Raw genomic sequence first — 144,179 nt, 5'->3', positions numbered from 1 at the left:
GAGCCTGCCTCATGCTGTATAGACATATATTTTGAATGTGTACGCTATCCATACATGTTATCCGGGGATACGGTACCCTTTCTAACCTTTGTGCAATGACGTGCAATCCATACTTTGACTAACACCGTCTGAGCCTGCCTCATGCTGTATAGACATATATTTTGAATGTGTACGCTATCCATACATGTTATCCGGGGATACGGTACCCCTTCTAACCTTTGTGCAATGATGTGCAATCCATACTGGGCCTAACACCGTCTGAGCCTGCCTCATGCTGTATAGACATATATTTTGAATGTGTACGCTATCCATACATGTTATCCGGGGATACGGTACCCTTTCTAACCTTTGTGCTATGACGTTCAATCCATACTGGGCCTAACACCGTCTGAGCCTGCCTCATGCTGTATAGACATATATTTTGAATGTGTACGCTATCCATACATGTTATCCGGGGATACGGTACCCCTTCTAACCTTTGTGCAATGACGTGCAATCCATACTGGGCCTAACACCGTCTGAGCCTGCCTCATGCTGTATAGACATATGTTTTGAATGTGTACGCTATCCATACATGTTATCCGGGGATACGGTACCCTTTCTAACCTTTGTGCAATGACGTGCAATCCATACTGGGCCTAACACCGTCTGAGCCTGCCTCATGCTGTATAGACATATATTTTGAATGTGTACGCTATCCATACATGTTATCCAGGGATACGGTACCCTTTCTAACCTTTGTGCAATGACGTGCAATCCATACTGGGCCTAACACCGTCTGAGCCTGCCTCATGCTGTATAGACATATATTTTGAATGTGTACGCTATCCATACATGTTATCCGGGGATACGGTACCCCTTCTAACCTTTGTGCAATGACGTGCAATCCATACTGGGCCTAACACCGTCTGAGCCTGCCTCATGCTGTATAGACATATATTTTGAATGTGTACGCTATCCATACATGTTATCCAGGGATACGGTACCCTTTCTAACCTTTGTGCAATGACGTGCAATCCATACTGGGCCTAACACCGTCTGAGCCTGCCTCATGCTGTATAGACATATATTTTGAATGTGTACGCTATCCATACATGTTATCCGGGGATACGGTACCCCTTCTAACCTTTGTGCAATGACGTGCAATCCATACTGGGCCTAACACCGTCTGAGCCTGCCTCATGCTGTATAGACATATATTTTGAATGTGTACGCTATCCATACATGTTATCCAGGGATACGGTACCCTTTCTAACCTTTGTGCAATGACGTGCAATCCATACTGGGCCTAACACCGTCTGAGCCTGCCTCATGCTGTATAGACATATATTTTGAATGTGTACGCTATCCATACATGTTATCCGGGGATACGGTACCCTTTCTAACCTTTGTGCAATGACGTGCAATCCATACTGGGACTAACACCGTCTGAGCCTGCCTCATGCTGTATAGACATATATTTTGAATGTGTACGCTATCCATACATGTTATCCGGGGATACGGTACCCCTTCTAACCTTTGTGCATTGACGTGCAATCCATACTGGGCCTAACACCGTCTGAGCCTGCCTCATGCTGTATAGACATATATTTTGAATGTGTACGCTATCCATACATGTTATCCGGGGATACGGTACCCTTTCTAACCTTTGTGCTATGACGTGCAATCCATACTGGGCCTAACACCGTCTGAGCCTGCCTCATGCTGTATAGACATATATTTTGAATGTGTACGCTATCCATACATGTTATCCGGGGATACGGTACCCCTTCTAACCTTTGTTCAATGACGTGCAATCCATACTGGGCCTAACACCGTCTGAGCCTGCCTCATGCTGTATAGACATATATTTTGAATCCGTACGCTATCCATACATGTTATCCGGGGATACGGTACCCTTTCTAACCTTTGTGCAATGACGTGCAATCCATACTGGGCCTAACACCGTCTGAGCCTGCCTCATGCTGTATAGACGTATATTTTGAATGTGTACGCTATCCATACATGTTATCCAGGGATACGGTACCCTTTCTAACCTTTGTGCAATGACGTGCAATCCATACTGGGCCTAACACCGTCTGAGCCTGCCTCATGCTGTATAGACATATATTTTGAATGTGTACGCTATCCATACATGTTATCCGGGGATACGGTACCCCTTCTAACCTTTGTGCAATGACGTGCAATCCATACTGGGCCTAACACCGTCTGAGCCTGCCTCATGCTGTATAGACATATATTTTGAATGTGTACGCTATCCATACATGTTATCCAGGGATACGGTACCCTTTCTAACCTTTGTGCAATGACGTGCAATCCATACTGGGCCTAACACCGTCTGAGCCTGCCTCATGCTGTATAGACATATATTTTGAATGTGTACGCTATCCATACATGTTATCCGGGGATACGGTACCCTTTCTAACCTTTGTGCAATGACGTGCAATCCATACTGGGACTAACACCGTCTGAGCCTGCCTCATGCTGTATAGACATATATTTTGAATGTGTACGCTATCCATACATGTTATCCAGGGATACGGTACCCTTTCTAACCTTTGTGCAATCACGTGCAATCCATACTGGGCGTGAGAACGGCTGGCGAGCTGTTAAGCAAGCTACAGCACCTGTCCAGACAAGTACAGGGATTCCCTAGCGAGGAGACTTATTTGATTGTTTTCTATGTTGGGACAGCAATTTTTGGGGAGCACTATACTCTGGAGAATGATAGATGGGGCCCACCATACACTGGAACATTCCAAAGGTGGACATCAGACACTGGAGCAGTATTTACAGGGCCCATTATACACTAGAGCATTAGAAATGGGGCCCATCATGTTTGGAGCATTATTTGGGCCCATAAGACAGTGGAGCTTCATCCATGGGGACCAACATATACTGTAGCATTATGTGGAGCTCATCATATACTGTTTCAAACATTATATGGGACCAATGATTTTGTATGGAGAAATAGATGGGCCTCGTCATGAGATGTAAAAAGTGAGGTATTTTTCATTGTACTATACCGCTATTTCTCTGCCGTATCGGAGCATGATGAGTTGTGGTATGTGTTAAAGGGGCGCTCTTTCGCCCAGGGCACATGAAAACCTGCAGCCAGCCCTCCCCCCCCACAAATTTAGCCAAATAACCCCCATTTTTCAGTGCGTAACTTGTATTATGAAGTTAATTAAGGTTGACAAGCTTAAGTAAGAAGAATTGATGCTTTTGGCATTCAAATGGGCACTGTAGGTGTGTTTCCTGTCCTCCTCTCACTGCCGACTTTTATTCCCCATTGACTTACATTGGGTTTCGTGTTTCGGGACGACCCCGACTTTTCCCTATAATCGGACGATCTTGCTCGACCCGACTTTTGGAAAAGTCGGGTTTCACGAAACGAAACGCGACCCTAAAAAAGCAAAAGTCGCTCAACTCTAATAATTATCTGTCACCACTTGTGCAGGGCCCAACTAGAGGGACAGCCCTTCTTGAATTAATTTTAAGCAACAGGCCAGATAGAATAACAGAAGTGCGAGTCAATGGGCACCTAGGGAACAGTGACCACAATATAATACAATTCCACTTGTCTTTCAGTAAGGTGCCCTGGAAGGGGGTTACAAAAACTCTGAATTTCAGGAAAGCAAAGTTTGATCAGCTTAGAGAGGACCTTCGCCGAATTGATTGGGACAATGTCCTCAAAAATAGGAGCACAGAAAATAAATGTGAAATATTTAAATCAGTTTTACACACCCACTGCGAGCTAGCCTTACCATCTATAATAATAAATGCCCTAAGCAGCTTCCGGCTGTAACAACTTCCGTCCAGTTGTAACCGGTGACGTCACCACACACACACACGCACATGTTAACCCTCAACACACCACACCGCCTCAACACACTCCTCTCACCTTTCACCTCCACTCACGTCCACTCACTCTTTCACTCCACATACGTTCCTTTCTCTCACTCCGTTTCTCATACTCAGACCGTCATCGTCGCTGCCCCGACATCTTCCTCCGCCGACGCCATTTTGGATCCCGATGTCGTCCACGCCGGCGACATGTTCTTGCGGCGATGCCATTTTGGATCGGCGAAATCCCGCGATAGTCAAGATGGCGTCGCCGCAAGAACATGTCGCCGGCGAGGACGACGTCGGGATCCAAAATGGCGTCGGCGAAAACTCGCGATATTTCGCCGACGCCATTTTGGATCCCGACGTCGTCCACTCCGGCGACATGTTCTTCCGGCAACGCCATCTTGACTATCGCGGGATTTCACGATACTCAAGATGGCGTCGCCGCAAGAACATGTCAACGACATGACGACAACGTCTGGATCCAGGATGGCGCCGGCGGAAGAAGATGTCGGGGATCGTGGAGCAGCGGCGATGCCGGCGTGAGTATGAGAGACGGAGTGAGAGAAGGGGTCGTATGTGGAGTGAAAGAGTGAGTGGAGATGGTGAAAGGTGAGAGGAGTGTGTGTTGAGGAGTGTGTGTGTTGAGGGTTAACATGGCAAGAGGTGTGATGCTATCGCATCCTCCCGATGCGATAGCATCGGGCCATAATCTAGTACAGAAATAAAAGGGCTAGGAACAGGAGAACACCAATGTGGCTAAATAAGGATCTAAAAAGGTCAATAAATAACAAGAACAAGGCATTTAAGAAGCTAAAACAAGAAGGCAATGAAGAAGCACTAAAAAGTTATAGAGAAAAAAATAAAATGTGTAAAAAACAAATACCTTTAGCAAAAGTGGAAACTGAGAGACTCATTGCTAAGGAAAGTAAAACAAACCCCAAACTATTCTTTAATTATATAAACAGTAAAATGATTCAAATTGATGGTGTCGGCCCTTTAAAGAACAATGAGGGTGAAATCATAGAGAGCGATGTGGGAAAAGCAAATGTTTTAAATACTTTTTTCTCAGCAGTGTTCACCCAGGAAAAGGATTTGCCAGGGGAAATGCAGAGTGATAATGTAAACTCCCCATTAAGTATTACCTGCCTAATCCAGGAAGAAGTGCAGAACCGCCTTAGTAAGATTAAAATTGACAAATCACCAGGCCCTGATGGCATTCACCCTCGGGTATTAAGGGAGTTAAGTAATGTGATAGACAGGCCTCTATTCCTTATATTTACAGACTCTATAGAAACAGGGTCTGTTCCTTTTGATTGGCGGCAAGCAAATGTGGTACCAATATTCAAAAAGGTGTGTAAAAGGGAACCTGGAAACTATAGGCCGGTAAGCTTAACATCTGTTGTGGGTAAAATTTTTGAAGAGTTTCTAAGGGATACCATTATGGAATATCTCAATGTTAATAAATGTTTAACTCCATATCAACATGGATTTATGAAGGATCGCTCCTGTCAAACTAACCTGATCAGCTTCTATGAGGATGTAAGCTCTCAAATGGACCAAGGAGAATCATTGGATGTCATTTATCTCGACTTCTCTAAAGCATTTGACACTGTCCCACATAAAAGACTGGTAAGTAAGATGAGAACGCTTGGGCTAGGGGAAAATGTGTAGATGGGTAGGTAGCTGGCTTAGTGATAGAAAACAAAGAGTGGTTATTAATGGGGCATACTCAGATTGGGCCAGGGTTACTAGTGGGGTACCACAGGGGTCTGTATTGGGCCCCCTACTATTTAATATATTTATTAATGATCTAGTGGATGGCTTACACAGCAAAATATCAGTATTTGCAGATGATACAAAACTATGTAAGGTAGTTAACACAAAGGAGGACAGTTTGCAACTACAGACAGATTTGAGTAAATTGGAGAATTGGGCTGAAAAATGGCAAATGAGGTTTAACACAGATAAGTGTAAGGTTATGCACATGGGAAGGAGAAACAGATGCTACAATTACTTACTAAATGGGAAACTGCTGGGGAAATCAGACATGGAAAAAGACTTAGGCATCTTAGTCAATAAGAAGCTAAATTGGAGTGCCCAGTGTCAGGCAGCTGCCACCAAAGCCAATAGGGTCATGGGATGCATTAGAAGAGGTCTGGGGACACGATATGAAAACATAATTCTCCCTCTGTACAAATCACTCGTCAGACCACACTTGGAGTATTGTGTGCAATTTTGTACGCCGGTGCTCAAGAAAGACATTACTGAACTTGAAAGGGTTCAAAGGCGGGCTACTAAAATGATAAATGGAGTTGGTTCACTACAATACCCAGAAAGGTTATCAAAATTAGGTCTATTTACTATAGAAAAGAGAAGACTTAGGGGAGACCTAATATATATGTACAAGTATATCAGAGGGCAATACAGAGATCTCTCCAATGAACTGTTTGTACCAAGGACTGTGACAAGAACAAGGGGGCATTCTCTTCGTTTGGAGGAAAGACAATTTCTGCACCAGCATAGAAGAGGGTTCTTCACGGTAAGAGCAGTGAGGCTCTGGAATTCTCTTCCTGAGGAAGTGGTGATGGCCAACTCACTGAATGAATTTAAGAAAGGAATGGATGCTTTTCTTGTGAGTAACAGTATAGAAGGTTACGAATAACATAATATTATAGGTAGATGGTTGACCCAGCTTAGGGGAAGGAATTTTTTTCCCTATGGGGAAAATTGGCTTCTACTCTGTGGGTTTTTTGCCTTCCCCAGGATCAACAATGCAGAACAGCTGCACTAAAAATAGGCTGAACTAGATGGACATAAGGTCTTCCTTCATTCTTCAAAACTATGTTACTATGTTACTATCACCGCATTTTCCCATGCTCCAGAGTTCAGTGCGGGTCAGGCTGTGAGGGAGCCCACACTCAGTGACGGCAGCGATAGTCACTGAGGCTGCGCTGGCAACATCTCCTCATTCACCAGTGTTTTTTTCAGCCGGGGCGGTTGCACCTTAGCACCGTCCAGGTTGAAAATTGTATATCCCCCAGATATGGATTACTGCATGGGACACAACGACGGACAGGTATAGTATATTGTTCCTTTTTTATTTTATCTTTATTACAGGAGAACGAGGGCTTGACATGTATTAGGTGTCTTTGTAAGTATGGTTTAATTAAGAATAATAAAGGAGTCTGTGTATTTTTTTCAAATAAAGGATTTTTTAATGAGTGTCTGTTTTCTTTACAATTTGACTATGGGGTTAGTAATAGGGGTGTCTAATTAACGTCTCTCCATTACTAACCTCGGGGCTTGATGTCACCTGAAAGATGACATCACCTGAAAGGTGATATCAACCCCCCAACTATTACCCCATATGCCACCACTACAGGGCAGTGGGAATAGCACGGCTATGTGCCAGAATTGCCTTTTCTGGGGTGGCTGAGTGCTGATGTTTTTAGCCAGAGGGGGCAGTATTTTGTACACACACTATACTAATTGTATTTGTCACTGAAATCTATATATCTACCTATGCTATATGGATTTACTGTATGTAATCCATCTCTCCTATCCTGTCGACTCCTGCAGTGATTTTCCAGACGCCGACAAATGAATTACCATATTTTTCAGACTATAAGACGCACCGGATCATAAGACGCACCCCAAATTTTCAGAAGGAATATAGGGAAAAAAATGTGTCAAATGGGGATCCGTCTTACAGTCCGAATTCAGCTTACCAGGTAAGGGATCGGTACAGGTGCAGGAGTCATCACAGGGGTCGTTCGGTGGTCCAGGCTCGTGCGATGGCCTCCGGGAAATCCCATACCTGGTGTGGTGGCGGTGCTCTGTGCTGGGGCAGTGGTGGCGGATCTGTGCTGGGGCAGGGGTGCTGTGCTCTGGGGCAGGGTGGCTGTGCTCCGGGGCAGGGGGGCTGTGCTCCGGTACAGGGGCAGCGGCTCTCTGTGCGCCGTGGGGGCTGTGCTGGGGCAGGGAGGCTGTGCTGGGGCAGGGGCTGTTCTCCGGTACAGGGGCAGCGGCTCTCTGTGCTCCGGGGGGGCTGTGCTGGGGCAGGGGGGCTGTGTTTGGGCAGGGGCTGTGTTCCGGTGCAGTGGCAGCAGCTCTCTGTGCTCCATGGGGGGCTCCGCCAGCATTTTGTCAAAGCCCGGAGGCCTCCACACATCCATTGTAGCCATGTTGCAGTGGCCTCCGGGAACATGGCCTCCGGGAACATGGCCGTATGGTGGTGGGCTGTGCTCCGGTTCAGTGGCAGCGGCTCTCTGTGCTCCGGGGGCGGCGCATGCTCAGACTTAAATCTCGGCAGACAAGATCTCATCCCGAGATCTCGTTTCCCGAGATCTAAGGACGAGATCTAAATCTGAGCATGCGCCCCAATGGAGGCAAAAATTAAGAGACCACAACATCAAAACCCTGTCATGGGCAGCCCATTCTCCTGACCTGAACCCCATTGAAAACCTCTGGAATGTAATCAAGAGGATGATGGATAGTCACAAGCCATCAAAGAAGAACTGCTTACATTTATGCTCTAGAAGCAGTGTTAAAGACTGGTGGAGAGCAGCCAAGACGCATGAAAGCTGTGATTAACAATCATGGTTATTACACAAAATATTGATTTCTGAACTCTTCCTATTGTTGTTTCTAAATGATTATGAACTTGTTTTCTTTGCAATATTTGAGGTTTTTTAAATTTTGACCATTTCTCATTTTCAGAAAAAAAGCAACAAAATTTATTGCTTGGAAATTCGGAGCCATTCTCAGTTTATAGAATAAAAGAACAATTTACATTTTACCCAAAAATATACATATAAAGAGAAAAATCAGACAAACTGAACATTTGGAAGCGGTCTCTTAATTTCTGGAAGAGCTCCATGTATACACAGTATATGTTTTGAAGAACATTTCCTTTTAAAACGATGTGTCAATGACAGAGAACTGCTGTATGTAAAAGCTCATGTTAAAATCGCATTGCATGTGGATGTCATACGGATACTAGATGTGAGGAAATCGCATCCTCACATTGCAAACAGATTACATACGGATCACCATACGGAGAACACTCCTGCGATTCTCGGCTGAGAAAATGGGACCAATTTTTCATACGGGAAGTGTGACTCTGGACTAATACAGATACTGAGACTTATACTCAGTATACAGGACATGAGAAGTGGTACTGTGCAGTGTACAGTTGTGTCCAAAAGTATTGATACCCCTGCAATTTTGTCAGATAATACTCAGTGTCTTCCTGAAAATGATTGCAAACACAAATTCTTTGGTATTATTATCTTCATTTAATTAGTCTTAAATGAAAAAACACAAAAGAGAATGAAGCAAAAAGCAAAACATTGATCATTTTACACAAAACTCCAAAAATGGGCCAGACAAAAGTATTGGCACCCTCAGCCTAATACTTGGCTGCACAACCTTTAGCCAAAATAACTGCGACCAACTGCTTCTGGTAACCATCAATGAGTTTCTTACAATGCTCTGCTGGAATTTTAGACCATTCTTCTTTGGCAAACTGCTCCTGGTCCCTGATATTTGAAGGGTGCATTCTCCAAACTGCCATTTTTAGATCTCTCCACAGGTGTTCTATGGGATTCAGGTCTGGACTCATTGCTGGCCCCTTAGAAGTCTCCAGTGCTTTCTCTTAAACCATTTTCTAGTGCTTTTTGAAATGTGTTTTGGGTCACTGCCCTGCTGGAAGACCCATGACCTCTGAGGGAGACCCAGCTTTCTCACACTGGGCCCTACATTATGCTGCAAAATTTGTTGGTAGTCTTCAGACTTCATAATGCCATGCACACGGTCAAGCAGTCCAGTGCCAGAGGCAGCAAAGCAACAACAAAACATCAGGGAACCTCTGCCATGTTTGACTGTAGGGACTGTGTTCTTTTCTTTGAATGCCTCTTTTTTTCTCCTGTAAACTCTATGTTGATGCCTTTGCCCAAAAAGCTCTACTTTTGTCTCATCTGACCAGAGAACATTCTTCCAAAACGTTTTAGGCTTTTTCAGGTAAGTTTTGGCAAACTCCAGCCTGACTTTTTTATGTCTCGGGGTAAGAAGTGGGGTCTTCCTGGGTCTCCTACCATACAGTCCCTTTTCATTCAGACGCCGACGGATAGTACGGGTTGACACTGTTGTACCCGCGGACTGCAGGGCAGCTTGAACTTGTTTGGATGTTAGTCGAGGTTCTTTATCCAACATCCACACAATCTTGCGCTGAAATCTCTTGTCCATTTTTCTTTTCCGCCCACATCTAGGGAGGTTAGCCACAGTGCCATGGGCTTTAAACTTCTTGATGACACTGCGCACGGTAGACCATTCAGGTCTTTGGAGATGGACTTGTAGCCTTGAGATTGCTCATGCTTCCTCACAATTTGGTCTCTCAAGTCCTCAGACAGTTCTTTGGTCTTCTTTCTTTTCTCCATGCTCAATGTGGTACACACAAGGACACAGGACAGAGGTTGAGTCAACTTTAATCCATGTCAACAGGCTGCAAGTGTGATTTACTTATTGCCTGTTAGGTGCCACAGGTAAGTTACAGGTGCTGTTAATTACACAAATTAGAGAAGCATCACATGATTTTTCGAACAGTGCCAATACTTTTGTCCACCCTCTTTTTCATGTTTGGTGTGGAATTATATCCAATTTGGCTTTAGGACAATTCTTTTTTCATTTAAGACAAATTAAATGAAGATAATAATACCAAAGAATTTGTGATTGTAATCATTTTCAGGAAGAAACTGAGTATTATCTGACAGAATTGCAGGGGTGTCAATACTTTTGGCCACAACTGTATATACAGAATAATGCAGATACTAAGAATTACACCCAGGATACAGGTCAGGAGAATTTTTACTGTGCAGTGGATTTTTACAGAATAATAAGGATACTGAGAATTATACCCAGTATACAGGAGAGGAGAGGTGGTACTTTGCAGTGCACTATATACAGACTTAGGGCTCGCTCATATGAGCGCATATATCGGACGAGTGCAATACGACAAAACATCGCAGTGCACTCTGACCAATGTCATTCAATGAGGCAGCTCTCATCTGTAATTTTTTTCATCAGCTCTAATCGGACTGCGAAAAAAATTTCAGCATGCTGTGAGTGGATGCTAGAATTGGATCGCACTCGCCAATGAGAGTCAATGGGTGTGAGAAAGAAATCGTACGGCACAAGGATCACTCGTATGCTGTTCAATTTTTACGCACGCATCTCAAAAGGAAACACGTACGGTAATTTCATCAGCCAAGTACACAGCCAGAACTCTGAGAATAGATAGATATCCTGTAGATATATAATTTCCCAAACCCCCTACATAAAATAAACTTGCACCCTTAAGTGCCTTTCATGTGGCACTAAAGGATATTTAGCCTTGTTTAACCAAATAAATAATTTAAAAAACCGACGTGGGAAATCCCATCCACTATGCTGTAACATCTGGACGCTGCATAAGTACACAGCATCCAACCCGCATTGTTTACTGACCGTGTGCACCTACCTTTACTCCAGCTGGGGAAAAATGACTGATACAGATAGTCCTCGATACATTATAATACAGGTCCCATATAGTACAAATAGTAAAATGCACTCCCCATGGTTCTTGATACAGTATCATGCAGCCCCCTCAGCGTATACTACAGCCCCCCTAATAGAGTATAATGTGGTCCCCTCACAGAGCATAATGCAACCCCACTCAGAGTATAATGTGGTCCCCTCAGAATATAATGCAGCCCCCTCAGAATATAATGAAGCCCTCTCAGAGTATAATGCAGCTCTCTCAGAGTATAATGCAGCCCCTCACACACAGTATAATGCAGCCACTTCAGAGTATAATGCAGCTCCCTCAGAGTATAATGCAGCCCCTCACACACAGTATAATGCAGCCACTTCAGAGTATAATGCAGCTCCCTCAGAGTATAATGCAGCCCCTCACACACAGTATAATGCAGCCACTTCAGAGTATAATGCAGCTCCCTCAGAGTATAATGCATCCCCTCACACACAGTATAATGCAGCCACTTCAGAGTATAATGCAGCCCCCACACACACAGTCTAATGCAGCCCCCACACAGTATAGTGCAGTTCCCCCACACAGTATAGTGCAGCAGATACATACAATATTGCATATACACGCAGTCACACACATACACTATAATGCATGCATACACAGTCACACACTAAAATGCATGCATACACACTATTTTGCATGCATACACACACTATAATGCATGCATACACACAGATGCACACACTATAATGCATGCATACACAGATGCATATTCAGAATTGAGAGTCCTCAGTGGTTGATACCTTTTAATGGCTAACTGAAAAGATGGTAACACATTGCAAGCTTTCGAGACTACTCTCTGGTCTCTTCATCAGGCATTGACTAATACAAAATCTGAAGAGTCACATATTTATACACAACACAGCACAGAAAAAATGCAATAGATAAGACAAGTGACGCGAAGCAGAACTATCATTATGGGAGAGGGAAAAACATAAATATTGGACCAGTTCATAGATAAGGAGTCTGTCATGGTTAGGACATGTTTAATGTACTGTTCTCACAGGGTTAACTTTTGCCGGCCTCTCTTTGGATCTGGGAGGGGTATTTATACTCACTCCAAACTAGGATTCTCTGTCAGTTATACTGCTGTTCTGGTATGTCTGACCCCTGGTGTGCTTGTATATTGCATTGCTTGTTTGATTCCCGTGTATGACCCAGCTTGTTCCTTCACTCTGTACTCCGTCTCTCGTTTTGGTACCATTGTCTTTTTTGGTTCTGACCTCCTGGCTTGGCTATCATTACTCCGTTGCAGTTTACCCCTATTGTACCGTCTAATGCCCGTTCTGGTTTTCTGATCTATTGCTATGTCCTGACTATCCATTCTGTCTAATCCTTTGGTACTGTATTGCTATCTCATGCTTTGACCTCGGCTTGATCTGGTTTCTGTCTCTGTCTATGCCCCTTGGTAACATTGTCCTGTAGTTACCTTTCTAGGAGTTTCTCTGCAGCTCCTAGCTCTGTGGAGCTTAGGCCACGCCCCCAGCAGTCACGTGCTTCAGGTCCTGGAGCATGCATTGTGTCACCACTGCTGCCCGCTCCGCAGGTATCTTTGTGCACAGTCTTTGTACTCAGGACATGCGCACTGGCTCAGTGAGCAAGTGCAGTGCGGTGTTCCTGACATAGTCTGGATGTTTTATTGCCCTCTGATTGGGGTCTTCTAATGTGTTGTGATGCCCCCACAAGGTCTTAGGTGCAAATTCCTTAATTGATGTAAAAAGACATAAATCCATGCAACACATTCATTCCAGCTTTGAGAGTGCCAAAGGTCATCATGAGCCTCATCATGAGCCATCATGAAATGAATGTGTTGCATCATACATACTGCGCTCACAACACAACTTCTTGATTCTTGTAATGGCCACCATCGGGCTTAGAAACAGCCCTGTATTGTGACTCAGCAGAGTCAAGTGCTTGCACATGCACACATTAACAGTATGCTGAAGATTTAAAGGGCCAACGACCAAAAAAACAGGGCTGGCAGACTAAAACCTTGGTATTTCAGTGCTGCAGCCTACCAGGTATCTGCCCGTTTGGGCAGATGGCCAATCTGGGCCTGCTCAATGATGATGAGATGAGGACTTTCTTAGGCTAGGTTCACATCGCAAATCAATCAAAATTAGTCCTAAGACCAAATATACTGGCACTTCATAACCATAAGAACACTACAATTATCGGACTTATATACTTATATTTGCCGAACTGAAGAGACCCAGAATAATAAAAAAACGTATTTATTGAATATATTAAAAATATTTTAAAAAAAGCAAAATAACCCAATAGGAGGAATTAAACATCCACGATGCTATAAATAATGCCAAAGGTAATCATATAAATATTAATAACTCAGGTCAATAAATCAAAGTTGGCAACCATGGTACAAAAACCATATTAATAGTGTGCAAATTGCAAATGCATAATTGATGCCAACCAGGTAATGACTATATGACTAGTTAAATATAAATCTCAACCTAAATACCTATCTTATTAACTACTATCATCATGGATTAAAAATCCTAAGTAGGAAGAGAAGTACAAATAAACAATTACCTCATATAAATCGGCGTCTGTGACAGTGTATGGCGTGACCTCCCCAACCCCAATGCGCGTTTCGCAGTCGCTTCTTCCGGGGGCGTCCCCGGAAGAAGCAACTGCGAAACGCGCGTTGGGGTTGGGGAGGTCACGCCATGCACTGTCACAGACGCCGATTTATATGAGGTAATTGTTTATTTGTACTTCTCTTCCTACTTAGGATTTTTAATCCATGATGATAGTAGTTAATAAGATAGGTATTTAGGTTGAGATTTATATTTAACTAGTCATATAGTCATTACCTGGTTGGCATCAATTATGCATTTGCAATTTGCACACTATTAATATGGTTTTTGTACCATGGTTGCCAACTTTGATTTATTGACCTGAGTTATTAATATTTATATGATTACCTTTGGCATTATTTATAGCGTCGTGGATGTTTAATTCCTCCTATTGGGTTATTTTGCTTTTTTTAAAATATTTTTAATATATTCAATAAATACGTTTTTTTATTATTCTGGGTCTCTTCAGTTCGGCAAATATAAGTATATAAGTCCGATAATTGTAGGTTCACATCGCGTTAGTGCCATCGGATCCGTTAAACGGATGCGCTAACGCTGATGCTCAAAATCTTTTTTTTTTTGTATGATCGCGTTAACGCATGCGCTAACGCATAGTAGCATTGCGTTGGCATGCGTTAGTAATAGAGGTCTATGCACAGCGAACGCTAGACCTAACGTACCCAAAAATGCAGTAGACCGTGTTCGAGGGTGCATCACAAAGTAACGCACCATCGCTAACGCATGTGTTAGGATGCGTAACAATAATGGATGGCAATGGGCACATTAACAGATCCGTTAAACGGATGGCACTAACGCGATGTGAACCCATCCTTAGGGTCATATGATTATTTCCAGGACTCATTTTTCTGCTTTACACTGAAGATCAAACCTGTCTGCAATTTAATAAAGAGAGATAAAGATTTGTGCAAGCGATTTCCACAGAAGATCTGGGGTCAGTTCTCCAAGATATTTGGAACATCCTCACTGCTGAGCTATTGATTTGATTGAGATTTCTCTTTCGCTCCTTCAGATTTTGTTAATAGATAAAAATAAACTAGTAACACTTCTGGGTGCGTAAACTTCTTACTTTGCAGCATACGTACATTTTTTTTTCCATACCTGCTCAAAACTATTTCATAGTACTGTAAATGGCAAACGACCAAATCTATAAAACATGTATACTTGCTACATGGGACAAATTGGACTTTTGTCCCTATAAGTGTTTATTGTTCTATAAATCATTAATGAGTTTTTACTCTTTTAGACCCTTCACTTGACATAGCACAGAGGCCTAGTTTACGTAATTAGCATGATTGCTAATTAGGGGTGTAGTCCCTCACAATGCAGAGCAGAGATGTATGGCAAATGGTTATCACTTACAAAATGATGTCAGAGAAACTTTCCAGCATTTCCATATCAGGAAATGGTTGTCAAATATTCCGCCTCATCGTCGGCTTCTATTTACCATCCACATGTTTGCGATCATTCAGTAAATATTTTTTTTGCATCTATTATTTTTCATATCATAGACGTCCAAACAATCTGTAACATTGAAGTCTCCAAAATTAAATGCACTGTGGTGCATTCTCCATACGAGACCGGTTTCATACATTAGGGTTTTTTGTTATTTTTGGCACACGTGCTATCCATTAATTTTAAGAAAATTTTGCTAAGGAAATGTTGAAATTTTGCAGACCCATTACAAAGAATGTGCCTTTTCACATGTCCCTTAGGCTATGTGCACACATAGTTTGGAGAGCTGCGGATTTGTCCCCACGGATTTGTAAAAATCCTCAGGTAAATCTGCAAGTCAAAAGTCCTGCGGTTTACCTGCGGATTAGCCTGTGGTTTAGCCCTGCGGTTTCACACTTCATAATGGATAAGGTGTGAAACCGCAGTGGATTCCGCACAAAGAATTGACAAGATTGTAACCCGCAGCAAATCCGCGTGGAAAAATCCGCAGCATGTGCACAGCGTTTTTGGTTTGACCATTGCAAAGAATGGTACTGTACAACGCAGCAGAAACTGCTGCGGACCCGCAGGGCCAGAAACGCTGCGGATCCGCAGCGTGTGCAGATAGCCTTACTTTGCTGCCCAATCGTCTTAAAAAAAAATTAAATAAAAAAATTAGACAATATTAAAAAAACAGACATCCTATTTTGCTCTATTTTGTGGATCAAATGCAACAATGTAAGTCAATGGTTCCACGGGGAAAAAAAAAACAGCGCACAGATTTCACCGTATGCTGTCTGTTTTTTACTGTTTAAGTAGGAGAAGCTAAGAATTTTTTTTTCCTCATATATGAATGATGTATGAAACAAGGATTGTAAAAACAGAAATGGCCGGAGTGAGCCTCCCGGCCCCCTGTAGGAGGCGTGGGCGAAGGCCATCATGACGGGGGGGTTGGAAGGTTTAGTGGAGGGAAGGGTTAATGGGGAGGGGGAGCTAGGGGGTATTTAAGCCAGGGGCTGGGGGTTCCCCGCCCTCTGTTCCCGCGTTACCAGCTCCAGAACAGTCCCACAAGCTTACCGGGATGTCTGGAGTTTATCAGGCCCTGGACAGACTGTGGGCGGCAGCGGCGGGGCAGCCTCCAGGATGGTTGGAGGCTCAAGTGGCTGGCCTGCTTCATGGGGCACCAGCGCAGGCCGAGGTGAGAGAGCGGAGATCCAGGCGGGCGAGGCCTCCGGAACGGCTCTCACCCGACACCGCTCCCCGGGCCTCGCGTCGCCGCCGGAGCCCCTCCCGGGACCCTCCCAGGCCGTAATGCCCTGGACGGGGGGGTGAGCGTCGCGGCCTGGGAGGAATCCTCGGGTGCGGCGAGGCCTTGCGGCAGTGTCCGGACCTTCGCCCCGGGGCAGGAGGAGGGCGGAGTCAGCGCGCGCCCGGCTTCAGGCTGCACCAGCTCCTTCGGGGGGCCGCGGCGGTTATGGACGTGCCGCGCGGCCTCCCTCTTCAGCCTCAGGTTTTTCAGCCGCCGGCAGAGTGGCGGCCTGCCCGGTGGAAGTGTCGGGTTCATCTTAGTCCCCCAGCGGTGTGGGGGAACCAGCCGTGGCGGGGGGGGCACCGCTGCGCTGGTCCCGCAGCTGCGCCTGCTTCAGATGAGGTGACAACGCCTTACAGCCCTGAGGCTGCAGCGGGACCGGCGGGCAGCCTGGTGGGGTCGGTGCCGGCTGCAGGAAGATTCGGGCGAAGGAGGACGGTTTCGGGCTCCCAGCTGTCTTGGGGGGCCCTAGACGCTCAGGTGCAATGCGATGGCACACCGGCAGGAACCCTCGGTGGGAGGTGCCAGGAGGCTTCCGACTTGGGGTACCGCCGCCTGGTTCAGTCCAGGGGTTCAGACCTCCCACCCCGGCCCTCGTTGCAGGGGTGTTGGGGGTACAGCAACGCGGCAGCGAGTCCGCCACCGGGAGTCGCGAGGTCCACGAGGCGTCGGGGGATCCAGGCTTTTCGGCTGGAGGGCACACAGCCCCCTCGCAGCCCGGTGAGTATGTGTCTATGTCCCCTGTTTGTCACCCGCTTTTATCTTCATCAGTGGTGGTAGGGGGTCCCTCAGCCGAATCCAGTGGCGTCGGGTTTGGGGCTGGGTTGAGCAGTTCAGGGTCGGCCGGGGGCATGTGTGATATGCTGGCGGATGTGCGTAGTTTGCTGTCGCGCTTGGAGCGGGGTTTTGTTGGGTCGTCACCGGTAACAGCGTGGGTCGGGCCGCAAGGCGGAGGGTTGTCAGGTCAGTGCGTGGCAGTGCCGGGCCCTCGCGCTGGCGAGCCAGTGTTGGTGTCGGTGCAAACCGACAGAGAAAAGGAGTGTCGTGTGCATCTGGATGATCGGGCGCATGGCAAGGTGTACGTGTGCTTCGAAGGTTCGTTGGGGGCTCATTTAAAAAAGGAGGTGAAACAGCGGATTTGGAAGGATGAATATGTGGAAATATTTTTGTTATTGCCTCTTGAGAAGTTTAATTTGGATAAAAGTAAAAAAGAGGATAGCAAAAAGGAAGAGGAAGAAAAGCGCAGGTGGTGTCTGATTCCTCAGACATTTGTAAATTGGCAGCAAGCTTTCGCCATTTTGGCAAGTGTTATTGGGGAAAAGGCCCCTGACAATTGCTCTGCGCTGTTTTGTTATTTGGACGCCACTGGGGAGGCTTACAGAGTATATGGCGGTTAGGCGTGCCTGAGGTATGACGAGCAATTTCGGCAGAGGAAAGCTGTGCGTCCGGCTAGTCGCTGGGACCAAAAAGATATTGGTCTGTGGATGCGTGTGATTGCGCAAAATAAGTTTGGGAGTTCCTTTCATGGGGGGGCTGGAAGCACCAGCCAGAGTAGCGGCACCTCCGGCTCTACGGGTGGCGGGGGTCAAGGGCAGTCAGGAACGCACAAGGCGGGGGTGTGCTGGCAGTTTAATGACGGCCAGTGTAAGTTTGGGGCCAACAGTAAATTTAAACACCTCTGCTCAAATTGCAATGGCGCCTCACACGGGGCGTCAAAGTGTTTCAAAAAAGGGAAGTCCAGAGTTGGGGGCGGTAATTCGCAAGGGGGAGACTCCGGTGAATCTGGGAAGGATGGTTCCCTATCTAAATAGGTACCCGGATAGGGAAAGAGCGGGGCTGTTGTATTCAGGTTTTAAGGAGGGTTTTCGCATTCCGAGTCCTCCGTTTGAAATCCCGTTTGTTTTGAAAAATTTGCGCTCAGCCTTGGAGCATTCTTCAGTTGTTTCGGAGAAACTCAGGAAAGAAGTTTCGTTGGGTCGCATGGCGGACCCTTTCCTGTCCCCTCCTTTTCCAGATTTGGTGGTTTCCCCTTTGGGGGTGGTTCCGAAGAAGGAGCCGAATAAGTTTCGGCTTATTCAACATTTGTCTTACCCACGGGGGAGGTTGGTTAACCATGGTATTGATCCGGAGATTTGTTCGGTGGTATACTCTTCGTTTCACGAGGCGGCGCATTGGGTGCGAAATTGTGGTTGTGGTGCCCTTATGGCTAAGACCGATGTTGAATCTGATTTTTGTTTACTTCCGGTTCACCCTGAAAGCGTGAAACTGCTGGGCTGTTTTTGGGAAGGCAGGTTTTTTGTGGATAGGTGTATACCTATGGGTTGTTCGTTGTCCTGTGCGTATTTCGAGGCGTTTAGTTCCTTTCTTGAGTGGGTCGTGTGTGACGTTTCTGGTTTCGACTCGGTTATTCATTATTTAGACGACTTCTTGTGTGTTGGTCCGGCGGATTCTTCACGTTGTTTCAGGATTTTGAAAGCCATTGAGTGGGTGGCGGATCAGTTCGGGGTCTCGTTGGCGCCCGGAAAAACGGAGGGCCCCAGCACGTGTTTGCGTTTTTTGGGGATCATCATCGATACAGTTGAGTGGGAATTTAGGTTGCCTCAAAACAAGCTAGAAGATTTGAGGTCTGAAGTGGTCCGAGCGTGTCAGTTGCGGAAGATATCGTTGCGGGATCTTCAGTCGTTGTTGGGGAAACTTAACTTCGCTTGTCGGGTGATGCCGATGGGTCGAGTTTTTTCACGTAGGCTGGCTAGCGCTACTCCGGGGATTCGGGCTCCCCATCATTTTGTTAGGTTGTCGGCGGAGCTCAGGGCTGATTTGGCGGTCTGGGAGTCCTTTTTGGAGGAGTACAACGGTCGCTCGTTGGTAATGGCAGATGTGGTTGGTAACGATGCATTGGATTTGTTTACAGACGCAGCTGGCGGATTCGGTTTTGATGCCTATTTCAGAGGGCAATGGTGCGCAGCTCAATGGCCCGATGCGTGGGTTTCGGCCGGCTTATTGCCTAACATCATGTTGTTGGAGATTTTTCCGATTCTGGTGGCGGTACATTTGTGGGGGCAGGATTTTCGGAATCGGCGTGTTCGTTTTAATTGCGACAACATGGGTGTTGTGAGTGCGATTAATGGTCTTACTGAATCGTCCCCTTCAGTTGTTTGGGTTTTGCAGCAATTGGTGCTATTGTGTTTGTCTTTGAATGCACACGTGACCGCGACGCACGTGCCCGGCATGAAGAACGAGATAGCTGATTCTCTCTCTCGTTCGCAGTGGGATCGTTTTCGTTCCTTGGCTCCGGAAGCAGAGCTCGAGGGTCTAATTTGTCCGGAGGAGCTGTGGAGGGTGGCTTACGAGCCGCAGAGTCACTGATCGAATTGTCATTGGCACCGAAAACTTGGGAGGCCTACCGGGCTGTGTGGCGCATGTGGGAGGAGGTTCTTACGGCCGGCCCCACCGGCGGGGTTGGGCTCGAGCAAGAGGGAATGTTGTTGTCTTGGTTGGGGCGGGGTGCGAGCGAAGGTTGGTCCCGTGCGAAGGTGACGCGCTTGTTGGCAGGTTTGTCTTTTTTTTATTTTCGGTTGCGTGGGTGCAGGGATTTGACGAAAACATTTCTGGTACGACAGGCGGCAAAAGGTTTCCGCCGTTTTCGAGGGGGGGTGATTTAAGACGGCCTGTGTCATTTAATATGCTGGAGCAATTGGGGCTGGTTCTGGGATCGGTCTGTGCGGATCGATATGAGGTTGTGCTGTTTCGCCTTGCCTTCTCGTTTGCATTTTTTTATGGCTTTGCGGATTGGGGAGCTTGTGTCTCCCAATAAAGAGTCGATGGGTGGTTTGTTAGCCAGGGATGTGGTATTGACAGGGGGTTGAATTCTGGCTGCATCGGTCTAAAACGGACCAGTCTGGTAAAGGCCGTCGAGTTGTGTTGGGTGGCATGTCCGGTTCTGGAATGTGCCCTGTTCAGTGTTTGCGTAATTTTTGGGAGCTTCATCCCAGTTTGAGCAGATCCTTGTTGTGCCACGCAGACGGGGGTAGTTTGTCTCGGTATCAGTTTGGTGCGGTTTTTAAGAAATCCACTCGGCGTTTGGGGATAGATGATTCCCGATTTACCTCTCATTCATTTAGGATAGGAGCGGCAACTGAGGCGGCAGAGCGTGGTTTGGGTCCCTCTTTCATACAGCGCATTGGCGGGTGGAGGTCTAATCGGTATCTCAGTTATGTTCGGCCTTAAGTTGAGGGGGGGGGTTTTGGTTGGTGGTGTACATGGGGTCAAATAAATGTTCGAGGGGGTTGGCGTTAAATTTATGCTGTAAGTATGTTTTTCCTGTTAGTGTCGTTTTGTGTTTCAGGTGCGGAACCGCTGCTGGTCTGGATTTTTGGTCACTCCTTCGTTTATTGGGGAGCATTGCGAGCCAATGTCAGGAGCGAAGGCAGATAGTTGGGGATTCCCTGGACTGTGGCGGTGGTGCGGTGGCTCGGTTTTAGGGGCCTAGTGTGGCGTCGGGTGTTGCCAGAGATCCACGAGTGCGTCCGGTTGGACCGGTCACCAGATATTCTCGTTATTCATGCTGGGGGTAACGATCTGACTGTTCGGCCCTTTCAGGAGTTGATCAAGGACATTAAGCAAGATTGCTTACGGTTGTGGTTGATGTATCGGGGGATCCCGATTGTGTGGTCTGAGATTGTGCCACGCAGGCGTTGGCGGTCCATGAGATCGTTGAAGAAGGTGAATCGGGCCAGGATGAAGGTTAACAGAGCGGTGTCTGCTGTTATAGTTAGAAATGGGGGCGTTGCCGTGCGGCATTTCGATTTGGAAAAGGGCGAGGGAGATTTTTGATTGGCGGACAGGATCCATTTAAATGCAGTGGGTTCCGATATTTGGGCCCTCGCCCTTCAGGGGGGCGGGTTGTGGGGGTCTCAGGTCATTGAGGTGTTCAAGGCCCCCTTGTTGTGGCGGTTTTGGGGGAGGGGGGAGTCCTTGAAGTCGGTGGAAATTGGTTTTGGAGACTCGGTGTGTAGAGTCTCCTTCGTTAAAAGGTATGCTGGTCGTGATCTGGTGAAAGGTGGAAGAGGAGTTTTCCGTCGGAAGAGGGCAGATCTCCAAGTAGTTTGTGGACAATATCTATTGGTGTGCTGGTGCTCCCGAGCCTGTGGGGTAACGGCTGGGAGCAAATGGACGGGGTTTGTTCACAATATTTTGGATTACTTCACCATGATCTTATGGCTTCAAGGACTTCTCCTTCCAATGTTAAAGTTATTGTAATTATGTTATTTATGATACAGTGTTTACTGTTTGTTTTTGTTGATATAATAAAAGGCTGCTGTGGCCATAAAAATTCCAAAGAAAATACTGGTGTCTGTGTATTAGTTGGAGCCGGTGAGGTGGTGGTGGGGGTTTCATGGTCACGCAGGGGTATTGGGGGAAAGTCAAGACGGTTGATTTCCCCATGAGGTAAACACTTGACAATACCAACGTCATGACTCCAACCGATCTGGTCCAATTTTTTCACAGACCCATAGATTTGCATTGCCGATTTTGCTCCGACCCTCGGATGAAAATCATTCTTGTCTCCACGATTTTCAGCGGAACAAGAGATTGAAAATCTTGGATGTGTGAATGACCCCTTAGCGCTCGTACCTGTGATTGTTTTCACAGACAGAACTTAGATAGCGCTCGTACTTGAAAATCCGATGTCTAAATGAGTCCTTAGGCTGGTTTCACACTAGCGTTTGGAGGCGCAGCGCACGCTCGGCGTGAAGCTCCGCCCCCTGTCGCGCCTCCTCTAGTCAGCTCTGCCTATGGGCGCATGATGCTGCATGCGACCTGCGTACCCTATCTTTAGCATTGGGTACGCAGGCAGTGCGCAGGTATGCTTTTGGCGGCGCATGCGTCCTTTTGACAGTGCGCCGACATGCGCCAAACGCACCGTGTTGCATTTTGATCCGCCCGGCGCACCGTCAAAGGGACGCATGCGCCGCCAAAAGCATACCTGCGCACGACCTGTGTACCTAATGCTAAAGATAGGGTACGCAGGTCGCATGCAGCGTCATGCGCCCATAGGGCGAGCTGACCGGAGGAGGCGCCGCAGGGGGCAGAGCTTCACGCCAAGCATCCGCTGCACCTCCGAACGCTAGAGTGAAACTAGCCTTAGTCTGAACTAAAAGGGGACATGCACATTTTACATACATGAATTTTGACTGGTGTTCTGCATCGGAATTTACGTGAAAACCATCCTCATCCCGTCTCCCACTGGGCAAAATATGAGTGCAAATCCATGCAAAAAAAAAAAAGTGTGAACACATGCTAAGGCTAGGTATGACCAAAAACATTTGTGCAACTTGTGCTTGACTATTCTACAGCTATGATTTGGTGGTCTTCTTAGACCCGGATTTGACAGGTTGACATTAGTCATCACCATAGGGTCTCATTCTGTCGTCCGTGTTGCATCCATTTTTTTCACAGATAGAACAAGCACCCATTGTAATCTAAGGCACTGTTCACATGTCCATGTTTTTCACAGATGGAGACATGTCCTTTTTTCTCCCATGTCATGGATACAGAGTGCCAATAAAAGTCTTTGGGTCCGTGAAAAATACATACAGTACACGGATGGCAGCAGTGTACAATCTGTGTCCTGTCTGTATTGAACATTGCATAGGATAAAATAAGCTTTATAGTTGATTTATCCTTCCATGAAAAACACTGATGACATACTGATGGTAAAAATGAGACATGGATGAAACACTGATCCAAAACACTGATGATACACTGACTGTAAAAATGAAACATAGATGAAACACTGATCCAAAACACTGATGACACACTGACGGTAAAAATGAAACCTGGATGAAACACTGATCCAAAACACTGATGACATACTGACGGTAAAAAAGGACACACGGATGAAACACTGATCCAAAACACTGATGACACACTGACGGTAAAAAAGGACACACGGATGAAAAACTGATCCAAAACACTGATGACACACTGACAGTAAAAAAGGACACACGGATGAAACACTGATCCAAAACACTGATGACACACTGACGGTAAAAAAGGACACACGGATGAAACACTGATCCAAAACACTGATGACACACTGACTGTAAAAAGGACACACGGATGAAACACTGATCCAAAACACTGATGACACACTGACAGTAAAAAAGGACACACGGATGACACACTGATCCAAAACACTGATGACATACTGATGGTAAAAAAGGACACACGGATGAAACACTGATCCAAAACACTGATGACACACTGACAGTAAAAAAGGACACACGGATGAAACACTGATCCAAAACACTGATGACACACTGACAGTAAAAAAGGACACACTGATGAAACACTGATCCAAAACACTAATGACACACTGACGGTAAAAAAGGACACACGGATGAAACACTGATCCAAACACTGATGACACACTGACTGTAAAAAGGACACACGGATGAAACACTGATCCAAAACACTAATGATACACTGATGGTAAAAAAGGACACACGGATGACACACTGATCCAAAACACTGATGACATACTGATGGTAAAAAAGGACACACGGATGAAACACTGATGACACACTGACTGTAAAAATGAAAAAAGGATGAAACACTGATCCAAAATACTGATGACTGTCATGATCCAGGGTGGATCTGACAGTTTAAATGGATAAGTGAACTTTTTTCCTTTGGCTAGGTGCCAAAGTGGGTTGATTGCCCCCGGTGGCCATTAGAATTATTACACGTGGTGTCGTTCATTCTAAGTTGCCCTGGTGGTGGTGAGCGGTAGTGCACTGTAGTTTCTTTGGTTTAATGTACACTTAATTACAAATCAGGTGTTAGGCTTTAGAAAAGGGAGCCAGGGGTGTTCAGTCACTGTTGGTGATATTGTGTGTTAGTCATTCACAAGGAAGCCTGGGTGAAAGAAGGAGCTGAACATGAGTCCTGCGCAGCCCAGCCAGAGGGGACGAGTGCAGCTAGGTGGTCTGCAAGAATGGCTGGCATGGCGTGGTGGAGTCACAGTTTATGGTGTTTGCAGGAGATGTTTGCATGGCTTGGTGGAGTGACGACTATGGAGAGAGTTGCACTCAGCATGCGGGACTTGGTTGCTGAGAGCTGGACTCAAGCATGCTGGACGTTTTGGCAGGAGCTGAACTCATCTTTGGGACTCTGTTACTGGACTTCTGCAACTGGTGGTGGACTCTGCTCCAAGGCTGCACTATGGTGAAGGATCCAGTTATGGTGATGGATCCGGGTGAAGGAGAAGATGCACGCAGGTGGTGGGCTCTGTTACTAGGAGCGTACGCAACAGAGCAAAGCTAAGTGTTGTTTCCCCTGTTTTGTCATCTTTCCTCATGTGTGTTTAGTGCAGTGGTGGGATTAGTTTCCGCACCGACCAATTCCCTAGTGAGGGTTTAGGCCAGGACAAGCTAGGGTTTTTAGGTTCCTGTTGCGCGCCCGGTGCGGAACCGGCATAGGGAACGTTAGGAGTGCAGGGACACTGGCTCAGGGGAGCTCAGGAGGTCTCCACTTCCCTATTCCCTATCGCAGGGCCCACCATTGTCAATGTTTCCCAGGTTTCCCTTATTGTTTAAATTCGCCTTACTGGAGGCGGGGTTTCCAGACTTGTATATACGTGTAATGTCTAAATTCGCCAGTTGGAGGAGGTGTATCCAGAGTCACGTGCGTCACATGGGTTCGCCTTGCGGTACTCGCTGGGTTCAGACACACGTGACCGTGACAATGACATACTGACGGTAAAAATGAAACATGTATGAAACACTGATCCAAAACACTGATGACATACTGACTGTAAAAAAGGACACACGGATGAAACACTGATCCAAAACACTGATGACACACTGACTGTAAGGCCGGGGGTCACACTAGAGAGGAATACGGACGAGTGAGAGGCGTTAAAAGCACGCATTACACACGGACCAATGATTCTTATGGGGCAGCTCCCATCAGCCGTATATTTCTCGTCCGTATTCTACGGTCCGTGCCAATCGCAGCATGCTGTGATTGTCAGCGTACTACGCCCGTAGTACGCCAATGCAAGTCTATGGGTGCGCTAAAAATACGGATTACACACGGACCACACACGTGTGACCTGCGAGAAATACGCACCCGGTGTCCTTTAGAAAAGCCGACAATTAAGTGCGCTATACAGTAAACTCACACTGACAGGTTTTATAACACAAACGAAAGAATAGATATATACACATAGAATACATATATATATATATATATATATATATATATATATATATACACACATACATGTCATTGAGACACATAGATATATATATTTATATTTCACAGAGTTCTTCATAGCAGAATAGCCGCTAATTCAATTGTCGGCTTCTGTAAATTCATTCCCCAACCCGACATGAAATGACACATGGTTTACATACAGTTAACCATTTCATTTCATGTTTTGTTTTGTATGTCTTTCATTAGTAATTAGATGAGGGTTGATGTTTAAAATTTGGGAGGTGTAGGTGTTAATTTAAGGGGTTAATTCGTTGTAAAAAAAATGTGTGGGCTCCCGCATTGACAAATTACCGCGGGAGCCCACACATTTTTTCACAACTAAATAACCCCTTAAATTAACATCTACACCTCCCAAATTTTAAACATCAACCCTCATCTAATTACTAATGAAAGACATACAAAACAAAACATGAAATGAAATGGTTAACTGTATGTAAACCATGTGTCATTTCATGTCGGGTTGGGGAATGATATGACAAAAGCCGGCAATTGAATTAGCGGCTATTCTGCTATGAAGAACTCTGTGAAATATAAATATATATATATGTGTCTCAATGACATGTGTGTATATATATATATATATGCATCCTATGTGTCTATATGTATTCTTTCGTTTGTGATATAAAACCTGTCATAGGGCTCCATTATATGTCCATTTTGCAAGCCGGCGAGAAAATCTCAGCATTCGGATGGCATACGGATTACATACGGATGCTTACATGCACAAAATACGTTACCACTAGTGTTGAGCATTCCGATACCGCAAGTATCGGGTATCGGCCGATACTTGCTGTATCGGAATTCCGATACCGACTTCTGATATTTTTTCAATATCGGAAGTCGGCATCGGAATCGGAAGTTCAAAGTTGATTGACAGCTGAAATGACGTCATCATGATGCGCGGTGTGTGCGCATCATGATGCGCCGTCATTTCGGGCCTTCCGGGGGTCTCTGCCGGCCTGCCGGGGGGCTGTGCCGGCCTGCCGGGGGGCTGTGTGGACTGCCCGGGGTCTGTACCGGCCTGCCGGGGGGCTGTGCTGGCCTGCCGGTGGTCTGTGCACCCTGTGGGGGTCTGTACCAGCCTGCCGGGGGGCTGTGCCGGCCTGCCGGGGGGCTGTGCTGATGTCCGGGGGTCTGTGCAAGCATCGTCCGATGGGACTACAAGTCCCATCTGGCGATGCCTGCTACCATGACAGTGATTGACACATTAGCCAATGATGGGACAGTAGTAGTCCCATCATCCGGCTAATGTGTTAAATGTTAAAAAAAAAAAAAAAAAAATACTACATACATACTACATACATACTACATGCATGCTACATACATACTACATGCTACATACATACCACATATATACTACATACATACTACATGCATGCTACATACATACTACATGCTACATACATACCACATATATACTACATACATACTACATGCATGCTACATACAATACATACATAGACATACAGTACATATAACATAGAGTAACATACTTACCAATACTTGTCACATTGTTCCCCGAAGCCATTGTCTTTTACGGAATAAATATTAACATAACAAACCACAAAAATACTCACCCACGATCCGAAGCAGTCCACGAGTGTGTCCCACGACGATCTTGGGTAGAGAACTGCAGCATCAGCTGATGCTGCCATTCTCTACGGGCTGCAGGAATCCAATGACGGAAGGTAGGTATCCTTCCGCACTGTATTCCTCCGCCACTTAAAAAAAAAAAGTCCCTAGTCTCACTTTATGCCATTGCTGCGTGGGAAATTCCCACACAGCAATGGCATAAAGTGAGACTAGGGACTTCTTTTTTTTTTAAGTGGCGGAGGAATACAGTGCGGAAGGATACCTACCTTCCGTCATTGGATTCCTGCAGCCCGTAGAGAACGGCAGCATCAGCTGATGCTGCCGTTCTCTACCCAAGATCGTCGTGGGACACACTCGTGGACTGCTTCGGATCGTGGGTGAGTATTTTTGTGGTTTGTTATGTTAATATTTATTCTGTAAAAGACAATGGCTTCGGGGAACAATGTGACAAGTATTGGTAAGTATGTTACTCTATGTTATATGTACTGTATGTCTATGTATGTATTGTATGAATGTATTGTATGTAGCATGTATGTAGTATGTATGTAGTATATATGTGGTATGTATGTAGCATGTAGTATGTATGTAGCATGCATGTAGTATGTATGTAGTATATATGTGGTATGTATGTAGCATGTAGTATGTATGTAGTATGTATGTAGCATGCATGTAGTATGTATGTAGTATGTATGTAGTATGTATGTAGCATGCAGTATGTATGTAGCATGCATGTAGTATATATGTAGTATGTATGTAGCATGTATGTAGCATGCATGTAGTATGTATGTAGTATGTATGTAGTATGTATGTGGTATGTATGTAGCATGTAGTATGTATGTAGCATGCATGTAGTATATATGTGTTATGTATGTAGCATGTAGCATGCATGTAGTATGTATGTAGTATGTATGTAGTATGTATGTGGTATGTATGTAGCATGTAGCATGCATGTAGTATGTATGTAGTATATATGTGGTATGTATGCAGCATGTAGTATGTATGTAGCATGCAGTATGTATGTAGCATGCATGTAGTATATATGTAGTATGTATGTAGCATGTAGTATGTAGTATGTATGTAGTATGTATGTGGTATGTATGTAGCATGTAGCATGCATGTAGCATGCATGTAGTATGTATGTAGCATGCATGTAGCATGCAGTATGTATGTAGCATACATGTAGTATACAGTGGGGCAAAAAAGTATTTAGTCAGTCAGCAATAGTGCAAGTTCCACCACTTAAAAAGATGAGAGGCGTCTGTAATTTACATCATAGGTAGACCTCAACTATGGGAGACAAACTGAGAAAAAAAAATCCAGAAAATCACATTGTCTGTTTTTTTTTCATTTTATTTGCATATTATGGTGGAAAATAAGTATTTGGTCAGAAACAAGCAATCAAGATTTCTGGCTCTCACAGACCTGTAACTTCTTCTTTAAGAGTCTCCTCTTTCCTCCACTCATTACCTGTAGTAATGGCACCTGTTTAAACTTGTTATCAGTATAAAAAGACACCTGTGCACACCCTCAAACAGTCTGACTCCAAACTCCACTATGGTGAAGACCAAAGAGCTGTCAAAGGACACCAGAAACAAAATTGTAGCCCTGCACCAGGCTGGGAAGACTGAATCTGCAATAGCCAACCAGCTTGGAGTGAAGAAATCAACTGTGGGAGCAATAATTAGAAAATGGAAGACATACAAGACCACTGATAATCTCCCTCGATCTGGTGCTCCACGCAAAATCCCACCCCGTGGGGTCAGAATGATCACAAGAACGGTAAGCAAAAATCCCAGAACCACGCGGGGGGACCTAGTGAATGAACTGCAGAGAGCTGGGACCAATGTAACAAGGCCTACCATAAGTAACACACTACGCCACCATGGACTCAGATCCTGCAGTGCCAGACGTGTCCCACTGCTTAAGCCTGTACATGTCCGGGCCCGTCTGAAGTTTGCTAGAGAGCATTTGGATGATCCAGAGGAGTTTTGGGAGAATGTCCTATGGTCTGATGAAACCAAACTGGAACTGTTTGGTAGAAACACAACTTGTCGTGTTTGGAGGAAAAAGAATACTGAGTTGCATCCATCAAACACCATACCTACTGTAAAGCATGGTGGTGGAAACATCATGCTTTGGGGCTGTTTCTCTGCAAAGGGGCCAGGACGACTGATCCGGGTACATGAAAGAATGAATGGGGCCATGTATCGTGAGATTTTGAGTGCAAACCTCCTTCCATCAGCAAGGGCATTGATGATGAAACGTGGCTGGGTCTTTCAACATGACAATGATCCAAAGCACACCGCCAGGGCAACGAAGGAGTGGCTTCGTAAGAAGCATTTCAAGGTCCTGGAGTGGCCTAGCCAGTCTCCAGATCTCAACCCTATAGAAAACCTTTGGAGGGAGTTGAAAGTCCGTGTTGCCAAGCGAAAAGCCAAAAACATCACTGCTCTAGAGGAGATCTGCATGGAGGAATGGGCCAACATACCAACAACAGTGTGTGGCAACCTTGTGAAGACTTACAGAAAACGTTTGACCTCTGTCATTGCCAACAAAGGATATATCACAAAGTATTGAGATGAAATTTTGTTTCTGACCAAATACTTATTTTCCACCATAATATGCAAATAAAATGAAAAAAAAAACAGACAATGTGATTTTCTGGATTTTTTTTTCTCAGTTTGTCTCCCATAGTTGAGGTCTACCTATGATGTAAATTACAGACGCCTCTCATCTTTTTAAGTGGTGGAACTTGCACCATTGCTGACTGACTAAATACTTTTTTGCCCCACTGTATATGTAGTATGTATGTAGCATGTAGTATGTAGTATGTATGTAGTATGTATGTGGTATGTATGTAGCATGTAGCACGCATGTAGTATGTATGTAGTATGTATGTAGTATGTATGTGGTATGTATGTAGCATGTAGTATGTATGTAGCATGCATGTAGTATATATGTAGTATGTATGTAGCATGTAGTATATATGTAGTATGCATGTTGCATGCATGTAGTATATATGTAGTATGTATGTTGCATGTAGTATATATGTAGTATGAATGTAGCATGTATGTAGTATGTAGTATGAATGTAGCATGTAGCATGTATGCAGTATGCATGTTGCATGTAGTATATATGTAGTATGTATGTTACATGTAGTATGCATGTTGTATGTATGTAGCATGTATGTAGCATGTAATTTTTTTTTTTTTTTTTTTTTTTACATTTAACACATTAGCTGGATGATGGGACTACTACTGTCCCATCATTGGCTAATGTGTCAATCACTGTCATGGTAGCAGGCATCGCCCGATGGGACTTGTAGTCCCATCGGACGATGCCTGCACAGACCCCCGAAGCCTGCACAGACCACCGGCAGGCCGGCACAGCCCCCCGGAGCCTGCACAGACCACCGGCAGGCCGGCACAGCCCCCTGGCAGGCCGGCACAGCCCCCCGGAGCCTGCACAGCCCCCCGGCAAGCCTGCACAGACCACCGGCAGGCCGGCACAGCCCCCCGGCAGACCACCCCCGGGTTAGCCCCCCCTTAGTGAGAATTTGGGTAAAAAATGATTACATTCGTTAGATCTTTGTTAGATCCGGTTTGATCAACCAAAACTAACGTTAGATCACCCCTACAAAATGAGATATTTACGATCTTTTCCAGGGGGGGCTAACCCGTAGCTAGCCCCCCCAACTATGAAATTTGCCGTTTTTTGGATGGATTCTGATAGATATTCGTTAGATCCGGTTTGATCAGCAAAAATTAACGTTAGATCTCATTTCGTTCCCGAGATATTGGGGGGGGGGCCGGTGGGGGGTTAGCCCCCCCTAATTTGAAATTTGCAGTTTTTTGGATGGATTCTGATAGACATTCGTTAGATCCGGTTTGATCAGCAAAAATTAACGTTAGATCTCCTTTCGTTCCCGAGATATTGGGGGGGGGCGGTGGGGGGTTAGCCCCCCCTAATTTGAAATTTGCAGCTTTTTGGATGGATTCTGATAGATATTCGATAGATCCGGTTTGATCAGCAAAAATTAACATTTGTTCTCCTTTCGTTCCCGAGATATTGGGGGTGTCAGGTGGGGGGTTAGGTACGGGTTAGCCCCCCCAACTTTGAAATTTGCCATTTTTTGGATGGATTCTGTTAGATATTCGTTAGATCCGGTTTGATCAGCAAAAATTAACGTTTGATCTCCTTTCGTTCCCGAGATATTGGGGGTGTCAGGTGGGGGGTTAGGTACGGGTTAGCCCCCCCAACTTTGAAATTTGCCATTTTTTGGATGGATTCTGATAGATGTTCGTTAGATCCGGTTTGATCAGCAAAAATTAACGTTAGATCTCCTTTCGTTCCCGAGATATTGGGGGGGGGAGGTGGGGGGTTAGACCCCCTAATTTGAAATTTGCAGCTTTTTGGATGGATTCTGATAGATATTCGTTAGATCCGGTTTGATCAGCAAAAATTAACATTTGATCTCCTTTCGTTCCCGAGATATTGGGGGTGTCAGGTGTGGGGTTAGGTACGGGTTAGCCCCCCCAACTTTGAAATTTGCCATTTTTTGGATGGATTCTGATAGATATTCGTTAGATCCGGTTTGATCAGCAAAAATTAACGTTTGATCTCCTTTCATTCCCGAGATATTGGGGGTGTCAAGTGGGGGGTTAGGTACAGGTTAACCCCCCCCAACTTTGAAATTTGCCGTTTTTTGGATGGATTCTGATAGATATTCGTTAGATCCGGTTTGATCAGCAAAAAGTAACGTTAGATCTCCTTTTGTTCCCGAGATATTGGGGGGGCCGGTGGGGGGTTAGCCCCCGATAATTTGAAATTTGCAGCTTTTTGGATGGATTCTGATAGATATTCGTTAGATCCGGTTTGATCAGCAAAAATTAACATTTGATCTCCTTTCGTTCCCGAGATATTGGGGGTGTCAGGTGGGGGGTTAGGTACGGGTTAGCCCCCCTAATTTGAAATTTGCCGTTTTTTGGATGGATTCTGATAGATATTCGTTAGATCCGGTTTGATCAGCAAAAATTAACGTTTGATCTCCTTTCGTTCCCGAGATATTGGGGGTGTCAGGTGGGGGGTTAGGTACGGGTTAGCCCCCCCAACTTTGAAATTTGCCGTTTTTTGGATGGATTCTGATAGATGTTCGTTAGATCCGGTTTGATCAGCAAAAATTAACGTTAGATCTCCTTTTGTTCCCGAGATATTGGGGGTGTCAGGTGGGGGGTTAGGTACGGGTTAGCCCCCCCAACTTTGAAATTTGCCATTTTTTGGATGGATTCTGATAGATATTCGTCAGATCCGGTTTGATCAGCAAAAATTAACGTTAGATCTCCTTTTGTTCCCGAGATATTGGGGGTGTCAGGTGGGGGGTTAGGTACGGGTTAGCCCCCCCAACTTTGAAATTTGCCATTTTTTGGATGGATTCTGATAGATATTCGTTAGATCCGGTTTGATCAGCAAAAATTAACGTTATATCTCCTTTCGTTCCCGAGATATTGGGGGTGTCAGGTTGGGGGTTAGGTAAGGGTTAGCCCCCCCCCTAATTTGAAATTTGCCGTTTTTTGGATGGATTCTGATAGATATTCGTTAGATCCGGTTCAGCAGCGGTCCTGAGGTGTAGATGGAGAAGAGGAGGGGTCCAATTGGGGGAGACCAACAGAGAGAGAGTGAAGTGAGGAGGTGGTGAGTGAGTGGGACAATCTGAAAGTTCGGTCAGTGAGTCATTCTCATCCCCCATGATGCCTACAGGCCCGCCTCTTCGCAGTCATCGCAGCACACTTCCCCCCCTTCCTCGCCGCGACACATCGCCAGTGAAGTCCTGATGCTGCCCACAACTGGCCTCCGCCGAAGTCGCCGCTGCTCAAACGGATCTAACGAATATCTATCAGAATCCATATAAAAACTGGCAAATTTCAAAGTACAGGGGGCCTGTTTTTTGCATAGCTAGCAAGTTGCACTTTTCCTTGGCACCACTTTGGAGTGCAAATTATGTTTTGTATAACTTTTATTTATTTTTTAGGAGAGAGAAAATTTTAAAAAAATTAATTACGCTAATGTTTTCTGAGTTTTATTTTTAGTTAGTTTCCCGTGCGGTAAAAATAGCAGAATAACTTTATTCTCGTGTCAGGTCAGACACACCGAAACCAAATTTATGTAATTTTTTTTTTTTTTTTTACTACGTTTTTTTTTTAAATAATTGGAGAGGATTTGGTCTCGCCGCATGCGCAGCCCCGTAGAGCTTTTATTTGTCTGACTACGGAGCTGTGGGATGCCTCATTTTTTGCGGGAAGAGTTGTAGCTTTTATTCGGACCATTTTGGGGTATATCCGATTTTTTTAATCGCGTTTTATGCCTTTTTTTGTGACTCAAACAGTGAAAAAAATAGAAATTATGGCTTTTTTTACTTTTTATGGCGTTTACCGTGTGGAATAAATATTAAAATATTTAATTTTTGGGGGTTGGGATCCCAGCTGACGGTAGGACAGCTGGGATCCTGCGATTGCTGACGGGGCAAGCTGGGGCTGCCATTCCCCGCCCGACGTGAAAACTCTATGGCGGAGGAATAAGGCCCGGCTAGCCCCGTCGGCAAAAGTCAATGGGCGGTCGTCAAGGGGTTAAAAAAGCCTGTACATAGACTAAACAAAAACTCCTCATGTGGTCTCATTTTTAATCAATTTAATTATCAAACAAATAAATCTTATTAGTACAGTGAAAAACACAAGTAAAAGTAATACCTTACAGAAATAGATATTTAACAGTGAAAACCTGAAAGTGTAGGACTGCAAATCCCTGTAATATAAATAGAACACCTACATTTTAACATCTAGACGGAGTTCCTGAGTTATTGGTGTTTGACTTACACAAAAAACAAAGAAAATTACTAATGTGACTCGATATAAATTTATTCAAATGTTGAATCTCATAGAATACCAATAATAATTTACAATAAATATTCACGAAAGATGTAGGCTGTATCTGAAGAATAGAAGGACTGAAAATTCCCATGAGTGCAAAGTAACTCAAACAAAACAAAGAAGAACACTAACACCCCAACACCGGGGCGTTCCTGTTCTTCTTCACCCCAACACCAGGGCGTTCCTGTTCTCCTTCACCCCAACACCGGGGCGTTCCTGTTCTCCTTCACCCCAACACCGGGGCGTTACTGTTCTCCTTCATCCCAACACCGGGGCGTTACTGTTCTCCTTCATCCCAACACCGGGGCGTTCCTGTTCTCCTTCATCCCAACACCGGGGTGTTACTGTTCTTCTTCTTCTTTCCTTTGTTTGAGTTACTTTGCACTCATGGGAATTTCCAGTCCTTCTCTTCTTTAGATACAGCCTACATCTTTCGTGAATATTTATTGTAAATTATTATTGGTATTCTATGAGATTAAACATTTCAATAAATTTATCTCCATTTCCCTTTTAGTTTTTCTTCACTCATACAAAAACCCTACTTAGGAATGGAGGAACAGTCTTTGGATAGAAAGAAGTGCGTGGTGGTCAGAGCGCTCCTCCGAGGCCGGCTTAGCTCCTAATAGAGGCTGTAGCTGTGCTCAGCCTGTGAGGAGCTTGCCAAGCGCTGCTGTGTGTCACTGCCTCCTAAGCGTCCGGACCCAGCCTGCAGATCCGGATCAGACAGCAGCAGCCCTCCTGTAGGTGAGCGGGATGATGAGCTCCATGCAGCCACTCGCTCCTGCTGCCATGTAAGCCATATTGCTGTGCAGCAGGTGGTGAGGAGTGGGACTCAGGACACACAGGAGAGCAAAGCGAAGGCAACATTACTGACTTTGGGGGCATTATTGCTGAAGATGGGGGTATGTGAGGGTTATTACTTGTATTACATGTATTGTCTGTAAACATTACTGCATGTAACATGGAAAGTGATCCTACTTAATCGCCAATACACCATGGACATCTCAGTGTTTTGGTTGGAATTTCATTTGTAAAGTTGAACTGTCATCAAAACATAGATTTTGCTTAAAGGGTACCGCAACGTTTTGTTTATTTATTTATTTATTTTTAATTCTGTCATGCTGTGGCTGCTGGCCACAGCATGACAGTAAGTTATGTGCGGCGGGACGTCTGTCCACCAATGCCGCTGCACCCCTGCCGAATCTGGTGAGTGGAAACCTTGACTCATTTAGCATTTTGCCAGATCAGTCAAGCGATTCCTGGCTCTGGCGGTGGGAGGAGGGGGGACGTTGCATTTGCTGCAGCACGGCGGGCTGCAGGAGGCCTGGAGCACAGCTGAAGCTGCACACAGTTTTCTGTCATGCTGTGGGCATCAGCCACAGCATGACAGCATGACAGAATGCAGAGTAAAGGTTCAGATACTCTATAACGCTGTGTCCATGCTCACAATTTTTCCCCATCAATGACTGCCATCATGGCAGGAAAGAAAAAAAGGTGAGGTGATAGTCTGATTCAGAGTGAATGGGACCATCATTACAATTTTTTGTTTCCCCACTACTTCACCGTCCCGTCATGTCATTGTAAGACTGGGTGGGAAAGTAGTGGGGAGAGAATGCTGCTAGCAGCATTATTCTTGCCGTCATTCACTGACGGTCAGAGCACTGCCTGTCGTCTGCCCCTCAGAGAATTAATAATTTTCAATGCAGTTTCAGGCCGCCGACTCTCATTTCTCTGGCCCCTTCTCCTCTGGTTCATGACCTGGAGGTGGTCGGATCGCTGACGTCTGGCACACTCTCGTGTACTTGCAATCTGCACATCAGCCTGCATGGAAGTGAACAGTGCCAGCAGGGGAGTTCCTCAAGTATCCTGGATGATGTCCGCCATCTGAACACATAAGCTGGAGGAGGAGACAGATGAGATAATTAGCTGCCTCAGACGGCATGCCTCTGCACACCCATCAGGCTGGGAATGCCTCTTTAATGGGCATCATGCTTCTTTTTCTTTTGGATTTATATATGTTGGTGTGCTTAAAGGGAATCTTCCACCTAATCCTACCCTATGCAGCTGTCAGCAGGCCTGTATTGTCCTGCAGACACACAGAATAATGACACCAGTGGCGCTCCACTCCGAGGTGCCGTCTGGGTGCTGCAGCGCCTGGAGCTGGGCGCATGCCAGTTATCTAATAGCACGACTAGGCCGGTCATGGGGTCACTAGCCCAGCTCTGCTGCCAGTTCTCAGCATTTCAGTGAAGCATTCAACACTTGTGGGAATGACTAATATCCTATATATGAATAAATTGGCCAACACAAATACCATAATGGGGAGGCTTGAAGTAAAGGACTGGTGGCAGCTACTTGCCACATTTTCCTATTGTGCACTTATGTGCTTAAAGTGGGATTTAATTTCCTAACACACAGCTCTCTACATCCATTCTCCTGCCGCCATCCATATCTGCACACACTGACCAGCAGATCAATACACACACTCATGCATGGATAGGACAATTACACACAGCAGATCAGACCTTCCTACATAGAAATATGCCATACGTAGGACATCAATACCGACCTTCACATTTAGTGATCACACTTGTACGAGGATGTGTTTCTCTGCCCGCTCTTATGACTAAAGTGAAGCTGAACATCCAAAGGGTCACACACAGGGTCAAACAGAGGGTGGGATCAAAATCACTCAAAAGTGGAGACATTGTGTTCATAAAACTACATGCAAATGTAAAAGGAGCGAAGTGGGTTTTCAAGCTATTGCCCCACCTGGTTTTTCCACATGTGGTTTTCAGTGGCATCATGCAGTGCTTAGGGAGCTGATGAGTATGTGATCGGCTCCATCATGCTGCGCTCCTCTGTTCCGCCGCTATCCCACCTGTTGCATTTCCTGCCCTGTATTTAGCTTTCAGGTAACTTTTGATAAGTCATAGAGGCATATCAACGTTTATCTGCTGACGTAGGCTAAGTTCACACTGCTTTAATATGACACCTGTTTTCTCTGAGCCGGAATTAAACTCTGAATGTGGTACTGCAGGGGTTCCTTGGTGTCTCCTGCTGGCGGGGTGACGTCGCCCCTCCAGTGTCCTATGCCGGGGAAACGCCAGGAACCACAGACGAGCCCTGCAGTACAAGACCCACAGGACAGCAAGGGAGGCCATGAGTACCGGTGCCGCTGCAGCGAAGCGGGAGGACGATGTGCAGGGGAGCACTGCTCACCGGCATCCCTCTGTTGTGGCACTGTAAGGATTCCCTGAGCTTTTCCGCTGGGGGGGGTGACGTCACCCCAGTTCTGCAGCCTGGGAAAATCCCGGGGAACCCCTTCAGCACCATACATCACATGCTCACACTGGATTACAGATCAGGTACTACCAGGGGTCAAGTTCTGGGAAAAAACTGTGGGAACGCACCAAGATTTCCTACTTGCCCCCACTCTGATGAGCGTTACACCAACGTAGTAATGAAATAATACTGCCATACTGTGACTGAATAAAACACCATGCAAAGACCAATATTACTCCTATACAGTGACCATACATAGGCAGAAACTAGCTACACAGGCGCTCTGCAGACCGCACTAGTGATTATGTTACCTTTAGGCCTCTGTCACACGATCATATGCGTATTGCGTGCGTGAAAAATGCAGCGTTGTCACTGCGTATCTCCTGTCGTATTTCACGTAGCCCAGTGATTTGTATTAATGGGCTAATCGTGTAATATGCTACAGAATAGAACATCCTGTAATTGTTATTTTTTTTTTACACGCATTTGCGTATGCGTGAAAATAACGCATATGAGAATAAACGCATCGGTTTCAATGGGTAAATTTCATCGTGAAATACACATGCATGAAAAACACAGCGTATTACACGACAAAACTAAGATCATGTGAAAGAGGCCTTATATCCAGTGGTCACGTGCGACGTTTGCTGTTACTGGGGTCATTTGCTTTTCCTATTTCTAGTCTAGACCACCACAATGAATTTTCCAAGCCGCTACTTGTCTCTGTAGGATTTTGCATTCAGACAGCTACGGGTTAGCCCTCCCCAGAAAACGATCGGAAATATCTCGGGAACGAAAGGAGATCTAACGTTAATTTTTGCTGATCAAACTGGATCTAAAGAATATCTATCAGAATCCATCCAAAAAACGGCAAATTTCAAATTAGGGGGGGGCTAACCCGTACCTAACTCCCCACCTGACACCCCCAATATCTCGGGAACGAAAGGAGATCTAACGTTAATTTTTGCTGATCAAACCGGATCTAACGAATGTCTATCAGAATCCATCCAAAAAACGGCAAATTTCAAATTAGGGGGGGCTAACCCGTACCTAACCCCCCACCTGACACCCCCAATATCTCGGGAACGAAAGGAGATCTAACGTTAATTTTTGCTGATCAAACTGGATCTAACGAATATCTATCAGAATCCATCCAAAAAACGGCAAATTTCAAATTAGGGGGGGCTAACCCATACCTAACCCCCCACCTGACACCCCCAATATCTCGGGAACGAAAGGAGATCTAACGTTAATTTTTGCTGATCAAACCGGATCTAACGAATATCTATCAGAATCCATCCAAAAAACGGCAAATTTCAAATTAGGGGGGCTAACCCGTACCTAACCCCCCACCTGACACCCCCAATATCTCGGGAACGAAAGGAGATCTAACGTTAATTTTTGCTGATCAAACCGGATCTAACGAATATCTATCAGAATCCATCCAAAAAACGGCAAATTTCAAATTAGGGGGGGCTAACCCGTACCTAACCCCCCACCTGACACCCCCAATATCTCGGGAACGAAAGGAGATCTAACGTTAATTTTTGCTGATCAAACCGGATCTAACGAATATCTATCAGAATCCATCCAAAAAATGGCAAATTTCAAATTAGGGGGGGCTAACCCGTACCTAACCCCCCACCTGACACCCCCAATATCTCGGGAACGAAAGGAGATCTAACGTTAATTTTTGCTGATCAAACCGGATCTAACGAATATCTATCAGCATCCATCCAAAAAACGGCAAATTTCAAATTAGGGGGGGCTAACCTGTACCTAACCCCCCACCTGACACCCCCAATATCTCGGGAACGAAAGGAGATCTAACGTTAATTTTTGCTGATCAAACCGGATCTAACGAATATCTATCAGAATCCATCCAAAAAACGGCAAATTTCAAATTAGGGGGGGCTAACCCGTACCTAACCCCCCCACCTGACACCCCCAATATCTCGGGAACGAAAGGAGATCTAACGTTAATTTTTGCTGATCAAACCGGATCTAACGAATATCTATCAGAATCCATCCAAAAAACGGCAAATTTCAAATTAGGGGGGCTAACCCGTACCTAACCCTCCACCTGACACCCCCAATATCTCGGGAACGAAAGGAGATCTAACGTTAATTTTTGCTGATCAAACCGGATCTAACGAATATCTATCAGAATCCATCCAAAAAAACGGCAAATTTCAAATTAGGGGGGCTAACCCGTACCTAACCCCCCACCTGACACCCCCAATATCTTGGGAACGAATGGAGATCTAACGTTAATTTTTGCTGATCAAACCGGATCTAACGAATATCTATCAGAATCCATCCAAAAACCGGCAAATTTCAAATTAGGGGGGGCTAACCCGTACCTAACCCCCCACCTGACACCCCCAATATCTCAGGAACGAAAGGAGATCTAACGTTAATTTTTACTGATCAAACCAGATCTAACGAATATCTATCAGAATCCATCCAAAAAACGGCAAATTTCATCGTTGGGGGGGCTAGCTACGGGTTAGCCCCCCTTGGAAAAGATCGTAAATATCTCATTTTGTAGGGGTGATCTAACGTTAGTTTTGGTTGATCAAACCGGATCTAACAAAGATCTAACGAATGTAGTCATTTTTTACCCAAATTCTCACTAAGGGGGGGCTAACCCGGGGGTGGTCCCCGGCAGGCCGGCACAGACCACCGGAGCCTGCACAGACCCCCTGGCAGGCCGGCACAGCCCCCCGAAAGGCCCGTACAGACCCCAGAGAGGCTGTACAAGGCAAAAACAGGGTTTTTCTTATTCCAATACCGGAAGTCCCATAGACTTGAATGGGACTTCCGGTATCGGAATCGGCGATACCGATACTTTTTTTTAAGATCGGCCGATCCATTCCGATCCGATACTTTGAAGTATCGGACGGTATCGCTCAACTCTAGTTACCACACCTTGCTTACGGATGACATACGGAGCACTATTTAGGGGTCATTCATCCGTATTACGCCTGTAAACTATGGACCGTATTTTGCGTCGGTTAGTGTGACCCCGGCCTAAAAATGAAAGAAGGATGAAACACTGATCCAAAACACTGATGACACACTGACTGTAAAAAAGGACACACGGATGAAACACTGATCCAAAACACTGATGACACACTGACTGTAAAAAAGGACACACGGATGAAACACTGATCCAAAACACTGATGACACACTGACGGTAAAAAAGGACACACGGATGAAACACTGATCCAAAACACTGATGACACACTGACGGTAAAAAAGGACACATGGATGAAACACTGATCTAAAACACTGATGATACACTGACTGTAAAAATGAAACATGGATGAAACACTGATCCAAAACACTGATGATACACTGACGGTACAAAAGGACACATGGATGAAACACTGATCCAAAACACTGATGATACACTGACGGTAAAAAAGGACACACGGATGAAACACTGATCCAAAACACTAATGACATACTGACTGTAAAAAAGGACACATGGATGAAACACTGATCCAAAACACTGATGACACACTGACGGTAAAAAAGGACACACGGATGAAAGACTGATCCAAAACACTGATGACACACTGATGGTAAAAAGGGACACATGGATGAAACACTGATCCAAAACACTGATGACACACTGACGGTAAAAAAGGACACACGGATGAAACACTGATCCAAAACACTGATGATACACTGACTGTAAAAAAGGACACATGGATGAAACACTGATCCAAAACACTGATGACACACTGACGGTAAAAAAAGACACACGGATGAAAGACTGATCCAAAACACTGATGACACACTGATGGTAAAAAAGGACACATGGATGAAACACTGATCCAAAACGCTGATGACATACTGATGGTAAAAAAGGACACACGGATGAAACACTGATCCAAAAGACTGATGATACACTGACTGTAAAAATGAAACATGGATGAAACACTGATCCAAAACACTGATGACACACTGACGGTAAAAAAGGACACACGGATGAAACACTGATCCAAAACACTGATGATACACTGACTGTAAAAATGAAACATGGATGAAACACTGATCCAAAACACTGATGACACACTGACGGTAAAAAAGGACACACGGATGAAAGACTGATCCAAAACACTGATGATACACTGACTGTAAAAATGAAACATGGATGAAACACTGATCCAAAACACTGATGACATACTGACGGTAAAAAAGGACACATGGATGAAACTATGATCTAAAACACTGATGATACACTGACTGTAAAAATGAAACATGGATGAAACACTGATCCAAAACACTGATGATACACTGACGGTACAAAAGGACACATGGATGAAACACTGATCCAAAACACTGATGATACACTGACGGTAAAAAAGGACACACGGATGAAACACTGATCCAAAACACTAATGACATACTGACTGTAAAAAAGGACACATGGATGAAACACTGATCCAAAACACTGATGACACACTGACGGTAAAAAAGGACACACGGATGAAAGACTGATCCAAAACACTGATGACACACTGATGGTAAAAAAGGACACATGGATGAAACACTGATCCAAAACACTGATGACACACTGACGGTAAAAAAGGACACACGGATGAAACACTGATCCAAAACACTGATGATACACTGACTGTAAAAAAGGACACATGGATGAAACACTGATCCAAAACACTGATGACACACTGACGGTAAAAAAAGACACACGGATGAAAGACTGATCCAAAACACTGATGACACACTGATGGTAAAAAAGGACACATGGATGAAACACTGATCCAAAACGCTGATGACATACTGATGGTAAAAAAGGACACACGGATGAAACACTGATCCAAAACACTGATGATACACTGACTGTAAAAATGAAACATGGATGAAACACTGATCCAAAACACTGATGACACACTGACGGTAAAAAAGGACACACGGATGAAACACTGATCCAAAACACTGATGATACACTGACTGTAAAAATGAAACATGGATGAAACACTGATCCAAAACACTGATGACACACTGACGGTAAAAAAGGACACACGGATGAAAGACTGATCCAAAACACTGATGACACACTGATGGTAAAAAAGGGCACATGGATGAAACACTGATCCAAAACGCTGAAGACACACTGACGGTAAAAAAGGACACACGGATGAAACACTGATCCAAAACACTAATGACATACTGACTGTAAAAAAGGACACATGGATGAAACACTGATCCAAAACACTGATGACACACTGACGGTAAAAAAGGACACACGGATGAAACACTGATCCAAAACACTAATGATACACTGACTGTAAAAATGAAACATGGATGAAACACTGATCCAAAACACTGATGATACACTGACTGTAAAAAAGGACACACGGATGAAACACTGATCCAAAACACTGATGATACACTGACTGTAAAAAAGGACACATGGATGAAACACTGATCCAAAACACTAATGATACACTGACTGTAAAAATGAAACATGGATGAAACACTGATCCAAAACACTGATGACACACTGACAGTAAAAAAGGACACACGGATGAAACACTGATCCAAAACACTAATGATACACTGACTGTAAAAATGAAACATGGATGAAACACTGATCCAAAACACTGATGACATACTGACTGTAAAAAAGGACACACGGATGAAACACTGATCCAAAACACTAATGATACACTGACTGTAAAAATGAAACATGGATGAAACACTGATCCAAAACACTGATGATACACTGACTGTAAAAAAGGACACATGGATGAAACACTGATCCAAAACACTGATGATACACTGACTGTAAAAAAGGACACACGGATGAAACACTGATCCAAAACACTAATGATACACTGACTGTAAAAATGAAACATGGATGAAACACTGATCCAAAACACTGATGACACACTGACAGTAAAAATGAAACATGGATGAAACACTGATCCAAAACACTGATGATACACTGACTGTAAAAATGAAACATGGATGAAACACTGATCCAAAACACTGATGATACACTGATGGTAAAAAAGGACACATGGATGAAACACTGATCCAAAACACTGATGACACACTGACGGTAAAAAAGGACACATGGATGAAACACTGATCTAAAACACTGATGATACACTGATGGTAAAAAAGGACACATGGATGAAACACTGATCCAAAACACTGATCACACACTGACGGTAAAAAAGGACACACGGATGAAACACTGATCCAAAACACTGATGACACACTGACGGTAAAAAAGGACACACGGATGAAACACTGATCCAAAACACTGATCACACACTGACGGTAAAAAAGGACACACGGATGAAACACTGATCCAAAACACTGATGACACACTGACGGTAAAAAAGGACACATGGATGAAACACTGATCCAAAACACTGATCACACACTGACGGTAAAAAAGGACACACGGATGAAACACTGATCCAAAACACTGATGACACACTGATGGTAAAAAAGGACACACGGATGAGACACTGATGGTGGAAATGGACACACGGACCACACATTGCTGACACACTGATCCAAGAGCCTGATAACAGCAACGCCATTTTTTCGCGTATGTGTTTAAACATGGATGTGTGAATGAAGCCTATGGCCGATCTCACATTACCTCTTCTTCTGCCATTAAAAAATATCTGTTTTCCAAGCAGAAGATGTCTCACTCTTTATTTTTCTGGAGTTTAGTATACCTGAAGCATCTTTTTTTAGCAGCTTATGGTTGTCTAGCGAGATTTTTTTTGCTCCTTTTTTCCTGTTTATTTTCTCTCTGTCTTCCAGACATGGTTTGAATTTCCATAAAGAAATGAAGAAAATTAGTGTTTTTTTTGCTTCGGAAACACTGAAAAAAATGCAAAATAAATACACAAGAGTTTCCTTTTTTTAGTTTTCCCTTTGACTTTGTCAGTTTTAACCCCTTACTGCCAGCTGACGGAATAGTACGTCAGCTGGCAGTACCCCACGCTTTGAAGTGGGCTCCAGCGGTAAGTCCACCTCAAAGCCGCGACATGTCAGCTGTTTTTAACAGCTGACATGAGCCCGCAATAGGCACGAGCAGAATCACGATCCGCCCGCGCCTATTAACTAGTTAAATGCCATTGTCAAACTCTGACAGTGGGCATTTAAATGCACTTCCGGACGCCGGTCGGGAAATATTATTATTTATTTCTATAGCACCATTGGTTCCATGGTGCTGTACATGAGACGGGGTTACATACAAATTACAGATATCACTTACAGTAAACATACTAAAGGCTCATTCACACATCAGTATTTGGTCAGTATTTTGCATCAGTGTTTGTATGCCAAAGCCAGGAATGGAACTTACCGAGACAAAAATAGAATTGAAAGACTGATGTTTGTTCCTTATTTTGGAGACACTCCTGGTTTTGGCATACAAATATTGATGAAATACTGATCAAAAATACTGATGTGTGAAAGAGGCCTAACAATGACAGACTGATACAGAGGGGAGAGGACCCTGCCCTTTCGGGCTTACATGCTACAGGATGGTGGGGAAGGAGACAGTAGGTTGGTGGGTTACAGCAGTTCCGGTGTTGGTTGAGGTGATATCTCCGGTAGTGGTGAGGAGGTAGCAGGGTCATTGCAGGCTGTAGGCTTTCTTGAAGAGGTGGGTTTTCAGGTTCTGTCTAAAGGATCCGAATGTGGTTAATAGTTGGACATGTTGGGGCAAAGAATTCCAGACGATGGGGGATATTCGGGAGAAGTCTTGGAGGCGGTTGGGTAAGGAACGAATAAGTGTGGAGGAGAGAAGGAGGTCTTGGGAGGACCGGAGATTACGTGAGGGAAGGTATCGGGAGATTATTTCAGAGACATATGGAGGAGGCAGGTTATAGATGGCCTTGTAGGTCAGTATTAGTAATTTGACCTGTATACGCTGAGGGAATTTGAGCCAGTGAAGAGATTTGCAGAGGGGAGAAGCGGAGGAGTAGCGAGGAGAGAGATGAATTAGTTGGGCAGCAGAGTTAAGGATGGACTGGAGAGGTGCAAGGGTGTTATCAGGGAGACCACAGAAAAGGATGTTGCAGTAGTTGAGGCGGGAGATGATGAGGGCGTGCACGAGCATTTTAGTAGATTGAGGGTTGAGGAAGGGACGGATTCTGGAAATATTTTTGAGCTGGAGGCGACAGGAGGTAGAAAGAGCTTGGATGTGTGGTTTGAAGGACAAGGCAGAGTCTAGGGTTGCTCCGAGGCAGCGGACTTGCGGTACTGGGGAAAGCGTGATGTCATTAATTGTGATAGATGGGTCAGGTAAGGAAGATCTGTGAGATGGAGGAAAGATGATGAGTTCAGATTTGTCCACGTTGAGCTTGAGGAAGCGAGAGGAGAAGAAGGAGGATATGGCTGATAGACACTCCGGGATTCTGGACTGCAGAGAGGTGATGTCTGGGCCAGAGAGGTAGATCTGAGTGTCGTCAGAATAAAGGTGTTACTGGAATCCATGGGACTTTATGAGTTGACCCAGGCCAAGGGTATAAATTGAGAAGAGTAGGGGTCCTAGAACAGAACCTTGGGGGACTCCAACAGAGAGAGAGTGGGATGAGGAGATGGTGTGGGAGTGGGAGACGCTGAATGTGCGGTTGGAAAGGTCTGAGGAGATCCAGGATAGGGCGAGGTCTTTGATGCCAAAGGAGGAGAAATATGAAATATGCGCAGCGACGACCTCGGTAACATGATCAGGGGTCATCGCTGCGCTGCCATCACAACCAGAGGTCTCCTCGAGACCTCTATGGTTGTTGATGTCAGATTGCTATGAGCGCCGACGGTGATCTGAGCATCAGCTCTATGTAGCAGAGGCGATCGTGCTATGGCAGCTTCTAGCCTCCTATGGAGGCTATTAAAAAATGCCAAAAGTAAAAAAAAAAGTGTTTAAAAATATAAAAAAATAAAAATAAAAGTTCACCCCCCTTTCGCCCCAATAAAAAAAACTATAAAAAAAATCTACACGTATTTGGCATCACCGCTTTCAGAATCGCTCGATCAATAAAAAAAAAAAAAATTAACCTGATCGCTAAACAGCATAGTGAGAAAAAAAAAATCAAAACGACAGAATTACGTTTTTTGGTAGCCGCGACATTGCATTAAAATTCAATAACGGGCAATCAAAAGATCGTATCTGCACAAAAGTGGTATTATTAAAAATGTCAGCTCAGCATGTAAAAAGTAAGCCCTCACCCAACCCGAGATCATGAAAAATGGAGACGCTACAGGTCTCGGAAAATTGTTTTTTTTTTTTTTTTTACCAAATTTTGGAATTTTTTTTCACCACTTAGATAAAAGAGAACCTAGACATGTTTGGTGTCTATGAACTCGAAATGACCTGGGGAATCATAATGGCAGGTCAGTTTTAGCATTTAGTGAACCTAGCAAAAAAGCCAAACAAAACACAAGAGTGGGATTGCACTTTTTTTGCAATTTCACCGCGCTTGGAATTTTTTTCCCGTTTTTGAGTACACAAAATGGTAAAACCAATGATGTCGTTCAAAAGTACAACTAATCCCGCAAAAAATAAGCCCTCCCATGGCCATATTGACAGAAAAATAAAAAAGTTATGGCTCTCGGAAGAAGGGGAGCGAAAAAATGAAAACGAAAAATCGTAAAAAGCTCCGGTCATGAAGGGGTTAAGCGTCTTCATAGCCCAAAACATCAGGAAAACAAAATATAATACTTGTTTAAAATACTCGATGTCTTTTAAAAGCCTGAAGTATTAAAAAGAAGCTCAAAAACCTGAACTTATATAATATGAACAGCAAGTTGCTTTTACATAAAAATTAAAATGATCACTCTTATAAACATTTTTTTTTAAAAAAAGACACAGTATGAACAGACTATGTTCACACAGACTTTGTTGATGCATTCAAAATTGATGAGTTTTTCCAGTGGAAACCATTTCTGGAAATATTTATTTTTGAGGCGTTTTTCTGTAGCAGTGTTAAAAGGTTTTAGGCTGCGTGCACACAATGCAGAATGCCTGCGGATCCACAGTGTGATGTACAGTAGCATGTAAATCAATGTAAAAAAAAAAACCTCTGTGCACACGCTGCGGATTTTTCCACGCAGTTTTCCTGCGCTACAAAATCTGCAGCATGTCACTTCTTTTGTGCGGTTTTCCACCTCCCCTGTCTCCAAATCCGCAGGGGGAAAACCGCAGTGGAAAACCGCACAAAAACCGCAAGAAAACCGCATTAAAAATGGAAGAAATCCGCAGGAAAAATGCAGGTCATTTGACCTGCGGATTTCTTCAATTCTGCGTGGAAAAATCCGCAGGGCAAAAAAGTACGTGTGCACTCAGCCTTAGACTGGGTTCACACGTAACGGAACTCTCGCGGAAATTACCGCGAGAATTCCAGAATTCCATTCTGCGGGAAAATTGCATTTTAAATTCCCGCGATTTTCCCGCGGAAAAACTAGCATTTTGCAAGCGTAATTTAGCTTGCAGAAATGCTAGTGTTTTCCAAGCGATCTGTAGCATCGCTTGGAGAACTGATTGACAGGTTGGTCACATTCGTCAAACATAGTGTTTGACGAGTGTGACCAACTTTTTACTATTGAGGCTGCCTATGCGGCATCAATAGTAAAAGACAGAATGTAAAAAATAATAATAAAAAAAAATACATTGTTATTCTCACCTTCCGACGTCCCGCGCAGCCTTCCCGCCTCTCTCCACGCTCCCGGTCCCAGTAATCCTTTGCGAGAATTACCGCGATGACGTCCGTTCTTGCGGAATCACGACGTCTCGCGGTCATTTGCGATGACGTTGTGCGAATGACCGCGAGACTTCACAATCCCGCGAGAACGGACGTCATCGCTCGCAAAGGCTTACTGGGACCGAGAGCGTGGAGAGAGGCGGGAAGGCTGCGCGGGACGTCGGAAGGTGAGAATAACAATATTTTTTATTTTAAATTCTATTTTTTACAGGGATATGGTACCTAAAGCCCAGAGGGCAGTCTCCACTCCTCCGGACCGTCGGTACCATCCGCAAATGTTCTGCTTACTTTTCTCGTGGTGTGCACAGCCACATGCGGGAAGTAAGCGGAACAATGTATTCCTATGGGTGCGGGATCATCGCGATTCCGAGAAATTAATGAGCATGCTGCGTTTTTTACCACGAAGCGATTCCGCCGCGGTAAAAGCCGCAGCATTAGCACAGTATTGCGGAATCCCATAGGAATGCATGGGATGCTTATTTTTTGCGTTTTCGCTGCAAAATCAAGCGGTTAAAACTGCCGCGGAAACGTGAAAAAAACGCCACGTTTGAACTCAGCCTTAAGGTATGTTCACATTTACGACAGCGAAAAACATGCATTTTTCACACAGTAGACCTGTGAAACCTTTTGTCTGGCATTTTGGAATCCTGGAACATTTTCAGTTGCATTTTTTGTTCGTTTCCTAAATGATTATTTTTTTCAGTTTTTTTTTTTCTAATGGCATCTTCCCTGTTTTTTGAAATCCATAGAGCAGGTTCATAATGCTGTGTTTTTTGCTACCTCCCTAGTTTTTGAAGCAGAAGACACTTCAGGAAAAAGATGCCAGAATGCTCAGGTCACTTCTTTTAGCTGCTTTGCAACTTTCAAAGCTGTTAAAAGAAGTTACGAAAGATGTAACATTTGCACAACAAGTCATTTTGACATCACTGCGCACATGTTACTTTTTAAGCACTTTTTCAGGTAGGCTTCAGGTGGAATCCACTTGATAAAAAAAATCACGCCATGTGCACTTATCTTTAAGGCCGGAATCATACTACCATGTGTGATGCGAGAAACTCGCACGAGTCTCTTGCATCAACACCCGGCGCTGCCGCCGGCACTCAGGACCGAAGCTGCGGCTGCATGTATTTCTATGGAGACATCTGCACCATATGTTACAGGTGTCACTGTGGAAATGCTGCGCGTATTTCAGCATTCAATTTGCAGTGAACTTTTGCAGCATAATTTGGGGGCAGCCATGAGATATTTTTACCGTCGCCTCTGATGCCGTTTGGCACCTGCTTCTGCCTCAATTCCTGACATTTTTTCGTCCCCCCCTTACTCTTTTTCTGCACTAGCTGCTTTGTCACCTCTCCTTCCCTGCCCTCTTTTCCCATAGCTGAAATGTAAGCCAGCATTCAGACTTTCTGGGCAGGGCCTGGGTTTTGGGCTGTACCTGTCGCCGGTCACATGACCCCCTCAGGTGTACCTGCCTGACAGTGCATTGTGCATGCTGCTACCTGACACACTGTCACACAAACAAAGCAAGCATGGCTGAACAAGGAGTCCCCCCTGTGCCCAGCCCGGCTGCTATGTCCTACCCTGCGGCCACTGTTGGCTTGCCCATTGGACCTGAGGTGCTGAGGACTTATTCTGGAGCATTTATCTGTCTGGAAATAGTAAGTAAGCACAGCAGACTGTTAGGCTCTGATCCTGTCTGAATGCTCTGATCTTCCATGAAAGCGCTGAGAATGATCATTTGCAGGGGTGTTTAGTAATTTTACTCTGGTGCCTGTGTCTAGTTGAGGACCGAGTGTGATCCTGGGTGACGGTGATGGACACAGACAGAAAACGGTCCTGTTCAAGTCACTATTTGTGTCCTTTGCAGTCCAATATCTCATCACAATGCACAATTCTATCTGCTTTTGAGGTAGACGTGGCCCTCTTACCTCTTGGGCGCTTATGCGTTTGCACAGGGCATCACCAATAATACGTCTGCCCCTGCGGGTTGATGACGATCATAGGGGCCCTTACAAGCCACCATAGTTATGACACAGATTGCGTGCATTATATCTCATCTTCTTGTATTACAATTTAATGGATCAGGCTGAAGGACTTTTAGGGCCGTCCTAGCCACAAGCCCTCAGTCGTTGCCCGAATGGCTCGTTCACCCCTGGGTATAATTAGCAGTAAGTGCGCCATTTAATTTGCAACATGATGATGTGAATATGAATATTAGACGCTGTGCCCCGCCACCATAAACTCCCGCGCAATTTGCTGTCACGTGATAAATTCTGGAGATGTGATTTTGCGCTTGGAAAAAAAAAATGGCCAAATTCTGGACAAGTCGCATTTGACTTTCATTAAAGTCTATTGGAATTGTGTTGAGTGTAACGTGAGAACAGCGACAGGAAACTGAATATGTTTGCGACTCCATAGGAAATCACAAGATGGGCTGTCACAATGCAACCCAGCGATTTCGGTGTAGCCCTAATATAAATGTAGCAGCAGTGAGATCTGCAGAGAATCTGCCTCAAAATCACACATGTAAGGAAGTCGGACGTCCGTAAAACTAGGTCGGGGATCGCAACGCAATGCTCGGACTGGCCAGCGGGTCTTCTGACCTGAGAGTGATGTATTTCTATGCAGCTGTCACGCTCAGGTCTTGAAAGCCGCAGGCCAGTCCGAGCATTGCGTAGTCATCACCATCCAAGTTATACGGCCTTCTGACTCTGCCTTACATGTGTGATTTTGAGGTAGATTCTCTGCAGATCTCACCAGAAAGACAGGCATAAATCATCATCAGAGATGTCCAGCAATAATTTACTCCCGCACATATTGGAAAGACATACAGGCTTGACCGAGCTAAGTGTACATGTATATCGAAGGCAGTAGTAAGAATAGCTGTCAGCCGTACCCTAATGTAAGAGCTTGTCCCACAAGAGCTACTAATGGCACATCTATAAGGGACCCAGACTTATCCCCGGTTCTGGTTAGCGTGAGTGTAGTGGTTCCTGTGCGTTCCGGCTCCATTTATTGCTATAGGAGTGCTTAATACAGAGGCGCAAATACTCTTGACAGATTTCACAACTCATATAGCAAGAGATTGAGTCAGAGAATGCATTGGGACCTCTGAAATGGGGGGGAAAGCTGTTTGGGAGATAATGGACCACAACCAAGACAGAAATTCATCTAGCAGATATTTATGGCATACCCTTGACCCGTTGACATTAGAGTCCTTTCTAAGTTCAGATCAAATGGCTTTGGTTTCTCTGTTTTTATTATGGAGGTCAATATACTGCCCCACTAGAATAATGCTAAAATTTGGAAAAATCTTTGGTTTTCATGGCTAACAGGACATGTGGGCTAAATCTATTGAAGACCATGTCTTCTCTAGTTTCTAGCTCCCTCCACACCTGCAATGCAATGATTTCCCACAGATCTGTTATATAAAACATAATTTTCGTCTTGAGTCTTCAAACAGTGACAAAGGGAAGTCTTATGTGAAAGGAAGGAGGAGTGCGGTATTTATCTTGGCAGAGGTAATCTGTGTGGTGTAAACTGATCTCTGCCTTCAGTTTCTTGCTGTATGGTGTCAGGAGTCACATCTCTTCCTGGAGATCCTGAATGGCATTCATGTACTATCAACAGCTTAGAAGAAGGTCCAATGTCTTCTCCACTAAACGCTCTCTTACCAAACACATCTCCGAGGTGTCAGACCAGAGTGATGCAGTCATCTCACCTGTACTGCACAATTCTTTGTCTGAGGACTCGAGGAGTCCATACAGTCCCTAATATGGTCCCATGTGCTGTGTATGGGGCATAAACCCATGAAAAAAATTCTGCATGCCTCCACCTAAAATGAAAGGGACATAGAGGCACCATCTTGGACCATAGCAGTCAATGAGAAGCGTATTATGAATCACGTAAAGACATCTAGTCACAAAAATGCCTAATGTGTCATCGAAAGGCACCTGGTGGATGACGTTTATTGGAGATGGTGACTCTGTAAGTCAATGTCCAACCTGTGAACTTAACCAGTGATATTAGTCATGTCTGAGTCTGACACCCATCTACAGGCATCTGGTTTAGGGTACTTTCAACCTTGAAGCATTTTATGTAAATGAAGTCTTATTGGCAATGCTCCATGGGAACAGTCAATGTCCATCCCTTTATTCAAACGCTAAGAGATATCACCATGTCATACACCCGTCATGGTACTTGTCCTTGATGAAGCTTAAAGAGATGGAGGTATCTGGCCTTCCCCAAAGTGGTTGTCCCATTTGAAATATAATCCGTCATATATACTATATATAATATATATATATATATATATATATATATATATATATATATATATATATATATATATATATATAATTTTAAATAAGCTGTACTCGCCTTCCCCAGGTCCACTGTTATTGACTGTGTCGCTGACGTCACCTTGGCAGACAATCAATGAGCTGAGCATTCCAGTGTACATGGAGCCGCTGAGCTCACTGATTGGCTGCTAACATGATGTCTGCACCACAACCAAAGCCAGGCACTGGGAGCAGAGCTAGGCCTGTGGACCTGAAGAATGTGAGTATTGCCCAGTTTCTTATTTTTTTTTTTTTCAAATGAATTGCAGTGAGGGAGAAGCTATATTTGAAAGGGTACAACCTCTGTCAGGGAAATGGCTGTGTATGGAGTTGCATTGCTCCATGTAAAATAACATTCTAAAAAAGAAAATTACAGGATATTGGCCAATACAGACGCCCATCGTAATTGCAGGGATTGGCTAGCCTTTGTTTCTGAAATGCTCTTAATTTGCATGCTGTTTCCTATGGAGCATTGATATTGGGACACCATACACAGCGGGTCTTGTTAGGAGGAGCCAGTCCCTCACCCAAGGCTCTAGTGGGGGGAGGAGGGAGATGTAGCTGCAGTCTCTGTGGTTGTGGTGCGAAAAGGGAATGTATTCTTATCTGACTACTCAGATTCTCCTTGCAGGATGCTCTAAATGTTGAGTGTCATTTCACATGTAAATTTTTGAATTTGGGGACTGATTAATCATTTGCAGCTTCTTTTTTTGTAAGACAATTTTCTATTTTGACTTGTTGACTTGTGGTTTTTGTTGACTCTTTTTTTTTTTTTTTTTGTGCCAAATTCATCCAAATAGTGCACGTAATTAATAAATTTTGCGCAAAGCCTAAAAAGTTCTATTTCTTTGCTCGCATTAACTGGTTTTAGAGGGGAAAGTTACACTTTGGAGAGAATGTCTCAAAAAATGCACCAAAATTAAGCCGTACATAAAATCGCTCCAGTGAGGGGGGCTGGAGTATAGTTATGCCAAATTTTACCATTTAAAAAAAAAAATTGCATTTGATGATTCTGTCTTAAAACATCTGGAAAAGTCACATTGACGTAAAAATCAGAAAAATAACTAAACTAGAAAGACTACTAGGAAAAAAGGGTGCAAATCGTTCATTAAATTTGGCGCAAATCAAAATGTTATTAATGAAGAGGTTTTCACACCAAAAAAGTGCAATAATCGACCACGTTGTGTGGTTGTTCCTTCTCCTTAGGTCTTGAGCGAGTGTCAGATATGAAACCTCTTGGGAGTGTAGTTTCTCCGCCAGGGACACTTCAGGCGTGACAAAAAATATTTTCTGAGCGTCATCACAAGTTATAAATACTCTGTGTCATCGAAATAATTTTGCTTTATTTTCAGCATGCTTGTTAGAAATTTTTTTTTTTTTCAAAAATATGATAAAAATGACAACCTTGGCTTGCAATCCGCATAGCAATCTTTGACTATGAACTCTGGGCCTGAGCCAGCATTTTTTAGGGCAGGGCACACATACACACATCCTTCACTTGTCGACTGAATTCTGGTTGTTATGGGCAAGTCTGGCCAACAAAAGAAGTTTAACCAGTTGAGGAGAGTCTCACCGTACGAGGCTGTTTATATTAGGGAGTGGTCTCCATTCCTGTATGTTGTCACATATAGGGCTGAGACGCTATTATGTGTGCATATCTGGCATGCAGGGTGTGTATATGGCAGCACAGTATGTCATTCAGATAAACAGAACTTTTTGTGGATTTATTGCGCTGCTAGACATGACTCAGAATCAATCGTTCATAAGAGGAATGTAGATTTATTCATAATCCCAACGCGTTTCGAAGTTAAAAATACTTCTTCCTCAGGGGATGATGTCAAGCCCTGAAGAAGAAGTGTTTTTAACTTCGAAACACCAGTGAGTAAAGCTGAAACGGTATGCAACAAAAATTATAGCATAAAGTTTATATATACTGGTAACCGAAAAACACCAATACCAGAAATACAAGGTCACATTTATAGAAAAAGTGTAAACAGCAAATGATATGTACGTACAGTTTGTAAAGTATTAGTGTGCCATCACAGACCAAGTGCTTTGTTTTGCCCAGAGGGCCGTGTTTATTTTTCCCCGCTTGATTTATGCTGCCTCAATAAGCCAAGCACGTTCTTAAAGAGACTGTGTTCAATTTATCCCTCTGGTTCCAGCCTAGTAAGACTCTCTACCACTATATATAGCGGCCACTGCATCAGTGTCTGGTGAATCTTTTTGATGAGCTCTACTCTCATATTTCTGCAAACAATGACGTCACAATCAATATTGCTATACAGTAAATTATCATTAGTTAGTGACATTGATTGTTAGTTAAATGAATGGGAATGGTTTTCTTAAATGTACTGTATATATACTAGATGTGTGCCCGATGCTATCGCATCGGGAGAGCAGTAACATCACGATGGGGGCAGCTTCGTGGCGCTGGGGGTGGCGACCCACCCACTTCTGTGCAGTCACAACCGGCAAGAAAGACGGTGTTTTGCGGCCTGTGCTGGAGATGGTGTGCGGCGCCACCAGAGGGTGGTCGCACCCAATCTCCAGCACAGGCCTCAAGCCGCGGTCTTTCCTGCCGGCTGTGACTGAATGGAGGTGGGTGGGCAGGCAGCGGCGGGATCCAGCGCGTGTAGTCAGGCAGTGGGTCCTGGCTGGGGTCCGGCGGCGGCATCCCTCTCATTACTCCCCTCTCATTACACCCTCTCATTATACCCCCTTCATTACACCCCTCTCGCTATATCCCCTCGTTATACCCCTTTCACAGCCTCGTGATCGCAGTGGCCGCCTGGATCTAAGCGGCAGCTGGGATCTGAGCAGCGGTCGGGATCCCAGCGGTGGCTTGGATCTGAGCGGCAGCTGGGATCTGAGCAGCGGTCTGGATCCCAGCGGCGGTTGGGATCGCAGTGGTGGCCTGGATCCCAGCGGCGTTTGGGATCACAGCGGTGACCTGAATCAGAGCAGCAGCTGGGATTGTCAGGATCGCAGCAGCGTTCGGGATCGCAGCTGCGTCCTGGATCCGAGCGGCATCACTTGGGTGTTCCAAAATGGCGTACTTCCGGTGCGGCGCAGTGGATTGTGTGATTCGGGGACATCCAGACAGAAGTGGATGACAGACAATTTAAGGCAATTATATGTATAGATACATATAGTTAACCTTATAGCGTCTATAGAAAACTGTCTACAATTTTGGCCTCTAGGTTTATCAATATTGGGAATTCCATGGTTGCTTCTATCCAACGTGCTATCTTTTTCTAGTCATTACCTAAGCAATACTGACGGTATCAACCTTATTTATAGTATATCCAAAATGGGGTAAAGTTTTTCTCATGTGGGTCAAGTGGAAGAAAAGTTTTGATTTTAACGTTCATACGTAGGCTTCTCAAAAGTCTTCTTCACCGACTTTAGAGTTCGGAGACTGCCCTTCTTTTTCCTGTTTTGATCTTTCCCGGTGTGCCAAAGCAAACCTCTCTGTGTATTTTATAGATAAACCATCAGCTGTGTCCGCCCAGTAAACCACGTAACAAGATGTATTCCAGGTCAGAAGGTAAAGGCTTTGTGAAATGACTTGTGTACATAGTGACCTGGAGCACTGCCAAAATATCTGATCTTTAGCGTGGCGTAAGGTGTAAGGAACAAAAGAACAAAACTCTGCCATGGAAGCATGGTGACCAGAGCAGGACGCTGGCAGGAAGAAAGGCTATCATCCATCATGCATTTAGGAGCACTTAAGTATGTGGTGTAAGTTTGCTAACTACTATTACCAGCTAATAAGTAGCTGCTTGTCCATAGTGATTCCAGTAGATGAGCAACTTCCATCTATGAACCATTAATTAATAAGAAATTGTGTTAACCTGCATACATTGTTGGTTACTGCCTTATATACTTTGGTACTGTATCTCACACAGCTTTAGTGCAATGGAGAAAGTTTTTTCTCTTGTAGTCTAGTGATACCATTTTGTTAGACCAGATGTTATTAGAAACGATAAATTAAAAAAATATCAAATTCCTGCTTCTGATAGCATTTTCAGTCCTTTATTCAATTATGCTTAACCCCTTCACCCCCCAAGGGTGGTTTGCACGTTCATGACCGGGCCAATTTTTACAATTCTGACCACTGTACATTTATGAGGTCATAACTCTGGAACGCTTCCATGGATCCCGGTGATTCTGACATTGTTTTCTCGTGACATATTGTACTTCATGTTAGTGGTAAAATTTCATTCAAATAACTTGCGTTTATTTGTGAGAAAAACAGAAATTTGGCGAAAATTTTGAAAATTTCGCAATTTTCCAACTTTGAATTTTTATGCCCTTAAATCACAGAAATACGGCACACAAAAAACTTGATAAGTAACATTTCCCACATGTTTACTTTACATCAGCACAATTTTGGAACCAAAATTTTTTTTTGTTAGGAAGTTATAAGGGTAAAGTTGACCAGCGATTTCTCATTTTTACAACACCATTTTATTTTTAGGACCACATCACATTTGAAGCCACTTTGAGGTGTCTATATGATAGAAAATACCCAAAAGTGACACCATTCTAAAAACTGCACCCCTTAAGGTGCTCAAAACCACATTCAAGAAGTTTATTAACCATTTAGGTGCGTCACAGGAATTTTTTTGAATATTTTAAAAAAAATTAATATCTAACTTTTTTCACAAAAAAAATACTTCAGGTTCAATTTTTTTTATTTTACCAAGGGTAACAGGAGAAATTGGACTGCAAAAGTTATTGTGCAATTTGTCCTGAGTACGCTGATACCTGATATGTGGGGGGAAACGACTGTTTCGGCGCATGGCAGAGCTCAGAATGGAAGGAGCGCCGTTTGACTTTTTCAATGCAAAATTGGCTGGAATTCAGATCGGACGCCATGTCACGTTTGGAGAGTCCCTGATGTACCTAAACAGTGGAAACCCCCTACAAGTGACCCCATTTTGGAAACTAGACCCCCCAAGGAACTTATCTAGATATGTGGTGAGAACTTTGAACCCACAAGGGCTTTACAGAAGTTTATAACGTACAGCGGTACAATTAAAAAATCATATTTTTTCCACAAAAATGATCTTTTCACCCCAATTTTTATTTTCCCAAGGGTAACAGGACCCTAAAAGTTATTGTGCAATTTGTCCTGAGTACGCTGATACCCCACATGTGGGGGTAAACCACTATTTGGGCGCATGGCAGAGCTCGGAAGGGAAGCAGCGCCATTTGACGTTTTTGGCTGGAATTGAGATCGGACAACATGTCGCGATTGGAAAACCCCTGATGTACCAAAACAGTGGAAACCCCCCACAAATGACACCATTTTGGAAACTAGACCCCGTAAGGAACTTATCTAGATGTGTGGTGAGCACTTTGAACCCCCCCAGTGCTTCACAGAAGTTTATAATGCCCGGGCATGAAAATAAAAAAAATCGTATTTTTTCCACAAACATGATCAATTAGTCCCCAATTTTTTTATTTTCCCAAGGGTAACAGGAGAAATTGAACCCCAAAAGTTGTTGTCCAATTTGTCCTGAGTATGCTGATGCCCCATATGTGGGAGAAAACTGCTGTATGGACACACGTCGGGGCTCGGAAGGGAAGTAGTGACGTTTTGGAATGCAGACTTTGAGGGAATGTTCTGCGGGTGTCATGTTGCCTTTGGAGAGCCCCTAATGTACCTAAACAGTGGAAACCTCCACAAATGACCCCATTTTGGAAACGAGACCCCCTAAGGAACTTATCTAGATGTGTGGTGAGCACTTTGAACCCCCAAGTGCTTCACAGAAGTTTATAATGCCCGGGCATGAAAATAAAAAAATCGTATTTTTTCCACAAACATGATCAATTAGTCCCCAATTTTTTTATTTTCCCAAGGGTAACAGGAAAAATTGAACCCCAAAAGTTGTTGTCCAATTTGGCCTGAGTACGCTGACGCCCCATATGTGGGAGAAAACTGCTGTATGAACACACGTCGGGGCTCGGAAGGGAAGCAGTGATGTTTTGGAATGCAGACTTTGATGGAATGGTCTGCGGGTGTCATGTGCGTTTGGAGAGCCCCTGATGTACCTAAACTATTGAAACTCCCCACAAGTGACCCCATTTTGGACACTAGACCCCCCACGGAACTTATCTAGATGTGTGGTGAGCACTTTGAACCCCCAAGTGCTTCACAGAAGTTTATAACGCTCGGACGTGAAATTAAAAAATCATTTTTTTCCACAAAAATGATATTTTTGCCCCCAATTTTTTATTTTCCTAAGGGTAACAGGAGAAATTGGACCCCAAAAATTGTTTTGCAATTTGTCCTGAGTAGGCTGATACCCTACATGTGGGGGTAAAACACTGTTTGGGCGCATGGCAGAGCTTGGAAGGGAAGGAGCACCATTTGACTTTTTCAACTCAGAATTGGCTGGAATTGAAATCAGACGCCATGTTGCATTTGGAGAGCCCCTGATGTGCCCAAATAGTGGAAACCCCCAATTCTAACTCCAACCCGAACCCCAACACACCCCTAACCCTAATCTCAACCTGAACCCCAACACACCCCTAACCCTAGCCCTAACCCTAACCCTAATGGAAAAATGGAAATAAATACTTTTTTTTATTTTATTATTTTTCCCTAACTAAGGGGGTGATAACGGGGGGTTTGATTTACTATTTATGGTGGTTTTTATATTTGGCAGCTGTCGCACGCTAAAAGACGCTTTTTATTGTAAAAATAGTTTTTGCATCACCACATATTGAGAGCTATAATTTTTCTGTATTTTGACCCACCGAGTCATGTGAAGTCTTATTTTTTGCGGGACGAGTTGACGTTTTTATTGGTACCATTTTCGGGCACGTGACATTTTTTGATCGCTTTTTATTCCGGCTTTTGGGACGCAGAATGAACAAAACCAGCGTTTCATGAATTTCTTTTGGGGGGGTGCGTTTACACCATTCCGCGTGCGGTAAAATTGATAAAGCGGTTTTATTCTTTGGGTCAGTACGGTTACAGCGATACCTCATTTAGGTCGTTTTTTTATGTTTTGTCGGTTTTATGCAATGAAAACTATTTTATATAAAAAATAATTATTTTTGCATCGCTTTATTCTGCGAGATATAACTTTTTTATTTTTTCGCTGATGATGCTGTGTGGCAGCTCGTTTTTTGCAGGACAAGATGACGTTTTCAGTGGTACCATGGATATTTGTGAGTCTTTTTGATCGCGCGTTATTACACTTTTTGTTTGGCAGTATGATAATAAATCATTATTTTTTGCTTCGTTTTTTATTTTTATTTTTTAAGGGGTTCGATAAAGGGGTTAACTAATGGGACAATTTTATAGGGCGGGTCGTTACGGACGCGGCGATACCTAATATGTGTACTTTTATTGTTTTTTTTTTTTTGTTTTTTTTACTGGTCATACAGTAGCTATAGATCAAGTGAAACAGCAAGTATTTATATAACAATCTGACCATAGGTCATGATTGGAAATAATTGGAGAAAGGAAGGGACCAGGAAGTAGTATACAAATTTACATATGAGTTCCAAGATATCACATTCTTAATTACGCCAGATCACAAACTCATAAAAAGGGAGAGAATAAAACAATAAAAAAATGCATACTTGTTTGTAGTTTGTTTTAATCACTGTTCCATGGACCAAACGCTTCCATATACCCGACTCTGGGAACAAAGTCCTAGTGTTAATAGCGTTTTGGATACAAGTTTCTTCAGTGTTTGGTCCGACGTGCATCAGTTTCTTCGTGTTTCTGTAAGGAGAAGACCTGGACTGGGCCTACCTACTCCGTGACGGATCCGGAACTGTCGGGACTGTCACCCAGGTCTCATAGGGGAAAGCTTAAAGGGAATCTGTCACCTCAAATTGGCGGGCTATGTAAATGCCCTATGTCGGCCGGCGCACTATGTCCCGGAACACAGCGAAATACTTTCGGGACATAGTGTGCCGGAGCATGCGCAGTAATGCTTTTCGGCTTTGCCCGCAGTTGGGCAAAGCATACTTTGCGTGCGCGAGGCAAGATTGCATTGCGCACGAGCGAACTATGGAGGACATCTACTCAAATTTCCGCAAATAATGCGGACAGTGGGGAAGGATGGGGTGGAGGAAAGAAGACGAAACACCGCCCATCAGACCGGACACAGGGCATTTACATAGCCTGCCAATTTGAGGTGACAGATTCCCTTTAAGGCCCCAGAGAAGGGGGCGTGGCTAAGATAAAAGGGCCACAGCGCGCGGAAAATCAGTTAGTTGCCGCGGGAAAGTGCAGCGTGCAGGAGGGCAGTGTCGGGGCTCCTGCGAAAAAGCCAACTGCCAGAGCAGAGGCTAAAAGCTGCTATCAGAGACTGCCGACAACAACGTCCCCGCTGACATTGCTGACCGTCTGTGACAGGACGCCTAGTCAGGACATAACGCACGCACCGACGGGAGAATCGGGACACCCGCTGTGAGGGGTTTCCCTGTGTACCTGAATCGAGTCACTCGTCCCTGTAAGCTGACATGGGGAAAGACTGTGCTCTGTCCGGCTTGTCGTTTCCTGACAGACTGTTCACCGACTGGACCACAAGGAATCACCGTCGTCACCAGGAGCCAAGACGTTATCTTTCCCAGGACAACACCAAACCACGAAGAACCACCGCCAGGATCCTGGACACCATCGATTCCAGGACCATATCGGACCCCTTACGCGCCACAGCTTTGGCGCCAACATCCACATCCTGAACAAACCGCATTCTGACATTGTCGGACTAATAAGTTTGCTAATCTTGAACTTCCTACTCTATTCTTCACACCAGCTTCCCCTGAGCTACGTACCCTGTGTTCCTTTATACTGTTTTCTTTGTTTTCTCCCTGTGAGGAGTATACCTGTTAAACTAAATCCCCACGTTAACCCTTACTCTGTCTCCGACCCGTTACTGCATCTTGCAACCTGCTCACATTTCGTCAGTGATTTTCATGCATAGAAAATTTAATAAACGACAAAGCCTCTCCTACTCTTTGTAATGTTAATCACAGATGACACACAAACTGCACGTGAATGTCATCCATGGGCTGTACAGGATTTTCACAGACCCATAGATTTAAATGGGACATTTTCATCCGCGAACACAGAAAGCCAGACATGTCTCCCTGATTTTTTTTTTTTTTTTTTTTTTCATGGACACACGGTCTGCAAAAGTAAATAGACATGTGAACAGCCCCACACACTATGATGGCTATGATGGCTATCTGTGAAAACCTCAGACATGAAAAACGGATGTTTGAAGGAGGCTTTATGGATTTTTTTTAAAAATTTTTTTTGTATAAGTCGTACCCCTTTTGCAAACCACATCCCATTTTTACAGACAGTCTCACTTTATACCATCAAATTTCGGATCCTCAGTTTTGCAGCACATCTTTACTACGTGCTCCTAAAAATAATACTACCACAGACTGGGGCTTAGCACCTTCCACTAGTTGCTTCTACTGAGTGATCCAGACGGCAAAATATCATTGCACGAACTTCGGCCAATAGTAGATATTCGTCACCAGAGTCGGTAGCTGAGCTGGGCGTCCTGTTGGGTCACTGCCAAAGTCATTTGCTCCCATGTCTTGGTGATGAGATTACAACTGATTTCATGAAACATGAAAGGACAGTATTGGGTGCGTGGATTTTTCCGCACTCGGGAGAATTGCCGTCTGTTGCAGAAGTCTGGGAGGTTTCTCGTTGTTTTCCCAGACACTCCTGCCTACAATGGTTGAATAATAATGGGTTTGGCTGGAGATGGTTCATAGTAAGATATTACATTATATTTTGCCTATGCAGTCAGCTTCAGCAAATGTGAAAATGGTGTCAAAAACACTCAGGCTTTTGTGGGACCAATGACCTCCATTCTGTCTCTATCGATTATTTATGGTTATGGGAAGGTCAAAGGGGTAATTGCCACAATAAAATGCTGTTAGTCTACATCTAAGGCTGGCGATACTCTACATATGTAATATAGATGCTTTCTGAGTATCATCCACAGTTGGGATCAATAAGGTTAGTTTCACACTAGCGTTTTGAGGTACAGTGCATGCTTGCTGTGAAGCTCCACCCCCTGACGTGCCTCCTCTGGTCAGCTCCACCTATGGGCGCATGACACTGCATGCGACCTGCGTACCCTATCTTTAGCATTGGTTATACAGGCCGTGTGCAGGTATGCTTTTGCCGTCTCATGCATCCTTTTGACGGTGTGCCGGCCTGCGCCAAATGCATCGTGTTGTATTTTGGTGCGGCCGGCGCACCGTCGAAAGGATGCATGCACCAGCAAAAACATACCTGCACACGGCCTGTATAACCAATGCTAAAGATAGGGTACGCAGGTCGCATGCAGTGTCATGCGCCCATAGGTGGAGCTGACCAGAGGAGGCACGTCAGGGGGTGGAGCTTCACGGCAAGCGTGTGCTGCGCCTCAAAACGCTAGTGTGAAACTAGCCTAAGACAGTCATTCGGTGGAAATCACTATGGATCCCAATAATAAATTGTGCCTTGGTTTTACTATGAGATCTGCCACCTAATTGGTACTTCAACCAGAAAACCCTAAGGAAAAGCTGCTTATTACCTGATGTGATGTATCTCTTGCCTAAAGCAGACAAGTGGTTATACTAGTAAGCTGGAATTCTTAAAGGAGTGTAACACGTGTATGGGCATGGGAGGTTAGTAGGATTTACAGCCACATGAGCTGTTGGCCGATGTCTATCTCAATTGCTTAATGCTAGCTTTAAATGGGTTGTCCACTACTGGGTCATCCCCTTTTGAATCCATATATATCCCTCCAGTAAAATAATAACACTTATACCCCCACTTGGCACCAGAGCTGTTCCAGTGATGTCGGCACTGACTCTCTTGGCGCCAATCAGTGACCACTTCACTGTTCCATCCTTCAAACAAATCAGATATCTGGTGGAAGTAAGAGCTGTACCAGCATCTCTCACTTCCTCAGGATGTCGGCTAGGTCCAAAGGAGGAGAAAGTGTAGTGGCCACTGATTGGCCACAGGGATCACATGACATAAAGTCATGCAAGCCCCTGGGGAGCCATTGCATGCACTGCTGGAGTGACGCCGGCATGGGATGTGAGTATTAGTGCTATTAATTTACTGAGGGGAAGCCTATTGATTCTGAATGGTGGACAAGCCCTTTAAGGCCTCCATTTTAGACCACCATTGATCAAAACCACCAATATTGACAGGTTCAGCTGACAGTCAATTGTGTATAGGGGCTCCCAGGAAAGTTAAAGATCCAACATACCCGATTTCAGACTGCCGATCCTTTCTGTCTGTAAGAGATAAACTACTGCCAGAGATGTCGAATTGCAGCTCTCTCATAAAGAACAAAGGCATGCTCGGCAAAGTGATCACTCTAGTGTATGGGAGAGACTGAATAGGCTGCTGCCAGCCTATAGATGTTAGATTTATTTGCAGACACTGGTAGCGCCAGCTTATTTTGTTAGCCACTACTGTTAACCTTGTGTTTGGTCACCACTAGAAATGAATGAATCTGAATGTAAAAGTTCAGTCATCATACCAGAAAGTTAGTGTCCGGTGCTAAACGGCAAACATGGACTTCTCCTGGGAGTCCGTTAAAGAGAGAGAGATTACACTGGTCCGCTCCTCCCTAGTCACCACAGACATCAGATTGCCACCAGATCTTGCAAAATTTTGGTGGATTTGCCAATTTTCTGTAATCACATTTCATGTTACTGCCAGTTTTAGCTTTTGTTTCAATGGTGAGACAAATATAGAGGCTACTGTATTATCATACATCCTAAAAAAACAGATTAAAGGAGAAAAAGATTAATTGAGATGCCGGGTCAGGTGACAGATGTGCCACAGTTAACAATTATAAAAGGCTCGGGAAGGCCGAGAAGGAGAGAAGTCAGCACCTGGATCTGTAGGAGCCGTGTGAGCCGTAGTTTCCAGTGTAGACGTATGGTAGACAGTGGGAACCGGGGCTGTGGTTCAGGAAATAAAGACAGCCAGTAGGTCGAGTGCGCAGAGTAACCCACCATTCTGGGACTTGTGGCCTAGCAGATAGTATGGTTGACCACCCGTTAGTGCCTGTGTGACATTCTGCGTTGCCTAAAGAGGGGCAACTGTGACTGGCCCAGTAGTGATAGTGATGCCCTTTTGGCTAGGGAATTAAGACTAAGACCTCCCCAATGATAACAGCTCTCAATTTCACTGCCAAAAAGTTTTGTATCTAATCTGTATCTTCTCACTTTCAGTTTCATTCAATTGCTTCCCGTGTTTCCATGTGCAAATGAGAATAAGGATGATCCCTCCGCACTGCGACATCCCTTCAGATATTTTTAGACAGCTATTAAGTCTCCTCTTAGCTTTCTTTTTTGCAAGTTAAACAGTCTCAGATTCTTTAACCATTCCTCGTACAACATAGTTTACAGTCCGCTCACCATCCTGGTAGCTCTTCTCTGAACTTGCCCCAGTTTTTCACTGTCTTTTTAAAAATATGGTGCCCAGAACTGGACACAGTATTCCAGATGAGGCCTGACCAAGGATTAGTACAGAGGGATAATTATTTCATGTGATCTAGACTCTATGGAAGAGGTTTTCATCCAGAATATCTTTGTATTTGGCTGCATTCATGTTTCCTTCAATGGCAACCAGTCATCCTGTCCCTGCAGCTGAAAAACACCCCCATAGCATGATGCTGCCACCACTAGGTTTCACTGTTGGGATTGTATTGGGCAGGTGATGAGCAGTGCCTGGTTTTCTCCACACATACTGCTTAGAATTATCACCAAAAAGTTCTATCTAGGTCTCATCAGACCAGAGAATATTTTTTTTCATAGTGAGTCCGTCATGTGATTTTAGCAAACTCTATGCGGGCTTTCATATGTCTGGCACTGAGGAAAGGCTTCCGTCGGGCCACTCCGCCATAAAGGTCCAACTGGTGGAAGGCTGCAGTGATAGTTGACTTTGTGGAGCTTTCTCCCATCTCCCTACTGCATCTGTGAAGCTCAGCCACAGTGATCTTGGGGTTCTTCTTTACCTCTCTCACCAAGGCTCTTCTCCCATGAGTGCACAGTTTGGCTGCACAGTCAGGTTTAGGAAGACTTCTGGTGGTCCCAAGCTTCTTCCATTTAAGGATTATGGAGACCACTGTACTCTTGGGAAGTTCTTTTGTAACCTTGGCCCAGATCTGTGCCTTGCCACAATTCTGTCTCTGAGCTCTTGGCCAGTTCCTTTGACCTCATGATTCTCATTTGGCCTGACATGCGCTGTGAGGTCTTATATAGACAGGTGTGCGCCTTTACAAATCAAATCCTTTCAGTTTAACTAAACACAGCTGGACTCCAATGAAGGAGTAGAACCATCTCAAGGAGGATCACAAGGAAATGGGCAGCATGTGAGTTAAATATGAGTGTTTGAGCAAAAGGTCTGAATACTTATGAACATGTGATATTTCAGTTTTTCTTTTTTAATAAATTTGCAGAAATTTCTACATTTTTGTTTTTTTTCAGTCAAGTCATTAATGAGAAAAAAGATGAACTTTTTTGAATTTACCAAATGGCTGTAATGAAACAAAGAATGAAAAATTTAAAGGGGTCTGAATACTTTCCGTACCCACTGTGTGTGCATGGAGGGCAGTGAGTATTAAGTAACGAGCACAGTGTCATTTGCCGGGAGGTCACGTGTGCCGCTGCTTTAGAGAAATTAATATTCACCTCTCTTAAGTAGCGGGCACATATGACCACCCGGCAGCTGCAGGAGCCGGCTGCTGCGGCTGACACTGTGCACACTATTACAGAGAAATGAATATTCATTTCCAGTGCAGTGAATATTCATTTCTCTTTAGCAGCGGGCACAGCAGTTAGCCACAGCAGCCGGCTTCTACCTCTGTGACCCGTTGCTCCTCCGCTGCGCCTCCCCCTCCTTGTTCAAAACACCTGACTCGAGTATAAGCTGAGGGGGACGTTTTCAGCACAAAAAAAATATGCTGAAAAACTCGGCTTATACTCGAGTATATATGGTATGTGCAGTCTGTGCTCTATTCGCATACCCAAGTCCTTTTCACACATGATGTTGCTTAGTTCTATTCCTCCCATTCTGTAGATGTAATTTCTATTTTTCTTGCCCAGATGTAGAATCTTGCATTTCTCCCTGTTTACATTCTATTATTCTCTGCCCATTGTTCAAGCTTATCTATATCCTTCTGAATCCTTTCTGTCTTCTCTATTATTAGCTATCCCTCCTAGGTTTGCATCATCTCCAAATTTAATTTACCTACAGTTCCCTTTTTCTAGATCATTTATAAATTATGTTGAACAAAGGGAACAGGGCAGAGCCTTGTGGTACCCCATTTGAAACACTCTTCCAATTGGATGTGCAACGATTTAGGGTATGTTTCAACGGTCAGGAAACCCTGTGGATTGGATGCTGCATACAGTCATAGTGTCCAATCCGCAGCGGCCAGATGTTACAGCGTAGTGGACGGGATTTTATGAAATCCCATCTCCACTATGCATTCAAAGACGCAGGTGGTAGACCTGCGTAACCGGACATGCGGTCTTTATAGGCCGCAGCATGTCTATTTATCTTGCTGAGACGCTCAGTCTCTGCAAGATAAATAACACAGTCTATGTATTTTTTCGATAAGGATAGTGTAGCGCCCGACCAGGGCTAGCGGGGTACTTGGTACCGGGCCCGTTGATCTCAATGGGAATTGTCACGGAAGCTGTGACCCGGTCCGTGGCCCTGGGGCTCCATGGCACAAAGGGGTGAATAGAGTTTAGGAATAGTTCGTGACGCCACCCGTGGTGTTCGGCAAGTGAGATGTTATAATAATAATAATAATAATAAATTTTATTTCTATAGCTCTGACATATTCCGCAGCACTTAACATTTCAGAGGGGACTTGTACAGACGATAGACATTACAGCATAACAATAATCACATAGATTATAACAAATACCAAGAGGAATGAGGGCCCTGCTCACAAGCTTACAGTCTATGAGGAAAGAGGTAGACTTGAAAGGTGGGTGGTAACAGTTGCCCTGATTGTATGGACCAGCCATAATGTTAAGTGTGTAACAGTACAGACACAGAGGGCTAATGGATGCATAAACCATGTGGGAACATGATGCAGGGAACCTGGTTATGGTAAAACATTTGGCTGTGCCACACAGGGATAGATTAGGTTAATGTGTTGAGGCAATAGGCCAGTCTGAATAAATGCACTTTCAGGCCACACTTAAAATTGTGGAGATTGGGGACTAATCGTATTGGCCTGGGAAGTGCATTCCAAAGAATTGGCACAGCACGTGTAAAGTCTTGGAGACGGGAGTGGGAGGTTCTGATTATTGAGGATGCTAACCTCAGGTCATCAGCAGAACGGAGGGCACGGGTAGGGTGGTATACTGAAACAAGGGAGGAGATGTAGGGTGGTGCTGAGCCATGGAGGGCTTTGTGGGTGAGGGTAATGAGTTTATACTGAATTCTGGAGTGGATGGGTAGCCAGTGTAATGACTGACACAAGGCAGAGGCATCGGTGTAACGATTGGTGAGGAATATGATCCTGGCTGCAGCATTCAAGACAGATTGGAGAGGGGAGAGTTTGGTAAGAGGGAGACCGATTAGAAGAGAGTTACAATAGTCGAGACGAGAATGAATAAGAGAAACAGTCAGAGTTTTGCAGAGTCAAAAGTAAGAAAAGGTCGCATTCTAGAGATGTTTTTGAGGTGCAGATGACATGAGCGAGCCAGTGATCGAATGTGAGGGGCGAAGGAAAGCTCGGAGTCAAGTATGACCCCCAAGACAACGGGCATGTTGCTGGGGAGTAATAGTGGAACCACACACAGAAATGGCAATGTCGGTTATAGGTACATTAGTAGAGGGAGGAAACACAAGGAGTTCAGTCTTTGACAGGTTCAGTTTCAGATATAGTGAGGACATGATGTTAGACACAGCGTTTAGACAATCGCCGGTGTTTTCTAGAAAGGCTGGCGTGATGTCAGGAGAAGAAGCATATAATTGGGTGTCATCAGCTAAGAGATAGTACTGGAAACCAAATCTACTGATTGTTTGACCAATAGGGGCAGTGTACAAGGAGAAGAGGAGGGGGCCTAGAACCAATCCTTGAGGAACCCCAACAGTAAGGGGAAGGTGAGAGGAGGAGGAGCCAGCAAAAGATACAGTAAAGGAGCGGTCAGAGAGATAGGAGGAGAACCAGGAGAGAATGGTGTCCTTGAGGCCAATGGAACGGAGCATAGTGAGGAGGAGCTGATGATCCACAGTGTCGAATGCTGCAGAGAGATCCAAGAGAATTAGCATGGAGTAATGACCATTTGATTTAGCTGTTAGTAGATCATTAGAGACTTTAGTGAGGGCAGTTTCAGTAGAGTGTAAAGAGCGGAAACCGGATTGGAGAGGGTCGAGAAGAGAGTTATCAAAGAGATAGCGGATAAGACGAGAGTGGACCAGGCGTTCCAGGAGTTTAGAGATGAAGGAAGATTAGAGACAGGTCTATAGTTAGCGGCACAGTTTTGGTCAAGGGATGGTTTTTTAAGTAGTAGATGTATGATGGCATGCTTAAATGAGGAGGGAAAGATACCAGAAGAGAGAGAGAGGTTAAATATTTTAGTTAGGTGAGGGGTGACAGCAGGGGAAAGGGGCTGGAGGAGATGTGACGGAAATGGGTCACTGGTGCAAGCGGTTGGGCGAGTGTTGTGAGTTCATTTTTCCCTTCACCATTGAGGTCTGATGAACTCCCTCCTCTGGTGAAGGAAGGTAGTGAGGCTGATTACCAAACACATGGGCAGCTAGATGATGACTGGGTGGCTGGACTTGAGGACTGGATATAAGGCTGCTGACGCCCTTCTCCCTGGCTGGTGATTTTCCTGCTGGATTCTTGGAGACCAGTCTGATTCCTGCATCTCAAAGCTAAGTTTTTCTGCTCTCCTTTGTACATTTCAGTTTGGTTTTTTTTTGCCTTGTTTTTTGGGAGTTCTTCCATCCCCGGCTGGGGGTGAGCTGAATTCCATTTTTGTCTCTGATCTGTTGATCTTTTGCTCTGTCTTCAGAATATACCTGAGTGCTGATATAGTCTTTTGAAGCCTAGCATCTTCAGGGCCTGTTTTTCCTATCAGTCGGTTGGCTCATTTTGATAGGGGTTTTGCGGATGGCAGACAGCAGCTTTCCTATCCTGTCCTATGTAGTTAGCTTGGGCCCCATCATTTGCTCAACCTAGGTTTCTATCTGTGTTAGTGTTTTCATCTTGCTCCACCGTCATTATATGTTGGGGGCTGCCTATTGCTTTGGGGTCTGCTCTGGGGCAGTTTAGTTTTTCCCCTTTCTGTCTTTAGGCTATTTAGTTCTCCGGCTGTGATCGAGGGGTCTAGGGCACCGTAGGAACCTCCCACGGCTACTGCTAGTTGTTGTGGATAGGTTCAGGGGTCTGCAATCCGATAGATGCCAACCTCTCTGGTTTTTCTGGACTTAGCTGGTATTTTGTTTTTTCCTCCTTCGGTGACTCATCATAACAGGCGAGAAGATGCAAGGAGCCTGCTTACTTCTTCTTTTGTGACTGGTTCAAAATCAGAGAGTGAGCTAGATGCAGTGGGGGAGGGAGGACAGTGCATTGTATGAGGTGATTGGGAGATAATTTCCTGTCGAATCTGGTCAATTTTTTCTTTGAAGTAATTGGCCAGATCGTCAGCTCGCAGCTCCGTGGTTGGGGCCTCTAATCTTGGATTGAGTAGAGAATGAAAAGTGTCAGAGACGTTTTGGGTTATTGGACAGTGAGATGATGAGGGTGTTGAAATAGGTTTGTTTGGAGAGGTGAAGGGCAGTGTTGTATGTTCGAAGCATAAACTTATAATGGATGAAATCTTCGTGTAGATTGGATTTTCTCCACAGACGTTCGGCGCACCTGGAGCACCGCTGCAGGAAACGTGTTTGCAGGGTGTGCCAGGGTTGTCGCCGTCTGTGTTGTGGTGTTCTATTTATAGGGGGTGCAAATTCATCAAGGGCACTTTGAAGTGTTTCATTGTAATGCTTCAATGCAGAATCAGGACATGAGAGGGAGGAGATAGGGGCCAATGAAGACTGCAAGTTCTTCATAAGTTTCTGGGTGTTAATGGCCTGTATGTTTCTATAAGTCTGGACAGTGGGGGTGACCTAAGCAGCCTGGCAGTTCTTGATAGAGAATGAAAGAAGATTGTGGTAAGAGAGCGGGAGAGGGGAGTTTGCAAAATCATCCACTGTACAAAGCCGAGAGAAGACCAAGTCGATGGAGTTTTCGTCTTCATGCGTTGGAGAATTAGTAAGCTGCGAAAGGCCAAACGAGGAGGTTAGAGATAAAAGGTGAGTAGCAGATGGGGAGAGGGGAAGAGCAATGGGGATGTTGAAATCTCCCATGATGAGGGTAGGGATGTCACAGGAGAGAAAATGTGGAAGCCAAGTGGCAAAATGATCCAGGAACTGATGGGAGGGGCCGGGAGGACGATACACCACCGCCACTTGCATGGAGAAGGGGGTGTAGAGTCTGACGGCATGGACCTCAAAAGAAGGGAAGACTAGTGAGGGTAGTTGAGGGATTACCTGAAAGGTACATTTTGGTGATAGGAGCAGACCAACGCCTCCACCTGCTCTATTGTCTGATCTTGAGGTATGAGAGAAGTGTAGTCCCCCGTATGAAAGAGCAGCAGCAGCGGTGGTGTCTGACTGCTGGATCCAGGTTTCAGTAAGAGCCAGGAGGTTAAGAGAATTAGAAATTAAAAAGTCATGAATGAAGGAGAGTTTGTTACACACTGAGCGAGAATTCCAAAGTGCTCAATTAAGAGAGACAGATGGCATGCAGGGAATATTAATAAGATTAGAGGGGTTCCTGAGTGTAGCAATTGGGGGGTTTGACTTTCTATAACATGGGGGACCAGGGTTCGGAGCAATGTCTCCTGCGACTAGGAGAAGGAGGATAGAAAGAGTGAGCAGATGGTTAGGTGATTTGTGAGAGCGTCTCTTATGTTGAATGGTGGGTACCCTATGATGTAATTCATCTGGACCAGGAGATTTAAATTCATGTAAATTAGCTAAGTGTTCCCTCACCATTTCTTGGTTTATAGATAGTGTGGATTCTTGTACTCCTTTGATGGCACTGTGAAGATCATTTGATGTTGCAATTGCTTTCTTAGAGAGCACAGATGCAAATTAGGAATTTAAAATATCGGTCTTTTCAACATTATATTTTACCACTTCACCCTTTCCATCCTGTAAAAATCCTATTGTGTTATTCTAAATAGTTGTTGGCTTAAGTACCGCTGTCTCCTCATTGTCTGCGCTGTTGTATCCACGTACCTGTTAACAAGAACAGTTGGTAAAGTAAAACAAAAATGCAAAAACCTTCTTTTATCATTATTTTCTGCCCAGTGACTAGCTAGAAAAATGGCAGACATTTTAACATTTTCTAATGTGTATGGTACTGCATTATGCCTTTTTTTTCTGTGTTGTTTTCTTACGACCTGACACTTTTTTTATCTTCTGGTTCCCAGGAATGTACTGGCAAATTTTCGGGAAATGTTGGCAACTGTTCTCTATTATTGCCACCTATGTATGAATTATGAATGGTTAGGAAACTGTCAAATGCTGTATGTCCAAACACTTGTTACTTAGCTGATTTAGAACTAATGGCAGATCTAATCAGTATGATGGATGACTAAACCTTACACAAACCTCCATTGTTCAATCATTGGCACAGTCCTTGGCTTTGTCTTTTGCCTTAAAGACAAGTATTTCTTTAAAAATGATTGCAATGTCCGCTACCTCGCCTCCTGATTGCCCCTGTGAAAGGCTTATTTTTTTTTTAGTATTACACAACAATATGGAATCCATGGATATATTTGTATAAAGGCAACCTGCCCTCCCTCCCTATTCCCTGCCCACCGCCTGCCTCCTGTGTGTAAATGACAAGGCACGCTTATTTCAGTGACCTGGCTCTATTGACATGACGCTGACAATTCTACACTGATGCTCATTTCCTCAGATTGGGACAATGTAATTGCAGATCTCTGCACTGTCCAGCTATTCAACAGTAAATATATATTTATTCAGGAATAAAGATAATACAGCTTACAACTGGTATTTCTTATAGCTTAGGATCTTAGCATCTTGTCTGTGAACTTTCAAAGTGAAAGTAAAATGTACTCCAGCTACACACACAGTGAATAAGAACCTCCATGGTTTTTTGTTTTGTTTTCCTTAACCATGCATTACTGCCAATATAACCCTCTGCTGGAGACGGACACTCATGGACTATTAAACTGAAGTAAATAGTAGATCATGCAGTATATAATAAGCATTATTCCAACACCCCCCCCAACAACTACTTATCCTGTTAGTCTCATAGTGGTTCTGAATCCTTTCAACTTTTCCTCTTGGAAGTGGCTTTGTAATAACATCAGCTATCATCTGGTCAGTCTTGCAGTAAATCCATTCAATTATGCCTCGCTATATCATATCACGCAGGTGATGATGTTTAACGTTAATGTGTTTTTTCGCATTGATCATCTCACTGCATGCAAATTTACCAAGATCGCCTAACAATTGGTTTAACCAAATAACCTCCTGACTTGTGTGGGCTGCAGACACGTACTCTGCTTCTGTAGATGACAAGGCTACAGACACCTATTTTTTCTAGACCAAGAAAATGAACTTTCTCCAAGCTTGAACAAATAGCCGCTTGTCGATTTACGATCACATAAATCACCAGCCCAGTCTGCATCCACAGAGCCTGTGAGTTTTAGGTCTTCTGTTGCAGATATCCTTAAATGTATGTATTGACTCTCTTTCAAATATGTTTGTGCAGTTTTTCCACATGTCTGCAGAGAATTCCAGTTGTTGCTGCAATATCCGGTGAAGTCATATTTGCTCTGTATAGACGTGCCCACACTGTCTGCCTGTATTTCCCATTGTTGGGTAACAGATCATCATCTCCTTCCAACTTTACATACTGTAGGATGGTTCCATTGGGCTTGATTTACCTTTTGGCTTCTGACATTCCAAACTGATTCAGAATTGAGATGATTTTTGCACTTTGGTTTAGAAGAAAGCTTTCATCTTCTCTTTGGACCTGGATTCCTAGAATTATATGTCACGTTTACAAGGTCTTTTGTTTCAAAATGTTGGTTCATAATTTTAGTCATCTTTGCTATATCTGTTTCCTCTTGATAAACCATAATCACATCGTCCATAAATAAGAGAATATATGTGGCACCCCCAGGAGTACGGTTGCCACAGTGACCTTACCTCCCTCCTAGGGAGAGTTATGTCATGCCTGGAAGCAAGGAAAGGATCTCTTTATCAGGTAGTTCCAGCTTACAACACAGTTCCTACTCCAGGCCAGAAAAGGGAGCTCTAAACCTGACTTCTGGGAAGCTGCTCTCTCTGGTCGTTAGGAGGAAGGAGTTAGGGAGTTGAAGTGTGGACAGGGAAGAGTGAGGACGTGGGAGAGAGGAGCTGGAGATTGGAGCTATAGCAGAGCTCATCTCTAAGCTTAAGCGCCAGAAACCGGGCGCCGGAGTCCGAGGCTGTGTGGATGCTAAAGGTCCCACAGCAGAAACCAGAGGAATAGAGGCTACAAATCCTCTGTTCCCACCTAAGACTCAACGACACAGCAGCACGTGTGTGAGGCGGAAACACCATAGTGGTGCGGTCTTTGTAGGAGGCTACAGCTGCCTGTCATGCAAGTGGAGTTCTAAGTAATGGACAGAAAGAGGAACTTGAGTGGAGTTTACAACCGCAAGTACTTCAGAATAGCGCTAGAAAAGAGACCTCACAGCCCATCTGTATAGAGAGATTCCCAAATTGCTTCCAGGCTGACCAACTCCTGTACTAATTGCAACTTAAACCCTGGACTGTACCTACAAAGCTCCATAAAAGGTAAAGGAAACTGCACCTCTGTTGTCTCCTTTGAATTCTTCCTGCGTTACCTTCTCAGCACTGCTACATCCCTTGCTCTACACTACATCACCATCTCTTCCTCAACATCTTTCTCCTGCCCTGGGACTCAACTCTGCCCGTGGAGAGCTTTACCAACTCTGTTGCACCACCATCAGTCCCAGTGGATTTGCACTGTAGCGCTGGTTACTATTGATCAGATACCACAGGTGGCGTCACAAACTCTTTACTATAAACTATTTATTTCATCCCTTGTAAATATACCCCTTTTATTGGATGCCCAGGGCCACGGACCGGGTCACTGCCACTGTGACACTGCCCCTTTAAGAAAGTGGCCCGGTACCGAGTACACCACTGCCCTGGCTGGGCGCTCCACTTTCCGTCTGTACATTGCTTGACCTATTTTAAATCCTTCTTCCAATAAGACTTTGTAAATTTTGGTGTTCCATTCTCTTGCTGATTGCTTAAGACCATAGAGAGATTTTTGTAGTTTTCAAACGAGATTCTCTTCACTCTCTTTGATATAACTCTCAGGTTAAGTCATGTACAAATCCTCTTCAATGTCACCATTTAAAAAGGCACTTTTGATGTCCAGATGTCTGACAAGAAATCTTTTGTACAGCAACTATAGCCATTAGAGTCCTGAATGTGGTCTGCTTAGCAACTGGAGAAAATTTGGCTTCCATCACAATCTCCACTATATTTCTGAAAATATCATTTTGAGACAAATCTTGCTTAATGTCTATGAACCTTCCCTTCAGTCATACCTGGTCTTAATAAACCATTTACCTTTTGACTTATTTTCTTGCCTTGTGGTAGTTTGGTGAGTTTCCAAGTTTGAAATTTTTGCATGGACTTCATTTCCTCATTATCAGCATCAAACCACTTCAGTTTTTCATGCACAGGTAGTTGTTGCATCTCCTCCCATGGATGTACGTCTGACTCAGGTAGTTTTGACAAAGTAGGATAAATGTTTAGCTGGTATACCCTTGTTTCATATCAACAATCTCCTGACTTCAGGTTCATATGATTTTCTGTTGCTTCTTCAGTGGTTGAAGAATCTAACCAAACTTTTACATCCTTTTTCCTTATTTTGAAATTGTGACTGAGATTGTTGTTGCTTCAGCTGGACTACTGGTATGATGCTATGAAACTTGAGCAACACGAAGTTCTCATCAATTATTAAATTTTTGCTTAATGTGACCTTGTTCGTTTCTGGATGCAGGATTCTATATCTTTTCTGGGCAGTGGCGTAGCGTGGGGGGGGCGGGGGGGGCGGTCCGCCCCAGGCGGCACGTGTGTGGGGGAGGCGTGGCAGCAGCAGCAAATCCTCTCCTCTGTGGCCTGTGGGAGAACAGCGCGGACTCCGCGGAGGCGCACAGTGCAGGCGCTTTCAAATTCTTCTACTACCTGGCTTGCTGGACTGGAGCCTCGGCTGCTGTCCACTCCTGAGCCGTTGCTGGGCGGCGGGCGCACTCAGAGACCCGTCCACTCCTGGAGGAGGTGTTCGCGCTGAGCCGGTGACGCAGCAGGACTCAGAGCAGATCCCGGGACACAGGAGCCGGTGAGTGAGGCCCGGGGGACGGCGGGAAGCGCTGCCGGGTTGCCCTTGATATCTGTGAGGGGAGGACGAGGGAAGACACGTGATCTGCCTGCGGTCTGCCACACACACCGCCCGGTCAACCCTGACAGCCTCAGGCCTTGAGTCCTGGAGTCTGACAATGCTGAAGTTGGTTTCTTATTCGGCAGTTTCTTATTTGGCTATTTTTTATTTTTTTCAGGTTTTTCAATAAAAATAAAAGTATATAATAAATATGCAATCATGTGTCCTTTTGTGAATACACTTAAAAACAGATAAAAAAAATTAGAAGACTGGCACAAAAATGGGCATCAAAGTGGGCACTGAGGTATGGTATTGAAGGGGTTAAATGGCTTTGTGCCACTGATCTGACACCTGATTTACATACCTACTGATGCCCCACATCACGTTCATGTTAATCCAGCCTGGCACAAATGGGTTATGGGCATCAGACCTGGCATCAAAGTGGGCAATTTGCCCATTTTCACAGATTTGAATATGTAACAGCTATTTTGAAGGGGTTAAATGGCTTTGGGCCACTGATCTAACACCTGAACTGGCATCAAAGTTCTGATGCCCAGAACCCATTTGTGCCAGGCTGGAGTGACATGAATTTCATGTGGGGCATCACTAGGTATGTATATCAGGTTACGATCAGTGGCCCAAAGCCGTTTAACCCCTTAAATTTAGCTGTTACTTATTCACATGTGTGAAAATTGGTTCTCTGCCCACTTTGATGGCAGTTTTGATGCCCATAACCCATTTGTGCCAGGCTGGATTAACATGAGCGTGATGTGTGGCATCACAAGGTATGTAAATCAGGTGTCAGATCAGTGGCACAAAGCCATTTAACCCCTTCAATACCATACCTCAGTGCCCACTTTGATGCCCATTTTTGTGCCAGCCTTCTAATTTTTTTTATCTGTTTTTAAGTGTATTCACAAAAGGACACATGATTGCATATTATTATATACTTAGAATGTTTTATTTTTATTGAAAAACCTGAAAAAAACAGAAAATAAAAAATAGCCGAATAAGAAACTGAACGAATAAGAAACCAACTTCAGCATCGTTGGAGATTGGCGTCTTCTACTACTCCAGCTGTAATGTAGACTGTAGTCAGTGCTGGATACAAACGCCTCCATCAAGAGCAGATATTAGCGTCCTAAAAAAATGCCACAACTTTTCAACTGCTCTGGCCTCCACCAGTCACGTACGTGGCGGCGGCACGCCTGTCATATTCGCCAGTCATGTAAGCCATCATATATGCCAGTCATGTCATGTAAGCCAGTCATGTCATGTACGCCAGTCATGTACGACAATCATGTATGCCAGAAGTACGCCAGTCATGTGGGCCCATCATGAAAGACAGTCATGAAAGACAGACATGTATGCCAGTCATTTACGCCAGTCATGTATACGAATCATTTATGTCAGTCTTGCAAGCCAGTCATGTACGCAAGTCATGGAGGGCACCAGTGAGCCTTATATAGAAGCTATATACACCTGTATACACCTGGAAGCCACCTATCGAAACTATATACAAGTATACACCCCTGGGAACACCTATATATGCTATATACCCCTATATACTCACCTGGGAGCCACCTATAGAAGCTATATACACACCTGGCAGTAGTCTACAAAAGCTATATACCCGTATACACACTTGGGAGTCAGCTATAGCAACGACCAAAGGGGCGGCAAATTTTTCGACCGCCCCGGGCGCCACAAACAGTAGCTACGCCACTGTTTCTGGGTTTCACTATAGCCCACCAGTATACCTCTTTTGCATGAGATTCCCACTTGGTATGTTTTTCTTTGGGAAAATGTACAAATAGTTTACTTCTGAATATTCTTATGTGTTGTAGTTCAGGCTTCTTGCTGTTCCATTGCTCAAATGGAGTTCTCTCAGTAGCATTACCTGGTTGTCTGTTTTGAAGATAGCAAGCTGTCATGATTGCTTCATCCCAATATGTTATCTGCAAATCTGCATCAAATAGCATATTACTTTCACAAAATGTCTGGTTCCTTCTTTCCGCTACATCATTTTGTTCAGGGTTATACGGTGCAGTGGTCTGTGGCACAATTCCATTTTTCCTTAAAATGTCTCATTACCTGTATATTCAGTTCCATTATCTGCATGCAGAATTTTTTGTCATTCTCCCAAATTTGTTAAAAACTTCAGTGAGATATATTTAAAGTTTCTCTGGAATGTCATCTTTGCTTTGAAGCAGATAACTACTGTATATCTTGAATAGTCATTGATAAATGTGAGAATATATCTTTTTTTTTTTTTTTTTTTTTTTCCAGGAGTTTGGATACTCACTGGACCACAAATATTTGTGTGCATTGAGTCCAGCAGCTGTTCTGATTTTGCAGTACTATTCTTAGAAAAGGATTTTCTTGACATTTTCCCTTTAAGACAGTGTAGTAAATTGTCTGATTACTCAGATTGACTGTAATACCATCAGCAAGTTGGTTTTGAACTTTTTATTGCTTCTGGATCTCTGTGCATGATGCTTGTTGTCGTACATGGATACAGTTCTTGTGATGTTCATGTTTAGCAGTGTATACACTTTCCTTGCATTTTAGCTGGTACATCTCATCTTTGATATTCCTTTTGCTAGTGTGTGACCTTTTATTAAGATGATGCAGCTGTCATCTTTAAATGTAAATTCTTTTCCTTGTCTTGTATGTTTCTTCACAGCTAACAGATTGTTTTTCAGAGACTGCTTTGTGTTTGGGGAATCTTGACAATTAATGCAACCATCTCCTTTTCCCTCTGAATTCGTATACTAATCATTAGCCAAGATGACTTTCTCTGACTTATGTAGGTCAAGGTTAGAGAAGAAGCTTCTGTAATATGAACAGTTGCCCCAGAGTTTGTGCATCATGCATGCCTTCATGTACTTGCATTAACAGTAAACACAGCATCAGTATGTGAAGTGTCATATTCTTCAGTAATGGAGTTTTTAACCCTTTGATTATGATTTTGCTTTTTAAGCTGATTCATTATAGCTTTCCAGACTCTGAAGTCAGCCTTTAGGCCCTGATTTCTTGCAGACAAAACACTCACGTGTCTCCTTCAAATGACTTTTATTTTTGGGTAGATCTTGGGTTTTTAAAGCAGATTCTGCTTTGGATGCCCCACTGCTGCTTACACTTTTTCTTTATACTCCTCTATAAGCTTTTCCCTGACATCTAGTGTAGTTACAAATGTGTCATAGTCTTCTGGTTGACCACTTCATAATAGTACAGCAACATGGAAATCCTTTAGATCTTCCCCAATGCCTGGCAGGTGCTCCACAATTTCTAGAGTGTTTCTTCCTGCCAAAATTGGCCCTTATTTAGATTAGACTGATACAGCTTTCTCACTAAATAGAGTATATTGCTGAGATTTATCCTTTCATGCACTTTCTGCAGCTGTTCCCACATTTCTGTTGCACTTTCACTTTGTATATTTAGAAAATTAGGAAGGGGAAAGGGAAATTTGTGCTCACCAAAATAGTCCTATAAGCCGGTCGTGCCTAGAGATCAAATGGCTGACCACCAGGTGTTGCAAACATGAAGAGAGAAGGAAGATCCGGCACTGGAGACTTGATAAAATCCACGATAAGTTTTATTCACATAATTTCATGATAAAACCATAAAGGGGAAAACAGACCCCCCACGCCTGACGCGTTTCGAACCTTAACCAGGTTCTTCCTCAGAGACATGAAACAAAACAGTTCACAAAATGATTATAAACATTCCTAATCAGCAGAGGGACTCCACACATGTGTATAATCAAAGAGGCAGACAACTAAGCCCTCAAATCACTGGTAGAGTCACTCCCTTGCAAGAAGAAAGGAAAAAAAAAAAAAAAAAAAGGAAAAGACCTAAACAGCAATGGACAAGACATAGAATATACAAAAACATGTGCAATACACACGTATAAATGCATAAATACATAACAACTTTCAAATGACATAAAAACAAAAAAAAAAAAAATCTCAGCACTCAATAGAAATACATAAGATCATTTCTATAATTTAAACCTTGCGGATATCGTGCATCAAGCGCAAGTATCCAGAAGGCTTCCCGACAGTGTAGTAAATGTTCCCAGTCACCCCCTCTGGGGGGTTTCAATACCCGTTCTATTCCCTTAACTTTAAGACTGCATAAGTTACCCTTGTGTATTTCAAGGAAATGTTTGGACAAGCCAGACACATTCCTACGACTGGACATAGACTCTGGATTAGAAGCGGTGATGTGCTCACTTAGTCTCCTCTTCAGGCTGCGTGTAGTACAGCCAATGTAATATAAACTGCACAATGTGCACTCTGCCATATACACTAAGTGTGTGGTGTTACAATTCATGTAGGTTTTAATTTTGTAGGTTTGTTGTGTACTAAAATTAACAAATTTATCTGTAATATCCATATAGCGGCACAAACCACACAATTTTTCACCACACTTATAATTACCCAAGTAATTTAACCACGTAGGTTTAGTGCAATCAGACAAATACAATGAGGGGGACAAAAAATGACTCAAATTTTTAGCTCTCTTTGGAACACACCTATGTCCACCAGCCAATATCTGCGATAAGACTGGATCTTGATGCAGTAAGGGAAGATGTTTATTTATGATTTTAATAACACCCTTGTAATCTGAACTGAAAGCGGTAGAAAAAGTGGGAATATTTTTATTTTGATTAGTGTGTACCATGTCATTCTGCAATAAACTACTCCTAGTTTTGTTATCCACTTTCTTAATAGCCCTATTTAACATCCAGTTCTTATAACCCCTTTTTGATAGCCTGGTGCAAATTTTATGACGCTCAGATTCATAAAGAGCGTCATTAGAGCATGATCTTTTGACACGGATTAATTCACCCAACGGTAAATTTCGTATCACATGTGGCGGGTGACAACTATCCGCATGCAATATGGCATTACCACTGGTATCTTTTCTATATAGGGAAGTATATATATTCCCCGTTTTGACATCTCCCATAATTTTAACATCTAGATATGTGGCACAGATGCCATGTATTTCGTGGGTGAATTTAATATTCAAAGAATTAGTCCCAATATACTTAAAAAACTCAAGCATGCCAGGAGAGGGAGATACATCACAACGATCAAACCACAATAGGATCACGTCATCAATGTATCTCCCCCACCACAATACATTGTCTAAATAGGGATTATCCATAGTATATATATATTTGTTCTCCCAAAAGGACATATATAAGTTGGCCAGAGTAGGAGAAAATTTTGACCCCATCGGGCAGCCACACACCTGAAGATAGTACTTAGTGTCAAATTTGAAAAAATTGGTGTTCAAAAGATGTTGTAACGCCATAATGATAAATTTTTTAAGATCAGAACTGAAATTACTTTCTTCAGTCAAAATGGTGGAAACAGCAGATAATGCCAAATCATGAGGTATACATGAATATAGAGCAACAACATCACATGTTATCCATGTGTGGTGAGGCCCCCATGCAACCTCCTGAAGTGCCTGCAGAAGTTGTTTGGCGTCTCTAATGTGACCTGGTGTTTTCAAAACCAAAGGTTGTAATTTTCTATCTATCCACTCGGAGAGTTTTTCATTAACCCCTCCAATACCGGCCACTATGGGCCTTAAAGGTGGAGGAAACACGCCTTTATGAATTTTGGGTAAGGCGTGAAATACAGGACACACTGGTTTATCCACATATAAAAAATCAGCCATGCGCTTGTCCAATACTCCCAAAGCAAGACCCTCCTGCAAAATCACAGATAAACCCTGCTGAATACAGCTTGTAGGATCATTGTTGAGAGGATGATATGTATTAATATCAGATAACATGGATAAAATTTCATTGCGATATAGTAGTGAGTCTAGAATCACCACTGACCCCCCCTTGTCTGATTGGCGGACCACTATATGTTGGTTCTTACTTAGTAAATGAAGCGCATCCTGCTCATTTGCAGATAAATTCATACAAGACTGCACATCTGAATCCAACAGAGATTTAACATCACGTTCTATTGCCCTCTGGAAAGTATCCATAATGGGCACTCTAGATATCAGGGGGTAAAAAGTGGGGTTAGATATCTGTACATTTGTATCACATTGTACTGCTGTATGTTGATTTGTATTCTCCAAACTAGACAACATGTCAAACATAATTTGATCTCTAACAGGAGCAGCAAGTGGTAACAAATCAACATTGTTTGAACTCAAGGATGATATATCAGAAAATTGATTACCAATACCAGACTCAGGAGTAAAGAAATGTCTCTTAACTGTTAATAATCGCACAAATCGATTGACATCACATAATGTTTGAAACAAATCCCCTCTACATGTAGGAACAAAGGAAAGTCCTCTCTTCTGGTTAAGGTTCGAAACGCGTCAGGCGTGGGGGTCTGTTTTCCCCTTTATGGTTTTATCATGAAATTATGTGAATAAAACTTATCGTGGATTTTATCAAGTCTCTAGTGCCGGATCTTCCTTCTCTCTTCATACTTTCACTTTGTGCATGTATGTAATTGTCTGTGTCTCTTGGTTTCTGGGCCTATAACCTGTTGGCAGCGGATTAATCTCTGCACTGTCCAGCCATTCAACAGTGAATATATACTCCCTGCTTTTTTGTTGTTGTTTTATTAAACCGTTATTGCTGTAGACAAACTCATGGACTATTGAACAGTAGTAAATAGTAGTTGATGCAAGTTATTCCAACTTCATTACACCATGTCTAGCATCTTTATGAGGAGCTTACTGCGCATACATTGCCCCAGGTACTAATGGCACTTGCACGAGTTCTCGATCAGGGGAGGTAGGTCACTAGTGCTGCAAGTGCAATGTCCCATCTCAAAGCATTTGAAAATCATTTGCATAAGATTTCAATGCTGGATTTCTCATAGATGACAAAATGGGTTTGTACATTAAAGATATGGATTTACTCAGCTTGAAAGTGCCTTTACATAAATCCCATTAGTTTGAGGTATAGCATCCTTTATGACAGGATACCTTTAATTAATCAAATTTGACGTTCAAGAATTCTGAAAATTTAAAAGTTACCGTATTCTCAAAATTAAAAGATAGTACCCATTCTTTGGTTAGGTTATAATTTACAGAAAAGTGAGAGTTTGACCACCGGGACCTGTACTGATTCTGAGAAAGGGTCTCTAAACACCTTTACCTTTTCTAGTGGTACAAGCTTGAAGGCTACACATGAACTGCGGCACGGCTGCTTCTGTAGAAGGTGATTTTTTTTCAGATGCAAAAAATCCCAAAGGTTGAAGTTTCATCAGTGTTTTTGATCAGAATTTTGTCAGACTTTTATTATTTTTTTTACTTTTTTTTATATGAAAAAAGGCACTGTTGGAGGTTTCTCAAGCTTCTCTTATCCAGCAGTCCAGGAAAAAGGCACCCGAGAACTGTCTGATTTATTTTTACTTTTTTCACAGAACTATAGACCTTCATTAGCGAGCTTGATCTGACACTTGGATCAATATCAGACAAGTCGTTGCGCTGTTGTGCGGCCACTTGGTCCAAGGAAAAATTTGAGCATGTGAACTATGGAAGTTGACACTGCATTGGTATCCCTCTGTGTCAAGGTATCTCTAGCAAGGACTTTTGGCACTCTTCTACCACTGCACTGGAAAGCACTCTCTCAATCTGCAACAACTCCATCTATGTTTGATTGTTTTCTCCTAGCTGCACACTACTGACTTCAATTGCCTACTTGGCAACTCTACTCCAGTCCTTGGACCCCACTTTTTCATAAGTGTCCCTATCATAGCTGGAATTCTCTTTCCTTGATTGTCTTTCCTAGCTTGGCATAGAGCACCAATCTCTGACCTATCTCTCTTTACACTTTCCAGCATCCTGTGATCTATAGTTGTGATCCAGGCTACACAGATTCTCTAAGCACTCCATGTGGCTTTAGCCACACACGCACTAACTTCCTAGCTAACATCTCATTTTATAGTCTATAACTCCACAGTAGAAGTAGGGCTGTCACTAGGAATTTTGGTGCCCCATACTGGCAAAATGTTTGGGGCACCCTTGAGAGTCCACCCAGGCTGCGCCCCAGCCCCGCCTCCACCTCTTGAACCGCCCACAGTTCCACTTCCCTCTCTTGGAAAAAAAAAACCTCTACTTCTGCACCACTTCCTCACCAATCACACATTAACAGTTCCCCTCACCACATACGTAGTCAGTAGATTTTTTTTGGGCTAAAAGATTTTTTAATTCGCCACCATGACAAGGTAGACTCTTTTGGCTGGGCCCTACTCTACTGTAACTTATTAAACATTTGTTAAAATATCTAAAAAAATTTCGATATATTTTTATTTTTTCAATTTTTAAAATTACCAATTATATCACAAACAAGGATCAAATATCACCGCACCATGACCAGACCATATATTACCATCATATAGTGACCGAATACTACCGAATACTGATCATTAATAAAAAAAAACAATATTATCACCATAAGTGCCATTATATACAGATTTGTAGTTTGTATACAGTGTCAGGGTACAGGTAATATACAGTGATCACCGGTGACATTATATACAGGAACTCTGTATAATACAATATGGTAATACATACAGTGGGGCAAAAAAGTATTTAGTCAGTCAGCAATAGTGCAAGTTCCACCACTTAAAAAGATGAGAGGCGTCTGTAATTTACATCATAGGTAGACCTCAACTATGGGAGACAAACTGAGAAAAAAAAATCCAGAAAATCACATTGTCTGTTTTTTTTTCATTTTATTTGCATATTATGGTGGAAAATAAGTATTTGGTCAGAAACAAAATTTCATCTCAATACTTTGTGATATATCCTTTGTTGGCAATGACAGAGGTCAAACGTTTTCTGTAAGTCTTCACAAGGTTGCCACACACTGTTGTTGGTATGTTGGCCCATTCCTCCATGCAGATCTCCTCTAGAGCAGTGATGTTTTTGGCTTTTCGCTTGGCAACACGGACTTTCAACTCCCTCCAAAGGTTTTCTATAGGGTTGAGATCTGGAGACTGGCTAGGCCACTCCAGGACCTTGAAATGCTTCTTACGAAGCCACTCCTTCGTTGCCCTGGCGGTGTGCTTTGGATCATTGTCATGTTGAAAGACCCAGCCACGTTTCATCTTCAATGCCCTTGCTGATGGAAGGAGGTTTTCACTCAAAATCTCACGATACATGGCCCCATTCATTCTTTCATGTACCCGGATCAGTCGTCCTGGCCCCTTTGCAGAGAAACAGCCCCAAAGCATGATGTTTCTACCACCATGCTTTACAGTAGGTATGGTGTTTGATGGATGCAACTCAGTATTCTTTTTCCTCCAAACACGACAAGTTGTGTTTCTACCAAACAGTTCCAGTTTGGTTTCATCAGACCATAGGACATTCTCCCAAAACTCCTCTGGATCATCCAAATGCTCTCTAGCAAACTTCAGACGGGCCCGGACATGTACAGGCTTAAGCAGTGGGACACGTCTGGCACTGCAGGATCTGAGTCCATGGTGGCGTAGTGTGTTACTTATGGTAGGCCTTGTTACATTGGTCCCAGCTCTCTGCAGTTCATTCACTAGGTCCCCCCGCGTGGTTCTGGGATTTTTGCTCACCATTCTTGTGATCATTCTGACCCCACGGGGTGGGATTTTGCGTGGAGCACCAGATCGAGGGAGATTATCAGTGGTCTTGTATGTCTTCCATTTTCTAATTATTGCTCCCACAGTTGATTTCTTCACTCCAAGCTGGTTGGCTATTGCAGATTCAGTCTTCCCAGCCTGGTGCAGGGCTACAATTTTGTTTCTGGTGTCCTTTGACAGCTCTTTGGTCTTCACCATAGTGGAGTTTGGAGTCAGACTGTTTGAGGGTGTGCACAGGTGTCTTTTTATACTGATAACAAGTTTAAACAGGTGCCATTACTACAGGTAATGAGTGGAGGAAAGAGGAGACTCTTAAAGAAGAAGTTACAGGTCTGTGAGAGCCAGAAATCTTGATTGCTTGTTTCTGACCAAATACTTATTTTCCACCATAATATGCAAATAAAATGAAAAAAAAACAGACAATGTGATTTTCTGGATTTTTTTTCTCAGTTTGTCTCCCATAGTTGAGGTCTACCTATGATGTAAATTACAGACGCCTCTCATCTTTTTAAGTGGTGGAACTTGCACTATTGCTGACTGACTAAATACTTTTTTGCCCCACTGTAGCTTAAAGGCATATATATAATGTATAGTGTACAGGTAATACAGTGATCACTAGTGACATTATACACAGGAGCTCTGTATATAGTGTACCGGTAATACAGTGATCACCAGTGACATTATAGCTGTCATGATGTGACACAACCCAACTGGGGGTCGGCCAGCGGACGGTGCAGCACACACACAATGGGATGGAAATGGGGAGAGAAAGGCCCTACTGATAGTGAAATGTGGGATGGTCACCACCTGAGCTCAAACCTGAGCCTGTCCCTGCACTCCCTTAATACCCTAAGTGGGTCCTTCCCCACTGCCGTCAGGAACCTCGTCCCTCGCTGTCACTAGCACAGCTCTGGCTAGTGCACTGGCTGGTAAGGGGCACTAGCCTCACCACTGCAGATAGTACCATATATGGGACAGTGACAAACATGAAAGGGACAAGGAATAAACACTACACTTAGCTTCCAGACAAAGCTGCCAAGCTCCACACAGCAGATGACACAGAAACCAGGACTCCAAATGCCAGAAGTAGCTGACACCAGAGGGCTGCAACTGCATGGCTGGTCTTCATAGAGAAACACTATCACCAACAGTCAGCTGATGCATCAGGTGACCATTTAAAGGATGGTGGGAGTGGTCACCACCCACATGGGCTGACTCAGCAACTCTACAGTTACAGCAGATTGCCAGCGGGGGAAATCTGACATTAATCCTCGTTGGTCCTGAAAGGAAAAAAGCTACATTTAAAACAGAGTGGAACCAGAGCTGCTACGAATCCAAAAATGGATTGTGACAATAGCTCTGTATATAGTGTCAGTGTACAGGTAACACACTGACTCACTGGTGACGTCTCTAATTGAAGTCCTTCATCTTTGTATTTCATCTTCATCCAGCACACTCGCCATCACTTCTTCCAGCCAGGATTCATCTCTGCAGAAAATAACACAGTTATGTAGAGCACATTCCCCAATTTTTTCCAAACCTCTATACTACGCCAGATGAAGAAAAAAGTGACCGTGTCTTCCTGCACAGTAACATGACGTCTCCTCCGCCACACTGAAAACAGTATCCTCAAAAATAATATCCTTTAATTAGCCCTTAAAGTAATGATATCCCACAATTTGGACTCGCATGTCCTCCCATTCTGCCTCATGTCTCTTCATACTTCCCCCCCCCTCCCATGTCTCTCCATATTGCCCCCATAGTCATCCATAATAGTATAATGTACCCCATAGTCATATATGGCAGTATAATGCAGCCCTATAGTAGTATAATGTATCCTATAGTCATATTATAGTATAGTGCACCCCCCATGGCAGTATAATGCACCCCCATAGTATAATGCACCACCATAGCAGTATAATGCACTTCACAGTATAATGCACCCTTATAGTCATATAATGCACCACCACAGGAGTATAATGCAGCAGCTTTCCCTCCCTCCTCCCACCCCCATAGTAGTATAATGTGCCCCATCTCGTGGCTTTACTAAAAGAAAAAAGTTTCTCCTTACCTGGCCAAGCTCCAGCAGCGACCTCCTCTCCGATTCAGATGAGGCGCGCAGCATTGTTCCGGCATATGAAAATGACGTTATATGTTGGGAACGTGCGCACTGACGTTAGCTGCCGGTCTGTGATTGGCTGGTGGCTGTTAACTGTTGCAGTGCGGGAGGAATCTTCTGCAAGGCAACAAATTTTAACTGGTCGTGCGTTGGAGGACGCGCCATCATTTGCTGAAGAGTCAGGATCCTGCTGCTGGGGCCCAGTGAGCAGAATAGAGCTGGCCTGCTGCGGGCCTCCTCTACTCATCGGGCCCCATATGCCATTAAGGCTAGTAATGCCGTGATGGAAGCCCTGAGTGGCAGCAGGGAACATTGCAGGTATACACTCAGTGTGCATTGTAGAGACAATACAATATCGTAATACATTGCTTAAAGGCATTTATAGTGACAAACATAATATCGTACTTCTGCACTCGGTAAAATGAACTTGGCTTACTAATGCTCAATCATATGCTTTCATGTGCAAATAACAACATGCTGAACTAGCACACCCCTAGGGCAGACTCTAATAGATCACAGGGTTTGTTGGCTTTTTTCCCACATGCTCTCAAGCAGTAAAAAAATGCATGCAAAGGAGGACATGTCCATTAAATGGGTTTTCCAATATTGATTACCTATTCCAATATAGGGACCCAACTTTTGCCACCTTCCCCAATCGGCTGTTTTGAAGGATTTTGGCACTCGGCCAAGCCATTCGACCGCTTCATCGTTTACATGGTTCTGTCTACCTGCACGTTGTACAATATGTAGCAGGACAGTCACTACTAATTGTACAGTGAGGGTCGTCCCAATAAATATATATTACACAGAGTATATACTTTTTTACGATTTGGCTATACACATACTGTACATATAAAATGAATATAGTTTTTGTGTGATATATATATATATATATATATATATATATATATATATATATATATATATATATATATATATTATATTACACAGTATATTCATGTTATCCGTATGATACGTATGCTTATAGCCAAATTGTTAAAATGATATATACATACAGTGGGGGGAAAAAGTAGTTAGTCAGCCACCAATTGTACAAGTTCTCCCACTTAAAAAGATGAGAGAAGCCTGTAATTGACATCATAGGTAGACCACAACTATGAGAGTCAAAATGAGAAAACAAATCCAGAAAATCACCTTGTCTGATTTGGCAAGATTTATTTTGTAAATTATGGTGGAAAATAAGTATTTGGTCATTAACAAAAGTTCCTCTCTGTGTTCTTCAGCTCATGAAATACATTTACATTTGACCAGCTTGCTTTTTCTGAAATTGCCTGCGCCCCCCACGACAATGTGCGAAAATTTCGCACGGGCCAAGCTAGTTGTGTGATATATCCTTTGTTGGCAATGACAGAGGTCAAACGTTTTCTTTAAGTCTTCACAAGGTTGGCACACACTGTTGGTGGTATGTTGGCCCATTCCTCCATGCAGATCTCCTCTAGAGCAGTGGTGTTTTGCTCCTGTCGCTGGGCTGTGGTAATGCAGGTACACAGGATGCAGTGACGAGTCGCGAGACTAAGTATACTTTTGAAAAATAACTTTATCAAATAAAAGTCGCTGGGGCTATGCTAAGCAACCAGAAAAAGTAACAGAAATTGTCCACGCAGGGACTCAATACAACCAAGCACTATTAAAGGGAGCACGACTAACCCGGCAAAGGCCGGTTACTATAGGGCCGCGATATGGCCGACTACGGGTCCTTATTTTCTATAGTGTCACTTATCCGTCTTGACGTCCCTCGGCGTCTCTGATGAAGCTGCTTTGGCATTGCAGCTGCTGGGCCCAGCTGCTGAAGGTCTGGAGTAGTCTTCGGGCGCCCCTTTATCCAGGAGGAGTTGGGGCACAACAGGCCCTGAAGGAGTCCTTTGAAAAGGTAACCCCCTGTAGAAACAACTGGGTTTCGCTCGGGAGTGAGTTCAAGGAGATTCCAGTCCCCAAGCAGGGTTGTGTTGCAGTTACCAGGAGTGGCTGTTGGCAGGCCACGTGCACGGCCTGGGCCCGGGCAAAGTGTCTCTCTGTAGGCAGAGAGTAGGCCCCGACTGCAGCGGGGTGATGTCAGCTGTGGGCGATGATGAACAGGCCACAACCGCGGGCTGAAGCGGGACGGCAGTGGGAAGGCCGCAGTCGCAGGCTGAAGTGAGGCGGCCGCCAGAGGCGGCGGACAGGTTGCAACAAGCTGGAGCACAGCGGCAACGGCTGTGGGTGACCGTGAGCAGGTTGTGATCCTGGATTGGGGTGAAGCGGCAGTCTCTTGTCGGTAAGCTCGGCGCTTCACCTCCGCAGGCCACAGTAAATCTCCCCTCTGGTCCCCTGTCTGGTCACCGCCTGTCACTCTGGCTATCTCACACTTCCACAGTCTCCTGCTCCATGTCTGCTGTACCGCCAACTGACTCCCCTGCGCGCTGCCTGCCCCTTTTATACTCGCCCCTCCCCTTGCTGTTCTGTCACTCTCAGCCGTCCACCTCCCTTCTCCTCTGCCCGGGTACAGTTCCCTTAGGAACCTAGATGGCGGTCCCCTTGGTTCCGGCCCGGACACTTTGCGGGGGTCCTCCTCCCTACAGGGCAACACAGACTTTCAAATCTCTCCAAAGGTTTTCTATGGGGTTGAGATTTGGAGACTGGCTAGGCCACTCCAGGACCTTACTATGCTTCTTACGAAGCAACTCCTTTGTTACCTCTGCAGTGTGCTTTGGGATCATTATCATGCTGAAAGAAGACCCATCCATATTTCATCTTCAATGCCCTTGATGATGGAAGGAGGTTTGCACTCAAAATCTCACGATATATGGCCCCATTCATTCTTTCATGTACACAGATCAGTCGTCCTAATCCCTTTGCAGAGAAACAGCCCCAAAGCATGATGTTGCCACCTCCATGCTTCACAGTAGGTATGGTATTCTTTGGTTTCAACTCAGCAGTCTGTCTCCTCCAAACACGGCGAGTTTTGTTTCTACCAAACAGTTCCACTTTGGTTTCATCAGACCATATAACATTCTCCCAATACTTTTCTGGATAATCCAAATGTTCTCTTGCAAATTTCAGACGAGCCCGGACAGGAACTGGCTTAAGCAGGGAACATGTCTGGCACTGTAGGATCTGAGTCCCTGGTGGCGTAGTGTGTTACTGATGGTAGCCCCTGTTACAGTGGTCCTAGCTCTATGCAGGTCATTTACTAGGTCCCTCCGTGTGGTTCTGGGATCATTTTGACCCCATTGGGTGAGATCTTGCGTGAAGCCCCAGATCGAGGGAGGTTATCAGTGGTCTTGTATGCCTTCCATTTTCTTATTATTGCTCCCACAGTTGATTTCATCACACCAAGCTGTCTGCCTATTGCAGATTCAATCTTCCCAGCCTGGTTCACTGGTACAGGGTTACAATTTTGTTTCTGTTGTCCTTCTGTTGCCGCTCTCATCTTTTTAAGTGGGACAACTTGCACAATTGGTGGCTGACTAAATACTTTCTTTTATGTGTGTATGTATGTACAGTTAGGTCCATATATATTTGGACAGAGACAACATTTTTCTAATTTTGGTTCTAGACCTTACCACAATTAATTTTAAGCAAAACAATTCAGATTCAGTTGAAGTTCAGACTTTCTGCTTTCATTTGAGGGTATCCACATTAAAATTGGATGAAGGGTTTAGGAGTTTCAGCTCCTTAACATGTGCCACCCTGTTTTTAAAGGGACCAAAAGTAACTGGACTCCAAGGCTATTTCATGGACAGGTGTGCGCAATCCCTTCGTTATGTCATTCTCAATTAAGCAGATGAAAGGCCTGGAGTTGATTTGAGGTGTGGTGCTTGCATTTGGAAGGTTTTGCTGTGAAGGAAACAAGCGGTCAAAGGAGCTCTCCATGCAGGTGAAACAAGCCATCCTTAAGCTGCAAAAACAGAAAAAACCCATCCGAGAAATTGCTACAACATTAGGAGTGGCAAAATCTACAGTTTGGTACATCCTGAGAAAGAAAGAAAGCACTGGTGAACTCATCAATGCAAAAAGACCTGGGCGCCCACGGAAGACAACAGTGGTGGATGATCGCAGAATAATCTCCATGGTGAAGAGAAACCCCTTCACAACAGCCAACCAAGTGACCAACACTCTCCAGGAGGTAGGCGTATCAATATCCAAATCTACCATAAGACTGTTGCTCACACGTTGCTTTTTTTTTGCGTTTTCCCGCGGATTTACCAAAAAATCCGTGCAAAAAACACCTAAAAGAAGCTTCCCATTCATTTTAATGCATTTTGCAAGTTTTGTGCATATTGAGGCGTTTTTATCGTGAAAAAACGCTTCGCGGTAAAAAACGCAGCATGCTAATTAATTTTGCAGTAAATTCCGCATTTTTGGCTCTTTTCTATGTATCTGGGGATGCGCCGGAAAAAATTGTAACAAAAACGCGCAAAAATCGTGGGAAAAAAACGCGCGTTTTCTGGGGAGTCAGTTTTTTTATGCAGAAATTTTCTGCATAGCGTGCACATAGCCTAAAGAGAAGACTGCATGAAAGTAAATACAGAGGGTTCACTGCACGGTGCAAGCCACTAATAAGCATCAAGAATAAAAAGGCTAGACTGGACTTTGCTAAAAAACATCTAAAAAAGCCAGCACAGTTCTGGAAGAACATTCTTTGGGCAGATGAAACCAAGATCAACCTCTACCAGAATGATGGAAATAGAAAAGTATGGTGAAGGCGTGGTACAGCTCATGATCCAAAGCATACCACATCATCTGTAAAGCACGGCGGAGGCAGTGTGATGGCTTGGGCATGCATGGCTGCCAGTGGCACTGGGTCACTAGAGTTTATTGATGATGTGACACAGGACAGAAGCAGCCGAATGAATTCTGAGGTATTCAGAGCCATACTGTGTGCTCAGATCCAGCCAAATGCAGCCAAACTGATTGGTTGTCATTTCATACTACAGATGGACAATGACCCAAAACATAAAGCCAAAGCAACCCAGGAGTTTATTAAAGCAAAGAAGTGGAATATTCTTGAATGGCCAAGTCAGTCACCTGATCTCAACCCAACTGAGCATGCATTTCACTTGTTAAAGACTAAACTTCAGACAGAAAGGCCGAACATCAAACAGCAACTGAAAACCACCGCAGTGAAGGCCTGGCAGAGCATCAAAAAGGAGGAAACACAGCGTCTGGTGATGGCCATGAGTTCAAGACTTCAGGCAGTCATTGCCAACAAAGGGTTTTCAACCAAGTACTAGAAATGAACATTTTATTTACAATTATTTAATCTGTCCAATTACTTTTGGTCCCTTTAAAAACAGGGTGGCACATGTTAAGGAGCTGAAACTCCTAAACCCTTCATCCAATTTTAATGTGGATACCCTCAAATGAAATCTGAAAGTCTGAACTTCAACTGCATCTGAATTGATTTGTTTAAAATTCATTATGGTAATGTCTAGAACCAAAATTAAAAAATGTCTCTGTCCAACTATATATGGACCTAACTGTGTATGTATGTATACATATATTTATGCCTATCCATAGGTATAATGGTGGGGAGGTCTGACCACTGATACCATACCCGACCAGTCACAAGTCCCCTGTGTGAATGAAGAAGCAGTGATCATGTGCGACCAACATCCCTCTGGACCGTATATGGAGCAGTGGTCGCACATGCTCACTACTGATTCATTCACATAAGAGACTTTTGTCCCCAATCTTAGGATCAATGAGGGTCTCAGCAGTTGTATCCCTGTTGTTTATATTGTATATTTATCATCTATTTTATGAGCATTTTATTGATGTTGTTTAAACCAATTGATCGTAAATACTCAAGAATCCTCTAAATAATCTGCAGGAGTTCAGTTGTTGTCTCTATGCACAATGTGTGTGACTGTGGAGAGGACACGGGAGACCGGCGTTGGATGTTAACCTGTAAATATGACATATAGACAAATATACATTGCTTGCTTTTGTTAATACCTTTTCTGGTCTAGTAACTTTTGAGCTTTTGTATAAACACTTTCTTTTGCCACCCCATAATATTGACATTTGTGAATATTTTCCTTAAATGAAAGGTCAAGTAATCACTTAGATGCCATTTCTGGTACAATTAGCTGCTGAGTGAAGAGAAAAAGACATATAATGTAACTGGAACATATAGAAAGGCCTTTAAAATCTTTAATACCATATCTTCTAGATACAGTGGGTACAGAAAGTATTCAGACCCCTTTAAAATTTTGACTCTTTGTTTCATTGCAGCTATTTGGTAAATTCAAAAAAGTTCGTTTTTTTTCTCATTAATGTACACGCTGCACCCCATCTTGACTGAAAAAAAACAGAAATGTGACATTTTTGCAAATTTAGTAAAAAAGAAAAACTGAAATATCACATGGTCATAAGTATTCAGACCCTTTGCTCAGACACTCCCATTTAAGTCACATTCTGACCATTTCCTTGTGATCCTCCTTGAGATGGCTCTACTCCTTCTTTGGAGTCAAGCTGTGTTTAATTTAAACTGATAGGACTTGATTTGCAAAGGCACACACCTGTCTATATAAGACCTCACAGTGCATGTCAGACCAAATGACAATCATGAGGTCAAAGGAACTGGCCAAGGAGCTCAGAGACAGAATTGTGGCAAGGCACAGATCTAGCCAAGGTTCCAAAAGAATTTCTTCAGTACTCAAGGTTCCTAAGAGCACAGTGGCCTCCATAATCCTTAAATGGAAGAAGTTTGGGACCACCAGATGCCTTCCTAGACCTAGCCGTCCAGCCAATCTGAGCAATCTCAGGAGAAGAGCCTTGGTGAGAGAGGTAAAGAAGAACCCCAAGATCACTGTGGCTGAGCTCCACAGATGAAGTAGGGAGATGGGGAGAAAGTTCCACAAAGTCAACTATCGCTGCAGCTCTCCACCAGTTGGGCCTTTATGGCAGAGTGGCCCGACAGAAGCCTCTCCTCAGTGCCAGACATAAGAAAGCCTGTATAGAGTTTGCTCAAAAACATATGAAGGACTCGCAGACTATGAGAAATAAGATCTGGTCTGATGAGACAAAGATAGAACTTTTTTGTGATAATTCTAAGCAGTATGTGTGGAGAAAACCAGGCACTGCTCATCACATGCCCAATGCAATCCCAACAGTGAAACATGGTGGTGGCAGCATCATGCTATGGGGGTGTTTTTCAGCTGCAGCGACAGGACAACTGGCTGCAATTGAAGGAAACATGAAGGCAGCCAAGTATAGAGATATTCTGGATGAAAACCTCTTGCAGAGTGCTCTGGACCTCAGACTTGGCCGAAGGTTCACCTTCCAAGACAATGACCTTAAGCACACAGCTAAAATATCAAAGGAGTGGCTTCAGAGCAACTCTGTGACCATTCCTGACTTGCCCAGCCAGAGCCCTGACCTAAACCCAATTGAGCATCTCTGGAGAGACCTGAAAATGGCTGTTCACCATCCAACCTGACGGAACTGGAGAGGATCTGCAAGGAGGAATGGCAGAGGATCCCCAAATCCAGGTGTGAAAAACTTGTTGCATCTTTCCCAAGAAGACTCATGGCTGTAGTAGCTCAAAAGGTGCTTCTACTCAACATTGCAAATGGTGTAAAAGGCTTTTCCAGTTCAGGAAAACCAGTCTGTGTTTAAAAATCCTCACCTTCCTTTTCGGGTTCAGCAGGGAGTCTGTTTATTGCCCTAGAGATTTCTGTTTTCTGCATCACTGATGTCATGTTGACAGCGCTGCGGCTAATCGGTGAACTCACTGGCTCTACCAAAGTGGATGGCACAAGATGCTCAAAGTTACTGAGTTCACTGGCTGTAGCGTTGTTGTCTGCAGGGCTGACGTCATGTCATCAGGAGCAGCAGTGGAGCCTCAGTGTTGCATCTGGGGAGGATGAGGAAAGAAATGTGTTTTTTCTTTTTTAAATCAACTGGAAAATCCCTTGTGACTTATTTTCCACTTTTAAAAAACTGTTTCCCAAACTACGGCACTCATGAAAAATAACAAAATCAAATAGTATCCAGACTATCTTGGTCTAGGACTGGTTGTCCTCTGATGCTCCGGTCTCTGGGGCCAGCTTTCCTCTGCTGCTCTGGTCTCTGGGTCTAGGGCCAGCTTCCTCTGCTGCTCCGGTCTCTGAATACAGGGCCAGCTTTCCTCTACTCCACTCTCTGGGTCCAGAGTCGGTTGTCTGACAATGCGCTGGTCTCTGTGTCCACTGATGCTCTGGTCTCTGGATCCAGAACTGGCTGTCCATTACTGCTCTGGGATCTGGTTGCAGGACTGGCTTTCCATTACTGCTCAGGGATCTGGGTCCAGATCCAGCTGTCCACTGCTGTTCTGGTCTCAGGGTCCAGGGCTGGCTGTCCGCTTCTCCTCCAGTCTCTGCATTTTAATTGCAGAAGTTACATCATGTCAATAGCACACATCACCGTTGCAGTCAACCACTGAGCTCAGTGACTCTGCTGATATAGACAAAACTGAACTCGGTGATTGTTTGTGGGTCGCCCTCCCAGGGCTGTGGGGTACTCGGTACCGGGCTGGTCTCTCAGAGGGGAATGTCACAGCAGCGGTGACCCGGTCCGTGGCCCTGGGCACCCATGTAAAAGGGATGAAGTGATGGAATAAAGTTTATGAGTGAATGATTCGTGACGCCATCTGTGGTGTTCGGCAATGAAGATGTTAAGCCAACGCTGCGGACAGATCCCCTGGGAGAGATGGTGTGGTGCAGCTATGATGTTGTGGCCCTCCAGTAATCCCAGGGCAGTGAGGATAGGTGTTGAGGAAGAGGGTGTAGTGCCTGGCACAGAGATGTAGCAGTGCTGACGGGGTTGCAGGAAGATTAAACAGAGTCAGCATGGGTTTGTAACTAATAAGTCATGTCAGACTAATTTAATTTCCTTCTATGACAGAATCACTGATTGGGTGGATCAAGAAAATGCTGTAGATATAGTATATCTTGACTTCAGCAAAGCATTTGACAAAGTATCTCATACAATCCTTATTGAAAAAATGACTAAGTATGGAATGGACAAGGCAACTGTTAGGTGGATTCATAACTGGCTTAGTGATCGGACCCAAAGAGTGGTCATAAATGGCTGCACATCCATTTGGAAGAATGTCTCAAGTGGGGTACCACAGGGCTCTGTCCTGGGCCCTGTATTGTTCAACATCTTTATCATTGATTTAGATGAAGGAATTGAGGGTAAACTGATTAAATTTGCTGATGACACAAAGCTAGGAGGGATAGCTAATACTAGAGAAGAGAGAGAGAGGATTCAAAAAGATATAAATAAACTGGAGAAGTGGGCAGCAACTAACAGAATGGTTTTTAACAGGGAAAAATGCAAAGTACTACATCTGGGCAATAAAAATGAAAAAAGCATATACAGAATGGGAGGAATAGGGCTAAGCAACAGCACATGTGAAAAAGACTTGGGTATACTAATAGATCACAGACTGAATATGAGTCAACAGTGTGATGCAGCAGCAAAAAAGGCAAACGCAATTCTAGGATGTATTAACAGAAGCATACAGTCTAGATCACGTGAAGTCATTATTTCCCTCTACTCCTCTTTGGTCAGACCTCATCTGGAATATTGTGTCCAGTTTTGGGCACCACATTTTAAAAAAGACATCAACAAACTGGAGCAAGTTCAGAAAAGAGCGACCAGAATGGTGACTGGTCTGCAAACCCTGTCTTATGAGGAACGGTTGCAGGATTTGGGAATGTTTAGTTTGCAAAAGAGAAGACTGAGAGGAGACTTAATAGCTGTCTACAAATATCTAAAGGGCTGTCACATTGTAGAAGGATCAACTTTATTCTCATTTGCACAAGGAAAGACTAGAAGCAATGGGATGAAACTGATTGGGAGGAGACACAGATTAGATATTAGAAAAAACTTTTTGACAGTTAGAGTGATCAATGAGTGGAACAAGCTGCCACGAGAAGTGGTGAGTTCTCCTTCAATGGAAGTCTTCAAACAGAGGCTGGACAGATATCTGACTGGGATGATTTAGCGAATCCTGCTTTGAGCAGGGGGTTGGACCAGATGGCCCAGGAGGTCCCTTCCAACTCTACGATTCTATGATTCTAAGAAGGCAAGGACACAACAGAGTGCAGTTTCTTTACATTTACTTTGCTTGGCAAATACAGTCTAGGGTCCAGATTACAGATGGCACAGGAGCTGGCTAGCCTGGAAGCAACTTAAGAATCTCTCTATGCAGATGTGTTGTGTAGTCTCCTTCCTAGCGCTTGTTTTTAGGTACTTGCAGTACTGAGTTCCACTGAAGTTCCACTTGCTTATTCTCTTTAGAACTCCCTCGTATGGCAGACAGCTGTAGCCTTTCTCTTCTGGCTCACATGTCGCTGTTGTGCCTCCGAGTCTTGCATCATGCGTTTCTTTTAAATATCGGAGAAGTCTCTTAACAGCATTCCAGTCTCTTTGGCGTGGTTTTTCCACATATCTGCAAAGGATTCCAACTGTTGTTGTGATATCCGGTCGAGTCATAGTTGATATGTATAGAAGTGCCCCCACTGCCTGACGATATTTCTCATTATTTGACAACAGGTCATCTTCTCCTTCCAGCTTCAGGTAGGATGGTTCCATTGGGGTTGATATACCTTTTGCTTCTGACATTCCAAACTGATTCAGAATCAAATTAATTTTTGCACTTTGGTTTAGAAGAAAACTTCCATCTTCCTCTCTCTGGATTTGGATTCCTAGATAATATGTCACATTTCCAAGGTCTTTCGTTTCAAAATGCTGGTTCAGAATTTCAGCCTTTTTTCCAATTTCTGCGTCTTCCTGATGAACTACAATCACATCGTCCATATATAAGAGAATATACATCCACTTTCCATCTGTATATTTTGTGTATAAGCATGGATCCGCTTGACCTCTTTTAAAACCTTCTTCCAACAAGACCTCATTCATCTTGGTATTCCATGCTCTTGCTGATTGCTTAAGACCATAAAGGGATTTTTGTAGTTTGCAAACAAGATTCTCTTCACCCCCTTTTACATAACCTTCAGGCTGAGTCATGTATAAGTCCTCCTCAATGTCACCATTTAAAAATATTCAGGATTGAGAGTCCTCAGTAGTTGATACCTTTTAATGGCTAACTGAAAAGATGGTAACACATTGCAAGCTTTCGAGACTACTCAGGTCTCTTCATCAGGCTAGACTAATACAAAATCTGAAGAGTCACATATTTATGCACAATACAGCACAGAAAAAATGCAATAGATAAGACAAGTGACGTGAAGCAGAACTATCAATATGGGAGAGGGAGAAACATAAATATAAACATTGGACCAGTTCATAGATAAGGAGTCCGGATGTTTTATGGTCCTCTGATTGGGGTCTAGTTCTGTGTTGTGATGCCCCCACACGGTTTTAAAAGGAAATTCCTTAATTGATGTAAAAAGACATAAATCCATGCAACACATTCATTCCAGCACTGAGAGTGTCAAAGTTCGTCATAAATTTGTACTCCCAAACTCGTCTCTCTCTCTGAGAATTGAAGTTACCTTTCAATACCAGTAATTTCATATCCACGCTGCTGTGATCAGGGATACAGAAATGTTTTGCCACAGGTAGATCCATTCTTTTTTCTCTTATTGTGTGACGATGAGCATTCATCCTTGTTCTAAGCTTTTGCCCTGTCTCCCCCACATACATACCCCCAGTTGGACATTTAGTACAAACAAGATCGCAGGTACTTTCAGCTGCATTACATCTAATGTGGTGTACTTAATTATTTGTACTAAATGTCCAACTGGGGGTATGTATGTGGGGGAGACAGGGCAAAAGCTTAGAACAAGGATGAATGCTCATCGTCACACAATAAGAGAAAAAAGAATGGATCTACCTGTGGCAAAACATTTCTGTATCCCTGATCACAGCAGCGTGGATATGAAATTACTGGTATTGAAAGGTAACTTCAATTCTCAGAGAGAGAGACGAGTTTGGGAGTACAAATTTATGACGAACTTTGACACTCTCAGTGCTGGAATGAATGTGTCGCATGGATTTATGTCTTTTTACATCAATTAAGGAATTTCCTTTTAAAACCGTGTGGGGGCATCACAACACAGAACTAGACCTCAATCAGAGGACCATAAAACATCCGGACTCCTTATCTATGAACTGGTCCAATGTTTATATTTATGTTTCTCCCTCTCCCATATTGATAGTTCTGCTTCACGTCACTTGTCTTATCTATTGCATTTTTTCTAGGCTGTATTGTGCATAAATATGTGACTCTTCAGATTTTGTATTAGTCTAGCCTGATGAAGAGACCTGAGTAGTCTCGAAAGCTTGCAATGTGTTACCATCTTTTCAGTTAGCCATTAAAAGGTATCAACTACTGAGGACTCTCAATCCTGAATATTTTTCTATCTACTGGCTAACACGGTACAAAGATATACATCTTCCCTGTACCATTTAAAAAGGCAGTTTTTATATCCAAATGTCTGACATTCATCTTTTGTACAGCAGCTACAGCTAACAAAGCTCTGAACGTGGTCTGTTTAGCGACTGGAGCAAACGTAGCATCGTAATCTTTGTCATAATTTTGAGAATATCCTTTTGCCACCAACCTTGCTTTAAATCTGTGGACTTTACCTTCAGAGTCATATTTGGTTTTGAAGACCCACTTGCACTTGATTGCCTTTTTGCCCTGTGGCAGCTTGGTGAGTTTCCAAGTTTGAAGTTGATGAAGCGATTTGATTTCCTCATTAGCAACATTGATCCACTTTGTTCTTTCATGGACAGGTAGTTCTTGCATTTCATCCCATGACTGAGGCTCTGATTCAGGTAGTGTCTTGACTATGTAGGATAGACGTTTAGCTGGTACGCCTCTGTTTGATCTTGAAGATCTCCTGATTTCAGATTCACCTGATTTTTCTGTTGTTCCTTCAGTGGTTGAAGAATCCAGCCAGACCTCTACATCCTCCTTGTTATTGTCTTGTAATTGTGACTTCAGCTGGACTACTGACGTGATGTCACAAAACTTGGGGGACACAAAGTTCTCATCAATCACTACATCTCTACTTATTGTGTCCTTGTTTGTTTCTGGGTATAGAATCCTATAACCTTTCTGGGTTTCACTGTAGCCTACCAGGATCCCTTCCTTAGCGTGAGATTCCCACTTAGTTCGCCTTTCTTTGGGAACATGTACAAGCGCTTTACTTCCGAATATTCTTATATGATGTAGTTTTGGCTTTCTGCTGTTCCATTGCTCAAACGGAGTTTTCTCTGTAGCTTTACCTGGTAGTCTGTTCTGAAGATAGCAAGCTGTCATGATTGCTTCACCCCAATATGCTGTGGGCAGATTTGCATCAAACAACATACTTCTTCCACTTTCACAGAGTGTTCGGTTCCTTCTTTCCGCGACACCATTTTGCTCAGGATTGTACGGTACAGTGGTCTAAAATAGGATTCCATTTTTCTTTAAAATGCTCTGTGTCTCATTACTTGTGCATTCAGTTCCATTATCTGCACGTAGAATCTTTGGCATTCTCCCAAATTTATTATATACCTCAGCTAGATATACTTCAAGTTTCTCTGGAACTTCTTTCTTGCTGTGAAGCAGATGGACAACTGTATATCTTGAATGATCATCAATAAATGTGAGAAAATATCTCTTCTTCCCAGGAGTCTGAGTGCTCATTGGACCACAGACATCTGTATGTATTAAATCTAGTGTCTGTTCTGTTCTTCATAGAATCATAGAATCGTAGAGTTGGAAGGGACCTCCTGGGCCATCTGGTCCAACCCCCTGCTCAAAGCAGGATTTGCTAAATCATCCCAGTCAGATGTCTGTCCAGCCTCTGTTTGAAGACTTCCATTGAAGGAGAACTCACCACTTCTCGTGGCAGCCTGTTCCACTCATTGATCACTCTAACTGTCAAAAAGTTTTTTCTAATATCTAATCTGTGTCTCCTCCCATTCAGTTTCATCCCATTGCTTCTAGTCTTTCCTTGTGCAAATGAGAATAAAGTTGATCCTTCTACAATGTGACAGCCCTTTAGATATTTGTAGACAGCTATTAAGTCTCCTCTCAGTCTTCTCTTTTGCAAACTAAACATTCCCAAATCCTGCAACCTTTCCTCATAAGACAGGGTATGCAGACCGGTCACCATTCTGGTCGCTCTTTTCTGAACTTGCTCCAGTTTGTTGATGTCTTTTTTAAAATGTGGTGCCCAAAACTGGACACAATATTCCAGATGAGGTCTGACCAAAGAGGAGTAGAGGGAAATAATGACTTCACGTGATCTAGACTGTATGCTTCTGTTAATACATCCTAGAATTGCGTTTGCCTTTTTTGCTGCTGCATCACACTGTTGACTCATATTCAGTCTGTGATCTATTAGTATACCCAAGTCTTTTTCACATGTGCTGTTGCTTAGCCCTATTCCTCCCATTCTGTATATGCTTTTTTCATTTTTATTGCCCAGATGTAGTACTTTGCATTTCTCCCTGTTAAAAACCATTCTGTTAGTTGCTGCCCACTTCTCCAGTTTATTTAAATCTTTTTGAATCCTCTCTCTCTCTTCTCTAGTATTAGCTATCCCTCCTAGCTTTGTGTCATCAGCAAATTTAATCAGTTTACCCTCAATTCCTTCATCTAAATCGTTGATAAAGATGTTGAACAATACAGGGCCCAGGACAGAGCCCTGTGGTACCCCACTTGAGACATTCTTCCAACTGGATGTGCAGCCATTTACGACCACTCTTTGGGTCCGATCACTAAGCCAGTTATGAATCCACCTAACAGTTGCCTTGTCCATTCCATACTTAGTCATTTTTTCAATAAGGATTGTATGAGAGACTTTGTCAAATGCTTTGCTGAAGTCAAGATATACTATATCTACAGCATTTCCTTGATCCACCCAATCAGTGATACCATCATAGAAGGAAATTAAGTTAGTCTGACATGACTTATTAGTTACAAACCCATGCTGACTCTGTTTAATCACTTCATTCTTATCTAGGTATTGACATTCATGTTGTTTAATAATTTGTTCAAAGATCTTTCCTGGTATAGAAGTCAGACTCACCGGCCTATAGTTGCCTGGGTCCACCTTCTTCCCCTTTTTGAAGATAGGAACAACATTTGCTCTTCTCCAGTCTTCTGGCACTTCTCCTGTTCTCCAAGAATTTTCAAAGATTATGGAGAGGGGTTCAAAAATTTCTTCTGCTATCTCCTTCAGTACTCTGGGGTGTAATTCATCTGGACCTGGAGACTTGAATTCATTTAGGTTAGCTAAGTGTTTCCTCACTATCTTTCTGTTCTTGTAGTACTTCTCTTAGGAAAAGCTTTTCTAGACATTTTCCCTTTGATGCAGCTAGTACATTTCATTATCTGGTTACATAGATCAATTGTAATGTCCTCAGCTAGTTGCTTTTGAACTAACTTCCTTATTGCTTCTGGGTCTCTGTGTGCTAGGCGCCTATGCCATACATGAATGCAGTTATTGTGCCTTTCTTCCTGAGCAGTGTACACACACTCTTTGCATTTAAGCTGGTAAAGTTCATTTGTGATATTTCCTTCTGCTAGTGTGTGGCCCTCTTTTGAGATGATGCAGCTATCATGCTTAAATGTAACTTCATTTCCTTGTTTTGTGAGTTTCTTCACAGATAGTAAATTACTCTCAAGACGGCACATAGAGCACATCTTTTACTGGGATCTTCTTGCTTTGTGTTGGTGAGATTTGACAATCAATATAACCATCTCCTATACCTTGTGAAGTCATGTACTGACCATTAGCCATAATCACTTTCTCTGACTTACTTGGGTTAAGCTTAGAAAAGAAGTCCCTGTTATTAGTCATGTGACTAGTTGCTCCAGAGTCTATACACCATGCATGCTTTGATGTATTTACACTGACAGTAAATGCAGTTTCAGTATTCACAGAATCATTTTCTGCAGACACAGCACTTTTAACCCTTTGAAGACTGCTTTGCTTTTTCAGCTGATTCATTCTAGCTTTCCAGACTCTGCAGTCGGCTTTCAAATGTCCTGATTTCTTGCAAATTAAAACAGTCACTTGTTTCTTTTAGGTGCTTTCTGTTATCATTTAGATTTTGTGTCTGTAAAGCAGATTCTGCATCGCATGTCCTGCTGTTTACACCTTCCGCTTTCCGCTTATATTCATCTATGAGCTTCCCTCTGACATACTCCAATGTAAGCTCATCATCTGGGCGCGCATCTAGTGCGGTTACAAGCGAGTCATAGTTTTCTGGAAGAACGCTAAGCAGTAATGCGGCTACATGAAAGTCCTTCAAATCTTCCCCAATGCCTCTTAGGCGTTCTACAATCTCTTGAATGCTTGTTATGTAGTCCTGCATATCCTGGCCATTCTGTAGTTTAGACTGGTACAATTTTCTCATGAGATAAAGTTTATTGCTTAAATTTATCCTCTCATGCACCTTTTGCAGCTGCTCCCACATTTCTCTTGCAGTTTCACTTTTACACACATGCACAATCTGATCATCATCTATACTGAGTGATATGGTACTTTGTGCTTTCTGATCCATCTCTATCCACTCCTGTGATACTGGGTCAGGTTTAGGCTCCTGTGTGTATTTCCACGTACCTTCTCTTATCAGCAGCATTTTAACTTTGAATTTCCAGGATTGATAATTCTGGTTAGTGAGACGTGGTACTGTAAACTTCATGGAGTTGCTGCTGCTGGTTGGCCATCTTTGCTGTCTTCCTTTCTTTTCTTTTCTCTGTGCTCTGGGGATCTGGGACTCTAGGACTCTGCGCCCATAACCTGTTAGCAGCGGATTAATCAGCGTAACATCCACAGTCAGCAACACAGAATGTAGATTTATTCATATCCAGGTTGAACAGCTTACAGCATTAAATGTGATCAGTCTAGTATCTGCTGTGGCTTGCAGCATGGGAGCATTACAACAACAAGAAGGGAAGAGAAGGAGGGGGCATCCTGTCTGTTTTTTTTTTTTCACAACTTCGTTAACAATCTCACAATATGCACAATATATAAAACAGTACAGTAGTAGTTGTTGCAATACATACAGATCAATATGCATTATTCCAACAGAAGTTATGGAGTTAGGGCATTGGTCTGGTATACAAAGGGGTTGTGGTGGTTGAGCAATAAAGACTTGCCGTGTTTGGTCTATCTTGTTTTTGAAGTGTGTGGCAAAGTCCTCGGCAGAGATTAGGGAAGTTGGAGGGGGCAGTGGTGGGCGGAGGAGGAAGTTAAAAGTGTTGAACAACTATTTGGGGTTGTGGGATAAGGAAGATAAAGTAAAGTAGGCCTGTTTAGCAGAGGTGAGCGCTGATTTGTATGAGAGTGTTGCTTGGTTGAATGAGATGAAGTCATCTTGCGATTGTGTTTTCTTCCAATGCTGCTCTGCAATTCTGGATGCTTGCTGTGCTTTTTAGTGATGTTATTGTGCAAGGGTTGTCTATTGATTTGTATTATTGATAATCCAGTTTATTGCCATAAATACAAATGATATCAAGAACAGAATATAAAACCTATGTAATAAATGATCTACATTGATATAAGTCTTATATATTTTGCACTCAAGACATATAAAAAGATAAAAAGTTTTTTTTTGAAATTCTAAATTTTACACAACTGTCTTTGGCAGTTAATTATGGAGTCTTATTGGTAATGCTCTATAGGGAAAACTAATAAATTAACTTACACCTGCACTGATGAGAGGCAAGTACCCTGAAACAGTAGTCTGTACAGTAGGTGGGTTCCTGGCCTGCTGAATATCTCCAGTATGTTGTAAGGCTTTGGTAACATTTTTTTTATTCTTACTTAAATGTGTTGACTTTTGACCAACAATCATTTTTAAAATTTGGGTTTCATAAATTCCTCCTCCCCCCTATTGTTTTCTAAAGCCTCTGTGTTGCACTGTCTATTGCTGGCTACAGAATGAGTTAACTGAGATTCCGTCAGGGAGCTAATTGTGACGATCCAATTCCAATTTCGTTTGTAGCACTTTTTTCTTTCTTTGTCGGAGTTCCCCTCAGCTGATTTATGATCACAGACCACATTGATTTTATATGAAGATATAAAGAGCCTGTGAAATCAAAACTGTGCAAAACTTCTAATGAAAATGTGGCGCCCCCAGGAGTATGGCCGCCACAGTGGCTTTGCCTTCCTCCAGGGAGGGTAATGCCAGGCTTGGAAGCAGTGAAGGGTCTTTCTCGCAGTTAACCTATACATGCAACACAGTTCCACTCCAGGCCAGCAGGGGGGACTCTGAACCGGAATTGAGGGGAGGAGTGCTCTCTGAGGGCCAAGAGGGAGGAGTGGTCAGTTAGTCTGAGGAGGGTGAAGTGTGCAGACATGCGGGAGAAGTGCGGAGATCGAACAGAGAGGAAAGGCTCATCTCCAGTGAGAGCGCATGAACTGGAGCCTGGTCTCCACGGTTGTATGGACACTAATGGTCCTGCAACAGACACAAGAGGAGTAGGAGGCTGTAAATGCCCTACCCCCATCTAAGACTCGGAGGCACAACAGCACGGAGTGAGCCAAGAGAGGAATAGCGGCTACAACTGTCTGTCATAAGAGGAGTGCTAGTAGAAGAGAATTAGGAGGAACTTCAGTGTAACTCAGTACTAGGAGTACTTCACTCAAATAAGCGCTAGGAAGGAGACTGCACAGTCCATCTGCTGAGAGAGAATCCCTGAGTTGCTTCCAGGCTAGCCTGCACGGGAACCATCTGTAATCGGGACCCTGGACTGCATTTATCAAGTAAAGGTACAGAAACCGCACCTCGCTGTGTCTTGTCTGCTTCCTACCCTTCCGGCACTGCTACATCCCCGTGCCAACCACATCTACACTGCCCTGGGACTATAGCTTCACCTGTGGGGAGCTACTACATCTTTGCTGCACCATACCATCAGTCCCAGAGGATCTGCATGCAGCGTCGGCCTAACACCCCACTTGCCGAACACCACAGGTGGTGTCACGAACTATTCATTTATATTCCATCATTTCCAATCTCCCCTTTTTACATTGGGCGCCCATGGCCACGGACCGGGTCACCGCTACTGTGACACATCCCGCTGACACTGGCCCGGTACTGAGTACCCCACAGCCCTAGGAAGGCGACCCAAAAATTAATAGCAAAATTAGTTTTATTCCCAAGTACATCCATTTAAGTAATAAAAAAAAAAATTCCCAGAAGATGGCGACCCCTTTAGCTTTACATGGTAGCTATGTCCAATAGGTGGCGCTATCAAGACCGTTTTCCTCCTCTCTATTCATCTCTCATCCTTACTTACAGTATAAGTATATGTGCCTGAGCGCACTGTTGTTTCAAGTATGGTGGGATTTGGAAATTTTTCAGCAGCTTGAGTGTCACAGTTTCGAGGCCAATAATCTATAGAGTAAAGCGATAAATATGGTTTACGGCTCAAAATGTTTCTCTATGACTCTTTTTGATGCTTACGTCTAATTTCTTACAGATTTTTGGAGGACTTGTCTGGATTTTGGTGGCAGCTTCCAATGTGCCGGTGCCAGTGGTACAAGGATGGGTGATGTTTGTGTCAGTAACAGCCTTTTTCTGCTCCATCTTATTTCTGTGCGTGTTCCTGTGTGGTCTGGCTCATAGGATATCAACTAACTGGAACTTTGTGGTAAGTATCAAGATTGTCATTTCAAGATAATTCAAATATTCTGTCATTTCTGTAATTGCATTCATACAATAGGGGCAACAATTATAATTTTTTGCCCAAAACGATGCTATTAACGGTCCAATGGTCAGGATGTCGCTATGTAACCCACCAAGAAGATAAATTATAGAGGAATCAGCTTCCAACATATACCCCCAAATGCCACGTACAGACTAGTCCTTTCTCATCTTTCCCCTCGGCTCGTCATCTGCAGAGATCGGTGGCGCGAGATTAATAGCTTTGATTTTTTTCTGATACTCTGTCAAGAAATGTTTAAATTGCGTGTGTCTCAATGTGGCCACCAAGTGGTTATGATGTGAATTGCGGCATATTAAGGCTCTTGCTAGCATTCAGCGATAATGCAGTCAATTGGGTGGTAAGAAATTGGAGTCCTTAAAGCACCACTCCAGCATTTCTTTATTTTAGCTCTGGAGTGGTGCCACTAATCTAAGTTTATATTTACCAGTTGCTTATACTTACAAATGAAAGCTGGGATTAGTGCCTCCACTCCAGCAGTAAAATTGAAAAAAAAATGCTGGAGTGGTGAAATTGGCCAAGAAAAGATGAGGATGGACACATCTATGTAGCCAGGGCTTAAAGTGATATCACTTGCTGGGGCTGCGTTGGTCTCTGAAAGCCAGGTATTCATCTTACCATGAGCACTGACAGTGCGCTCTGTTGTTGGCTCGTTAAGGCTTTTCAGACGGCATGAGAGCGCACTGTCATTGTGCACATCGAACAGTAACAAAGCGTCATAAAAAATGAAAGTAGTGAAAAAAATAATAAAGCAGGTAGTGTAGTACATGAAGGATAGAGGGATTTTGTAATTAAAGTATATTAGAAAATAGATTAGATTATGACATTAAATAAATAGGGATTTAGAATGAAAATGTATTTGTGTTTCAGATCACCCCTTTAACGCTACAGAATTTCCTGTTTCTTTCGAGAGAAAGCTTCTTTTTATTTTTTTATTTCATAAATCCATTGAATTCATAAAGGCAAGAAACTTTGCAATATATCTTATTAGACAAATCTTTCTCTTTCTTCTTTCTCATCCTGGATTGATCTTTCACTTTCATTTCAAGGGTAAAATGTGGAAAATCTGTGCTCAATGAAGACAGATCTTCCCATTAATAAGATAAGAGATGTCAGTTGGTGCTTTTAAAATTCTTTGGAGGGAGAAGAGGAGGAGCTAGAGGCAGACATTCTTCTGCAGATTCTACTGAAATTGGTTACAGTTTAAATCTCACTTGGTTACGCGCACTCCTTCCCACCTTCCAATAAAGTACACACAAAGAAAATCTAAGGACATTCATTGATAGTTTGATAACCGGATATCTTGGAATCCTACGATTCTAAATTATTAGTAAGTACCATTTGGGAGATCGTTGAATATCCAGATGTGGTGACGTTCACCTTTCGAGCTGTCTCAAACAAAAGTTCTGTTACCTAGATGTATTTTTTTATCCATGGTATTTAAAGGGGTTGTCTGGGACTTTAACAATGATGGCCTATCCTTAGGATAGGCTATCAATGTCTGATCGCTGGGGCACCCCCACCAGTCAAGCTGTTCCCAGTATCGGCAGGTGCCGGAACTGCTCAGTTATGGAGTTACACAACTCCCGTTGATGGAATAGTGGCCGCAGCAGGGTACTGCTCGTCCACCTCCTATTGATTTTAATTGGGGTCAAATGTGCAGTACCCGGCCGCAGTCACTACAGTATACTGTCGATGGAGCTGTGTAACTCCATAACTGAGCAGTTCCAGGACCAGCCGACATCGGCAACAGCTGATCGGCAGGGTGCCAGGTGACGCACCCCTACCAATCAGACATTGATGACCTGTCATAAGGATGGGCTATCATTGTTAAAGTCTCAGACAACCCTATTAAAAAAAAATGTTCAACTATTAGGAAATAGATGATCTCTCCCTACTATAGGCCACCAATATCTGTTTGGTTAGAGTCCAAAACCTACCTCCTTCACTGAGAAGCAGCTCCGCGTCATGAGGCTGCAGCGTTTCGCTCCATACAGCCTCAGTGGTTGCTGACTGGTACACTGTTTACATCAGGTTGCTGGTGGTTAGTGGCTTTTCCCATGCAGCTGGTGGCTTTGATGCTGCTGCTATGCAGGCAAATTCTGGTGGTTGTCCCAGAATTCAACCCCCTCCTATCCCACCAAAACTATGCAGAAAGGACATTTTGCCCAAAGAATAATCCTCATACCTTTGCTCACCAAATCCTTTATTCATATGTTCAGAACTAGCTAGAATGGCTGCGATTTCAGCCTAGTCAACGTTTGTCCAAGTGAAGACTGTGTTGTCAATCAGGAAGGCGGGGGTGGATCTGGGCAGGCTAACTGACAAAGGGGAGGTGCTATAGACCGCAGACTTTAAAGTATATGGGAGTCTTCATCCCACGAAAGTTGACCTTATGGTAAATAATGCCTTATCTGCGTCCTTCAATCTATGCGTATGGAAGCAAAGGTGACGGAGAAGAATTTCCTGACTTATTTCCATGTGACTACATTCCCCTGATTAACCTGTGTGAAGTTATCCTGTACTTTATGACAGGTAATAATCACCAACCTCATTGCTGTTAGGTTACATATTTTTATCACGTAGCAGAAAATGACAGCAGTGAAAAATCTGTCATTAGTCCTGGAAAAAAAACCGCAACGATTCTTTGATTAAATTGGATGATCGAGGTTTTTTTTTTTTTTACAATAAAAAGAAAACGAAAACAGCGTCACTCTTCTGCATCGACAAATTCAGGGATTGTAACTAGTCTCGGTTGATTGAGTAGTGTGCCGGTCTACGATACCAGACATGACACCCTAGATCGTGGACAAGGAAAATCTTTTTGCCATCACTGGGGCAGGAGATGCCAGAACGTGTGCGGAATAGGAGGCATTAGGACCGAGACTATATCCTCTTTTATTATTTTTTAACATGCCGAGTTGTTTTGCAGAAGCTATGACCTTGGACCACGTTAAATTTGAGGTGAACGTTGATGTGGTCTAAGATCATGAATCCGTTTTAATGAAACCCACTGGCAAATATTTTTTAACCCAAAATATACATTTATGGCCATCTCCAAAAGTGCAATATCCTCCAGAGATGTAGTCGCTCTTTGTAGGCACTTTCTTCTTGCACCACAGTATGAGGCTGATCATATATAAAACTCAATTAAATGTATCTGGATTATTAGATTCAGGAAAGATCCAGATAAAGTAGTGAAAATCAATCAGCTGGCTCCTATCTTGTGATCCACTGAAAAGTCAGTGCTGACACAAGTGGAAAAGTGTCGGCATCGGAGGTAAGTATAGGTGTTCTTACTTAGAAGACTTGTGGACAACAAGTTTAAAGGGGTTATTCACCTTGGGGGATAATTTTTATTTTTCTAACTTAAATCCATGTAATTGGGGCTAAAAGTCATTTTTGCAATTAGGTCTCATTAACCATTTAGCACTGTTTGCTTTCTTTTGTCTCTGTGCTGCACTGTCTCCTACTGACCACAGAATGAGATAACAGAGAATCCCTCAATTGGGCCCAATTCACAGTAACATATCACATCCGATACGAGATGCTAATGACACTCAGCTTCTGCTCTGCTGCGAGTGTAAGGGGGAATCGCACTGCACCCGGTTGATATCCAAGTGCACTGTGATGTTTCACATGCACCCATAGACTTATTGTCACAACACAGCTGTCGGGTGACCCGGTACCAGGGGCTCCTTCCCAGTCCCTAAGACTAGGGGGCGCCCTAGCTCACCCTGCTTCCCGAGATACTTCAGATGGTGAAGATTCCAGGGCCTCCGCCCTTGCCTTATCTCCTAAGTTAGCCCTTTGTCTGTTCTACTCCCCCACCCAAGGAAGAGGGGTGCTACTGTGCACTGTAGTACACCAACCCAACGAACAGGGCAACACAAACAAGGGTTAACAGAAGACTCCAGGCATACAAAATATTCACTCACCTATAACAGAGGAATGCACCGGGGTGTGAAGGCAGGGGAATAACCCAAAATAGAGAAGGATAAGGAATTACCACGCGTTCAAACTAAGCAACAGTCACTGATAACTCCTTCAACTCTGCTCATATGAATTCATCTCCCTCCTTTAGCCATGCAGCAAATGCTAGCTCTGACAAGGATTAGTATCAGAGTCCAGATTATAAAGGGAAAAAGAGTGGCTAACCAAGCACAACTGAGAGCACAGGGGTTTCCAACATGGCTGATTAACCCCTGTTATGCCAGAAGAAATAAACACACTTAAAATGAAGGAGAAATGCTTCTTCTCAGCGCTGGAGTAGGAGCAATCAGACACTGTAGTCTCCTGGCTCCACACTGTCGTGGTAACCCCATGACACTTATATGGGTGCGTGCAATCCAAATTCAACATGATGCAATTTTTTTTCCCTGTCCGATCAGAGCAGGAAAAAAACACAATTGAAAACAGAAGGATAGAATCAAATTGGTACGATTTAATCGCAAGTGGGAGCGCGCCTTTAGGACACAATTACCATCTAACAGGGAGGAATTCTCTTTGTCTTTTTCTGAGCTTCTTTCGACTGATTTGTGACCACAGATCACATCAAAATTGAATGTATGCAAGAAAAACGCAAAATTTTTAATTGAAACGAATTGCAAAAATTAATTTTTCCTCCAAATACGTATACAGTATTTAAGTTAGAAAAAAATGTTTCCAAAGAGGGACAACTCCTTTTAATACCCTTTTTATACCTTAAAGGGAGGCCGTCAGCACAGAATGACTGTTCAAACCAAGTAAAGGTACTTGGTGCACCCTTGGCATGGCCAGACAATAAGTGCACCTTCCCACCTACTTCTTTTCCATCTATCTCCGCCCTTCTCCGGCTCTATAAACCTAGAGGTGTCATTCAAAAAAGTGAAGGGTGCAGCTAGAGGGAAAACAAGTAGGTGGGAAGGTGCTCTTAAATTTTTGGCCCCAACAAGGATTCAGTGCTATTCATTAATACATAGAATTACAGTTCTTACAATTGAGCCTTCATGTTAAAATCAGAATTTCAACTGAAAGATCTTGGTCCTTTTATGCATAATTTGCATCATTGCACCATTTTTAAGATTGGGGTCTTTGAGTTTCATTGGGCACCTGAGCTTGGGGTGACTTTATAGTATGCGCTCCCTATAGGTTATAGGTATAGTGCTCCTGTGTAGAACGCCCTCTTATCTGCCAAATCAAAACCTCCTTGAGGAAATATGACTTTAAATACAGAACTCAAGTGACGATGCCATCGATTGTTACATACACATCATATGTACAATAGAGAAATCCTTGTTAATTCTGACGTGTCATGCCCCAATTTTATGAGGATCGCAGCCTATAGTTCTGTAGGTAGCAAGCACAATGCAGGTAGAGGCACGTTGAGTGCGATGCAGAAATTCTGGTTGGTTCTTCATAATCTGCAGCTCGGTATTTTAAGCAGAAAAACTTGACATGTTCCACCCATCGATTTGGCACAAACGATTTCACCATAATGATTAACAAAGGCAGAGCTGCAGGAATATGAGTAATCAGCTGTACTTATCTCATTTTATTGGATTAACCCTAGGAAAAGTGCACAGGAATTGACTATGCGCCTACAGCGATTTCACATGCTCTTCATGTAGTTTTGGATGCAGAGCATATTATTGTGATGTGATATGAAAAATGTAAATTAAATTTAGATTTTACATTTTATTTATATAACACCATTGGTTCCATGGTGCTGTACATGAGAAGGGGTTACATACAATTACATACAAATTACAGATCTCACTTACAGTAAAGAAACTAACAATCACAGACTGATACAGAGGGGAGAGAGGACCCTGCCCTTCCGGGCTTGCATTCTACAGAATGGTGGGGAAGGAGACAGTAGGTTGGGGGGTTGCAGCAGTTCCGGTATTGGTTGAGGTGATATCTCCATTAGTGGTGAGGAGGTAGCGGGGATCATTGCAGGCTGTAAGCTTTCCTGAAGAGGGGAGGTTTCAGTTTCCGTCTGAAGGATCCGCATGTAGTTGATAGTCGGACGTGTTGGGGCAAAGAATTCCAGAGGATGGGGGATATTTGGGAGAAGTCTTGGAGGCGGTTGTGGGTCGCCCCTCACACCCAGGGCATCGGGGTACTCGGTACCGGGCCGGTGTCAGGGGGAATGTGTGTCACAGCAGCGGTGACCCGGTCCGTGGCCCTGGGCGCCCAATATCAATGGCGGTGATGTTAATGGTGTAATAGTTTATTTGGATAGTTCGTGACACCACCCGTGGTGTTTGGCAAGTGAGATGTTGAGCCAACGCCACGTGCAGATCCACTGGGACTGATGGTGTGGTGCAGCAAAGATGGTATAGCTCCCCACAGTTGGAGCTGTAGTCCCAGAGCAGTGTAAGTGCAATGGATGGGGAGAGGCGCAGAATGGTATAGAGGCTGGTACCCAGGTGTAGCGGTGCTGGAATAACTGGAGGACACCAGAGTATGCGGTTCCAAAGCTTTACTCCTTGTTTACAGTTCACACAAATGCCTGCCTCCGCACTGTGTTCTTCAGGTCAGGGCCCCAGCCAACCTCCAGGCAGGATAGGATTCTCCCCTACACACTCCGCCAATATGTACCTTACTGAACGACTCCTCCAATGCGCCTTTAGGTGTGAAGCACTCCAGTACTTAGTTACCCTGGAATGCCTCTCTCTAGGTGTTCCTAGTCTCTACTTGTATGACAGACAGCTGTAGCATGCTTCGGGGACTCCTCTCTGCGTCCCGGCTCTCTATTCAGCTGCTGTTGTGTCCCAAGTCTATGATGGGAGTAAGGCGTTTGCGGCTCACTACTCCTCCGGTGTCTGTTGCCGGACAAAAAGATCCAATCAACCTCGGGGACCGGGCCCCGGCCTTTGCGCTCTGGACTGGAAGGGTTCTCTCTGTTTCTCAACCTGCTTCCCACCGTCCTTCTATTCTCCTTCGTTCCGATCTGTTCTCTCTCTCTTATGGAATCTGTAGTCTCCAGTCTACGTCTCCTTCCTTCTGTTTCTTTCCCGTGCCAGCTGGCTCTGGTCACTACAGCACTCCTTCCTCCATCCCTCTTCCAGGGATCCTCACTCCTGTCTGAGTGACTTCCTTCTCTGGGACTCACCCCAGACTGACCCTCTGTCAGACTCACCGAAATCCTACACCTTCCCTCTCTTTTATAGCTAATTCCACCCGCCTCCCCAGCACCTCTCGTGTTACGAAGCCAGGGACCACAAAAGGCACCCTATGACCTTTCCAGCATAAAGCATGGATGGGTCCCTGCTGAACTATCCTGTGTGTGGGGTGCAGGTGTTGGAATGTGAAAGGGAGTTCCCACCCTACCTGGATGGTGGGGCACCACACCTTAGGAGAAGGTGCAGTACCTCTGTGGCGACTGAAGCCTCAGGGGCGCCACAGTTGCGTGAGGAGCGAATAAGTGTGGAGGAGAGAAGAAGGTCTTGGGAGGACCGGAGATTACGTGAGGGAATATATTGGGAGATTAGTTCAAAGATATATAGAGGAGACAGGTTATAAATGGCCTTGTAGGTCAGTATTAGTAATTTGAACTGGATACGCTGAGGAAATGGGAGCCAGTGAAGAGATTTGCAGAGGGGAGAAGCGGAGGAGTAGCGAACAGAGAAATGAATTAGTCGGGCAGCAGAGTTAAGGATGGACTGGAGAGGTGCGACGGTGTTAGCAGGGTGGCCACAGAAAAGGATGTCGCAGTTGTCGAGGTGGGAGATGATGAAGCACGCCAAGCATTTTAGCAGATTGAGGGTTGAGGAAAGGATGAATTCTGGAGATATTTTTGAGCTGGAGGTGACAGGAGGTGGCGAGAGCTTGGATGTGCAGTTTGAAGGACAGGGCAGAGTCAAGGGTTACTCCGAGGCAGTGAACTTCTAGTATGGGGGAAAGCGTGATGTCTTTAATTGTGTTAGATAGGTCAGGCAAGGAAGATCTGTGAGATGGGGGAAAGATGATGAGTTCAGATTTGCCCACATTGAGTTTGAGGAATCAAGAGGAGAAGGAGGATGTGGCTGATAGATACTCCAGGATTCTGGACAACAGAGAGGTGACTTCTGAGTCAGAGAGGTAGATCTGAGTGTCAACAGCATAAAGGTGGTACTGGAATCCGTGGGACTTTGAGTTGCCACAGGCCAAGTGTATAGATTGAGAAGAGAAGGGGTCCTAGAACAGAACCTTGGGGGACTCCAACAGAGGGAGGGTGGGATGAGGAGGTAGTGTGGGAGTGGAAGACGCTGAATCTGCGGTTGGAAAGGTATGAGGAGATCCAGGATAGGGCGAAGATTTTGATACCAAAGAAGGAGAGGATCTGTAGTAGGAGGCAGTGGTCAACTGTGTCGAAAGCAGATGACAGGTCTAGAAGCAGGAGTATAGAGTATTGTCCGTTCGCTTTGGCTGTAAGTAGGTCGTTAGTAATTTTGGTCAGGGCTGTCTCAGTGGAGTGATGGGGGCTGAAACCAGATTGTAGATTGTCAAAGAGCAAATTAGATGCGAGGTGGGAGGAAAATTCAGCATGAACGTGCAGCTCCAGGAATTTGGAAGCGAATGGGAGCAGCGATATTGGGCGATAGCTGGACATAGTGGTTGAGTCGAGGGTTGGCTTTTTAAAGATGGGCGTGATTGTGGCATGTTTGAAAGAAGAAGGGAAGACACTGGAAGTTAGTGATAGATTGAAGAAGTGGGTTAGGGATGGGATAATAGTGGTGGTGAGGTTGGGGAGGAGGTGGGATGGGATGGGGTCGAGTGCACAGGTTGTGAGGTGTGATTTGGAGAGGAGACAATTAAGCTCCCCTTCAGTGATGTTGGAGAGGGAGGTTATGGGGTTTGGGCATTGGTCTGGTATACAAAGGGGTTGTGGTGGTTGGACAATGATGACTTGCCTTGTTTGGTCGATCTTATTTTTGAAGTGTGTGGCAAAGTCCTCAGCAGAGATTAGGGAAGTCGGGGGGGGGCAGTGGTGGGCGGAGGGGGGAGTTAAAAGTGTTGAATAATTGTTTGGGGTTGTAGGATACCTGAAAAATAGAAAAAAAAATAAAACAGGCGCACAACAATACTACTAAATATAGGGAGGTTCAAAACAGTAGTAAAGGATAAAGCAAGAAAACAAATGCACACTACACCAAAATAATGAAAATACAAAATCTTTGAGTGTGTTCTGGCAAACAAGTGAAATTAAAACATAATTAAAACCACATGCCTAAGCCACTCAGGTTACCCCAATTATACATAGGCCTAAAGCATGTAGCACATAATAGTGTGCGTAAACAAGCGCCAAAAATAAATGGCTAAAACTTGGCTCCCACTCAGGATTGTGTCCCTATGGGATTGGTGCTATTAATGCTATCTGGGTAACTACATTTGGCTGTTTTAGCAGATTGCGCTTATTGGTTTATTTTGGGCTTTTTTGACTTGTCATTGTACCGTCCTACTAGTTGGTAGTCTGGGGATTGTTGCTATATCTGAGGCATTGTATATTTTTTGCCTAGGTTTTGTGGTCCTTCTGTCTTATTGTATATGTCCTTGTCTATTTTTGCACAGTAAGGGGCCATTTTGCCCCCTGGCTTAGGGACCCATACCGTATTAGCCATTTATTTTTGGCGCTAGGTTACTGCATCCTCTTACCTGCATACAGAAGAACTAAAGCAGGTGCGGTGTGCTATCCTTTCTCAGACAGAAGCAACAGAACAGCCAACTATGTACAGGAGTTATGCTACTTTCACAACACATGTGTGCCTTCTTACTCTCTGCGTTGAGGGCACATGATTTTGTGGTATTGTAATTGGCAGATGATTATGATCTATACGACTAACCAATGATTGTGATGTGATTTGGAGTCTGGGAAGGGTGTTGTTAGCAGTAATGAATTGCATTTGTACAGTAAGAAATTGGAATGAAATTCCTGGAACTCCTGACGGGGAGACATAATTGTATAAAATCAAAGAAGCACAAAGCTTGAGATAAACCTTTCTAAAATTCACTCTTGGCTGTAATTGACTTGGGTGTGCATGTGCATATACTATGTTGAAATGAAAGGGAGTTATACGGCATCATAAAAGATTAATTATATACAATATCATTGCAACATGTCACACTTCATCACATGATCTGTGGCCAACAAGTTTATTACTTGTATGAATGATGCTCAGATGATGATCACCTGCTTAGATTTGGTCATCTTTGGTTTGAGGTTATTTATACACCAAGTAGGGGAGGGGATTTTAGTTATAGCATTTGTATAGACGTAGAGATTAGATTACGCACTTGTGACAAGCGAGTGATATGTGACCAAAATTACAAAAGTTAACATTCTACATAAATGTACATGATGATAAAACCTTAGTAATGTGAAGAAACATCTAATAGTCTGAAATGCCTGGGAAAGATTTGTAAGGACGTGGAAAATGGATTTGTGAGAGCATTGGATCTTTTCAATGTTCAGTTAAAGGGTTTGATGGTGTCTTGTACATCCATTACAGGTTTCTAACAAATCTTCAGTTTCTACAAAAAAGTTTTGTGTTTAAAGGTAACCCTACAAAAACTGCTGGCTGAAGGTAAGGCCTTTCTTGTAACTCCCCAATAGCGTTCATCTTTTTTTTTTTTGGCCAAACTTGGAAGTTTATTTCAATGGAGAGTAGTGTCACAGGGATACCGCAACAGACAGGGGCTAGAAGATCGCGACTTCTGGTTTCATGAACGCCTACACTGATTAGAACTTATTCACCATCTTATTCGTTTTTTCCTTGCTGGCAGTGCAAGGGTTAATCAGTTCAGTTGAACTCATGGAGCTCTCTAACCTGGATTGTCTGAGCTGTCTAGTGTTGACCACTCCTCTTTGCTATATATGCTTTCCACAGGCACTTGGGAATTTCCAGTGGTAGTTGTTACTGCCTGGTTAGGAGTTGGAGGTGTAGTTCTTGGTTAGAGTAATTGTTTGGGGAGTTGTTCAGGAGATAATTGCTTAGAGTTTGTGTGTACATCCTCGTCCTTTCCTATTTTGGTTTCTTCATCCTATACCTCCACTGTGTTCCACTCCATTGTGAGTGTATTTTGTATGATTGTAGTTTTCATTTATCCCTGTCCATCTTCCCTGGTTTGTCTGGTTAGTGTTCTCCTATACACTTCAGTCTTAAGCCATCTCTGGGTGAGGGAGGGGACAGATTAGGGTTAATATAGGAGCATAGCAAGGCACATGAACCCGACATATCCATGTCAGGAACACCGCACTGCACTTGCTCACTGAGCCAGAGCGCGTGTCCTGAGTACAAAGACTGTGCACAAAGATACCTGCGGAACGGGCAGCAGTGGTGACAATGCATGCTCCAGGACCTGAATCATGTGACTGCTGGGGGCGTGGCCTAAGCTCCATGGAGCTAGGAGCTGCAGGGAAACTCCTAGAAAGGTAACTACAGGATAATGTTACCAAGGGGCATAGACAGAGACAGAAACCAGATCAAGCCGAGGTCAAAGCACGAGATAGCAATACAGTACCAAAGGATTAGACAGAATGGATAGTCAGGACGTAGCAATAGATCAGAAAACCAGAACGGGCATTAGACGGTGCAATAGGGGTAAACTGTAAAGGAGTAACGATAGCCAAGCCAGGAGGTCAGAACCAGAAAAGACAATGGTACCAAAACGAGAGACGGAGTACAGAGTGAAGGAACAAGCTGGGTCATACACGGGAAGCAAACAAACAATGCAGAGTACACGCACACCAGGGGTCAGACACACCAGAACAGCAGTATAACTGACAGAGAATGCTAGTTTGGAGTGAGTATAAATACCCCTCCCAGATCCAAAGAGAGGCCGGCAAAAGTTAACCCTGTGAGAACAGGACATTAACCATGTCCTAACCATGACAGTACCCCCCTCTTAATGGGGGGCCACTGGACCCCCAGGTTTCTCAGGGTACCTGGCATGAAAAGCCCGCACAAGTCGATCAGCGTGCACCGAACTGGCCGGAACCCATGACCGATCCTCAACGGAATATCCCTTCCAATGGATAAGGTACTGAAGTCTCCGGCACACCCACCACGAATCAACGATGCGCCCTACCTCATACTCCAGTTGACCCTCTACCAACACTGGTGGAGCCACAGATGAGGGATCTTCTCTAACTGTCCCCACAGGTTTTAATAGGGACCTGTGGAAGACGTTAGAGATTTTGAAGGAGGTGGGCAACTGTAATCTGTATGCCACCGGTTGATCACCTCTACAATCTTGTATGGGCCAATAAATTTGGGGCAGAACTTCATAGAGGGTATTTTAAGTTTGATGTTACGGGTGGACAACCAGACTTTTTCCCCCACTGTCAATGCAGGAACCACCCTCCCCCCTCCTGTCTGCAAAATGTTTGAACTTCTTCTGGGCTTTGGAGATGTTCCCCTGTACCTCCTTCCAGAGGATTTTTAATTGTTGTACCATCCCCTCGGCACCAGGGCAATCTGAATCCATACGGGAAAATTCCCCAAACAGCGGAACAAATCCATAATTGACCAGAAATGGAGACTTTCCGGTAGACTGATTAATCCGACAGTTGAATGCAAATTCTGCCATGGGTAATACCTCACACCAGTCTTCCTGTCTGGAGGAGGCCAGGCATCTCAGAATCTGCTCCAATGACTGGTTCGTGCATTCCTGTTGTGAGTTCATTTTCCCCTTCATTACTGAGGCCCGAGGAACTCCCTCTTCTGGTAAAAGAAGGTAGTGAGCCTGATTGTCAAACACCTGAGGCTGATGATTGTGACTGGCTGAGTGGAGTTACGGACTGGATATAATGCTGCCGACGCCCTTCTGCCCTGCGGGTGATTTCTCTGTGGGATCCTTGGAGACCAGTCTGAATTCCTGCTCCTCCAAAGCTAAGTTTGCTGCTCGGCCTTTTGCTTTTGTGCTTTGACTTTGTTTTTTGCTTTGTTTTTCTGGATTTCTGCCATTCCCTGCTGGGGTGTGCTGAATTCATTTAGCTCTGTCCTCTGAAAATACCTGAGTGCTGATTCAGTTTTTGAAGCCTAGCTGCTTCAGGGCCTTTTTCATATCAGCTGGTTGGCTTATGTCTTTGATAGGGTTTTGGCAGATTGCAGACAGCAGCCTTCCTGTCCCTTTCCTATCTAGGTAGTTTTGGGGCCCCGTCTTTGCTCAGTCTATCTTTCTGTCTGTGTTAGTATTTTTATCTTGCTTCACCGTCATTATATGTTGGGGGCTGCCTATTGCTTTGGGGCAGTTTAGATTTCCCCTTTCTTTCTTTAGGCCTATGTATTTCTCCGGCTGTGATCGAGGGGTCTAGGGCATCGTAGGAACCCCCCACGGCTACTGCTAGTTGTGTTGATAGGTTCAGGGGTCTGCAATCTGATAGTTGCCAACTTCTCTGGTTTTCTGGACTTAGCTTGTATTTCTGCTTTTGCCTCCTATGGTGACTCATTCATAACACATTCCGTTTGTCCGTTGGATTCCGGGTGATAGGCAGAGAAGAATGACAACGTGACCCCCAACTTCATACAAAACGCTCTCCAAAACCTAGCCACAAATTGCACACCCCTGTTCGACACCACATTCACAGGCACTCCATGCATTCAAACAATGTGCTGCATAAACGAGCGGGCCAAGGTTTCAGCGGATGGTAATGCAAGTAATGGCACAAAGTGGGCTTGCTTAGAAAATCTATCAACCACTACCCATACCACTGAGTTGCCCTTGGAAGGTGGAAGGTTAGTGATAAAGTCCATGGACAGGTGTCCATGGTTTATCCGGAATTGGCAAAGGCACCAATTCCCTGGCCGGCCGGACCTGAGAGCTTTTAGAGCGCGCGCACACCCCACAAGTATTCACAAACTTTTTTATATCAGTACCCATAGAGGGCCACCAAAAACCCCTAGCTACTGCCCCCCGGGTAGCTGCAATACCAGGGTTTGCACTTAACACAGAGTCATGAAATTCTTGAAGGAGTGTGGGACGGAATTGTTCGGGTACAAACAATTTACCTGGGGGTTTATTCCTGGGAGCTTGTGCTTGTACTTCAAGAATCTCTCTCTCTAACTCAGAGGAGATTTCGGCTACAACCACTCCCGGGTGAAGAATGGAGGAAGGAGGTTCTGGAGGGGACACAGAATCAAAACTTCGGGATAAGGCATCTGCCTTTACATTTTTAGACCCTGGTCAGAACGTGATGGTAAAATGAAATCGAGAAAAAAAAAAAGTGCTCACCGAGCCTGTCTGGGGGTCAATCTCTTAGCAGACTCGATATAGGCCAGGTTTTTAAGATCAGTGATGACCGTAATGGGATGAGCGGCCCCCTCCAAAAAATGTCTCCATTCTTCAAAGGCCAATTTAACTGCTAACAATTCCCTGTTACCGACATCATAGTTTCTCTCGGCCGAAGAGAACTTTTTAGAGAAAAAGGCACAGGGTTTGAGGTTAGTCAAGGTAGAGGGGCCCTGTGACAATACTGCCTCCACCCCCACCTCCAAAGCGTCGACCTCGACGATAAAAGGTCTTGAAGAATCGGGTTGTACCAACACAGGGGCTGTAGTAAAACACTTCTTTAATGCCAGGAAGGAATTTTTTGCGGCCACGGACCAATTTTTTACATCTGCCCCTTTAAGAGTGAGGTCCGTCAAGGGTTTTACCACCTGCGAGAACCCTTTAATGGACTTCCTATAATAATTCGCGAAGCCCAGAAATTGCTGCAACCCCTTCAGGTCATGAGGCTGCACCCAATCTGTAATGGCCTGAACTGTTATGAATGAGTCACCATAGGAGGCAAAAGCAGAAATACAAGCTAAGTCCAGAAAACCAGAGAAGTTGGCAACTATCAGATTGCAGACCCCTGAACCTATCAACACAACTAGCAGTAGCCGTGGGGGGTTCCTACGATGCCCTAGACCCCTCGATCACAGCCAGAGAAATACATAGGCCTAAAGAAAGAAAGGGGAAATCTAAACTGCCCCAGAGCAGACCCCAAAGCAATAGACAGCCCCCAACATATAATGACGGTGAAGCAAGATGAAAATACTAACATAGACAGAAAGATAGACTGAGCAAAGACGGGGCCCGAAAACTACCTAGATAGTAAAGGACAGGAAGGCTGCTGTCTGCAATCTGCCAAAACCCTATCAAAGACATAAGCCAACCAGCTGATAAGAAAAAGGCCCTGAAGCAGCTAGGCTTCAAAAACTGAATCAGCACTCAGGTATTTTCAGAAGACAGAGCTAAATGAATTCAGCACACCCCAGCAGGGAATGGCAGAAATCCAGAAAAACAAAGCAAAAACAAAGTCAAAGCACAAAAGCAAAAGGCCGTGCAGCAAACTTAGCTTTGGAGGAGCAGGAATTCAGACTGGTCTCCAAGGATCCCACAGAGAAATCACCCGCAGGGCAGAAGGGCGTCGGCAGCATTATATCCAGTCCTTAACTCCACTCAGCCAGTCACAATCATCAGCCTCAGGTGTTTGACAATCAGGCTCACTACCTTTCTTTACCAGAAGAGGGAGTTCCTCGGGCCTCAGTAATGAAGGGGAAAATGAACTCACAACACTGAACCTTCCCTGGATCCATGCGGAATCCCTCCCCGGATACAATTACACCCAGAAAAGAGAGATCTTACATAAAAAATGAGCACTTCTCCAGCTTAGCATACAAATGGTTCTCCCGGAGTCTCATAAGCACCGTACGCAGATGATGCAAGTGTGACTGACTGTCCTCAGAGTAAATCAAGATGTCATCCAGGTAAATGACTAAGTAATGTCCAATCAAGTCAGAAAAAACAACATTAATAAAATTCTGAAAAACCGCAGGAGCGTTAGTGAGGCCAAAGGGCATGACCAGGTTTTCAAACAGCCCCTCAGTTGTCAGGAACGCTGTTTTCCATTCGTCCTCCTCCCGGATCCTTATAAGGTTATAAGCCCCTCGTAGATCGAACTTAGAAAACCATTTGGCCCCCGTGAATTGATTGCATAGATCAGGAATCAACGGGAGAGGGTGCGTGTTCTTAACAGTAATTTTGTTCAGTTCTCGAAAGTCGAGGCACGGTTGCAACCCACCATCTATTTTCTTTACAAAGAAAAACCCCGCTGCCACGGGTGAGACCGAGGGCCGAATATGCCCCTTGCGAAGACTTTCTTTAATGTACTCTTTCATAGCTTGGCGCTCAGGCCCGGACAAATTAAACAAACGAGCCTTGGGTAATTTGGCTCCAGGTACTAAATCGATAGCACAATCATATGGTCTATGTGGTGGGAGCGCCTCAGCCTCGCTTTTGGAAAACACATCTTTAAAGTCTCTCAGGTACTTCGGAATACCCTCCAGACCGACAGATACGGATTTTATCGGATTGACAAAAGGAACCGGATTACAACACAGACCATTATCATTACATCCCCATCGGGTGATCTCCCCCTTCACCCAATCAATAAGAGGATTGTGGCGTTGCTACCAGGGCATTCCCAATACCAGTCTTGCAGGCAGATTATTCAAAGTGAAACAACTTAAATTTTCCACATGAGTGGAACCCACCTTCATAGAAAAAACTTCAGACATAAAACTAATTCCTTCCCGGGTAAGAGGGGATGAATCCACAGCCACAATTTTAACAGGGTCATTTAACCTGACTGTCCCTATCTTATTAAGAGTCACAACTTGGGCATCAATCAGATTAATGGAGAAACCACAGTCAACAAAGGCGGTGGTCATAACAGGACCGCCAGCAATTTCCAATTCAACCTGGAGCACCATTTTTGTACGTGAGAAAAAATGTACCTGGGAGTCTGGACAACCTCCTCGATTGTTGGCCAGACTGTCATTTCTCTGATGTTTTCTCTGAAGAAGGGCAGGAGGGGCAATTCCTTTTCCAATGTCCAGAGGCTCCACAGTAAAAGCATAGTAGGTTGTCTCTACGGTGCCTTCTCTCTTTCTCCTTAACCGAGACTGACCCAACCTTCATGGGCTCAGATACAGGTGCAGTGTCACACAATTTGGGGTACAAGGGAGAATCTTGTTGCATCATTCCTCTAGCACGGAGTCTCCAGTCCATATGGACCGCCTGCATCATGGCATCCTCCAGGGTATCAGGAGGCGGATGTAGTACCAGAGCGTTCTGCAGACGGTCAGAAAGGCCCCTGCGAAACAACCCCCTCAGGGCGGTGTCGTTCCAGGATACTTCGGCGGTCCAACGTCTAAACTCTGAGCAGAACCATTCAGCAGAGTGCCTCCCCTGTGTCACACTCATCACCATATCCTCAGCCAGACCCACTCTATCAGGCTCATCATAGATGTGCCCCAGAGCCTCAAAGAACAAGTTCACTGACATACGTTCAGGAGCAGAGGAAGACAGAGAGAAAGCCCATGTTTGTGGAGCCCCCCGAAGTAGGGAAATAATGACCCCCACCCTCTGGAACTCATCCCCAGAGGAGCGGGGCCTTAGAGAGAAAAAAAAAGCTTGCATCCTTCTCTGAAAGACCTGAACTCCTTTTTATCCCCTGAGAAAGGGTCGGGCAATTTGACCGGAGATTCTGGGGACGCTAATGACACATCTGTACCCCCAGAACTAGAAGCCCCTGCATCGACAGCCCCCTGCACAGTAACCACCAACTGTTGCTGGGTATGGGCCATCATGCGCTGTTCCACATTGAGTTTATGGAACATTTGGGTCAGGTGCTTGACCTGATCAGCCAAGGCTTGTATGGGATCCATGAGGATAACACACACTTTTTTTTTTTCTCTTCAGAGAAAAAAAAAACTGAAACGGTCAGTTATAATGTCAGGAACACCGCACTGCACTTGCTCACTGAGCCAGAGTGTGTGTCCTGAATACAAAGACTGTGCACAAAGATACCTGCGGAGCGGGCAGCAGTGGTGACAATGCATGCTCCAGGACCTGAATCACGTGACTGCTCGGGGCGTGGCCTAAGCTCCACAGAGCTAGGAGCTGCAGGGAAACTCCTAGAAAGGTAACTACAGGACAATGTTACCAAGGGGCATAGATAGACAGAAACCAGATCAAGCCGAGGTCAAAGCACGAGATAGCAATACAGTACCAAAGGATTAGACAGAATGGATAGTCAGGACATAGCAATAGATCAGAAAGCCAGAACTGGCATTAGACGGTACAATAGGGGTAAACTGTAATGGAGGAACGATAGCCAAGCCAGGAGGTCAGAACCAGAAAAGACAATGGTACCAAAATGAGAGACGGAGTACAGAGTGAAGGAACAAGCCGGGTCATACACGGGAAGCAAACAAACAACGCAGAGTACACGCACACCAGGGGTCAGACACACCAGAACAGCAGTATAACTGACGGAGAATGCTAGTTTGGAGTGAGTATAAATACCCCTCTCAGATCCAAAGAGAGGCCGGCAAAAGTTAACCCTGTGAGAACAGGACATTAACCATGTCCTAACCATGACCATCCATCTTTAAGAGTAATCAGGGGGACAGGCGTAGACTAGGGCACCACTAGTTTGAGGTATTGGGTAGGTGTCCACAGTCCCCTCGTGACAAGAAGATGATGCAGGCAGATACCGGAAATCCAACATTCCTCATCCTTATTCCCCTGACTTCTGCCATCAAGCAAATAAATAACTTCAGCTAATGGGTTCCTGCTGTGTACTAGCACCTTTACAATCCCAACTCGTGACACCCCTTATTACATTAAGCTGAAATGTGTTGTGGCTCAGACTCACCGACTCCCTGCATTGCAATATTCGCCACCAGCCAATCACATGCAAGCAACTGATATTGGAAAACCCATCATGGTGGCGCATAGCAGTGACATCATGCAATGCCCATGACTTACACACCATGTCAGCTGCAGGCCTCTGCGCCAGCTATGGAAAAATACACTGCAAGTCGTGGGAGTAGAGGAAGGTAAGAAGAATCTTTCACTTTTAAATGTGTGGAGGAAAAGCTGCAGAATGGACAGCGTCATTGCTGGAAGGAACGCAGGATGGGGGACATTAGACGAGGAAGAAGCCTAGGATGTAGGACATTATTAAAGGTAGAGGCACAGGATGAAGGAATTTACAGGAAAGAGCCCAGGATCAAGGACATTATTATAGGATGCGGGCCATGAAAGTGATATTATTACAACATGGGGTCCAAAATTGGGGACGCTATTACAGGAAGAAGCGAGGACAGGGGACATTATTACAGGAAACAACCCAGGATGGGGTGATCTTATGATAACTAGAGGGCCAGCATCAGGAGCACTATTACAAGATGGGGCCCAAGATGTGGGACATTATTAGAGGAAGGGGCCCAGAAGAGGGGGCATTATTATATACATTTTTTATAGGATTTAGAACACTGCAAGAGCCCATATATCTGACCAACATGGTTGTGGGGGCCCAAATTCAAGCACTAGGTACGCCATTCTTTATTACAGCTAGGTTGTCACTTGTGCTACTGATTGGTTTCTGTATTGTTCTCTAGAAGCAATATTTTTAGAAATAATATAGTTTAAGATGGAACCTATCAGCATATAATTATAGAAGACAAATGGGACAATTAACTTTTTTTTAGCACCATATTACAGATCCATACATTAAAGACCATTATCGGTCATGTTCATGAAGCCTTACTTTTACAGTAGTTGTTGGAAATTTTAGACAACAGTTGGGTGGGTACCAATTCTTGGTTGGCCTTCTGTTCGTTGTACCTGGGAATATAAATTGTCCATGTTTTAACCTTCATTACTGTTTGCACAAAGCTGCCAGTTGCCCTACGAAGCGATGAGGTTCAGATTTATGTGCTCGTATCATCAAGCAGAGTTGTATTCATTGCATGTGTAATTTTAGTAAACCTCACCCAAACTGGATATGTATGAAATGATGCACTTTCCAGGAAAGATGGTGTAAGGCTAACCCACCTCTTGGGAGTTGTCTCGTTGCATGAGCTGGGTGTGTCGGAGGATTCACAATCATGGAGCCACCCTATTACTTACTGGGCAGTGTGTGAGACAAATAGTAATTTGTACTTGTGTCTACATACAATCTACTGTATATAAAGTGTAGAATATACAAGGCGTATTCTTTTTGCAGGTATCTGTTTTATGATCTGTCAACCACTCCTGTCACAAGGGTCGCATCAATATTGGAATACGTTGGAACATCCATGTCAAACCAAAATTTGGAAACCTATAAATGCGTTCCAACTCTACTAATAAGTCTGAGACATTATCGTCCTTTGTCAAAATACTCCTTTATTAATTAAAACAATGTTCCACTTTAGAAATCTCATGTTTGAACCGATTAGGGAATTCTGAGTTAATAGTGGCAATTTACGCTTTTCAGAATTGCCATCAGCCAGAGTGGAGAGCTGACCACAAAAAGCATCTCTTGCCTTGGAGGACCTGGCCATCCATACATTATGCAAACAGTAGATTAATCGCAATAAGAACTGTGTAATGATTCCTTTCACCTGCGGTGATGCTGCATCAAAATGAGCCTCTTGCTTCTGGATTTTCCTACATGTTTCAGCTGATCACAAGTGATTTCTGCATGAAAATACCTTGAAATCTGCTTATTGTTAGGCAACCCTTTCAACAAAAGAGAGTTCCCAAAAGCAGACAATCCCTTAAGTTTAGTAAAAGAGTTACTAGAGTATTCTATACAAGGACATTTCTGTTTTTTAAATGTAAGTGGACATACTTGGTCCTCCTGCGGGAGCGACATTCTATGTAACTTCTCTTTGAATAAAATATATAAAGTGCTCTCAGTGAGAGAAACAAAATAGGAATCTTGTGGGTATGATACCTTTTAATGGCTAACAAATAATAGTGAATGTTGTTACAAAGCAAGCTTTCGGGACTGCTTATGTCCCTTCATCAGGCTGATATCAATGAAGGGACATAAGCAGTCCCGAAAGCTTGCTTTGTAACAACATTCACTATTATTTGTTAGTCATTAAAAGGTATCATACCCACAAGATTCCTATTTTGTTTCTCTCACTGAGAGCACTTTATATATTTTTTTCTACTGGCTAACACGGTACCAAACCACTTTTTTCGTTTTACTCTTTGAATAAATGTTGAAAATTCCAAATTGTGAAGTTCTGTTGACTCAAAATTCTTAACAGGATGTTTGTAAATGGTTGTCCAAAAACAGTCAAGCCCTGGCAAATCTGCCAGGAGCTCAGGTAGGTACTAGTTTATTTAGAATGGCCAATCACATTTACACTCATGTTTTATAGTAATCACTAATCAGTACACGGCAGCCATCATTTACAGCAATTCTGATAAACCCCAAATAAAGTTTTGCTGTTTTAGTATGATTTTCCTGACATTTTCTTAGAGGCATTTAAAAGCAAAAGCAGAGGTCCGTAAACTGCTTACAACACAGCAAAGGGATCTCATTGTTGAAAGTTAACAGTCAGGAGAAGGGTACAAAAAAAATTCCAGGATATTATATATCATATTATGGAACACTTTGAAGACCTCATCAAGAAACGGCTTAAATTTGGACAACAGTGACAACCTAGAATTGGACATCTTACCTTTTCATAAATTTTTTGAAAGAAGAAAATTGGTCTATGAGGCTGCCAAGAGGCCTGCAGCAATATTGAGGAAGCCGCAGGAATTTCTGGTTGTGACAACAATCTTCTGTATTCTTCACATGTCTTACATGTGGGATAGGATGGCGAGATGGAAGCCTTTTTTTACAGAGACAAACATCCAAGACTGGCTATGTTTTGCTAAAATCTAAATAAAATCTTCCAAAAACAAATGGAAAAACGCTATGGTCTGATGGTACCAAGGTGTAACTCTTTGGGCATAATTACAAAATGTATATTTGTTGCAAAGCTGACACTATGCATCATCAAAAGAACACAATACCCACAGTAAAGCATGGCAGAGGCAGCACTGTGCTTTGGGGAGTATTTTTCGGGAGCTGGAACATGGGCTTTAGACTAGGTGGGGAGAATTATGAAAAGTTCAAAATAATAGTCCATTTTTCATCAAAACCTTCACGCCTCTGCTAAAGACCTGTAGATGAAGAGAATTTTCACTTTTCAGTTGACCCTAAGTGACCTTTAAATCAACAAAAGAATGGCTTCACCAGAAGATCTAAGTTTTGGAATGACCCAGACAAGAATCCCATTGAAAATCTGTAGGTGACTTGAAGAGGTCATCGTACGCAGGAGATCCCCTACAATATAACAGGTATGGAGCTACTGCAGTGAAGAGTGAGCAAAGATTCCCAATTTTAGACATGTCAAAAAGATTGGATGCTTTCATCAATTCAAAGACTACCTCAATAAAAGTATGAGTTTAAGGGTCTGCAGATTTATGCAACCACCTTATTTTAGTTCTTTATTATTTTTTCCCCAAGTGAAAAGGTTTCAGTTTCTTTTTCATTTTAATTGTACAGATTATGGGTGACATAAATGATGGAAAAAGTTCTGAAATGATGCTTCTAACAAGGGTGTGTAGACTTTATATCTACTATAAGTATTTATCTATAACTAATAACAATTTGTTGAAGAGTAGGACTTCCAGATAAATAATAGCAAGCAATAGAGATTTCAAACATATACCTATATTATTCATCACCACATCGGATAGCAATGACGTGTAGGTGTCGCTGATGAGCCATGCCTTTTAAGTTGCGCAATGTTTGTGACGTTTCTACCCTTGTTTTTCTCTGATATAAGACTAATTATAATTTTCATATTTTTTAGGACCTTTCCTACCACTTTGTAGCCTTTGTATTTTATTTTGGGGCCTTTGTTCTGGAAGCTGCTGTGACATCACTAGCAAGTCTAATGAGAAATGAAAACTCGACTGTTATCCATTTAGATAATCGCAGGATTGGATTGAATGTTGCAGCAACGGTAAGATATGGAATGATGAAGCAATATTATTATTATTATTATTATTATTATACATTTATATAGCGCCATTTATTCCATGGCGCCTTAAACGTGAAAAGGGAAATATAGACAAGTACAATAAACATGTGCAAGACAAGGGACACACAAGTACAGAAGGAGAGAGGACCCTACCCGCGAGGGCTCACAGTCTACAGGGATGGGTGAGGATACAGTAGGAGAGGGTAGAGCAGGTCATGCGGTGGTTCAGTAGGCTGAGGATCATTGCAGGCTGTAGGCTTGTCGGAACAGGTGGGTCTTCAGGTTCTTCTTGAAGGTTTCCGTTGTTTGTGATAGTCTGATGTGTTGCGGCAGAGAGTTCCAGAGTATGGGAGAAGCACGGGAGAAGTCTTGTATGCGGTTGTAGGAAGAAGAGATAAGGGGGGAGTAGAGGAGGAGATCTTGAGAGGATCGAAGGTTGCGTGCGGGTAGGTACTGTAAGACCATATCACAGATGTATGGGGGAGACAGGTTGTGGATGGCTTTGTATGTTATGGTTAGGGTTTTAAACTGGAGACTCTAGGCAATAGGAAGCCAGTGAAGGGCCTGGCATTGGGGGGAGGCTGGGGAGTAGCGGGGAGACAGGTAGATTAGTCGGGCAGCAGAGTGTAAGATGGACTGGAGTTGTGCCAGAGTGCTGGAGGGGAGGCCAGAGAGTGGAAGGTTGCAGTAGTCGAGGCGGGAGATAAGGGCGTGCACTCGTGTTTTTGTGGTTTCATGGTTGAGGAATGAGCGGATCCAGGAAATATTTTTGAGTTTGAGGTGGCTGGAGGAGGCAAGGGCTTGGATATGTGGTTTGAAAGAGAGGGCAGAGTCGAGGATCACCCCAAGGTACAGAGCATGCGGGACTGGGAAAAGCGAGCAACCATTGACAATGATGAATAGGTCTGGTGGAGGGGTACACTAAAATAAACTAATAAACTAATTGTTAGGCTTCCAGAGGCGAAACTTTTGAATGAGCCCCTAACCAGGTAACCCTGATTACAGCTATGGTGGCGCACCCTAATAGTGGCTGTAGGAAAACCTCAACAGATGACCAGGCTGTTACTAGTACAAATCTCTATACAAAGACCAACACTGATATTACCGCCATATAGAGTAGATGTCAGTCCTGCAGAACATATAGGAGATTACAATACAGTTATAAATAGTAGCTTACAACTAACATTTCTGATGGAGTTGTTCACTTTTCCCATCTTTTCCATCTGGCTCAAACCAACATGACAACTTCTCCAGCCAGGACTCGGCTGCAGAGATTACAGCAAAGACACATTTCACGTCAAACACTTCCAGCACTGTCCCCATCTATACCCAACCTGCACAAACTCTATTCTGCTGATACCTCAGTACTGAGCCACTGTTGCTGTATGTGTCCTTATTTCTTGTGGTACTCTGTGCCCTCTAGATGGTAAAACAAACCTCTAGAATATATTAATACCAAGTTCAAGTGCCCTAGAAAACAGTTGCCTCATTTTTCCCCTTAGAAAGTAACAATGTCCTGTGTGTCCCTTTGACCCTCACAATAACCTGAGTTCTCCAATAACAAGTTCCCACTTAACATTTAATAATGTTTAAGTCTCCCCCCCGTACAGCTCTCATCCACATAGTATAATGCCCCCACGTAGTATACTGACCCCTTAGCCCCAAACTGTTTGGCCCCAACACTGTACAAAGATCCCACATTAGCTTCCACACTGTATGATGGCCCCCTAAATAGCCTCCAAATAGTATAATGCACCTCATAGTCCTACACATAGTATAAGGCATCCCATAGGCCTCTATTTAGTGTAATGCACTCCCCATAGGCCTGCATATAGTATAATGCACTCTCCCTAGGCCTCTATATAGTATAATACACTCCCCCTAGGCGTCCATGTAATATAATGCACTCCCCCTAGGCCTTCATGTAGAATAATGCACTACCCATAGGCCTCTATAGTAAGAACAACAAAGAGCAAAGAGTTTGCATATAAACAAGGATCTCCCTTAAAAATAATTTTATTTAATTGGATAAAGCAGAAAACAGATATACACCACAATGCAAACTGACCAAATAAGATCTTCCCCCAAGGCAAAAACCACGACGCACAATAAAGGACAATGAAACATAATAGCCAGTAGTATTTAACAATGTGAATGTACTCATAAATAGAAAAGTGCTGAAATTGGATACATGATTTTAAAATGGAAAAAAAACAATTACAGAGCTCCAAAGAATGGATGGTGTGAGGCCAGCCCTATTGGAATAACTGCCTATATGAAACAAAAATAGCTGATCAAAGAAAGTAGGCAACTAGGAAGAGATGCCCTGTTATAAATGATAGCGCTATTACCAAGTAAGAATCCAGTCGGTATAGACACAAGGGATGCTAGGCAGCCAAACAGCCATTTGGAGATAAAGTGCTATGTGCAGCCTGGTGGGCAGGTGCCCCACATGTATCAACACTCACAAGTGTCTTCCTCAGGGGTGTTGTTGCCCCATATGCCTCTATAGTATAATGCACTCTCCATAGGCCTCTATTTACTATAATGCACTCCTCATATGCCTCCATATAGTATAATGCCCTCCCCATAGGCCTCTATTTAGTATAATGCACTCCTCATATGCCTCCATATAGTATAATGCCCTCCCCATAGACCTCAATGTAGTGTAATGACCTCCTCATAGACCTCCATATAGTATAATGACCTCCCCATATGCCTCCATATAGTATAATGCCCTCTCCGTAGGCTTCTATATAGTATAATGCACTATCTGTTGTGAATTCACTTTCTGGCCTACCTCTGGTTGCTGGTGAAGGTAGTGGAGCTGGTTATAATGACAGAGGGGTTGCAAGTTCTCTTTCCGGGCTCCCTCTGGTGGTTACAGGAGGTAATGGAGCTGATCTAATTAAGAGGCCTGCCACCTGATAATGAGGAGGACGATTGGACATCTGGAGTTTTTGACTGGATTTAAGACAGCCGACTCCCTCTATCCCTGATGGTGTTTTTTTCCTGCCTCCTGAGGTCTTAGTTTCCAGCTCAGTCCCTGCATGCTCAAGCTAAGTGTTCTTTTGCTATTGTTCACATTTGATTTGGTTTTGTCTATTCAGTTTTGTGTGGTCAGCCAGCCCAGGCGGCGGCTGTGCTGAATTTCCATCCTTATGTTACTGCTTGTGCCAGTTTGTTTTTTGTCCCTTATTAGATTGGCCTCTTTTTGCTCTGCTTTCAGAATATGCCAGAGTGCTGATATAGTGGGCGAAGTCGAGTGACTTAAGTATTTTTCTATCAGACCTGTTGGACATTTTTTGCAGGGTTTTTTGTGTGAGTGCAGACAGTGTCTTTCCTTTCCTGTCTAGTTAGTGTGGGCCCCATAGTTTGTTCAGCCTATTTTCCTACCTGCGTCTGTGCTTTCATCTTGTCTCACCGACAATATATGTTTGGTGGCTATCTTTTCCTTTGGGGTCTGCTCTGGGGCAGTTTAGATTTCCCCTTTCTTGCTTTAGGCTTATTTAGTTCTCCGGCTGTGTCGAGGCATCTAGAATCATCATAGGTACGCTCCACGGCTACTGCTATTTGTGTGGATAGGATCAGGAGTCTGCAATCCGCTTAGTTACCAACCTCTCTGGTTTTCTGTGGCTTAGCTTGGTCTTGCTTTCCTCCTCGGTGAACCAATCATAACAACTATCTATAAGACTCTATACAGTATAATGCACTCCCCATAAAAAATAAAAAAATACAATACTCACCAATCACCTCTCCTCCTCATTCCCCAGCTGCTCTGAGCGCCCTTTCCCCTCAGCACAGCGCTATATACTGACGTCATCATGCCCACTGTCAGTATCTGCGTCATTGACGTCAGATGCAGAGGGGGGGACTGATGAGACAGGGAAGCGTGTACCTCCCTGTTTTATTATTGCTGTCAACTGTATCGGCATGCAGCCGATACAGTTGAACTTGCGATGACTGGTGGGTGGCCCAGTGCTGGCACCGGCCCCCCTCCTGCTCAAGGGCCCCATAGCAGCTAATTGGATGTACAGGGAGATCGAGTCTCCCTGCTCTGCCGTAGAGTGTAACTGTATGGGCAATCTGCACACGTGGATACAGTTACAATAGCGTAGGTACGGGTGGGCTTCTCAGAACGCGGGCCCGGTATGACCGCTCCCCTGCTAGCTACACTACTGCTCAGCGTTCATTTGGCGGCCCAGTCAGCAGCTCCATTGGCATTTACAGCAATTTTGATGGTGAAAATAGCACTGAACAAACAAATTTTTTGAAATATGGTAAAAATTTTGAAACGCAAATTATATTAGAAAGTGATAGAATTTCTTATAGTGAGTCATCATTTACTACAGTATATAAAAACCAGTGACACTGGGTTAGAGGAACAAATCAACCCATTAATGCCAAAGTAAATTTTACCAGAACTTATAGAAAATGGATGGTTGGTTGTAGATGGCGCTATCTTTGCCGTGCAGAAAACATGAGAAATGGAATTGTGGGTAATCTCATTCATTAAATCCTGCTATTAACATAGTATAGTCATCTCTACATTGTGATCCCAACAAAGGCCTTCTGTGTCTAGAAATTCTTCCCTTTCTTGTAGGAATGATGTATTGATTTTCTGGTCCTGTGATTTATTCTGCGTACATTTTTCTTGTCTTGCATTTCCTCTCCAAGTACAAGGTCCTGCACTGTTGTGTAAGTGTTTTCTACTCCGCCCTGGAATGTGGTGATGGAATTCTGCAGATAAGGTTTCATGGCATTTGAGTATTTGTAGTGCAATTACAGGACACTTGATTCCTGGGTTATATCAGCATACAACCTTCAAAGGTTTCGCTCCTTGAGGATGGAAATGTTGAAATGGAAATGTGATTGCGTGTTTTATGTTAATATCTTAAAGCAGCACTGACACAATAGGGTCGAGTTATTAATCCTTTGCAATATTGAGGTTCAAGACTGGGCCACCAACTCCTCACTATGACCCACTCCATCGGCCTTAAGGACCCCATTCTCTTTTGGTTCTCCTCTTAACTCTCTAACTGCCCCTTTACTGTATCATCTGCCAGCTCTTCTCCTTACTGTTGGGGTTCCTCGGGGTTCAGTCTTAGGTCCCCTCCTCTTATCTCTATACAGTGACCCCCATTGGAGAAGCCATCAGCAGATTTGCTTTTCAGTACCATCTCTAGGGTCGGGAGAAGGTATTTTGGTGCCCTAGGCAGATGAAGCTGACGGCGCCTCAACCCCCACCCTCATGAATCCTCAGCACCCAAGTAAAGGAATAAGTCATCAGAGACTAAGGTAAAACGACCCCTAAAGTATCCCCCAACCTTTTTCACCAGAAAATACTGGCAAAAGTGATATACTTTAGAGGTGAGGCTCAATAGAGAGTGTGTTTCCAAAGTTAGATGTAGAATCTTTCATTGCTTGCGGACCATTTACACAATACGAGGGATAAATAGCGATATTCATCCCTGGCCTCCTATATTTTATATGTTAGACCCAAGGACGGTCAATATGATCTAACTATAATGGGGGGCCATTTGATTTCAGTTATAGTATCCATCATCTGGCAGACGCCCAAATGTAAGCTAAACAGACCCCAATATAGATAAAGGGATATGGATACGTATGATTATTTTTTAAAGAAGCACTCCCATCAAAATGTTTATCCAAATGTTGAGTATTTGGTCAATATTTTACATCAGAATTTGAAAAGTGTGGCCTAAAGAGTATATTGGAGACTTTCTGGAAAACAATTTATATAGCATTTTTTCAATATATGTCTTAGGATATCGATCATGATATCGATCATGATTTTCTTATTACTGTAATTTTTTCGACCGAAACGTCATGTTTTTTGGATTATGCCCTCTGAAATAAAATAAAATATTCATTATCAGCATTGATCTTTTGAGTGCTGGATTAATTTTTTACCTTACTGATCGCTGGCAGTCTGACCATTGGGACCCCCTTCAGACAAGGTTGTGCAGAGCTCTGATCTCCAGAATGCTGATAGTCCCAGTAGTCAAACCCTCAACGAACAGTAAGCTATACACGACGGATAACTTTCAATTTTAGCAAAACTCTTGAATCGGATGCTTCAAACACTGAATGTTACCCCCTCTCTACATAGCATAACAGATTGTTTGCTGGGGGTCTACAGAACCTCATCTGAATAGAGTGGAGGTTTTGCATGTTCACACTTGACCTCCAATCCATTCAGAGGCTAGACTGAGCCCCGTTCGCGGAGTTGATAGTCGGACCCCATTTGATTAGTGAGCTTTTCCCTACCCTGTGAGAGGGAAATAGATTTGGCATTAATCAATTTGCACAACTCAGTCCAACGATCATGACGGTAATCTCTGGCCGCTAGTTGGGAGTCCTGAGAATCCCCTCTTACCTGACTGTATCCGATGCTCTCCTTTTGATTAGCTGTGCTTCACGGCTGGCTAATTAAAAGTAGAACCATGGATGCCATCAGGTAAGTGATTAAGAGTCAGTGATAAGCGGTCATTAAGAAGCGCTTAGAAAGCAACCCAGGGGCAGACAAGGATGTCAGGTGTCAGGTCTCCACCGCAGCGCCAGCCGAAAACCTCCAATGGAGGATAGGAGCAATGAGAAAATGGAAAACGGTCTTAGGAGCGCAGGAAAGAGACTCAGACAAGAGATGGGTTTAAACCACAACGCGTTTCGACGGAGGATCCGTCTTCCATCAGGTGGAAGTTCCTCCTGATGAAGATGGATCCTCCGTCGAAACGCATTGTGGTTTAAACCCATGTCTTGTCTGAGTCTCTTTCCTGCGCTCCAAAGACCGTTTTCCATTTTCTCATCAAGTAAGTGATGGCTTTTCCTGCTCCCGTCCGACGTGCAGAGTCTACCGTCATGGCCAATGGACTGCATCCTACAAATCAAGTCACGCCAAATAGTAGGGAATAAATTCCAATCTTGGTAAACCCCTTGTAAGTTGTGCCAATCTGGCTAGAGAGGATCCCCTCCTCCATGATGTACATACATCCCCAGAGGTTCTGGATGACCCCTTTATCCTTGCTATGTCATCTTGCATTTGGTCAAAAGCTAAAACCAACACCCATAAGTCAATCCTTTTTACTTGTTTTTCTCCTTTCTCTCCAGATTTTTGCCTTCGCTGCCACTGCTTGCTATGGATGTAGCACGGTTTTGGGATTCCGTAGATGGCGGCAATAACAACCAGACAGACCCGCTGGATTCTGATAGTCGCCAATGGATGAAAAGAGCAAGAATTTGTAACGGGCTTCTTACAAATGTCACCCGGGGATCATCCTGGCTCTGAGACATTACAGCCCGAAAAGACTGATGTACATTTCGCTGTAGGCACTTATAGGTTATCACTTACATATGACCAGAGTGGAGGGGGGAGCCACAGATTTTGTACATTTATAATATTGATTGTTTGTATGGGAATTTTACAATAAAAGAAAAATTGAAAGGTCCTTGGTCGTGGAAAATAAAATCCAAAATCACTTCTTTTGAATGATGCACCAAGTTCTAGAGCGTTTCTAAATGGTGCCATATAAAGGGATCCTATTAAAAGGCATATCAACATATGGGACTATACAGTCCCTCTCGAGAATGCTGGATGTCATTTCATTTTATGAATCGCTTTATTGGGGAAATTCGGTAGTAAACACGATACATATTTTTTTTTTTTTTTTTTGAGTGGGGTTTCCAAGGGTCAAAATTCCCCTAAATTTTAATTTCTTTACCTACTTTCTTCCAGCTTAACATCATACATTTTTACATGGGGTGGTTTATTTAGTGAATAGTATTGCTGTTGGCCTAGAGTGGTTTGTAAGGTAATGTTGAGTATTTTTGGTGGTGCATAGTAATCAATTCATTAAAAAGTTATCCACAGGATAAGTTATAGTTTGCTGGGGACCCTTTACTTATTGCCGCGCATGCCATCACTTTTATTGTCTATAAGATTGGTGGTGATGGCAGAGTACATAACCACTGCTTTAGTCTATTGGGATAGGATCTTTATTGGGATCGATGCGGGTAACAGGAGTCAGACTTCCAACAAACAGCAAGAAAAGGATAGGTGATAACAAAGTCGCCAAGTTAGAAATATAACTGGTTAATATTAATATCAGTTATGCATGGTGGTCTAGTGTGATACTGGGGTAGTGGCTAAAGGGCAAAAATTGTCAGACCCACTCTATAAGACCACAATAAAGACTATTCACATTTGAGACAAGAAAGAAAGAACAAATTAAATTAATCAGGTAGAAATGCACTCGGCAATCCACAACAGTATTTGGTGCAGAATTTCCAAATACTTAAGCCAACTCGCACATAAAACAAATCATTCGCGCGCACTTTCACACACACTACAACAGATGCCTTAAGTATAGTTTTCTCTTATACAACCTACAACTTACAGCGATGTCATATAAAGGGGCAGTAGAGATCCCTTTCTAATGATTATTTTGAACCTAGGTCTGCTACAGTGACAAGGAGGCATCCTCTACATCTAGAGGAAAGAAGGTTTAATCATCACAGATGGCGATTCTTTACTGTAGGAGCAGTGATACTATGGATTCTTTACTGTAAGAGCAGTGAGACTATGGATTCTTTACTGTAGGAGCAATGAGACTATGGATTCTTTACTGTAAGGGCATTGAGACTATGGATTCTTTACTGTAAGGGCATTGAGACTATGGATTAATTAGGGCATTGAGACTATGGATTATTTACTGTAAGGGCATTGAGACTCTGGAACTCTCTCTGCCACATGATGTTGTAATGGTTGATTCAGTACAAAAGTACAAGTAGGCCTGGATGTCATTCTTGATAAATATATTACAGGTTATGGGTACTAGATTTTGTGATATGACTTTGATACAAGTCTAATTGTTGCATGTAGAGTCGGGAAAGAATTTTCCCTAATCCATCATTCGCACATGGAGATTTTGGCTCTCGCAACGTCATCAGGATGTTACCCCATATGTGCTGCCCTTGAAATGATGACGCCTGGGTGAAATGTTGCTAATCCTGTATGCCAGAAAGTATTCAGAAAACTACCTAATGATGCTCACAAACCCCTATCCCACAATTCACACATTAGTGCCTGTAGTTTGAGCCGGCTGCCGTAAATGATCATGCATATTATGTACTATATGCGTTCTGTAGCCTACAGAGCTAAAGTGTGCAGTAGTCTAACAGTGTGATCAGTGGGAAACGGGGCTAAGCGTTCCTGAGCTCTGCAACAGGGCAAGAGGGCCATTTTGTATCCCCTATGATGCACATTGAACTCGCTGGAGTGCATGGTAATCACAGCCGCAGCTGTGATTACAATGCAAAATAAAAATAAAAGTAAGTTTGGACTTAGTAAAGTTATTTGACCAGGTCACATTTAGAAAAATCTGACATTGGCTTTTATGTTTGGAGAGACCTATAGGATTGGTAGTGGGATGGACCTCTCCCTCCACTCTGGGTTTTGGGAGTTGCTCATGTCCACGATTCCCATTTAAACATTCAGTTTTGGTCTGGGTGTGTCAGTGTTTGGTTGGCAAGCTTGAGAGCAGGAGCCACTGATGCACCCACGAGAGATAGGACGGTGCAGTCGCCCACGACAATGAAGTGTTACAGATGGTTATGGACGATCCGGCTGCGATCCGGAAGATAACGTTTGCCTTTTTTGTTGTGAGTTGCCAAAATAAAGATTTTTAAATTGGACTAATCTGGATGGCTGCCTCTTTATCGCATTACAGTCTATATAAATACCTAATATTGCAACCATTCGCAGGGACCAAATAACAGCCCTGCACATGTTAATCTCATAACGCGCAAAACAAGAGATAATAATAATAATAATAATAAATTTTATTTTTATAGCGCCGACATATTCCGCAGCACTTTACATTTCAGAGGGGATTTGTACAGACAATAGACATTACAGCATAACAATAATCACATACAGTAGATTATAACAGATACCAAGAGGAGTGAGGGCCCTGCTCGCAAGCTTACAGTCTATGAGGAAAGAGGTAGACACGAAAGGTGGGTGGTAACAGTTGCCCTGATTGTATGGACCAGCCATAATGTTAAGTGTGTAACAGTACAGACACAGAGGGCTAATGGATGCATAAAGCATGTGGGAACATGATGCTGGGAACCTGGTTATGGTAAAATTTTTGGCTCTGCCACACAGGGATAGGTTAGGTTAATGTGTTGAGGCGATAGGCCAGTCTGAATAAATGCGTTTTCAGGACACGCTTAAAATTGTGGGGACTGGGGACTAATCGTATTGACCTGGGAAGTGCATTCCAAAGAATTGGCGCGGCACGTGTAAAGTCTTGGAGACGGGAGTGGGAGGTTCTGACTATTGAGGATACTAACCTCAGGTCATCAGCAGAACAGAGGGCGCGGGTAGGGTGGTATACTGAAACAAGGGAGGAGATGTAGGGTGGTGCTGAGCCATGGAGGGCTTTGTGGGTGAGGGTAATAAGTTTATACTGAATTCTGGAGTGGATGGGTAGCCAGTGTAATGACTGGCACAAGGTAGAGGCATCGGTGTAACGATTGGTGAGGAATATGATCCTGGCTGCAGCATTCAAGACAGATTGGAGAGGGGAGAGTTTTGTAAGAGGGAGACCGATTAGAAGAGAGTTACAATAGTCGAGACGAGAATGAATAAGAGAAACAGTAAGAGTTTTTGCAGAGTCAAAAGTAAGAAAAGGTCGAATTCTAGAAATGTTTTTGAGGTGCAGATGACAAGAGCGAGCCAGTGATCGAATGTGGGGGGCAAAGGAAAGCTCGGAATCAAGTATGACCCCAAGACAGCGGGCATGTTGCTGGGGAGTAATAGTGGAACCACAGACGGAAATGGCAATGTCGGGTGTAGGTACATTAGTAGCGGGAGGAAACACAAGGAGTTCAGTCTTTGATAGGTTCAGTTTCAGATATAGTGAGGACATGATATTAGACACAGCGTTTAGACAATCGCCAGTGTTTTCTAGAAAGGCTGGCGTGATGTCAGGAGAAGAAGCGTATAATTGGGTGTCATCAGCATAGAGATGGTACTGGAACCCAAATCTACTGATTGTTTGACCAATAGGGGCAGTGTACAAGGAGATAGGGGCACCACCGTCTATAAATAGCACAGTAGGATCCAACTCTCATAACGCATTACTATGCTCAACTAAAACTTGCATACAATTATTACTGCGATTTGTGATGGTCGCGGATTGCCCTCTACGAAGGCCGACACTGTCACTTCTTCTACTAATATCGCTTCCTTGCGTATAGCTGTATTTAATTTCACCTGAGAAGAACTAAATCCGGCCACAGAGGATAATGCGGTGTACCTTAGAGATTACTCACACAACAGTGCCAGAGATTAGTGAACCTGTAATGCGCTTACACAGAACTTCTCTGATAGTTTGGCACAAAAATGTAATCCCGGGGTCGTACCTCTGTGAAGCCAAACCATGATCCACATCATTTTGCAACAGTAGACCCACTGTGCATTGTATAAGGCCATCTACTGGTCATAATATGAAGTTGTACTTTTCTACAATAATATGAAATTGGGAAGAAAGAGCAGAAAGAAAGAGCAAAATCTCCTATAATCCAACCCCTCAGTGGTTCCCAGGATGAAGGATTATTTAGATTGTCTATGTGTACAATGAGTCTTTTAGCTGAGTTTTCGGAGTAGAAAGTGAATCTGACTAGAAATCAAAGGGCCCAATTCCTCTTTTGCAATTTAGTGACGTAATTTTTCCTTTTTTTTGTCTTGTGATACTCGCTAACATATTTTGCTCGAAATTCTTAAAAATGGCACACACAGCTCATGACTTTGACGGAAAATCAAAAATGCTCTTTATTTTTTTCCTTGTGTTTTTGGGACTATTCAGCAACAACAGTCACAAATCCTTTAAAAAGTCGCAGAATTGAGGCAAATTGAAAACTCTAGAAACCTTTACTCCAGGCAGTGACTGGAGTGGGATGCACAAAAAAAAGTGACGTTTGATAAATGTCGCTCATCACGAATTTGTCTAAAACATCTGGAGAGGCAAAGTTGTCAATTTTAAAATAAGACAAAGACTTTTAAAAAAGCAAAAAAAAAAAAGAAATGTTGCAAAATGTTCTGAAAATAAGGTGCAAATACTAAAGCTACTAAAAAGATGCAAAATTACCCCCAGAAAATGGGGAGAAAACAATGAGGAATCGGGGACAGAGTTTCTGCTTGCAAAACTCCTCAAAAAAACTTGGCGTTCACGTACCCTTTTGCTATGTGTACACAATGTCTTTTACATGTTGGTGCAGCTGTTGAGTTTTCCCAGGCAAAGCTGCCTCAGGAGAACACTGGCAGTCATTTTCTTAAGGTGGCTTAGCCATTGAATTTGTTGCTTTGATCTAAACCATCCATTGTAGCTCTGGCAGAATGTTTAGGGTCCTTGTCCTGTTTCAAGGTGAACCTATGCCCCACATATGTTACAGTCCCAGCTAGTACACAACATGGTGCAATTGAGAGATAAATTTGAGAGAAATTCCTCTGGTTCACCTGGATTGGCGCAGCTGCGATTTCCGGGCTTCCAGGGCCAAATGCCCCAACCAGTTGCACCCGGCTTTTTGAGGGCACCCACAGAGAGGATGATCCGGCAAGCTTAAGAAACTGACAGTTCATTGAGGTATGTGGCCAAGTGACCTGATTGTCCCAACTTGACTGCTAAATGTCTCCATGGGCTCAGTGATGGGCAGTGGATCAAATCAATATTCCTCTGGCTGGAGCCACGGTGGCTGGCTGTTCTGTCAAGTCTCGCTGGAAACTGAGGCAGATCCCCCTTTTATAGTTCGCAGTTCTTATTCAGGCATTTTTCTGCAGGATTGGGGAAGGTGGCAGGAGCTCATCTCTCATTGTTCGAGGGTTCATAGTTTTGTCTTTTAATTTTTTCAGGACAAGCTGCATAAATTGATACAATGGGTAATCATAATCATGGAATCATAGAATGGTAGAGTTGGAAGGGACCTCCTGGGCCATCTGGTCCAACCCCCTGCTCAAAGCAGGATTCGCTAAATCATCCCAGTCAGATGTCTGTCCAGCCTCTGAAGACTTCTATTGAATGAGAACTCACCACCTCTCGTGGCAGCCTGTTCCAATAATTGATCACTCTAACTGTCAAAAAGTTTTTTCTAATATCTAATGTGTTTCCTCCCATTCAGTTTCATCCCATTGTTTCTAGTCTTTCCTTGTGCAAATGAGAATAAAGATGATCCTTCTACAATGTGACAGCCCTTGAGATATTTGTAGACAGCTGTTAAGTCTCCGCTCAGTCTTCTCTTCTGCAAGCTAAACATTCCCAAATCCTGTAACCTTTCCTCATAAGACAGGGTTTGCAGACCGGTCACCATTCTGGTC

The 144,179-nt window shown here is 43.7% G+C and overlaps 1 protein-coding gene across 2 annotated transcripts; it reads left to right on the top strand.

The window, feature by feature from the left end:
- Positions 1-50,054: 50,054 nt before the first annotated feature.
- Positions 50,055-140,494, top strand: MAL2 (mal, T cell differentiation protein 2). 2 transcript variants are annotated; one of them, XM_073590259.1, is made up of 4 exons: positions 50,055-50,303; positions 107,700-107,870; positions 130,610-130,762; positions 135,914-136,091. In XM_073590259.1, exons 1-4 carry the CDS (start codon positions 50,175-50,177, stop codon positions 135,914-135,916), a joined length of 456 nt encoding a protein of 151 aa, XP_073446360.1. In that variant the 5' UTR covers positions 50,055-50,174; the 3' UTR covers positions 135,917-136,091. The 2 variants fall into 2 exon arrangements, with proteins under 2 accessions (XP_073446360.1, XP_073446359.1); XM_073590258.1 differs by lacking the exon at positions 135,914-136,091 and adding an exon at positions 137,912-140,494 and having other exon boundaries at positions 50,062-50,303.
- Positions 140,495-144,179: the final 3,685 nt, after the last annotated feature.

This window comes from Dendrobates tinctorius, unplaced genomic scaffold (assembly GCF_039654945.1).
Source record: "Dendrobates tinctorius isolate UK_male_01 unplaced genomic scaffold, ASM3965494v1 ptg000116l, whole genome shotgun sequence".
In the NCBI taxonomy this organism is placed as follows: domain Eukaryota; kingdom Metazoa; phylum Chordata; class Amphibia; order Anura; family Dendrobatidae; genus Dendrobates; species Dendrobates tinctorius.
The sequence above is the reverse complement of the archived record's forward strand: the minus strand, read 5'-3'. Positions and strand labels throughout refer to the sequence as shown.

Excerpts from the sequence above, each read along its gene's own strand:
- MAL2 (XM_073590258.1), top strand. The coding sequence starts at position 50,175 with ATGGCTGAACAAGGAGTCCCCCCTGTGCCCAGCCCGGCTGCTATGTCC. Across the intron at positions 107,871-130,609 it reads CAACTAACTGGAACTTTGTG|GACCTTTCCTACCACTTTGT; the intron begins GTAAGTATCAAG and ends CATATTTTTTAG. Across the intron at positions 130,763-137,911 it reads GATTGAATGTTGCAGCAACG|ATTTTTGCCTTCGCTGCCAC; the intron begins GTAAGATATGGA and ends CTTTCTCTCCAG.